A 142520-nucleotide genomic window follows, 5' to 3' on the forward strand; every position below is an offset into this window, starting at 1 on the left:
TGAGGCCATCTTTGGTATCAAAAAGCAGCAAGAAAGGGCACAAGCCCAATTTAAATAAAGCTTTTGTGGATCACCTTTAAGAATGTAATCTGCTCCAATTTATGCAAGTTAGGTACAAGCAAGGGCAAGTTGCCAACATGGCCATTGTTTGGGTGCCCTGATGTAGAGGAGAACATAATGCTAAAGCTCTCCGTTACAGGGAAGAATAAGATCAGTTAGCATTCAGGACTCCCAGCGTTTGCCATATATAGTCTGTGATGGGGTTTATGCCTTGATACAGGGCAACACCACAACAGTTGCAGCATAGTCAAAAATCAGATAAAGGCTAGGGAAACAACACTATATACGTAGCTATCTGTTGATCAAGAAGCATTGTCAGGGGACACATCTCCAGTCCTTTCTCCTGCACTCTACATGAATCAGGATGAAAGAGATGTGTATACCGCAATGCTTAGAGGGGAGAGAGGGGAGTAATTTTGTCAGGGGACAGAGGTGTCTGAAGTCACATTAGCATGATTTCTCCTTTCTGTGTATATATGATCACTTCATCCACTGCTGAAATCCCGTCACCCCTAGGGTGAGACATAACAGCTATGTAGTAATATAAAGCAACACTTATGACAGGAAGTGAGGTAGGCGACTGTATTCAGTAAAACCAATGGGAGAAAACCAAACCATGATTTCGGAAAGATTATAAATGGTCATGCGACAGGGCACAATCAGTTCTAATTAATGGTGGGTAGGAAGAAATTTCCCCCCAAGCAGGCTTTTCTTGCATCTTCCTTTAAAGCAGAACAGTACTGGCCACCAGCAAAGACAGGCTACTGGACTAGTTGGACCACAAGTGTGATTGCATATGGCAATTCCTATGTGACTACCTCATGATTTCACTGGGATTTTTGCCACCTTGATTCCCTGTGAAACCGGAATTGGGTTAATTTAATAAAGGAACCACCTGCCAGTAATGATCAAAAATAGGGCCACAACGTTAAAGATAAGAGTCATAGGCCACATCTTGGTTCTTAAGTTAGATGACTCAGCCCTCTGCCCTTCTTGTGCCTGTTGCTTCCTAACAGGCTTTTCTTCAAGCAGCTACTCTCTGAGACTGAGGCATGGTCTATACTACAGAGTTAGGTCGATGTAAGGTGGCTTACAGCAATCTAATTATGTCAGTGAACACACTGCAGCCTTGCTGCTGCCGATATAAGTGCCATACTATGGTGACATAATGACTCCACCTCCATGAGAGCCATAGGGCTTATATCAGTGTAGCTAGGGTGATGCAGTGTCTGTGTAGATATTGCCTTACTTAACATGCCCTGTTGGCTAACATTCTTGTCAATTTCATCGCTCCATGCTGGAGCGATGAAATTGACAAGAAAACCGCTGTCACCCTGCACCGGGTGGGGGCTCGCCAGGCTCCCCACTCCCAGCCGGGCTGCTGCTCAGACTCCCTGTTCAGAGCCAGGTTGTCCCGGGGTCCCAACTCCCCATTCCCAGCTGGGGTGCTGCCTGGCTCCACATGCACGGCTCCTCACTCCCCGCCAGGAGTCCAGGCTCTAGGTGTGGAGCTCCCCATTGAGAGCAGTGGTGGGGCAAATGTCCCACTCCCAGCAGGGAGCCGAGAGCCAGGGAGACTGCCCTACTCTCAGTGGGTAGCAGGGAGCTGAAAGCAGGGTGGAAACAGCCATGTTCCTGGCAGGGAGCAGGAGCCGAGAGTGGGAGGAGCAGCTGGGCTCCTGACAAGGAACTCCAATAAGAGCTGAGAGCCTGAGCCCTCAGTCCCCCACATTGCCTCTCCTAAGTCAGTGGAAGTCTCCTGATGAGGACACAAACCACTGACAGAAGGAAGGTTGTGACTCATCACAGTGAGCAGTGGCTGTAAGTCGACAGCAATGTCAGAGCATCATCTCTCACACACAACTATTTCAAATTTGATGACAATATATACCTCCAGATCAGTGGCACCGCTGTGGGCACCCGCATGGCCCCACAATATGCCAACATTTTTATGGCTGACCTGGAACAATGCTTCCTCAGCTCTGATCCACTCACTCCCCTTCTCTACCTATGCTACATTGATGACATCTTCATCATCTGGACCCATTGGAAGGAGACTCTGGAAAAATTCCACCACGATTTCAACAGCTTCCACCCCACCATCAACCTCAGCGGACAATCTAAAATGGAAGTTCCACTTCCCTAAGACACCACAGTGCAAATAAGTGATGGTCACATTAACACCACCCTATACCGAAAACCTACCAACCACTATGCCTACCGTCATGCTCCAGCTCCATCCCGGGCACATCACACGATCCATTGTCTACAGCCAAGCACTGAGGTACAACCGCATCTGCTCTAACTCCTCAGACAGAGACCAACACCTACAAAATCTGCACCAAGCATTCTCAAGACTACAATACCCGCACAAGAAATAAGAAACGATCAACAGAGCCAGACGTGTACCCAGAAGTCTCCTACGCAAGACAAAGCCAAGAAAGAAAACAACAGGACTCCACTGGCCATCACATACAGTCCCCAGCTAAAACCCTTCCAACGCATCATCAGGGATCTACAACCATCCCGGACAATGATCCCACACTTTCACAGGCCTGGGTGGCAGGCCAGTCTCGCCCACAGACAACCTGCCAACCTGAAGCATATTCTCACCAGTAACTGCACATTGCACCATAGCAACTATAACTTAGGAACCAATCCATGCAACAAACCTCGATGGCAACTCTGCCACATATCTACACCAGCGACACCATCACAGGACTAACCAGATTCAGCCACACCATCACCGGTCCATTCACCTGCACGTCCACCATGTAATATATGCCAGCAATGCCCCTCTGCTATGTACATCAGCCAAACTGGACAGTCTCTGCGGAAAAGAATAAATGGACACAAATCAGATATTACATTGGCGGACGTGCAGGCGAATGAACCGGTGATGGTGTGGCTGATCTGGTTAGGTCCTGTGATGGTGTAGATGTGTGGGCAGGGTTGGCATCGAGGTTTGTTGCATGGATTGGTTCCTGAGTTAGAGTTACTATGGTGCAGTATGCAGTTATAACTCAAACTCAGGAACCAATCCATGCGAGTTATAACTGCACACTACAAAACCAGTTTCTCCTCCCTTGGTTTTCACACCTCAGCTGCTAGAAGGGGGCCTCATCCTTCCTGATTGAACTAACCTCGTTATCTCTAGCCTGCTTCCTGCTTGCATATATATACTTGCCCCTGGAAATTTCCACTACATGCATCCGACAAAGTGGGTATTCACCGACGAAAGCTCATGCTCCAAAAAGTCTGTTAGTCTATAAGGTGCCACAGGACTCTTTGCTGCTTTTACAAATCCAGACTAACACGGCTATCCAAAGCATCATCTGTAGGTCAACTTAATTTTGTAGTGTAGATACGCCCTGAGAATTGACACTTGTTTCCAATGCCTCTTATCTTATGGGATGAGATTTCTTTCCTTTTCTTGTGTATTTTTCCTATGATCTCCTCTCTGTCTTTGTCCTCTCCCTTCCTTGGCTCCCTTCCCCGGTTCTTCTCCCACTCTGTCTCTTCCATGTTGAGATGGTGGTAGTAGTAGTTGTAGGGTCTGATTTAAATGTTTACTCTGGCTGCTGTGTGCCACTTCAGTGATTCAAAACAGCTGTAAAACCTGATTAACTGCAGAGTGTCACAAAGCAGAAGGAGTGTACCAGTTTTACTGGGCCCATATGTCTCATGAATGATGCACTGCCACCACTCAGATATCAGATGCAAATAGAGTTGCTAGCAATCCTACTGAGACAGCATATGCCTTGCTGTCCGAGGTCCTGGGGGACAGTTCTGCAGGGTGAAATGATCCTTTCAAGAGCATGGTCTGAGAAAATTAATAGATTCAGAGATTCCAAGAGCAGAAGGGACTATTGTGATCATCTAGTCTGACCTCCTGTATAACACAGGCCATAGAACTTCCCTGAAATAATTCCTAGAGCATATCATTTGGAAAAATATCCAATCTTGTTTTAAAAATTGTTGGTGATGGAGAATCGACCACAATCCTTGTTAAATTGACTAATTAGTCTCATTTAAAAATTCGCATCTTATTTCCAGTCTGAATTTGTCTAGCTTCAACTTCCAGCCATTGGATTGTGTTATTTCACTGCAGGATTGAAATGTTCTTTATTAAATATTGTTCCCCGTGTAGATTCTTACAGACTGTAATTGAACCACCCCTTAACCTTCTCTTTGTTAAGATAAATAGATTGAGCTTTTCGAGTCTATCACTATCTGGCATGTTTTCTAGTCCTCTAATCATTCTCAAGTCTCTTTTCTGAACCCTTTCCAGTTTAATTAACATCCTCCTTGAATTGGAGACATCAGAACTGGGTTTAGTATTCCAGCAGCAGTTGCACCAGTGCCAAATATAGAGGTAAAATAACCTCTACTCCTGCTCAATTATGCATTCAAAGATTGCATTAGCTCTTTTTGCCACAAAATCATACTGGGAGCTCACACTGAGCTGATTATCCACCACGGTCCCCAAATCTTTTTCAGAGCCACTGCTTCCCCAGGCAGAGTCCCCCATCCAGTAAGTGTGGGCTACATTCTTTGTTCCTTGATGTATACATTTACATTTAGCTGTATTAAAACACATTGTTTGCGTGTTTCAGCTTACTAAGCAATGCAGAGGACTCTTATATTAGTGACCTGTCCTCTTCAAATTTACCACTCCCCCAATTTTTGTGTCATCTGCAAATTTTATCAGTGATAATTTTATGTTTTCCTCTGGGTTATTAATAAAAATGTTATAGCATAGGATCAAGAACTGATCACGACAGGACCTTGTTAGAAACACATCTGTTTGAGGATGATTCACTGTTTACAATTACATTTTGAGACCTATCAGTTAGCCAGTTTTTAGTCCATTTAATGTGTGCCATGTTAATTTTACATCTTTCTAGTTTCTGTTCAAAATGTCATGTTGTACCAAGTCAAATGCCTTACAGAAGTCTAAATATGTAACATCAACACTATTACCTTTGTCAGCCAAACTTGTAATTTCATCAAAAAATATGTCAAGTTAATTTGACAGAATCTATTTTCCATAAATTCATGTTGGTTGGCATTAATTATATTACGCTCCTTTAATTCTTTATTAACCAAGTCCCATATCAGCTGCACCATTATCTTGCCTGAGATCACGGTCATACTGAAAGGCTTATAATTAACCATGTCATCCCATTTACTCTTTTTAAATATTGGAACAACATTAGCTTTCTTCCAGTCTTCTGGAACTTCCCTGATATTTCAAGACTTATTGAAAATCAACGTTGATGGTCTAGCAAGCTCTGTTAAACTTATGGATAGAGATTATCCAGACCTGCTGACTTACTGAGTAACATCAGTGCTGATGTTCGTTACATCTATGACTGAGTGGAACAGTGAATGCTTGTCAGGGAGGGGAATGGTGTGGTCTCCTTGATGAAAGCTTCAGCTTTTCCATACTGGCTGCAGGTGATGTCTCCATCCCAATCTTTGTCTCCTGTGTGGTCTATGTTGCCCATCGCTGTTGTATCCAAGCACTGTGACGATACAGCTCTGAGCAGGATTTTTTATTGTGAGAACTTGCAGTGGCTACAGCTTGCAACATATGCACAATCTTTTGGACTGGCCCTGCTGCTTTCCAAGCTCCCTAGTAAGAGTGAGAACTGGTCTTTAGCCTTTGCCCGTAGGAACTGAAAAAGCTCGTTTTCCTTCTTAAGGTCGAGAGCTTTGCCACTTCCTCTTGCATCCATGAAGTAGGAAAGAGAAGACTCCTGTCTGAAATCCAGATGATGCTCTTACATTGCATCTGTCTTCCTCGCTCTGCTACCGTTTTTCTGCTTCTCATCTTTCAGTACTCACTGGATTGTTGCAAATCATTACAGTATAACTGACTTTCTTTGATCTCCTTCATATGGTACTGTGGCCTCTGATAGCAGGTATGTGTGTGAAATCTACAGCGCATGCATCATTATTCGGGGGTCTTTTATACATGTACATTTTAGATCCCCGAACTGGGGCATGGGGTAAGAACCTTCCTATAAATCTAATCCACAAAGTGATTACCAATTAGATCAGTTTTCTACAAGTTACTGACCTTGCTTCCTTCTCTTTTTGTATTTACAGTATAATCAAGCCCAGCGTGTGTGATAGGAGGGATGGGACTTACCACATTTCCTACATCCCTGAGGAGCTGGGCACATACACTGTCTGCATCTGTGTCAAAGGGCAGCATGTACAGGTAGCCTTACAACTCACTGTGATTGATGTAGCTCAAGGGTTCGCAAACTTCATTGCACCGCAACCCCCTTCTGACAGCAGAAATTACTACATGACCCCAGGAGGGGAGACCAAAGCCTGAGCCCGCCCGAGCCCCACTGCCCCTGGTGCGGGGGCCAAACCCCAAGCCGAAGGCTTCTGCCCTAGTGGGGAGCCTGTAGCCTGAGCCCTGCTGCCCAGGGCTGAAGCCAAACCCTGAGCCCTGCCACCCAAGGCTGAAGCCCCTGGGCGGCAGGGCTTGGGCTTTGGCTCAGGTCCCGGGCAGTGGGGCTTGGGCTTTGGCCCTGGGCCCCAGCAAGTCACGACCCACTTTAGGGTCCCAACCCACAGTTTGAGAACTTGCATAAGGGGCAAGGCAATAGTGAGTCAAGCCCAGTGAGCTATTCCCATCGGTAACCCCTGCACCTCCTAGCTCCTTCTGCTCTAATCCCAGATGCTTTCTTCCTTCTCTGTTATGTAATAGGTATTATTCCGTCAGTCCCCCATCTGCATGCCCTGTTCTTCCCAGTGGAACTGAGGAACTTGACTCATCCCTTGCACCCACTTTTTTCCCAATGCTCACAGCACCTAGTTAAAATCATTCCCCCACCTGCTGATCTCTCCCAATAAAAGAGCCTCCTGGAAAGCACCCCAATCCTGGCCCTTTCAACTTTGCTGCAGCCTGCTTTGGCCTCTTTCAGAACTCCCATGATACCCAAGCTCACTGCTGATCTATTGCACCTCCCCGCTGCTGATTCCCTGGTCTGCCTCCTGCTGCTTGCTCAGCCCTGGCTGATTCCCTTTCTAATTATCTACCCATTATCACTACCAAGCTTTTAATTGCCTTTTGAGGGATTTTATCAAAGGGAGTTTGAAAGCCCAAACAAACGATCATCAGTTCTCCTTTATCTGCTATTTTGGCTTGCTCAAAAAATTCTAGTAGATTACAGAAGCTGGGTTTTCGTTTGTGGAAGTCATGCTGGTTTTTCCCTTTTGCATTTTGTTCCTCTAGCACAGTGGTTCTCAAAATTCTTTTTTCGCGGATCGCTTGAAAATTGCAGAGGGTCTCAGCAGACCACTTAATGATCTTTCCAAATGTTGTTTGTACCGTTAGCTAACTATTGTAAAGCGCTTTGGATACAAGCGCTATATAAAAAACCTTAATAATAAACTTCTTTTGTTCTACAAGTAAAAGCACACAGCACATATTTTCCTATCAGTAGTCTTACCTTTCTAATGCGATGAATGTGCCCCCTCTTGCTCACCACCGCAGCCCCAGAGCTGGGGAAAATTGCCTCTTTCTCTGACCGCTGCAACCCTGCACGTCCCAAATTCCCCCCATCCTTCTTCTCACTCCACTGCCCCCTCCCACCTACCCCCTATTCCCCCTAAGGCCACCACCTCACCTTACCTGTGCATCTTCTCCAGGATCAAGGTATCTAATTAGTGGAGCAACACCTGCGCATCTCCACTAATTAGGTGGGTGGTCCTTCATTCTCTCGTGCTCACATCTTAGAGGGAACTATCCACGGACCACCTGAATTCAGCTCATGGACCACTGGTGGTCCATGGACCACAGTTTGAGAACCTCTGCTCTAGAAGATTTGTTATTAAAGTCAGGTTCACTGGTTTGTAATTGCTAGCAGCACCCTAGTAATTTTTTTTTAATTTTAATACTTTTGACACCCTCCAGTGCCCTGCTACAGTAGCAGGGTATGCTGGGCACACGATTGCCTCTCTGTTCTCTTCTGCTCTGCAGGGCTCACCATTCACTCTGACTGTGAAGAACAAATTCCGCAAACACCAGGGCGTGTTTCATTGTTGCACGTTCTGTTCCAGCGGAGGCCAGAAAGCCGCTCGCTGCGCTTGCGGTGGGACCATGCCAGGTGAGCACTAAAGCCCAGATCCTCATAGATTCCAAGGCCAGAAAGGACCACTGTGATCATCTAGTCTGACTTCCTGTGAACCACAGGCCATAGAGAAGATCTTTTAGAAATAATACCTAGAGTAAATCTTTTAGAAAAACATCCAATCTTGATTTCAAAATGGCCTATGATGGAGAATCCACCATGACCCTTGGTAAATTGTTGTCAGGGACCACAGGTCTTGAACGTTGGTCCATAGGGCTCTTAGGCACCAGTAAGTTCAGACATGCCACCCACTGACTGCTAACAGTCACCAGAACTAGAAGCTGAACTCTGACAGAGGACTCCCATCCTGGGATCTCACTGGCGGAACTCTAGGGGTCCTGTGTCCTTGCTTGTATTTAAACAGCACAGGAACAGGAAGTTGTCCATGCAACTGGGTTGGCTCTGCTTAAGACTATTTCCCTTGTACTACCTGCTTCTAGTGCCTGACTCTGATCTCCTGGTAACCTGACCCTGCCTGCCTCCTGGCACCTAACTGTCAGTTTGCCCTCTGGCCTATCTCGAACTCTGATCTCCCAGTATCTGACCTTGCCTGGCTCTCAACTCCTGCTCTGACCACTAGGTCAGACCGCCCACCGCCTGGTCATGACAGTTGTTCCAAATGTGTGCTATATTGTCTGTCTGAATTTGTCTAGCTTCAACTTCCAGCCACTGGATCATATTATACTTTTCTCTGTTAGGCTGAAAAGACCATTTTTGAATATTTGTTTCCCATGTAGATACTCACAGGTATTGTGGTGCCTAACTCCCACTGAAATTGAAACAGCTCTCCCAAAACCGTTTGAGCCAAGAGCATTTGTCACATCCCTTCCCCTCTCACGTATCACTGTGTTTATAATCACTGTGGGCCCACTTCAGTCACAGCATACACACCAGAGTGCCACTGGTCAGCAGGAGCGTGAGTGTGTATTGCCTGGTAGAATTGGGCCATGACCAAGGGATGGAGAAAGTGCAAACAGTTCTGTTCTAATAGAATGTTCAAAGTATTCAGCATTGCTTCTCTTGATCTTGTGGGGCTGGAATGCTCTATACATGATCCCTGGGGCCTCTTGAGAACATTCTTTCAAGAGTTCAGCTTGGTCACTCATTTCATCAAAGCTGGTTTCCATGGCCCTGCACAAGACTCATGTTTGCCTGTTGTAAAAGTAGAAATGACTTCTTCCATCCCCCATATCTGGCATGTAGACAGCTCTGGCAGGAGCACACTCCCTGTCCATGAGGTCCGGGGGGTGGTACAGGCTGGCACGGCTGGCACAGTGGGATTCAGCAGAGCTAAGGTTTGTGATACATCACAGGCAGTGCAAAGAGCATGAACAAGAAGGTGTACGTTTCTTCACAGTGGGTGTCATCACGGTTCTACAGGATCTGTGCTACCCCCAGCTTTTATACAGTCTCTTGGAGAAGCCCTGTCAGTGTGCCAGATCCCCAAAGGGCCCCACTCTTCCTGAAGAGTAGGCCCTGCAGCTTCACCACTTCCTAGGCTGAGCCTCTGGGCTCCAGTACAGTCAGCAAGTCCAGCTGAGATAGACTCCTGGAAAAGACTGGTACACCCTTCAGGGACTAATGCACCGCAGCCAGTATTTGCAGTTACACCCCAAACAGTGTTTTCAAAGCAGGATAGGGTTTATTAGTCAGCTGGAACAAAGCACTGGAAGTCCTTAGGTTAGCACAGAGCAATAAAGGTTAACGCATAATCCATTCTGGTCAAGCCAGAGCAATTGACGAACCAAGATGTAGTGAACTCCGTTTCCAGGCTCTCTCTCTCCCACTTCCTCCATCAGTTCCAGTAGAGAGCTCCTAGCCTCTTCCAGAAGCTAGCTTTTTATTTCTGCTGGACACATCTGCCCTTTGTTCTCCAGGCAGGGCCACGCGCAGTTCACAACCATCCTGGCCAGAGCTTCCTGCTATTGAGTGTCAAATCATGAGTTACTGGAACTTGCATTGTCTCTCTAGACGCCTTGTTGATCTGGATCGGTTTCAGCCAGTGTCTAAATGGCTCTTGGTATCCTGCTGTTAATTGATTTATCTCATTAGACTGACTTAACACTTGGTAAAGGTTTCAGAGTAGCAGCCTTTTTAGTCTGTATCCACAAAAAGAACAGGAGTACACAACACAAGTACTTCTGTTCTTTTAACACTTGGTAAAGCAACCCCACAGCCTTTCATGTATTTATACCTGCTCCTGTATTTTCCACTCCATGCATCTGATGAAATGCCCACAAAAGCTTATGCCCAAATAAATGTGTTAGTTTCTAAGGTGCCACAAGGATTCCTCATTTTTTTTGCTGATACAGACTAACATGGCTACCACTGAAGTCTATTCCAGCAGTTCTCAAACTGTGGTTTGGGACCCCAAAGTGGGTCTGGAATCTGTTTTAATGGGGTCACTAGGGCTGGTGTTAGACTTGCTGGGGCCAGGACTGAAGCCTGAGCCACACTGCCCAGGGTCAAAGCCCACGACCCACTGCCTAGGGCGGTGGGGCTCAGGCTATAGGCCCCCCACCCAGTGCTGAAACCCTTGGGCTTCAACTTTGGCCCCCTCACCTGGGGTGATGGGACTCAGGCAGGCTCAGGTTTCAGTCCCTCCCTCCTGGGGTTGTGTAGTCATTTTTGTTGTCAGAAAGGGATTGTGATGCAATGAAGTTTGAGAACCCCTGTTCTGTTCATTTCACCCGGGCAGGGAGGTGACACACACACCTTTGTCTCTTAATCTGCTCTGAAAACAAACTTAATCCTCTCTCCCCCACCCCACCAAGTGGGTAGCAATGCAACATATGGAGGGAAACTGAGGCACACACAGGCCTCATAAAAATATTTTTAAAAATTTCCCTTTAATCACAGGCGTAATAAACCACTGGAAGAGTTTACAAGGGCCATGGTGGATTCTCCATCAATAGCAATTTTTACATCAAGATTGGATGTTTGTTTAAAAAATCCGCCCTAGGAATTATTCTGTGGCAGTTCCTTGGCCTGTGTTCTTCAGGAGCTCAGACTAGATGATCACAATGGTCCCTTCTGGCCTTGGACTCCATGAATCTATTAATAGCTTTTTGTTGGGGATTACTAAGGTAGTCACCCCGTGTTTTGTCCCTGTGTGTTTGAAGGATTCTGATCCTGCCAGCCCAAAGAAGGAGCACCACATTGTGTGTGCCATGCCCTCTCAACAGGGCTCTCTCCTGCTGTCAGCCGGCTGGGGGCACACTCGGAAGTCACTGGCAGCTGGAACTGTCTCTACGCTATTTTCAGCATTGCTTATGGTGTTTCTCCTCTATCCTTGTGACGGGTAGGTGGGTACCAAGGCTGTGGTCATGGTCACAAAGGTCACCCCGGCTGTCCCCACTGGTCCTGCTGTGGCAGAGCAATTGAAAACTCCGAGTGCTCAGCTGTGCCACCTGGTGAGAACTTGCAGAGAAGCCTGCTCAAAACTGTGGTGCTTTAACTGGCGGGGAGAGTCTCCTAGAGCTCAGAGGGTCTCCGCTGGCTGGGACTCAGGCCTAAACCAACAGAAGTGCAGTTACTGTCACGTGGCCGTCATTGCCAGGGAGCACCTTACTAAGGTACAGAGCTTCTGTGTGGGCTGGAAAGGGAGACAAGTTAAAATAAAAATGTGCCTTATATTCCATCCTGGGGCTGTGTATGACAAGTTATTTCGTGTACCGTTGGGGGAGCCCTGGAGGTCACGTCACTGACTTCTGCACCTTGAGGAGAGACTGAGGAATTCCACAGTCAGTCTCTAAACTCCATGCCTGGGAGGACAGGCTCAGAGAGGAGATATCAGCACAAACAGCTACTACCTAGAGCAGGGGTTCCCAACGCGGTGCCTGCGGGCACCAAGGCACCCGTGGGGGCATCTAAATGCGCCTATGTGCTGGCCGGCAGTCAAGCATCCGCTGAATTTCTGCGGCATTTTGGCAGCGACACCTCTCAATGACGCCGCTTGCTGCTGACAAGCGACGTCATTGAGAGGCGTCACCCCCGAAATGCCACAGAAATTCGGCAGCATTTCGGCGGATGCTTGACCGCCACCATGGTCCTTCGTCTGGCACCCACCAGACAAAAAGGTTGGGGACCACTGTCCTAGAGGTTCTGTGGGGTCAGTGTTCCCTTCCCCTGCTCCGTTTTACAGGATGGTTACAGTGAGGCCAAAGATGCTGATTGTGTTACATCCCAAAAGGTGTTCTGCACGTGTTTAGAAAAGGCTTGGCTGGTTCCATATTTCTTATGCCTCTGTCCAGCCCAGGGCTAGAGCCTGATCGCAGATGGGTGCAATACTACACAATCTCACTCAACGGATCTGCTATTTTGTTTGCAAACTTTACTCTCCCTAGCATCTCCAGGTGTACTGGCTTGGGCTGTATCTTTTTAGATTGCACAAATGAAGCAGGATTGGTCTAGAACTGGGGTGGGGAACCTCCAGCTCATGGGCCAGATCCGGCCCCTGCTTAATTTAAGCAGGCCCACGGCAAGTCTCCGCACTGTGGGCAGGGAGCCCTGAGCATCAGCGACCTCCCCACAGGGCTGAAGTTTCGAGCACTGGCTTGCCCTGCTGCGGGGGGAAGTTAGGGTGCTAGGCCAGTCCATCAGCTGCCCCTGTGGCCCCTAAGTACAGGGGTGATCAAGAAAGCTCTGAGTCCACGTGGTCCTACCCCCACACTCAGGCGCCACCCCTGCAGCTCCCATTTGCCAGGAATCACAGGAGCGGCAGCTGCAGGGGCAGACAGTGCTTACTGCACAGAGCTGCCTCGCCACATCATGGCTGCTTCTGAGAGCAGCGCAGGGCCAGGGCAAGGGGGGAAGCCTGCCTTAGCCTCACTGTGCTGCCGACTGAGGTAAGTGGCGCCCAGCCAGAGCCTGCAGCCCAACCCTCTGCCCCAGTATTGAGCGCACTCCCACACCCTGAACCCCTCATTTCTGGCCCCACCCCAGAGCCTAGGGGAAGCCCCAAGCCTCCGCACCCCCACACAGGGCTGTGTGTGGCCCGTGACTGATTTTTTCTGTGGGTCAGTAGCCTCTGATAAAAAAAAAGGTTCCCCATCCCGGTCTAGAAAATACTTGGTTGAGGGGAATCCAAGGAAAATTCAAGTAAGGGGTATTAGTGGTTTGGTTTTGTTTTGTTCAACATCTTCATTAATGATCTGGATGGTGGGATGACTTGCACCCTCAGCAAGTTCACGGATGACACTAAGCTGGGAGGAGAGGTAGATATGCTGGAGGGTAGGGATAGAGTCCAGAGTGATCTAGACAAGTTGAAGGATTGAGCCAAAAGAAATCTGATGAGGTGCACTTAGGACAAAAAAATCCCATGCACTGCTACAGACTGGGGACCGACTGGCTAAGCAGCAGTTCGACAGAAAAGGACCTGGGGATTACAGTGGATGAGAAACTGGATATGAGTCAACAGTGTGCCCTTGTTGCCAAGAAGGCTAACGGCATATTGGGCTGCATTAGTAGGAGCATTGCCAGCAGATCGAGGGAAGTGATAATTCCTCTCCATTCAGCACTGGTGAGGCCACATCTGGAGTATTTCATCCAGTTTGGGCCCCTCACTACAGAAAGGATGTGGACAAACTGAAGAGAGTCCAGCGGAGGGCAACAAAAATGATTAGGGGGCTGGGGCACATGACTTCTGAGGATACACTAAGGCAATGGTCCCCAACCTTTTCATCTGGTGGGCGCCAGATGAAGGACTGTGGCAGCAGTTGAGCATTCGCCGAAATGCCACCAAATTTCTGCAGCATTTCGGTGGCGATGCCTCTCAATGACGTTGCTTGTCAGCGGCAAGAGGCATCATCGAGAGGCGTCGCTGCCAAAATGCCGCAGAAATTCTGCGGCATTTTGGTGGATGCTAGACTGCCAGCCAGGACACGGGCGCATTTAGATGTCCCCGCGGGTGCCATGGTGCCCACAGGCACCGCATTGGGGACCCCTAGGCTAAGGGAACTGGGCCTGTTTAGTCTGCAGAAGAGAAGAGTGAGGGGGGGATTTGATAGCAGCCTTCAACTACCTGAAGTGGGGGTTCCAAAGAGGATGGAGCTCAGCTGTTCTCAGTGGTGGTAGATGGCAGAACAAGGAGCAATGTTCTCAAATTGCAGTGGGGGAGGTCTAGGTTGGATATTAGGAAAAACTTTTTCACTAGAAGGGTGGTGAAGCACTGGAATGGTTGCCTAGGGAGGTGGTGGAATCTCCATCCTTAGAGGTTTTTAAGGCCCGGCTTGACAAAGCCCTGGCTGGGATGATTTAGTTGGGGCTGGACTAGATGTCCTCCTGAGGTGTCTTCCAACCCTAATCTTCTATGATTCTATGTTGTCATGTCCTTTCACCTGCGTCAGTACAGAACCAAATTCCCAGTGTGACAGTAGGGGACACTGTGCTGCTGGCAGTGAGATGAGATGCAGAAGTGCAGCCATCTGTTGTTTGCATTCATGAGGGTGAACTGGGAGCAGCTTGCACATCGTGGGGAAGCTAGACCCAAGCAGCTGGCACCTTCATGCTACTATTCTGCTATTCTTCACTAGCAGAGTCTCATTAGAAATTACATCATTTTTTGTACACAAAGGGGTCTCTCACACTCTGCCCACAGACAGCTGGGGGAATTAGCCTGAGTGATATAGAATAGCAGATGTAACCTTTTTTTGTAGGTTATTGTTCAAGTGCTGCCTGGGTTGGCAGTAACAGAAAGTCATTACCATCTACACCTGTGAGGCTGAGCTGTGAGTGTATTTGACTTGAATCTACTTTACTTAACGGTTCACCATGATAGGTTTAATTGCTTAGGCTTAGCTAGTGCCCATAGGACTCAATAACTACATTTTAACATTCTTGTTATTTAGCAACTTTACCTGAGTTATCAGAGTTTTGTCTAATTATCTTTTTTTTAATCAGCTGAAAGACCAGGGCTAATTGCAACTGTTCTTTAGTAATCCAGCTTTTTGTGACCAACTGCTCACACCCACTGCTAAATCCCATCCTACTCCAGTAAATCCAAAAATGACCATCTGTGCTTCTGCTGGGCCTAGCCATTGAGCTGTTGCACCCTTGGAAGTAGGCATGTTCCACCCCATGACCCGCACAATCTGCCACACTCAGGATTGGATGCATCCTAGGTTCATTGCATGCAGCAGCCTTATGTGGCAGTGCTGGGCTGGAGCCCAGCACAGATCCAGCTGGGCTCATCATACTATTAGGGATTGAGAAGGGGGGTGATGGAGCATGGGTGGAGATCAGCCAGTCAGGTATATTGAAACTGGGACAATTCATTGGTTTCAACAACAATAATAATAATGTTCTTGTTTATTATTAATAGCCAGAATATAAATATTAAATACCTAGGCATTGCTAGACGTTTGTGGTGCCTGTGTAACTCACACACCTGCTGTCCAATTTAGTGGGACCAAGACCACTCAGAGAGAAGAAATGAGTTTGCTCTACAGCCTTAGCTAACTAGCAAGTTGGCTTTTAGCTCATGTGGTACAGTAGGGGTAGACAACCTATGGCGCGCATGCCGAAGGCGGCACATGAGCTGATTTTCAGTGGCACTCACACTGCCTGGGTCCTGACCACCAGTCCAGGGGACCCTGCATTTTAATTTAATTTTAAATGAAGCTTCTTAAACATTTTAAAAACCTTATTTACGTTACATACAACAATAGTTTAGTTATAGACTTTTAGAAAGAGACCTTCTAAAAACATTAAAATGTATTACTGGTATGCAAAACCTTAAATCAGAGTGAATAAATGAAGACTTGGCACAGCACTTCTGAAAGGTTGCTGAACCCTGTGGTAGTGGCTCATGCACTAAGCTCCAGAGGCCCCAGGTTCAATCCTGCCTGCTGACGACCGGGGTCTGTCAGTGTTATAAGTGGGGGCTTGTCCCAGATTTCAGCTGGGAAGTCTCTGAAGCTCAGGATATGCTTCCTCAGCTAGAGGAAGTATGCAACCCACACACCTCCTGGGTGTGGTGTTCTGTCCTAACTAGTGGCACCAAGACCACTTGGAGAGAGAGAGAAAATGAGTCTGCTTAACAGCCAGTTGGCTTTTAGCTCATGCTGTAGATGCTCATGCACTAAGCTCCAGATGTCTGAGGTTTGATCCTACCTGCCACTGATCGTGGGCTGTCAGCATTACCCTGAGCCTTGAAGATTCTCCTTTATTTTTTCCTTCTTTCCTCCTGCAAAGCAAATTTTGGAGCCACCATTGTCCCAACTAAGGATAATGGGATGGGATCCCTCTTCAGAGACTGTTTATAGCTCTCCATTATTCATCCAAAAAGGGGGCTATTAAACAAGGCACTTCCTCTCCCAGGTGAGCCAAAGGGTCAACTCTGGGAACCAGGCTAGTCAGGTTGTCTTAATCTGCAAGTTGCTGCCTCTGACATCTGTGAGCGAAGGTTGGGTGCGACCACCTTCTTTACCCAAACTAAAACTTATCCATTTGTCTCCCTACCAAAGTACAGTGAAACCCCGCTATAACGCGACATTTGGGGCCCAAAAAAATTCCATTGCGCTAAATGTGGGGTCGCAGTATAGCGGGGTTTCAAATCAGTCAGGTTTTCAATGGTCCCCAAAGCGGGGCATTGAGGTGCACCATCTAGTGCCCCTGGTGCCAAGTGCCCAGCAGGGGAGAGGAGCTGCAGCCCCGCGCCTCCCAGGGACAGAGAACTCCGGGGCTGCGGGCACCGGTGCTCTCTGTCCCCGGCAGGCGCAGGGCCGTGGCTTCTCTCGCTTCAAGAGGAGCCGCGGCTCCCCACCTCCCAGGGACAGAGGACTCCGGGGCTGCGGGCACCAGTGCTCTCTGTCCCCGGCAGGGGCAGGTCTGAAGCTTCCCTCTTTCTTCAAGAGGAGCCGCGGCTCCCCACCTGCCGGGGACAGAGAGCACCAGCGCCAGCAGCCTCGGAATTCTCTGTCCCCAGCAGGTGCGGGGCTGCAGCTTCTCTCCCCTACCATGGTATTGGGGACGACTGGTACAGTACCGTACTGTATTATACTGTACCTTAAAGGGAGCCAACCTTTATCGCATTATATGCGATTTCGAGTTATGGCGGGGCACGTTATGCCGGGGTTTGACTGTAAGTACCCTGCCCTACGAAGGATAACCTCTCCCTGTGATGCATGTAGCCAGGAAAGCATGAGGCCTTTTATTTTCTGTGTACATATCTTTACATTTGTGAGCATCCTGTGTGATGTTTTGTCCCCACCTTGTTACAGAGGAGACATCTGCACACTGGGCTCTCATCTGGAGACTTCACTTCTGTCTGATCTTAAATTAATGCAGATAACAAGAGCAAAGTCCTTGTAGACAGACAATGTATTTTCTCTTTTATTTGGTGCTGTGCATACACCAGTCACTGATGTCCTTCAAGGCGCTGTTTGTGGGTGTTGTTCCTGGATCTATAGTGAGTTTGGGTTTAGAGCGAGGTGTGGTACAGGGATTGCAATGCACCTCTAGCATTGGTGGATGATCTGCTATCAGGGTCAAGTACCCATGCCAATTCTTTCAGACTTGTCGGCTGCATTCACTGCCAGTGACTATGAGGAGTTGTTCTGCCTGGATACCCTGGCAGGGTGGATAGTGCTTCTACTCATGAGCAGTCCTATGTGCCATACATTTATTTAATGAACTTAGTCCCTTTTTCTGTTCACAAATGATTTGCCAACAGACTTCACCTGGCGTGCATTGTTTAATGGTTCAACAAATACATGTTTTCTGCAAACATACTTCAGGCAACAGGTTGTTCACAAACTCTTTGCCACTGCTATTGCTTCAAGTGGTCATTGTTCCTAATTAGCCATTTGGGCTGCACAGTTGGCCATGGCTTTGGCTGGATGGCTTTGTTCCCGTTCCTGAGTGAATGACTCCCAAACCCACTAAGAGATTTCAAAATGGCTGTGTGAAACCGCAGAAGCAAATGCTCCAGTGGATACATACAGTCGTGACAGTTTCCCTTTCTGCAAACATTCTTGCTGACAAAATTTCACTAGCGCAGAAGTCTATGAAAAGCGAATAGAAGGTGGCAAATACGAGGATTGGGGCTAAACCTGGGAGGCCTTCGTGAGGTTTTGAGTAAATGTTCCTGAATAATTTCTAGCAGTACACAGCCAGCTTCACTCCTTTCATTGTTGAAATTCCAGGTTTCACTTGGCTTCCCAAGGTCAGGACTCTCACTGCCTTCCTCCCTGCCTTCTGGTGCTGGCTGAGGTCGAGGAGGAGTGGAATCAGCAGGGAGTATCTTCACACACTCCTTCCAGGCCTGGGGAGAGGAGCAGCTGGGATTCTCTTTACACATAGGCCAGGGGTGTCAGCAGGGAGTCTCTCTCCACACACACCCAAGGCCTGTGGAGATAAGGCTGGGAGCCGAGGAGGAGATGCAGAGATCTCCAACAACCTCCAGTATTTCTAACAACCTCTTTCTGGCCAAACTTCAGGGTCAGTTCTCCATCCTCCTCCCCCTCCTTGACCTATCGGATGCCTTGGACACTGCTGATCACTTCTTGAAATCCTGCCATCCCTTGGCTTTTCATGACTACATCGTCTTCTGGTTCTCCTCCTACCTTTCACATTACTCCTTCAGTATCTCAGGAGAAAGTCATTGGCCCTGAGACATGGTAAAGCCTTGCCACAGAGATGAAGAACTCTCCTTTGTTCCGTGTAAAGAGTGAGAACCCCTGATAGCAGAGCGTAGGAGGCATTCCACTGTGTTTGGGAAGTGGACTGTAACCTGCTCATTGAAGAGTCTGGCTTTGTGAAGTGATGTAATGTGTGCTGTAATCTTGACCACCGCCCCCCTCTCCTTCCCCAATTGTTTAATTAGCTCTGAAATGACAAACCTGGTCTGCATGCTTGGTCAAGTGGCAACTTTCATTCAGTTGTCGGTGAGAGCAACAGGATGTTTCTTTAGGTTCATTTCGCACTGGGTCACATCAACCTCAAGTTATTTGCTTCCACTGAAATCCTGATTGTTAGAATCACACCCATTTTTCATCAATGGAACACTACCAAATAAATATAATATCCATTTTAAAACAAAAAAAAATAATGTATGAGACAGTGGCACTGCAGTATAGGAAAGAAACACTTTATAATTTAAATAATCATAGTGATCAGACAGCCATAGTAATTGTATTGGTAACAAAGCATTTATACCCTATGTTTTCATTCAGTTACTATAGGAAGAAGTTTAGAGCAAAGGACTGGCCACCAGGAGAGTCAGGTTCTGCTCACAGCCCTACCACAGATTTTGGACAAGTTTTATAGCATTCAGGTCATGAGAATGTTCAAACCTAGGGGTCTAAAGCTAGGCCCTCAAATCTACGGTAGCACCTAAATGCGTGGCTGGATTTGGAGAGCCGTTGAAGTCAATGGGAACAGCAGATGCTTAGCACCTCTGAAAATGAGACCACTGATTTACATGCCTGAATGGCAGCCATAGTCTTTTCCAAGCCACTCCTTGCTCTCCCATGGCCTTCATCCTCTCTGACCTGTCCTGCTTCCTGCACCACAGCTGGGCACGTTCTCTCAGTGGCTTCCCTAATGGGGAGCTCCTAACAGCTGCATAAATGGAGTGTTTTAGAAGCTGTACCCTGGCCTGAAAAACAAACTACAAACTTCTGCGCACCAGGAAATGCACAGTTAAGGTATTGCTGCACATAGAACACAAGCACATATCCTTAACTCTGACCCCTTTAGCCCCCTACCCCGAGGAATCCCTAACATTCATCTTTGTGCTTTGTCTCCAGTGCCTTTGTGTCCAATGTGATCTCTGCCAAGCAGCAGCAAGTACTCCCTGGATCAGTGCTGCTGCCCTAAGGATCTTGTGTCATGGGGGACCATATGAATAGGAGTCCCGATTTGGAGCTTTGGTTGGCACAAAGAAAATGGCAATTTTTGTTAGGGTGGGCAAGGTATTGGAATGTTCCCAGTTCCCTACCACAGCAGAGGAAAGCCCTGTACAGACATTAACTAATTTATCATCAAATCAGCCCAGAGCAGCATAGGAATAAGTGTTGTTATCCTCATTTTTCAGGCTTCCCCCAAATCCAAACTCACATAGGCTCCCTCACCCCAATCCACACACAAGGGACAGGGTACAGAGTCCCCCCCACAAATTCAGGATCTCCTATCTGACCCAAGCAGCTTGTACTCCTCTGCTCTCCCCACAGATCTTCTCTCTTTTCTCCTCTCTCCCCCTTTGCCTCTTAGAGCTGGCTCTCTGTGTCAGAGCAGGAGGAGAAAGTGCTGCAGGGTCTGTGCTTCCTGCTAGCCTTTGCAGGCTGCAGCACAGCAGACCTGGCACCAGTAGCCAGGATGGGGAGGGGATGGGAAACAGGAAATGGTTTGGTCCAGGGGCATTACATGGAGAAAAGCAGTAATAAGAGTGCATGTTTTAGGGGAAGAAGAAATGGCTGTTGCATTTTAAGTCCCCAGATGTAGGGTGGACAGAGTTGGGAGAATCACCAGGGAGGAAAAAAGTTGGGTGTCAGAGAGGGAACATGTACTACCCTCTACTGTGATAGTGCTTATGGCTCCACAGGATGTAAGAGCAGGGCTGCTGGGTCCTAGAGAGAACCAAATGCAGCACAGTCTGAGGGAGAGGATTGGCTGTTGGGGTCTCTGGGAAGGGGTGGAGGAAGGAACTCACTTGTAGGGTGGCCAGATGTCCCAATTTTATCGGGATGATCCTGATTTTTGGGTCTTTTTCTTATATAGGCTCCTATTCCCCCCCGCCCCCATCCCCGTCCCGATCTTTCACATTTGCTGTCTGGTCACCGTAGGTGGGGGTAATTTGGTACCTATATAAGACAAAGCCCCAAATATCAGGACTGGCCCTATAAAATAAGGACATCTGGATCTGGTCACCCAAGCTGGGGAGCGCGTCTCTCCCCCAGGCTGGCAGTGATCCATCTCATCCAGGGGGAGCTGCACAGGACAGGATGAGCTGCTGTGGCTCCATGGGTGCCCCGTCCCTGAGATCAGATGCTGTGCTAACTTCACCATGGTCCGTTGGGCTGGCTGCAGTGGTGGCCTTTGCAATGTGATCAGACCTGAGGGTGGTGCTGGCTCTGTTGCCAACTTGCACCCCAAAGTAGGTGGAATTGGGCGCTGCAGTTTTTCACTCTATCTCCTCTCTACTGCAGCTGTTGGAAACCAGCAGGCTGGAGATGAGGCCAAGCAGTGGATAAAGCAGTGCTGTGTTTACCATTTAGATTGTCATTTAACAAATTGGTTGGCCAAAAATGCTTGGCTAACAGATTCCGAATTCAATTTCAATATATATATTTTTTAACAGATCAATATCTTGGCCAAAAACAGAAAATTAAGTTTTGTTGATAATGTATTATGTCACAAGTTTTGGCTATGGGGAAGAGAGTGGGAGCCCGTTTACATCAGAAGAAGACAAAAAATGTTGACTAACTTCCTATGCCCTGTTACTGCTAAATAGAGCCTCCAGCAACTGATATGATGGCTTATCTCCTTACTAGTAATATTAGAGCAGGGGTCGGCAAAGGTATCCATCAATCATGCCAAAGGTAACACATAAGCCGATTTTGATGGCAGTCAGTGGCGGGCTGACGCTTCAGCCCACCCGCTGGCTCGGGGTTTCCGGCTGCTGCCGATTGCCTCCTCGGGGTCCTGGCTTGCTGACCCCCAGTCAGCACATCGCTGTGGCCTGGGGACCCCCAAGGAACGCCCAGGCTGGCAGCGACTGAGCAAGCTGGCGGCTAAGACCCCTGGCTGAGCCACTCAATCCGCTGTCGGCCTGGGTTCCATTCACTCACTGGTTAGTGGCATGAGCGGGACAATCACGAAATAGCTAAACAAGAAGCAACTAATGACTAGAGTGCATAGAACCTAGTAGCAGTGGTCCCACCTTTTTTCATCTGTGGGTGCCAGATGAAGCGGACAGTCGGATCGATAGCATTCTCCGAAATCTGCTGAAATGTGGCAGCATTTACTAGGCGACGTCTCTGGGATGACGCTGTTTATCGCAGCATAAGTCATTGTCCATCGCGAGAGGCGGATCGCCGCGCATGAATATGCTGCCAAAATTTCAGTGGCATTTCGCAGATGTTCGTCCACTGGTCCAATATTCAGGGCACGGAGGCCCCTGTGGGGGCCATGGCACCACAGGCACCGCACTGGGACCCTGACCTTAGAGAGCCTTCTGATGCACAGTAATTTATTTTTGATTAAAATGGAACTTGAACTGTATGAAAGATTTGAGAAACCTGTAATTCATGTTGCAGCATACAAAATCGAATGATGACATGTGTAACAGGTTTACGTCATACCTGAATTAGCAAACTTTTTAGACAGATTATCCTAATGTTGTATCATGCCACTCGTATTCTACTGACATAATCCGGTAACAGTACATCAGGAAACAGAGTTTCAAAACTAAAGCTCATTAAAAACTATCTCCGCTCTTCAAAGGTCAGAACTGCTAACTGGTCTGCTATCTTGCAATCGAACAAGACTCAGCTTGGTCTTCTGTATAACAATGCACATTAATTACTGATTTTGCAGCCCAAAAAGCAGGAAGATTGCTTTGAAGAAAAACAAATGCCTTGTTTCAATTACCTTACTTCGAAGAAATTTCCAAGAAATATTGTTGACAAATTAAAAAATTATATTATCGCATCATTCTGTCTAAATCAGAATTCTTGTCTATAAGTGCTAGTTCCATCAGCATGTACAGTGTGCTTCATTTAAGTTAAACGTTTAATTAACATGGCACGTGGCAAGTTTTCCACCAATAGTGTAAGCTGATGTTTGTGTTGCTAAGAGCAAGACAGGCACAGGGGCACCAGTTTAATAATCCCACGTAGGGCACCATAAATCCTAAGGACGGCCTTGTTACTGGACTCTGCTTCAGCAGCCCTCATTGGCCCGGATTAGTGATATCCGGCCAGTGGGAGCCGCGATTGGCCGGACCTGCAGACGGGCAGGTAAACACACCGGCCTGGCCCGCCAGGGGCTTTCCCAACGCAAGCAGCGGCCCCTGTTTGAGAAACCCTGCTCTACTGAGTATAATACAGACCCCAATAGTGATTTTTGCCATTTTATAACTTGGCCATATCTGAATGGATTTGCATGGGACCAGCAAAAGGCCCCTTTCTGACCTAAGGACTATCCCTCTTTCAGTTTTCACATCTCTGCTGCAAATGTTGGAGACTCTGAGAATTCCTCAAAAAAAAAAGTTGGAAATGTTTTTATAATGGGACATATTAGGCAACCTTAACATAGGAGTCAAGGCTATTGTCCTATAATACTGAAAAAACTGTGCCTTGTTGCTGTGATTGTGTCTGATGGGAAGCCTGATCATGTCCTGTTGGCTTCCTCATACCTCAACTTTCCCCACCTGGAGTCACCACTCCTTACCTGAGTTCAGCTATTTAAGCAGAGTAGCTGGAACTTAAGGCGAATGTGTCTCAAAGGGAAAGAGGCTGTCCTGAATACTGCATTGAATTGTTATGCACCCTACGCTTTGCCTGTCTGAATCAATCCCATTACCATGGCTTCCGTGGGTCAGATCATTTTCTGGAGGTACTGTACAGTCTTTATCTGCTTTTCGAGATAAGGGAGGGAGGGAATTAGTCTGTGTTTATTTCATTATAGGTGGTCTGGGCTTTACCACCACATCCAGCTGTTGTGCCGTCCTCCCTTGGAGATTTTTGTTCAGCTTTGGCAAGGGGAATTCTTTGTCATTTGGCTCAATATCAGGCTCTTGGGCTGCCTTTGGTGTTTGTATGTTTTGAGTTGTTGTGTGGAAAGTATGAATGCCAAGCCAGTCATTGATATAAGACATAGACTTAAACTGGTGTAGTCATGCTTCCAGATCCCAGTGTGATATAGTTAGTGATTACACAAAAATGCAGACTTATTTCCAGTGAAACGAGCAAGTCTTGCTTACAACATTTCGGAGCTGCATGCTATTAGAAGGGAAGGATGTAAATGGCATTGGAGAGCTTCTATATTTCCTCTGTCAGCATTGGGAAAGTTGTGCAAATCTCCCCCAAATCAATGTATTAGAGAGAGTAATCCACAATCCATACTGCAGTATATTTTCTGTGTCTCTCAGCACAACTGTTTATTCCTATGTAAGAACTATGCTGATGAGGAGGTGTAAGGAAAAGAAAAAGGATTTCATCTGTTTGTTCAATAACACTTCTACCTTTTGATCTATTTGGCAAAGTCACAAATCAAAATCAAATATTGACAGAGAATAGATATCCTGGGAGATTCATAACGGGATATAAAGTCCCATACCTAGATCACCTTCAGGTCAGTAATGGCTGAAAATGATTTCTATCCGACAGCAATTTGGTGGCCCCCTTGTGAAATGAATTGGAAGACTCAGTCGAGTTTCTAATGGACAGATGCCAGTCTCGTAAAATCACTACCACAAATAGCGCTTTGCTGACTGTCTTCGCAGAGAAGCCAATCGTTTAATAGGGCATGGGCACTGAACTCTTTTTCGTCTCCCTAAACATGGCTCTTCTGGGCTGGATTAAGGCAGGTTAGCACAGTGGCATGTGGGAAGCCTATGCTAATATTTATTCTGTTGATAGGACTTCAGTTCTCAAGGCTATCAGTCCAGCACTAAATTCCCTTAAACAGGCCCCAGTGGCAGAATGCCCAGCGCATGAAACTCTTAGAACAACCTAGTTCCTGTGAACCTTGCCGCATTTTCCTGAATTCCTTGTGTGAGGAATAGCCTCCTCATGCTATGAGATAAATAATCACTGTGTATATAAAGCACAGGTGCTCAGGTCACTGTACATCAATTTCATAATAAACTGTAAAAGCAACAATATAATAAACTGTAGTGATAGCAGGATTATGTAATATCAGAAATGTCAAGTGAACGTCTTATTTTCTGTGCATTGGAAATGCGCATAACAAGGTGCTCTGTTCTTAATGGGCGTGTGGTCCTGACTATCTACCTACAACCAGCCTGACTGGTTTTGTCAGAGGGACAAATGAGCCCCCATCCTTTCATTCTTTCAGAATAAACACTGGCTGTGTTGGCTAATGTCTGCTTCATATGGACAGTAATGTCCAGCTGAAGCAGCGGAAAGAGGCACCGGAAACAGTGCTGATGCTTCCCAGAAGAGAAGGGCTTCTGAAGGTCTCTACCTCTTATCACTAAGCCTGATGTTTCAGATGGTTAGAAATGGCTAGGGAAAGTTAACTCTTTGCATCCAGGTTAGAATTGGAGATGTAGGGGAATTAAAATCCCTGCAGTTTATCACAAGTCAACTGATCCTCTTTAGCTATCAAATGTCCCAAAACTTTTTCAACATAGTTAAAATTGTGCAGCGCTGCCTCGTGCCCTTCCAGAAAGTAGCAATTGGCTAAACTTAAGCTTCTGAAAGCCAGGAAAGCCTTCAGTCACAACACCTTGTGCTCTGGTCCCATTAGAATAGATAACATAGTTTAGTGGGGATTGTGCTCGAATACCACACAGCATGAGGTCAGAAACTGAAAGCATAGTCCACTTTCCCCATCTGGTTATTAAGAAGCGTAAGCACAGAACCAGAGATGTCCTATTCTGGCCTGTTACGAATGCTGCCATGGAAGAGCAGATCCAAGAGTGGAGAAAGCAAACTGCAAAAGAACTGTTGAAACCATGTGAGATTCCTGATTGCCCTTGCTCATGTTTGGTTTAGATCCATCTGAAGTCAATAGAAAAGATTACCTCTTATTGTGGACTACTACACATTTTTAAAAATCGAATTGTTGCAAAGCACATCAAGTAGCAGATTGTGAATCACATTTTGTAACTCACTATGGGACTCCAGCTAAAATTAATAAAGGATCAGAGGTGAAAATTTCAAAAGTAACTAGGGATTTGGGGTGCTTTAATTTTTGGATGTTCTATTTAGGGTACCCAAAGGGACTGGCTTTTTCAGAGAGTGAGTACTCAATACTTTCTGAAAATCAGACCCTTTTAAAGGTGTTTCTAGCTGGCCACCCAACATTTGAGAAACCCCAAGTCACTAGATGCTTTTGAAAATCTCAGCTGCAATTCACAAGAGGTTCTTTTGACAATCCTCTTTGCTATATCAGTTTGTGCCCTGGTGGATTAAGGATTTGGCTAAAATATCATGTCTCATTTACCCTTGGGAGCAGAGGGGTAAAAAGCTTAGTGCCAACATATAACACGCTTCTTGAGCTAAAGTCAATTAATCTTGAGGTAGTTGCAAAAGAGGAAGCTGGAAGTCATATTACAACACTTATGCTAAAAAGATTTACCTCAACTGCAAGTAGTAGAATGATTCCAAACAGGAAGTGGTCCAAATCTTTAGAGGATGATGGCAGGCCTGATTGTTTCTCTGGTGTATCTAGGGGAGGGCAAACTTTTTGGCCTGAGGGCCGCATTGGGTTTTGGAAATTGTATGGGGAGCCGGTTAGGGGAGGGGGTCATGGCCTGGCCCCCACCCCCTATCCACCCCCCAGGACTCCTGCCCCCATCCAACCCCCACCACTTCCCGTGACAGCCCCCCTGAACCATTGCCCCATCCACCCCCGCTCCCTGCTTCCCTGACTGCCGCCCCAAAGCTTTGCCGCCTAGTGCCTCCTGCACCCCATCCAATTCCTTGCCTCTCATTTCTGATGGGACTCCTACCTTGCCATTCCAATCACACTTCTCCCTACAACCTGACTGGCTCCCATCCAGCCCCAACCCACCTCGCGCGCTCTTCATTCCTTGGAACTGCTCTCCATCCCATCCCCCACTCTCATCAATCCATTCTCCTCTCTGTACCTGACTGCCCTGTACTCCTGCCTACCGCTTTGCCCCACCCCATCTCGACCCCCCTCCTTCCTGGAACTCCCGCCGGGACCCTTTGCCCATCCCCCCATCCAACCACCCCTTCTCCCTGCCCCTGACTGCCCCATGCTGCCCCATCCAACCCCTCCTCTCATTCCTGACTGCCCCCCCAGGAACCCCACCCCATTCAACCCCCCCGTTCCTCACCATCTGACCGCCCCAACCTCTATCCACACTCGCGCCCCCTGACCACCACCTCGAACTCCCCTGCCCTCTATCCAACCCCCCCTGCTTCCCTCCCCCTTACTTCGCTTCCTGGAGCACCGGTGGCTGGCAGCGCTATAGCCGTGCCGCCCGGCTGGAGCCAGCTATGCTGTCACCACCATGCAGCACAGAGCACCAGGTCAGGCTGGGCTCTGCAGCTGTGCTGCCCCAGCAACTCGCAGCCCTGCTGCCCAGAGCATTGCGCCAGCGGTGGAGTGAGTTGAGGCTGCGGGGGAGGGGGAACAGCAGAGGAGGGGCTGGGGGCTAGCTTCTTGGGCCAGGAGCTCAGGGGCTGGGCAGGAGGGTCCCCACCTCTGATTTAGGGGAAATATCCCCTCCCTCACATCTATAGGGCCCCTGGCACTCACCTGTTGGAGCCCTAATACCCAGAAACAACCTATATTCCTTTAACTGCTGCTGTCCGCATGTTCTACTATATCAGAGAGACAGTATTGCTGCATACAGGGCTATACAGCTTCAGGGATGGATGAAGACTAAATGTGGCTCCAATCAAAGTCATGGGGCCTAAAATTTGCTCCTGTATTTTGAGGATGGACAGTCACATCACTTGTGAGCCCCTTCAGTTAAAGAATTTGGGAGCTCATTCGGAAGGAAGTTTGATTCTGCTTTAATCTGCTTCAATCTGATTACACCAGACCTCCTCACCAAGGGCTGGCAGGGAGGACTCTGTGGGGCACTGAATACTTGCCACACTAGTAAGCCACCTAGGTCTGGTATCAGATGGGGGTGTGATGCTAACAGGCCAGGTGCCAGTTCATGCCAGAGCCTCAGACCGCATAAGGTTGTTCCGAAGTAAGGGTTCGGATCTCCGAGACCGTTCTGGCAGAAGGCCACTTTCCAGGATAGTAAAGCAGAGAAGAGCACGTACTTGCCAGAAACACAGGGATGAGCTGAAGTTCCAGAGACAGCGACACCAAACTGAGAGGGTGGTGGGGCGGCAGGCCCCTTTATACCAGCACTATGAGTATGCAACTCCAGGGCCGACCCGATGGACACCTCTGAGAGAGAACTTTCTGGCGGCTGTTCTTAGGGTGAGCACACACCTACTTTGGAATGGCCATGAGCAACATATCTCAAAGAACGAGAGTTATGGACGGTCAGTAACCGTTTTTTTTTATGACCTGCCCTGAAGTAGGCACTCACAGTGGTAGCCTCTCCAGACAGCATGACAGGAGGACACCATTTGGAAAAGTGCGCCACTCTGCCCCCACTGGCGTGACCTTGTACACACATGTGCAAGGTCAGGCCAGTGGAGGATGGGACCGGGCACTCTTGAGAATGACGTCCCCGGTGTGGCATTGTGGGCCAGGGATTCGGTTGGTGGTTAGTATATGCTGGTTCAAGCTGGGGACCAAATGACAAAGAAGGGTTTTTAGTATAAATGGCTGAGTTTAAAGTGACACAGGGCCTTCTTTTCTGAGCAAGCAAATAGACAGGACCTTTTGTCCAAAGAAAGGTCAGCATCCCTTGGGCTAGAGCCTATCAGATTCCCCATGTGGAAGATAGGTGACTTCTGCTATGATATTATTTTTGTTTTCTCTGTAATGTATTTGCCCTAAGAATAAATGTTTTTTGCTTTGTGAAATCTGGTCGGTAATTGATATTCACTGTTGTAGCCCCTGAAGAAAGAGTTAATTCCAGATGCTGAACTCTGGTCAGACCTGCTGGGAAAATCACTGTCAGGTACAGACGGACTGCAAGGCTAAAATCCCAGTTTGGAGGGAGAGAGACATGGGTCTTTGCCCACAGGAGGTGACAGCTGGGAGGGTGAAATCAAGGGATCTCAGAGGGGAAATACAGGTGCAATTATTCTGAAATTGTGACAAGTTGATTTCTAAGGGCCAGATTCTGTCACTTACACTGAGTAGCACCTTATCTTAAAGCACTCCCACTGCCCCACTGATTTCAGTGGGACAGTCACAGGGTGGCTGGCCCCTTTAAGGGGAGAGATCCAGCCCCACCTGTGATACATTTTGCTCTCCTTCTCAGGTAGGGAAAATGAAAGCTATGTGACTGGTGGGTCATGTGACTCAATCAGGCCTTTACAATATCTAGCTCAGAGGCTGGGGAGAAAGATGGAAGTCGGGTTGACTTTTTCTAGTCCAGGGGAGCTGTAGTCTGGCTCTAGAAAAGGGGAGGTTGCCAATGGGAGATAGACACTGGGAGTCATTGCTTTGGTAAAGAGTAAGACTTGCTTTAAATAGGGTGTGAGTCCCAGGGGAGATGTGAGACCACTTTGGTTTATGCTGTATTTGGACTGCCAGTAGGGGAGAGCCAGGAGGGACAGCACTCTGGTCAGAGTGAGAAGAACTATGAATTGAGCACAGGAGGGGACAGAATTCTTTTTGTTTATGTTAACTTGGGGCTGTTGTCAAAGGTGGTGTTTATTTTGGACTTTGAGTACCCTGAAAGGGGATTGAAGTCTGAGAGTGACCCAGCTGGAGGGCTGAGCCACATGAATCCCTAGGAGAGATGGAATACTCTGAGGGGCAAATGAGGAGCCATCCTATGCTACAAACGGGTGTGCTGGAGGCAGCAACCTTGCTATAGTGACTGTTCACAGAGGAAGGGAGTATTCAGTGTAAGGTGGCAGAGGCTGAATGAAGGGCAGTGAATGAAGCAAGGGTGTGCTCATTGAATACTGAGAATCAAAAAAGATTACGACTTTTTAAAAAAAAAATGAATCTAGCCCTCATCTTACTTGGCTGAGCAAGTGAGTAAGGGGGAGTATGGTCTACTTCACCCCTTGCTTAGCTAAGTAAGATCTATTCTGGGGTCTGGTGCAGCCCCTGGCCTCTGGATAATCCCCCTCTTTAGGCAAGTGAAAAGGTGCAAGGAAAGGGAGGAGCCTAGCATGAGGGGAGAAGTAAGCTGCACCCTTCCAGGTGTTACAGTGACCTACTCTCCTCTCCTTGGAGCCAGAGGACCACAGAGGAAGACTTGTACCTCAGAGGAGGATGGACCTCTGAGGGACAACAATTCCTGGTGCTACTCCTGTGCAGCTACCACAGCCAGATGCTTGTATGTTTTTTTTAAAAAAAATAGCTCTCAGGGTTGTGGACATGCGAAGGAGTAGCACTTTGTACTGGCAGGCAGTGTGTCTCTCCCACACAGAACCTCTGAGAACCGTGGTGTGAGTATCTGATGGGTATGTGGTAGGAGACCTCCTTGAGGTTCAGGGTCACATTCCAGTCTCCTTGGGAGAGGGAAGGGGTGGTGATTTGAAGGTGAGCATCCTGAATTTGAAGATCTTTATGTATTTGTTTCGTCCCTGAATAGCTAAGATGGGATGAAGGCCACCTACCTTCCTGGCAATCAGCAAAGTACCTTTCCTCAGGCATCTTTGCAGGATCTCCTGTATTGCCTCTTTTGTGAGAAGAGATTCCTGTAGAAACACTTTCTCATGAGAATGATCCTTGAAGCGGGAAAGGGGACATAGGAAGAGACTAATTGTGGAATTGGCTGTTATAACCGTTTTAGACAATGTCTAACATGCCTGGATCGGTGGTAATCACACACAAGGCATCAAAGAAATGGGAGAGGGGACCTCCAAGAGGAAGGGACACAGATAGATAGGTTTCTGGCACATGGGTCTCTACAATCTTGTTGTAGACAGCAGGCTGATGACACAGGGTCACTGCTAGAGTTATGATGGCCTTGCTTGAGTCTGTTTCTTGGCCAGATATTCTGAATGAAACTGGGCCTGGGGCTTCCATTGGAGGGATCTGTCCTCTTTCCATGTACATGGCCTCTGGTGGCAGAAGACTGAGTACATCAGATTTTCCCTTTTGTCTGTGGAAGACTAGGTTAGGCTGAGAGAATGAGCCTTAGGTCTGGTGGGCTTCATCTTGTTGAGGGCATCATTGTCTTGGAGCTGAATAGTAGCTCCTCAATCCTTGATTGGGCCTCAGAAATGAGACCAGACATCTAGAATCATGAATACATTTGGAGAGTCACTCTGGTGGCCACACCCTTAGCACATGTGTCTGATGAATCATAGACCTCTCCTGGGGTATATTTTGCTGCAGTTCAGCCTTTGGTGCCCAGATTTTTTTGCAGGCTGCTCTGATCCTTTGGAAGCAGGGCCAGGTCTAGGTTTTTTGCCACCCCAAGCAAAAAAAAGTTGGCTGCCCCCACCCTAGCCCTGGGCTCCCCCCTGCACAGCCCTGCTGCCCCAGCCCTGGGCTCTCCCCCCCACCCTCTGCCACACCAGCCTTAGGCTCTCCCACACACACACCCCGTGCTGCCCCAGCTCTGGGCTCCCACCATCTCCCCCACCAGTGCCTCCCCACCCACACACCCCCTGCCACCCTAGCCCTGGGCTCTCCCTCCACCCCCCGCACCTGCACCCTCCTTCCGCCCCAGCCCTGGGTCACTGGTAACTTGATCCCAGGGTGGGTCATTCAGCAGGAATTTTGGATGTGCACAGAACACAGACAGGATTGGTTCCCATATGGTTATAGAATTGCAGTAAAGTGGAACAAGTTTCAGCTTGTGTGATTGGAGGATATCTGGATACCTATTATAAGACTGTCCTCCATAAATGAGGAAAAGTTGAGGTGCCTTTATTATTCTTTTGTTCCACTCTTTGTTTCTATGGGGAATTTGCCAATGCAATATCACTGTCTTACTTTTAAACAAATAAAACTAAAAAAAAAAAAGCAATGGCTGTTGAAAATAGCAATTCCAGTCCTAAAAACCACTGGGACGAATTTCAAGCTCAATTTTATCCTACTTTTTCTACAGCAAATTACAGTGGATCAGCATATTTGATTTGGGAGAAATGAAGTAACAGCTGCCCAAATTGAGCTTGAGCACTCATGAATTTTGAGGTGTTCAAATCTGGAAGGCAGGTGCTAGATTCCCTTTCTGAATATTAGCTAAATTTGGAAAGGAAAACTCAGTTTCTGCTTCCATGGCTCAGAAGTGGAAATCCTCCTACATGCCTGGTACTGTATCTAAAGCTGCACAGGTCCAGAGCATCCCCTCCTCTACTTTTCATTTTAAATTCTAGTGGAATCCACATACTTCCCTTGCTAGGCTTCAGATAGAGAGGAGCACTGTCCATTTAGTCCACCCAATTCCTTCTTTGGGGGCCTCAAGGTGAGGTCACACCAGTAACCCTAATCCGTCTGGGGATGTCTTCTGAAGGGGATATCTGGGGCAAAGCCTTTTACTCCTTGGGTACACTTGTTCCTCATTCGCAGTGCCAACCCACTCTAGCAGTGAGCTCATAGACTCATAGACTCTAGGACTGGAAGGGACCTCAAGAGGTCATCGAGTCCAGTCCCCTGCCCTCATGAGCTCTCCATTCACAACAGGCTGCAGCATGAGGTTTCAGCTACCATACTCCCTCCCGCTCCCTTTCCTGTTGATAGTGGCCAAGGGAATGCTGGGAAATGTAGTTCTTTCCCTGCTCCAAACCTTGCTCTATAGGCAGGGAGCTAACCAAGGAACTACAGCTCCTAGGGCCCCCTGTTGGTTCTCAGCTCCCAGGCTGGATCCCTGCCAGCTGCCTCCCCTGCAAATGGACTGCCCCAAGCAGCTGCTTGCTTTGCTGGGGTCTAGAGCCACCCCTGTTTGGAAGAGGGTCAAAAATCAAAGTGTGATATACCACAAGGTATAATGGAATCTTTCCATTATCACCTGGTAATTCACAGCTGACATGCCTGAGGAGCTCAAAGGTTAGACCTTCCTGACCAAAGCAGGTAATATTCAGTCTTCCCTATCAGTAGGAGAAGGATGCAAACATGTTGATCCCAGGGGTGCTGAGATGAATAGGGTCTTGGTGACCAGGTTCTGAGATAAGTAATCAAAATCCTAGAAAAGAACTAGGTATTTACTGCAGGGTGGATTGATTTAAATCAGAGACTTAAATCAGTGATTTTAACATGATTTAAATCGCCTAGTGGAAAGTCTCAATTTACATAATTGATTTAATCAACTTTTCTATTTGTACTTCAGTTATTTTCTAAAGAAAGGTACATTCTCACTGGTTGATAGTATTATTAAAACATGTTGATTTACAATTAAATAGAGACTTTACACTGGATTTGGTACATCTTTTTGCTACCTAGGCAGGTACAATATAACTCTATACATTTATTTAAGCATTATACAGCTTAATATTTTCAGATTCTTATTAATTGTACACTTTTAGTATGTTAAAATGGTGAATGATATGTTGCTCATTTACTGGATCATTAGCTTTTTGCTCATGATTTGTGTCAGCTGAATTAGGATTGTCACTGGAATTTAATTAAACATACAAAATGGCATATCCAATTTATTTTTAATAAACAAAACAACCTTAAATGTTTTGGAAACATAAACTTAGCTTATCAAAGCATGTTTCACATTTACAACTATATGATTTACTAAAGGAACATGAGAGAGATTAACTGCAGTCAGTGAATTTAACTGATTATTTCAGGTCAACCTGGGAAAATTTTCAAATGCGCCAAAATAAAAGTGACTGGAGCTTAAGTTCCTACTCACCTAAGTCTCTTGAATATGAAACAATAGTCTCTTAAGTTACTTAGGCGATCCTTTACTCTTTTAAAACTAGTGGATCTCCCCTTGCCCCTCATTTTTATTCAGACTAGAAGAGAAAGACAAATGTTCCTGCTTTATCAACTGCAATCAATATCTCAACTTTGAATGAACAAAGTCCAAAGAAGAAAATATTGTTTTCTGGGCCTTTGGAAGATGCTACTTCTGTCAAAAGCTGAGTTAGCATTTCAACAAGCTCTGGTTCCAGGTGCTTAGCTAGTGACTTCCACCAGTTCAGTCACAGCGTTGTGACTTTTTGCAATATCATCAGCAAGCATGTACTGCTTGAATGGTTCACCTCCAGCCCTGAAACTTATGGCTGGCATGATTGATGGGTGATTATTAGATGTCCATGTCACAGCAGCATCTTCTTCTTCAGCAGTTAGGCATGTACTCTGGTACTTTGGGTTAAGAATATAGGAAAGAAAATGAGGTGGAGTAAGTGCTTGATCCATCCACTTCTTTACTGCCTGCAATTTAACTTTGTTGTTGGATATTTCTTTCTTCGGTGACTCTAGAAGTTCTCTTCAAAGTTCCCCAGCATCAGCACTACAGCAGCAATCTTCCTGCAGTTTGTCCAAGGTTATGGAAATAGTCTCAATATACTGAAACCGATCTCCTACATTTCTCTCTATCCAATGTTGACTACTTTAGCTATGATAGTTCCATCTATTTTGTTACAATTTTCTTCACAAATTGTCGTCAGAATAGGCCAGTTCTTAATAAATAGCTCAAAACAGTGAGCTACTGAATTTCATCGTACATCTTTCAGGAGAATTAGTTGGGATCTTTCTGCTCTCTTCGGTGAAGCTGAAGCAACGTGATTGTTGTAGAAGTATTTTTCAATTTCAGCATTTTCCTTTTTTTCTGGAGTTGTACTGAAGCCTTTGGCTAAATAATGCATCAAATGAGCACTGCACTCGTATGTTATACATCTCAGATTCTCTTCATTATCTTTGTCAGATTTCTAACCTTTGCTCACTTGCAGCATTATCTGTGATAAAGCTACGCACTTGACACTTGAATTTTTGTTCAGTTTGTTACAGCTTTTACTGCTACTTCTCTATTCTGCTATATGGGCATTTCCTAATACATCAGTTGTCGCACAAGCACATATTACTAATGCATTGTGTACATTGCTCCACCCATCAAGACTCAGATTAATGAATTTCCCTGTTTTTTGCACACTGTTCAATTTCCTTCTCATACAGTGTATTCAGTAACCTTCCAGCAATATCTGCACTGTGGGGTGGGGGATAGCCTGGTCATAATGACTGAACCAAGTCAATTAAATGTTTGTTCTGAACAAGACAAAAGAGAGATGCGTTGCATAAATGAACCAATCAATCTTTGCATCTATGGCGTTTTTCTGGTCCTGATTGCAAACTCATCCGTGGTTTTATTGGATAATGAAGAAAGTAAATAACCTGTATAAAAAAGACTATCTGATATATGTTTAGTTGCAGCACTGGTGGTGGTACCAGCAGATGACTCTGAAACTGTGGACATGTAGATGATGTCAAAGCTGGACCCTGAAATAAAATGGTAAAAACAAAAAAGTCACACTCATTTAAAAAAAACATTTCAGAAGTCCAGCAGTGACAGTAAAACTGTAGCTGATAAATACTCCCACAACAAACATCCTAATTATATTTTGAACACAAACATTTTGAAATTCATAAGTAATCAATCCACTCAAAGTGCAAATTTTTGAGAACAGTGTAAGTCATCACTTACGGTCATGTAAGACATGGCTAGCAGGCCACAAGAATGATGCAAAAATAAGTTTACTAACCTATTGGTCCAGATATTTCAGACATGTCCACATCATCATCATCATCATCGTCGTCACACTCATTGCCTTCTGAAGACCATTTTTCATAATGTTGTTTCATTCTAATAACCCAAGCTTGCATCTCTCTGTTGCACTGTTTACATTTGCCACATATTCCTTTTATTACCCAGAGCTACAGGCGTTTTCTGAAAATATTCCCAAATAACATCTTTCTTTTTTACGACCTGCAGCCAGGGCAGGTTTTTCTTCCTACAGTCCCCATGTGTTGAAATCAACACTAGGGGCTGCACTCTGAAGAATGTTGTCTCTTCTCAGTGTCCTGCTTTGACATCAGTGTTGCTTCTTTCTTGCTGCACGCTCTGCTCTTTCTCACTTATTACCTAACTTCCCTGCCCCACCCTCACCCCCAGAAAAACAAAACAACTAACAATAATCCAAGATTTCTACTCCTGTAAACCACATGCTTTTTGCACTGCAGTATTTGAATTGTTTAGCAACAGAGAGGGAGCAGTTGAGAAATTACTGGGTTTCTGTGTACACACACAAGGAGACAAAGCAAAGCCATTTACATGAAATAACCAGAACTATCCAGAGGCAAGGGCTGATAGTTACTGGGCAAATCAGTGTTTTTCCATGAGCTGGAGAGTAAATTTCCATGGTGGGTGGAGTCATAAATATTCATAATTTGAGAACTGTGCCAATCAGAACTCAAGTAGAGAGAGGCTCTCACATACGAATGTGAGACCACTCAGGTCAGCTCAGTGGCTGGGCCTGATGATACATGATGGTGTCTCCTGGAGTCAGAGGCCAGGGTCCCAATGTCTGTAATGACTTTGACAGTCTCTTGAACTCAGTAGCACAGCCCCTGGTTTCCCCACAGAAGCAAGCTGTTAATACAGCACACAACCTATTGTGCCATATTTATAAAGCTGGACCTCAAAAGTTGGATGTTTTTCCCCTGGTTCTTTCTCTATATAGAAAAGCAGCCTTTAACTCCAAGTGTTTAATAGAGGCTCATGGATTCAGCACTTTTTTTTTATCTAAATGCTTTACAAGATTATAATAAACATGGGCCTTAACATATTTTTTATAAAATTCAGATTTCACTTAAAGCAGATTTATTTTTAATAAGAAAAACATATTATAATTTAAATAACAACAAATCTGTTTTATTTTATTTTTTTAAAAGTAATTGAATTTTTACCCCACCCTGATCTCCTATCTCCTATTTTGGGCACAGCTGGAGAGGTAGCAGGCATTAGCCGGGAGTCATTTACTGGGGCCTGACTGATGGGGAGGATAATTGAAGAGAGACCCAGTGGCCTTGCCAGCCAAGGTGGCGGTTTCCAGGTGTAGCCTGTGTGCCACCCTGGCCAGGAGCTCCTGGATTTGTTTGTATTCATCACGTGGTAACACCACAGAGGAGTCTGTCACAGAGTGTCTGGCCCCTTAAGGGAAGATGAGGGGGAGGGTAGTGCAGCTGTGACAATCTTAACTGACCTCCCCAGGAAGGAAAATGAATGTGGTTATGTGACTAACTCAGGCTAAGCCTAGAAATATAAGGGAGAGGATTGAGGGAGAGTAGAGAGTTCTTCAAAGAGGAACTGCTGAAGCCAGCTGCTGGAGGAACTGATGGGGGATGGGGGAGGGAAGAGGTTGGCTGGTTAGTAGCCCCTGGAAGGAGGGCTGTGTAACCCATAAACTTAAGTGGGAAGTTACAGGCCATGGAGGCCAGGACTTAAAGCTATGGTCCCAGGAAAGAGAACCATGAGACCCTAGACTATTGGCTGGGAAGGATAGAACTTAAAGCCAAAGTCCTGAGAAAGAGAGAATTATGAGACCCAAACCCTGAGGAGTGACCAGAAAGGAACTTTGATGGGAGCTGAAGGAAGCTGAATAAATTAGACCCCAGGAGATGGGGAATGTTCTTTCCAGAATTTGGCTGTGACTGGATTATGGCTATGAGGGGGCACCTAGGGATGGCACCTAGTTACAGAGCCAATGTTTTTGCCTGGAGAGTTACATCTCTCTCAGGGACCTGTCCTCATGCTCAATCTGATGATCTCAAAGTTATCTCACTGTGGGGTAGGAGGAGATGATGGAGCCTGCTCCTCAGGTACTGGTAGTTGAGGCTGGACTACCTGGAGAGATGGAGGAGATGAGGGGACAACTTCCAAAGCCATAGGGCGAGGTGTTTGTGTTACAGGTGGAAAGATAGTCCCTCTGTTCATGGCCTTTATACAGGGCTACAAAAGTAGTTAGAGGAGCTCTTGCACAAAACCTTCTCATTTGTGGAGACAGAGGTGCAACTACCCCAAGGAACAGTAGCAGGCAGCATTTTCCCTGTGCCAAGGACCCTCAAAGCCCACTTCACATGTAAGTGAGGGTGACTCCTGCCAGCCCCAGAACAAAGATACCCATTCCAGAGGTCATGGTGATGGTTCTGGGCTAGAGGAGGCTTCCATCTCAAAGGGCAGATTGGCACAGAGTGTCAATGTGGAGGGAATCAGTGGGATGCAAAATGGGGGAAGTGTGTGCTGCAGGTTGTACTGGGGACCCCTGCAGGCTGGAGAGGTCAGTTCTGGTGCATCACCCCTAGAACAGTGCCGGCACTGCTTTTTCTTTTGAGTGGCAGGAGCAGCTGGGTGAGGATAGTGATAGTGCCAAGTTACCAGTGTTGGGCTTCGCTATTGGAGGAGACATTGATCCTTCCTGGGGGAGCAGGAAGCTTGACACCACAGGAGTAGTCTGGAAGCTGTTTGGGGCTGATGGGATGAGGTCCCGAACATGAGTGCCAAATCTGAGTACTGGAAGAGTCTTGGCAGGGATCACTGGTGAATGTGGTCCCTGGGGCTTCCTGATCTTCTATGCCCCCACTGGGGACTTCATGGACCTAGATGACCCCATGCTCAGACTCCATGTAGAGTCTGATTCAGATGTTGGAGCAGGAGCCAATAATTTGCCCCACTGGGTGGCTGTTGGCTTTGGTACCCTGGATGCCCCTTAAGGGCCTTGTGTGGAACCCTGGCCCCTGAAGTTTCAGCCTCTGTCTTCAAGACATCTCCAGTGAGGTGGGCCCAGAGCCAGAGCACTATGTCCTGATGGGCTCAGCTGTGCAGTGGGCTGGAGAGTGGGACACCCCTGGAGAGAAGAGGCCTATCACTTTATGAGGTATTAGGCTCTGGAAAGATCAAGGAACATGATTCATATTGTGAGTATCCTTTCTGGCACTCTGGACTGGGCATGACCTCAGCACCAAGCCAAACCCTGGTGGGGAGAGGAAAAGTTCTCTAAATTCTATCTAAACTCACAATCTAACTTGATTTTCTTGACTTAGATTGAAGTATCACTTAGCTTGAACGATCTTTGGGGAAGGGACTGTTTTATTCTGTGTTTGCAAAGCACTTAGCACAGTGGGGTTTTGGTCCATGAGTAGGGCTCCTAGGCCTTACTAGAATAGTAATAACAATTTTTAAAAACTAACTGTAGAAAGGGGCACTGAGTGACAGTCTGTGGACATTGGCAGCGGTTGAGCTTATGATCTCTAACAGCATATTAACTATAAACATTTCAATTGTCCAACTTTCCGTGTCTAAAAAACAAATTTGAGGGGAATTTTTGCTAAAAGAAATTAAAAAAACAGTGATTTCCCAAACAAGACCTCAATGTATTACTTAGACTATTAAGAGCCACTGTTAATTCTTATGTTTTGAGAAAAAAACATTTAGATTTACATGCATAGGCACCGACTTCATGGGTGCTCCAGGTCTGAAGCACCCATGGGGAAAAATTAGTGGGTGCTCTGCACCCATCAGCACCCAAGCTCCCCCCTCCTTGCCTCCTTCTCCTTCCACAGCATGCTGCTCCTCCCCCTCCCTCCCTCAACAAATAACAGCTGTTTGGCGGTGCTTATGACTTTCCAGGGGGGAGGGGGAGGAGGCGGAGAAGACTCAGGGCTGGGACTTGGGGGAAGAAGGGGGGCTGGGGTGGGAAAAGGCGGGGTGAGGCGGGGACTTTGGGGAAGGAGTGAAATAGGTGTGGGGCGAGGGCAGGGCAGGGGCAGGGCCAGGGGTGAGCACTCACTGGGCAGAGGGGAAGTCAGCGCCTATGTTTATGTGTTAGAACATTTGAACTTGTGCTCAATAAGTAAAATATGGTTCTTATGTTACCACATTAGCAAATGTTAAAAGTTCAGTTATTTGCGGAAAAAATAAAAAACCTACAATTTCTGCAGTCCTCATTGACTAGGGTAACATGATAACTGACATTAAGTACAAAACTCAGCATATTGTGTTCAGTGATATTTGTAATCCATGTTGGATAAACATTTAACATCCTCAGTTACAAAACATAATTTTCAATTATCTCATTAGTAGAGCTGAGCAAATAATGGATTTTTCAGTTTGCTGGCAAGTCTTAAAAATTTATATGTATTGTTTTGTGTTGAATTGAAAATGAATTTTTCAGTAAATTGAAATGTTCAAAATTGGTTTCAGGTCAAATGAAATGTTTCATTCTGATTTTGAGTATTTTAAAATCCTTTTTTATTTTTAAAAATTAAATTAAAGAAATTTCCAAATGAAAAGTCATTTTGAATTGAAAAATGGAAACGTTTCATTTAGAAAATATGGTAATGAAATGCTTCAAATGTTTTGGAATTTGTTTATTTTTTTCAGACCAAAACAATTCAGAGAAATATACATGAATTCTTGAAATGTTTTGGTGTTGCCAAATCTTCATCTTTCATTAAAAAAAAAAAGGTTGAAAAAACAACCCCAGCTCTATTATTAGCTGAAAGTTTCTACTGCTAGGATATTCATCTTGAAAATCTATCATATTAAAGACAATGTCAGCAGTGAACTTGGAAAAATATATTCTTACTTATATGTAGATGTGACTAAGTTTCAAAGTAAAAAAACCCAGTATCTGGATTCTACCATTCCAGCATAGACAGGCACTATAAACATTTTGCAGCTCCAGAGGACAATCTATCCACTCAAACCACTTCATAGCATGACTGAGGGAGGAATCAGCATTATCAATGCAATCAATTTGCAAACACCTAGAAGATAATGAGGTATAAGTAACAGTCAGCATGAATTTGTCAAGAATAAATCATGTCAAACCAACCTAATAGCTTTCTTTGATAGGGTAACAAGCTTTGTGGATAGTGGGGAAGCGGTAGATGCCCTATTATTGACTTTAGTAAGGCTTTTGATACTGTCTCGCATGACCTTCTCACAAACAAACAAGGCAGATACAACCTAGATGGAGCTACTGTAAGGTGGTTGCTTAACTGGTTGGAAAACCATTCCCAGAGAGTAGTTATCAGTGGTTCACATTAATGCTGGAAGGGCATATTGAGAGGGGTCCTGCAGGGATCAGTTCTGGATCTGGTTCTCGTCAATATCTTCATCAATAATTTAGATAACAGCATAGCGAGAACACTTACCAAGTTTACAGACAATACTAAGCTGGAACGGGTTGCAAGTGCTTTGGAGGATGGGCTTAAAATTCAAAATGATCTGGACAAACTGAAGAAATGGTCTGAAGTAAATAGGATGAAATTCAATAAGGACGAATGCAAAATACTCACTTAGGAAGGAACAATTAGCTGCACACATGCAAAATGGGAAATGACTGCGTAGGAAGGAGTACTGCGTAAGAAGGGTCATAGTGGATCATACACTAAATATGAGTCAACAGTGTAACACTTGCTAAAAAAGTGAACTTCATTCTGGGATATATTAGCACAAGTGTTGTAAGCAAGACACGAGAAGTCATTCTTCTGCTCTACTCTGCACTGATTAGGCCTCAACTGGTGTATTGTGTCCAGTTCTGGGCACCACATTTCAGGAAAGATGTGGACAAATAGGAGAAAATCCAGAGAAGAGCAACAAAAATGATTAAAGGTCTAGAAAACATGACCTATGAGGGAAGACTGAAAAAATTGGGTTTGTTTAGTCTGGAGAAGAGAAGACTGAGAGGAGTCATGATAACAGTTTTCAAATTTGTAAAAGGTTGTTACAAGGAGGAGGGATGTAAATTGTTCTTGTTAGCCTCTGAGGATAGGACAAGAAGCAATGGGCTTAAATTGCAGCAAGGGAGGTTTAGGTTGGACATTAGGAAAAACTTCTTAACTGTTAGGGTCATTAAGCACTGGAATAAATTGCCTAGGGAGGTTGTGGAATCTTTGTCATTGGAGATTTTTAAGAGCAGATTGTACAAACACCTGTCAGGGATGGTCTAGAATACTTAGTCCTGCCATGAGTGCAGGAGACTGGACAAGATGACTTCTTGAGGTCTCTTCCAGTACTATGATTATATATGGAATGACACCATCTTATTAATTTAAGATTTTTGCTTACATACAATGCTTAAAGCCCTGCTGACAACAATGGCAAAGGAAAAATCGGTGGCTGGCACTTTTATGGTCACTGTGCCAGTAGTATGGAATTTCATAATTTAAGGTGTCCACAACCATAATCTGTGAATTTCTAAAAGCGCTTATTAAACTATTTGACCCCCAAATAAAACATTTGATAATATAGAGTCTTCGTTTTGCCATCCTCAATCACTTGTGTAAATATTTATGGGATTAGGCCCAGAATATTGAAAGACTTCTAAAAATAAGATTGGAGGCTGCCATTACTACAGAGGTAGAGTTAGGTTTCGATCTGTTGCACCTGTAGCCATTGCTGAAAATTTCTGTGTTGTTAATAAATGGTGACTATTTCCCAAGTGACGACTTCCATAGTTTTTCTTACATTTTTAAGGCCAGAAGGAACATGATCATCTATTCAGACCTCCAGCACAACACAGACTATAGAATCTCACCCAGTGATTTCTGCATAGAGCTCAGTAACTCGTGGTTGAACTAGAATATCTTGGTTAGAAAGATATCCAGTGTTACTTTAAGATTTCCTATTTTGTAATGTGTGAGTCTTTTTAACGATAGTACTTCTTGTTTGGAATTGCCATCTGCAACCTTACAAATATACCTCAACAGAACTTTTCATTTATGGTATTTACTCCACTGTTCCGGTCAGGCCACTGCTTCTAGTCTGATATCCTGACTAGCAGATCAGACTACTGAATCCTCCTGCTGTCATACTGGATGAAACCATTAGACTAGCATCTCAAGTCCTGCCACTGGTCTGGGTCAGAGCATTGGTCCATCTAAACTGATTGTCTACAGCTACCAGTCCAGATCAAACCTCTGGTCCATCTAGTCCTTCCTTTTTGTTTCTAGCCACGGCCAGGGTCTGGCCTTCAGAGGAAGGTGGAAATCTGTATAATACTCCTGGCTCATTATTCTGTGCAAAGCATATAGGGATAGGATGAGAGTTAAGGAAATTCTTCCTGACCTCTACAACAATCATCTTAAAACATGATACAGGAAATTTGATTGCATAAAATCTGTTCCTGTTTTGAATGCTGCCTGTACATCTTTGGGGGGGAGGGATAGCTTAGTGATTTGTGCATTGGCCTGCTAAACCCAGGGTTGCGAGCTCAATCCTTGAGGGGGCCACTTAGGGATCTGGGGCAAAAATCAGTACTTGGTCCTGCTAGTGAAGGCAGGGGGCTGGACTCAATGACCTTTCAAGGTCCCTTCCAGTTCTAGGAGATAGGTATATCCCCAATTATTATTATTTTTTTACTCTGTTTCAACTCTTTCTATATTTTCTGTATTCCAGTGGAGTATCTCAATAGGTTTTATTCATCTGCCAGGAAAACAATTACAGGTGAAACCAACTCCCAGTCTACTGACAGGCCAATCCCTGCTACCAGCCTACAAATAGCACTGAGATAAATAACTGAAGTCTGTCAGAGCTCTTTGGCCCACAGGAAGCAGTCAGAAGCCTTTGATTTCACTAGCAGGAGGCTCTATGTGGCTTGGTGCCACGAGGAGCTGAGCAGGAGGGTGATTTTAACCGACACTCAAGCAACTGCACTTTGGAGAGGGATTCAACATGCACCAGTCTGGGGTGAGAGGAGGAATGTCACAGCCCAGTCTCCTGCACCAAAGGTAGACCTACTGAGCAGGAGCATTATTTGCCAGGCCCTGAAGGCCCCAGCAAGAGTGAAGTGTCCCTGGAAGTGGGAGTACAGAGATTGTGAAGGCAGTGAAGTAAGTGTCCAGTCTCCCCTGAAGTGAAGAATGAATGAATGCAGAGGACAGCAGAGCAAAGGAGCCCTGCCACCAAGCAGTTGGGATCCAGGCCCTGTGGGAGGGGAGTGGGGAGTAGGAGGGTTAAACTGAATGTCATCTGGAGGGAGAGGAGGGCAAGCAAAAAGTATGGACAATGCAAATGTGTTCTGAATAAGCATCTAAATATTTGAGTACTTCTCTGACAGTAACCCCAGCTCTGAACCTTTTTGAGGCTCCCTCCTCATCAGCCAGTCTGCTCTCTGTGACAGACTTCTGAAAGGCACAGGTGCGGGCCTGACACTGATGGAGTTTTTGTGGCACTGAGTGATAGACTGGCAATTCCTGTCCTGACCGTTATCTCCATCGCCTTGTCTACACTAGAACTGAGGCACAGTACACCAGTTAACTGGTTTGTCCCATTTGTTACACAAACAGGTCTGTGGAGCCACACTAGCCACCACTGAACCAGTTAAGGATTTGCCTGGCGTTTGAACTAGCCTAAGTTCCCTCTAAGCTGTGTGGCCGCACAGACACACAACTGCCTATTAAGCCCCACTCCGGAGCTCAGAGGCACCCGTCCTGCCAGCCCCAGTGCAGACCTCCCCTGGCAGGAGCCCCTCCCTCAGTCTGGCCCAGGCCCACCGGAACAGCTCAGCTGCCACAGCCAGGGAGAGGTGCCTCTCCCCCTGCCCCAAGCTGCTGCAGCAAGAGAGGGCTGGGGGGAGTCTTGTATCCCCACCACAGCCCCGGGGAAGCCTGTACCTCCAAACCCTCATCCCCAGCCCCACCCCAGAGCCTGCACCCCCACACCCCAACCCTCTGCCCCAGCCCTGAGCCTCCTGTCATAACCCAAACTCCTCATCCCCGGCCCCACCCCACCCCGAGCCCTCATCCATCCCACCCCACCCCAATCCTCTGCCCCAGCCCTGAGCCCTCTCCCACACTCTGAACCCCTTAGCCCCACACCTCACCTCCATATTGGTGCACATAACAAAATTCATTCCGCACATGGACTTAAAAAAATTAGAGGGGACACTGGCACTAGCCCATCTCTCGACCTATTCAGCTGCAACAGAGTCTTCTCCCTGCAGGAGTGTGGGAGAACATGTCAGGAGAGGCACTGCTAGCTCAGCTCCTCTGGCAGCTGCGTCGGCCAGTGACCGCAGCTTTAACTAGCTGGCCAAGATCTGGCCCCACACCACGTTGTATCCCAATCCCCAGACACGCCTCAGCAGCTTGCAACAAATGAACCAACTGTGGTTGGTTGGCTGAGGCACTGCATGGCTGGAGCCAAGGGTATTAGTGGAGACAGAGCGGGGATGCACTTTTAGGGGTGGTTAATGTGAGGGGCATTTCACAGGGAGGTATATTGGGGGGGGTATGGCTGAAGGGAACATGGGGTGGGGGGGCGGATAAGAGGGGATTCTCAGCCACCATTCACAGTTGAGTGTCTGGCTGAGACAACAACCAGAGTAGTGTGTCTGGGAGCTCCACTCTTTAAACTCCCCTATGGTGCGAGGCTATGTGTTAGTGACCTTCAGCTACAATGGCACATAAATAATTGGATGTCAGTTAATGTCAATCCTCCTGAAAGGTCTGGGCTGTGTAGCATGACTTGTAGCATGACTGAGTAATGACTAAGAAGCTTTTAAGTGTAGGTGCATAGGTATTATAGTTGTCCAGGAGGAACAAAAGATGTTAATTTGACGTTGCATTCTATATGATTTTAAGAAAATATGCTAATGAGTGTGAATATAATGTAACTGGAATACGCTGCATGGAAAAGGTCTCTTGTAAGGTATCATTACAAAGCGTATAATCTACTGAGTGTAGTCATCCTATTTGTATGTATGTGTCATTCTTGTATCTAAAACTAAAAATATGAAATATAACTTTGAGGGCCTATTGTAATTATGCAAAGTGTGGGCCATTAATGGTGGTTTGGAATCTTGATGGCTCCCATCAACCAGGACAATTGACTGGATGGCTGTGTTTGCAGGCAGGCCTTCCTGTGAGTCAGGCTGGGAGGAATGAAGGCTTGGGGTCTTACAGTGACATGTGATCATGTCATCTGGTACTGAAATCCATATTAAACCTGGTACTTTTCCATTTAGGAGGGGTGGGGACCCAGAGAGACAAAAGATTCCCTCCTTTTGCCAAAGCTATAAAACCAGGTGGAACAGAACAAAGGGGGCTGCAATCAGAAGAAACCCCCTAGCTACCACCTAAGCTGGAACAAGGGCTGTACCAGGGGAAAGGATTTGGCCCAGACTAGGAAGGCATCCAGTCTGTGAAAGAAGCTTATTGGAACATCTGAAGGTTAGGTTTTATCTGTATTCAGTTTTCTTACTGTACTAGGTTTAGACTTGCGTGTTTTATTTTATTTTGCTTGGTAATTCTCTTTGTTCTGTCTGTTACTACTTGGAACCACTAAAATCCTACTTTTTGTATTTAATAAAATCACTTTTTACTTATTAATTAACCCAGAGTATGTATTAATACCGGGGGGGGGCGCAAACAGCTGTGCATATCTCTCTATCAGTGTTATAGAGGGCAAACAATTTATGAGTTTACCCTGTATAAGCTTTATACAGGGTAAAATGGATTTATTTGGGGTTTGGACCCCGTTGGGAACTGGGCATCTAAGTGCTGGAGACAGGAACAGTTCTTAAGCTGTTTTCAGTTAAGCCTGCAGCTTGTGGGACGTAGTTCAGACCTAGGTCTCTGTTTGCAGCAGGCAAGCGTGTCTAGATCAAACCAGGCAGGGCACTGAAGTCCTAAGCTGGCACAGGAAAAATAGACTCAGAGGTAGTCAAAGCACATTGGGTGGCAGTCCCAAGGGGATTTCTGTGATCCAACCCATCACAGATAATCATGGCAATTTTTTCTGATGTAGACTAGGCCACTGTGACAGATTGCACCCCTGTATTCACCCCTTGCACACTACTGTAATAATCTTTGTGCAAAGTATCCCTTGTGAGGCATCATTTAAAAATTTATAATTTGCTGGACATTATTGTCCTGGTAAAATGTGTGTGGCAAAGTTGTATGAAAAGTTATAAGATTCCACTGTGGAGTAGCCAATCAGTTCCTCAGAGACAAGGGGCAAGCTAATGTCTCAGTCAGGTGTAAACACAGTCAATGGGCCATTATCTCCTATATGGCTATTCATTGAGAGGAAAAGGGGCATGGGCAGAAAAATCTACATTTTAGCAAAGAAACAGCATGAGGTTCCTGTCCACCCAATCTGCCTGTCAACATGATCCCAGCTAGCGATGCTTCTTAATTTTGACCAGATATCCTGTTTTTAAAGGGACAGTCCCATATTTAAGCTCTCCTGCAGGTGTCCTGACTTTTTCTTAAAGACAGGAAAATTGTCCCATATTTTCTGTCTTTCCTGCCTCCTCCCCCCTTCCCTCACCATCAGTACTGGCGGGTCCCTGCTCATCAGTTTCCCACCCATCAGTGGTGAGTGGGGGATCCACTGGCCGACAATGGAGGTGGGTGGGTGTGACATTATTGACATAAACTGTGACTGTATAGATCATTATTGCAACCATAGTCCTATGATTGCACCAGTTCTTGTACAGAGGAAGCCAAGTGGAGCGTCTGTGGAAAGGTTGTAGTTAGCTGGTTATGATTATGCTGTCTATAGGTGTATATCATTTTTGTATCTGAAGCTACGAATATTGGTTATGTACTTGTTTTCTCCTAAGTAGCCTCAGTGAAGCATTTGGTCAACTTCTAGAGAAAGGACTATTCTCAGTAAGTGCCCAATCAGGAAACATTTACCTGACAATGGACTTTGGGAGACGCCAATCCATATCTGAGCTTTCCTGGGAATGTTCAAACTAACATGTAAAGACTGGCGTCGGCCTACAAAAAGCTGAATCATTCGTAGACATGTGACTTGCCCAAGTGGCTACAGACTCCATCTTATTGCTGTGATTTTGCACAGGAGAACAAAGAGGTTTCCACTCACAAGAGAGAATATAAAAGGCCATGGAAACCCCTCCATTCTGTCTTCAGCTAGCTCAAAAGATAGCCTTTCCACCCCAAAGAGATGCCTGAAAGAAACTGGAACAAAGGACAGTAACTGTGGGAGTGTGAGTGATTGCTGGACCCAGATTAGAAGGAGACTAGTCTGTGAAAGAAGCTTATTGGAACATCTCTGAGGGTGAGATTTACCTCCATTTAGCTTCCTACTGTATAAGGCTTAGACTTGCATGTTTTTGTTTTATTTTGTGTGGTAATTTACTTTGTTCTGTCTATTATTACTTGGAACCACTTAAATCCTACTTTTTATACTTAATAAAATCACTTTTTGCTTGTTAATTGACCCAGAGTAAGTAAGTCATTCCTGGGGGAACAAACAGCTGTGCATATCTCTCTATCAGTGTTACAGAGGGCAGGCAATTTATGAGTTTACTCTGTATAAGCTTTATACAGAGTAAAACGGATTTATTTGGGGTTTGGATCCCATAGGGAACTGTGTATCTGGGTGCTAGAGACAGGAGCACTTTCTAAGCCATCTTCAGTTAAGTCTGCAGTTTTGGGGGGATGTGGTTCAGACCCTGGGTCTGTGTTGGAGCAGACTGGCATATCTGGCTCAACAAGGCAGGGTTCTGAAGTCCCAGGCTACCAGGGAAAACGGGCTCAGAGGTAGCCTCACCACATCAAGTGGCAGTCCCAAGGGGGTCTATGTGACCCAACCCATCACAGTGTGTAAGGCTGGTGGTGGAGGGAAGATGCAGTGCATGAGACCAGCCACTCCCCCTGCTGGTCTGTCAGCTCAACCCCCGCTGCATGCCAGTTCTCGGCCAGCAAGATCATGCCCTCTGTCCCATTTCCATCCAGCATGGCTGCGTGCTGCGAGTTGGTGAGTGCAGGCAGTTCGCCAGGTGGCAGCCAGTTATATGTCACCTCTGCTGCCCACCAGTCAGCATATTGGGCTGTATGAGTAGGAGCATTGCCAGTCAATCAAGGGAAGTGATTATTCCCATCCATTCGGCACTAATGAAGCCACATCTGGAGTATTTCATCCAGTTTTGGGCCCTCCACTACAGAAGGAATGTGGACAAATTGGAGAGAGTCCAGTGGAGGGCAACAAAATTGATTAGGGGGCTGGAGCACATGACATATGAGGAGAGGCTGAGAGAACTGGTTTTATTTAGTCTGCAGAAGAGAAGAGTGAGGGGCGGATTTGAGAGCAGCCTTCAATTACCTGAAGCGGGGTTCCAAAGAGGATGGAGCTCGGCTGTTCTCAGTGGTGGCAGATAACAGAACAAGGAACAATGGTCTCAAGTTCAGAGGGGGAGGTCTAGATTGGATATCAGGAAAAACTATTTCACTAGTAGGCTGGTGAAGCCCTGGAATGTGTTACCTAGGGAGATGGTGGACTCTCCATCCTTAGAGGTTTTTAAGGCCTGGCTTGACAAAGCCCTGCCTGGGATTATTTAGTTGGGGTTGGTCCTGCTTTTAGAAGGAGATTGGACTAGATGACCTCCTGAGGTCTCTTCCAACCCTAATCTTGTATGATTCTAAAAAATCTACTTTGAATTTAACATCATTTAAGATAGCCCCCTGGTTGCATATTTTTATTTTTCTTGTAACCATTTCTGACTTTTATGCTTCATTACTTGTGTTCACTTAAAATCTCTCTCTTTGTAGTTAATAAACTTGTTTTATTGTTTTGTCTAATCCAATGTGTTTACATTGAAGTGTTTGGGGAAGCTCCATTTGATGTGACTAAATCTGTGCACATTATTTCCATTGATGAACTAACAGACCTATATAAATCTGTATTGTCCCCCAGAGAGCTGGGCAGTACAGAACATACACCTCTGAGGGGAAATCTGGGACTGAAAGTTGGGGGTCACCCTGCAGTATAACCAGGCTAGTAAAAGCCACTGTGTGGCTGGTTGCAGCACACAGAGACCAAGCTGGGAATGACTTGCTTGCTGGAGGCTGTTTGTGAGCAGTCTGAGACAAACAACTGGGATAAACAACTTACATACACTACGTGTTTTATGACATTTGTTTTTTACCTCCCCTTGTACCTTGTTCCTGATATCCCAGACAAAACATCCCTATTCATTATTTTGCTACACTCCAGTCTAGTACAAGATAAGGTGGTTTATCAGTACAGATGGCCCCCCGACTTACGCAATCGTTCCGTTCCGGAAAGCTTTGCGTAACTCAAATTTTGCGTAAGTTGGAAACGTATACCCGTACGTTATGCAAAAATTTCCACAACTCGAAAATCCTATTTCTGGCTTATGGAATGTTTTCTGTAAGTGTGAATTTGCGTAAGTCGGGTCTTGCTTAACCCGGGGAGCGTCTGCACTAGCCTTCTGGAATGTATTTAGGTAAATGTTTAGTGCCTGCTAACGCCTGTGTTTTAGCAATGCTAGCAGGAACTTTGCCACGTTCACATACTGGACGGTGAACTTGTAAGCATCTGCTTTAATGCATGGCCTGACTCTGGTTCACAAACTCTGGTTCATACCTAAGGTCTTGCACCAGACCCAGTGTTCCAGACCCTTTCTCTACTACAAATGCAAGGCGCTGAGCTCTCTGTTTTGACACACCAAAACATGTGTGTGAGTAGTCCCATTAGTTTCAGCAGGGCTCCTGGCATGCTTACAATTAAATGTGCATCCGTGATTTACTGCCCCAAAGACAGAGTGCTGAGTATTTTGCAGGATCAAGTCCCCAAAACTCAGGCTAAGGTGTCAGAGGGCCCCTCAGAGCTGGAAGGGCTCTATTTACAGGTCAGAGAGGGCAGATACCACTCACTGGATATCTCACTGGTCTGAGATAGTTGAATGATCTTCCCCAAGAAGCAGGGACCATCACAAACCTCATCCACCTCCCACTCCAAGGACAATGTGCAGTTCGTTGTCTTTGCCGTCTCTGACATAAACATAGAACAATATGAGTATTAAAAACCAACCAAAAAAACAACCAGGAAACCCCTGCTAATACAAGACACTCCCTTCACTGAACATGCTTTTCCCCCAGGGAGGGGATGAGAGAACAAACAACATGTGACAGATATTAGTCATGTTGCTTAATGCACTATGGGAAAATGCTCAGATACTGCAGTGATCAGACCAGTATAAGAACCTATATAGAATAGATATGTCAACAAAGGGAAGAAATACTAATGAATGAGATGAGCCAGCCTTTCTCGCTGTAAAAGTCCTGACCTGACCACCCACCCCCAGCTCTGCTGGTGCACCGCATTCCTGGCCTGCACAGCTCACTGCTACTCCAGTCCTGCAAATGTCACCACGATGCTAATCCACCTCACTTTTAGACCTGCAGCTCCCCATTATCCCAGCTCTGATTTTCTTCCTTGATCAGAGACTGAGAACTATACCCAAGTGTGTGATAATGTTATGATTTAGAGGAGAGAGTCTGTTAAATAATTTTGTATTTTTTTTTTAATAGCATGATCACCATCATCATAATCCTGGTAGCAGTGATTGTGCTGATCATCGGCTTTGGTGTTTCAGGTATGTGATTACTTGGATTACGTCCTGGCAGCATTTTTTTCTCAATCTGAGCATAGTTCTGTTACATCTTAGTTGGTGTTTTGGAAGCACATGCTACTGGGCAATTATCTTGCTGAAGGATGGTCTCCCCTGCCCCCCCGCCCCGTGAGTTTGCTTCAACTAAAATTTTAGGCTTCTTGTGAATCTCAGAATATTTTAGTACTGGGGTAAGTCTATGATAACTTTTTTAATTGAGTCTGGGGTCCTGCATTCTAATCCTAGCTCAGACCCTAGAACGCTTTTTAGTATCTGTCATAGAATCATAGAATATCCAGGTTGGAAGGGACCTCAGGAGGTCATCTAGTCCAACCCCCTGCTCAACACAGGACCAATTCCCAACTAAATCATCCCAGCCAGGGCTTTGTCAAGCCTGACCTTAAAAACCTCTAAGGATGGAGATTCCATCACAGCCCTAGGTAACCCATTCCAGTGCTTCACCACCCTCCTAGTGAAATAGTTTTTCCTAATATCCAACCTAGAGATCCCCCATTGCAGCTTGAGACCATTGTGGCTTGTTCTGTTATCTACCGTCCCTGAGAACAGTTTAGCTCCATCCTCTTTGGAACCCCACCTCAGGTAATTGAAGGCTGCTCTCAAATCCCCCCTCACTCTTCTCTTCTGCAGACTAAATAAAACCAGTTCCCTCACCCTTTCCTCATAAGTCATGTGCTCCAGTCCTCTAATCATTTTTGTTGCCCTCCACTGGACTCTCTCCAATTTGTCCACATCCCTTCTGTAGTGGAGGGACCAAAACTGGAAGCAGTGCTGAATTGAGGGAATAATCACTTCCCTCGATCTGGTGGCAATGCTCCTACTAATACAGCCCAAAATGCCGTTGGCCTTCTTGGCAACAAGGGTGCACTGCTGACTCATATCCAGCTTCTCGTCCTCTGTTATCCACAGGTCCTTTTCTGCAGAAGTCCTTTTCTGTCAAGTCACTTTGTTGTGTCAGTTTTCCCCCTCTGTGGAAAAAAACAGTATGTGATCATGTAATTAAAGACTGTCATAATGCGTATACACAAGAGGAAAGAATTAAGTTCCACAGGCCACTTGATTACTGTCATTTCCTGCCTTCTGAGGGTTTCACTTTGGAATCTTAATAGAATTCTTTTAACGTAGTTTGTTTTGTATATAAGTTCCTATGATTTTAAAAAGGAAAAAACAAATTCTGTTTATAAGCAATTATCATGACCACCTTTTACACATTATTATGAGGATTTGCACTCACAACTTCAACGCTGGAGCACATTTGCAACTTGTGCTAACTGGACAGCTCTTCTAGCTGGCAGCAGGCACAGGCTGCTATACTCTATGGACCAGCTGCTACAGGATGCATATAACAGTGGGTTACATATGCAAAGAAAATCCATTATACAGTCAGCATTGCCAAGTACATAGAAGCTGTGTGGCTAAATAGAGCTACCAAATTAGAGTGCTAGGTTCTGTTCCTAGTTCTGCTCTAATATCTCAGTGGGGTGTGAAGCCTTGTCTCATAATGTGCATTGTGAAAGACATGGTGAGTGGATGAAGTGAAACTTAATCTTATGACGTTTTGGCTCCTGGTCCAGTGCACCTTCCCCATGACCAGTGAAATCTGGTGGTGTGGGATGGAGGAGGGATAGAAGGATCCATTTTGTCTATGATTCTATTCGGCCTTTTGTACAGCCCTCGGTACTGTAGTACTATCTAAAAGTGCATACGGTGAGATGACTAGTGATCTGTCATGTGTGATTGTTCTTTCTCTCTTCCTCTTTCCACAGAGACTCTGTGTGCTTTATGCTTTATTTTGTTTCAAATAATGTGTACACTTTGCTATGTGTACTCAAGACAGCAGGCTGAAGCAATGCCCCTGGCAATGAAAGGGGATGAGTTTTGTGATGCTTCTTTGTTCTTGGGTAGTTTGTTCTAGTTTTGGATCAGCCTCTGAGAAAGCTTTACAAAGATGAGCCCTAGCACTGTGTGGACAATTCCACTGTGCCTGAGGAATGGAGCTGTCAACCAGCATCCTCATTGCAGAGCTCTAGGCAATCTTTTAGGTATTGTTTTACCAAACTGTTGAGAACCGAGACCTTGAAGTTGACTTGCTATTCTGTAGGAAGCCACCATAAAGAGCAAGAGCAGGTTTGAGATCCTTACAGTAGTCAGTGTTGCTGAGTAAACATGCTGCTGCATTCTAATCTCATTGAACTTTCCTGACAGCTGAGGGCTTCCTGCCAAGCTATATGGCATTGCCATAGTCCAGATGGGAGAAGACAAAGGCATTTATTACTGAGGCCAGGTCATCATCTGCCAGGATGGGACATGGTTTCCTGACTAGCTGTAGAGGATAGAACATGCTACTTGCAGTTGTTGATAGAACAGGTTGCTTGTCTGTATCCCATTCAGAGGTCTAGTTCTGTACACTCATAGGAAAGAACTAAGGGGAATCAGGAGGAAGAATTGTGTTTACAGTTAATACAATTAAAATTGGGAGGCCAGATAGCCAGCCGGGATGGCCCTAAGCAAATGTCTGTCTCCACTCCAACAGCACATTTGATCTCATCCCTTTTTCAAAAGTGTTATGAATGTTATTGATTGTGTCATTTGGTATGCGTATAGTATCCATTATATAAACCCTTTTTAAATTAGCTTTGTTCACTTGCATTTATACTTTCCCCATTTAATGCCCTTTAGTTGATTTTTTTCTCTTTTATTTCTGCTCCATATGTCATCTTTTCTTCCATCTTTTTCAGTCTATTTTCCTCTCCATATCACTGTTCTCTATTTCCTTCTCTTCCCCTTCTTTTCCCTTCCTATTCTATGTTCTCTTCTGCCTTCTTCCAAATTTCCCACTTCTCTGTCCTCTCCCACTATAAATTCTTTCTTTAACTTCTTTCTATGTGTATGAACAGCACGTAGCACAATGTGATCTCATTTGGGGCCCCTAGAAGCTAATGTGGTACAAATAAAAATAATCATAAAGGAGATAGAGGGGCCTAACTGCCTGACACAGTGCTTGTGGTCTGTTGCCTTACGTACTTGCCTCATTAGTCATTGGCTAACATATTCCTCCTTTTAAAATTCAGCCTCCTTCTTCTCTTCTTATTTCTTTCATCTGGATACAGGATGACTCTGCCTGCCAGGTTGCCTTGGGTGTGAACCAAAGACAATAGGAGAGTTCTGTCTTAGAAGGGAAAAACCCTGAGTTAGGGATTCACTGGGCTGCCAGGCCATCAATATGCAAGGGAGATTCAGCCCTGCTTCTGAGCATAATGGGAAATAATCTCATTAAAAACCTCCTGCTGTCTTCCTAGGGTACTTTGGGTGAGAGAGCCTGTAGAGCAGTAGAATCAAGCTAGTAGAGAACATGCTTTTATAACCTTTATAGAAACGATTTTCTCTTGTTCTTTTGGGAGGAACTGCTTTTCAGAGTGGGAAGGTACATTGTATAAACACCCCAAAGTGCTTTGTAAAAAGTCTTTTTATGAAACACCAGAACTAGACTCCAGTAGCATTAACCACACCAGGATCTGCAGTAGCCAGCTGCTAGTGCCCTTCTGAGGCGGTTAAAGGCATTCTGCCTCCGCCTTTGTCATTCACATTGCAGCAAGAGCCAGTTAATGCCCAGGGTGTTCTGGCTTGCTGCTGTCCTTTACACATCACATTGTCATGGCACTGGCACTGAACGTGCGCTTTTTCGTTGCAGGGAGACGCTCCATCAGCGTCACCACACTAACCTCCGCTGGGAACATTGGGGAAGATGGCATCTTGGGCTGCACTTTCGAACCTGATGTCAAGCTCAGCAACATAGAGATCCGGTGGGCTAAAGCTGGGGTCTTTGGGATGGTGCATGAGTTTAAAGGTGGCAAGGACCATCTAAAGGACCAGGATGAAGTGTTCAAGGGCCGGACAGCAATATTCGCAGAGCAGGTGATTGGTGGGAATGCCTCCTTGATGCTGAGAGATGTGCAGCTCTCCGACGCTGGTGCTTACAGGTGTTCTGTCACCACATCCAAAGGGAATGGAGAAGCAGGGCTGGAATACAAGACCGGAGGTGAGGAAAATCTAGTGAGAGAGCCAAAAAAGCCAAACCAAACCCAGAAGGAGTTGTTTCCAGAATTCTGTTACTGGTGACAGGCCCAGCTAATGCAGATAGGCACCATGCAAACTGAGCTGCATGGCTCTGCTCATACACCAGAATCTTCACATTTAGCATCCTCTTCTATTCCACTCCAGGGTCCCGCCAGAGCTCCGCCAACTCATTTCTGTCCAAACATGCAGCACCCGCTTCTCTAACAGTCCTTGGACATTGTATACCTCTGTCAAGTCCCTCACTCCTGACCTACAGCCCTACTGCTAAATCCAGTGCTGGGGCCACTCCACCACTATAGGTCTGCCAGTGCTCCTCAGTCCTAATCTGCAACAGCTGCTGCTATTCCAGTCCTAAGCCTCCTGCCACAAATCACTCTGTGATGTGGGCAAACACGCTCAAGCAATCAAGAACAGTGTGTTAAATCCCGTGAACTTGGATTTGTATCTGTAGGGCAGTAAAATGAATCCATGATTCTGGAGATAGATGTCAAGTCACGCTACAGCCAACTCTGGAATTCAGCTTCCAGAGCTATATGAGCTTCCATTTAAACACACATGGGACCTCCCTGCGTAAGAGTTTTTGATGAGCCCTTTGGAACTACAAGGGTAAATCCAAGCATAGCTCCCAAATGTACCAGTCTTTTTCTGTGCTTCCTTCTGTCTCAACTGTTCCTGAGACTTGCTGTATCTTCCCTGTGGTTCTCTAGCAAAACATTTGAGTAAGGAGAAATGTGGGACGAGCTAAGTAATTCACTGTGGGGAATCTGAGGTTTGTGTCCTGCTTCAGAAACTGGCGGGTGTTTGAGACCTGGGAGTTGACAGGTTACTCTGCTCCTAGTGGAAGCAGTGCTTCCTGTCATGTGAGACTAGTGAAAGAGTTGCTTTCTTCTAACACTGCACAAGGAGCGTTATTATGCCTTGTCTACCCTGGGATTTTTGCATGACATCTGCTGCAGATTCTGCCATGTCAAGGGTATTCTCAAAAAGGGAGCTACAGCCAGTTTCCTCTCCCTTTGTGCTACTCAGGGACAGGGCCAGCTCCAAGCACCAGTGGAGGAAGCATGTTCCTGGGGAGGTACATGCTAAGGGGCGGTATTCCGTACATTCTTGGGGCAGCTCAGTCCGGGTGGCTTTTTTCTTTCTTTCTTTCTTCCTTTCTTTCTTTCTTTTTTTGCTTGCAGCAGCAAAAATGGTAGAGCCGGCCCTGCTCAGGGCAGATCAGGACAGAGAATCTGGCCTTAATTAGTCCTTCTCTGTGCTAACTGTTCAAATTCACAGGGCTTTGCTTTACTTTGTAGATCTGTAAGATCATGCTAAGTTACAGTACCTGGAGCAAACTTCTTATAGAGAAAATATTTCTTTCATCAGTGACATTCTTGCATTTTGTCAGGTATTCCTGACATATCAGGATGAATTTGTGCAGCAGTTTGCTATCCCCTTCATGCTCCCACTCGACTATATTGTAAATCTCTAATGGATGATTTAACCCACTGTGATCTGTCCAAGGGAAAGATTCTTGCTTCCAGGAAAATTTGAAAGCACTGCAGCAACCTCCTTCCATTCTCTGCCAGAATGAGGCATCTAGAATTATCTGTGGCCAGAAGTGTATTGCTGTAGGTCAAAGGATAAGAGGGTAGAGAAAGTAAACAAGAGAAATGAATGTAGAAGAGTTTCCTTAGAGCTTCCAAAGAAATTCAGGGACTTCCCTTCCCTTTCCATGTCTTTGCTCTGGGAAATAAAATTATTTTTAAATGCCCCATTTATAAACATAATTTAACTTTTCCGCCATTGACTGTTTTTGCCTTTCTTGGTTGCGCAGCTGACTACATAAAGGGCCTGATTCTAACGTCAGACGTGCACATTATTTATAGGATCGACCCAACTACCTAGTAGTGATTTCATAGGAATCCAGGTGGGTCTTGTGTAATAATAATTAGATTTTATTAATTATTGAGTGACGGCATTTTCTTTCCATAGCTCAGATCATAACTAGAGTTGAGTGAACTACTTCTAGCACAGAATTGATTGTCACATCTGTAGCCCTTTTCTGTTTGCCAGTTTCCCACAAACTTTGATATTTGCTAATTTGTTCATTATTCAAAGACAATAAGAAAAATATTTATTCTAACATTAGTGCCAATGGGTTGGTCATATCATGGCTATTATTTCAGATGTTAACTAGTGGATCCTTATGATTGTTCACCTCGTGATGCTATAGTTTCTGCTCCATGATTGGAGGCCTGAAACTTTTTGAAAACAGGCTTTAAATTACTAAAACATTGTCATGTTGAAGTTGGTCAAGCAGAGTCTTCCAGAGCAAGCCTCTGCACTATCAAATATTCCCATGAGTGTTTGTGATACTTTTTACTTTGTATGAAAATTTTAGTTACTTTCATCCAAAGCTTTGACACAGACTGGTTGTGTTTAATCCAGTCATGTTTGCAGAAAGTGAATGAGCATGGTTGTGAATAGCATTGCAGCTAATCTGCAGGTTTAATCATACAGAAGTTCACAGTATTCACCTAGCAGTAGTTATAACTAGCTTTTCATTACTAGCTTGATATGTTTGTTTGTTTTTAACCTCCCTCAGAAAACACACTTCTAGAATTTCTTATGGGTGCTCTCCTGCTAGAGGAGACTTTTTCAAGCTAACTAGACACAATATTTTTGAAGACATGGGACTAGCATAATTGTATTTTCAAAATCAAAAATCAGGGACACTGTGATGACATTTTTAAGATCACAAAATAGTTATAGAAAAGGCAAAAATGCATTTTACAAATGCGTGTTGGTGTTGCTATTGCCAGCTTGTGACTAAACAGTAGCACAAACCTAATTCTTGGAGTGGAGAATATTTGTTCAGTACTTGAGTATTCTGAATTAGTTTATGGTGAAACACAGCATTCACTTTGAGCAAAATAACAGCTTTGAGAGAGTCTACACTCATTTGACTTTTCTTTGCACTCCAGATACTGTTCATCATGTTGCACATGTATTCCACTTGACTTTGTTCCTGGTAACACACAGCAATGAAAAAAACCAGGACAAACTGATTGGCATGGTAAATCTGGTATATGTGTCTATTTTTATAAGACTACGCATTCAAAAGAGCTCAACCCTCACAATTAGGGCTACATTTTCAATCGTGGGTGCTGAGCGCTTCTGAAAATTTGGCCATAATAATCAAATCTATTGCTACTATAAATGAGCACAATGCCACTGAAGTCAATAGGATTTCACCTGCTTATGTCATCTTTGAATTTGTTTTATGCCTGTAAGAACTTATTTCACTAAAGAGTTATATGGATTGTATGTCACTGGATGTAGCTACCATAAGTCAGTACATGCACATGGCATCCATACATGTTTAATATGCTTGCTGTTACACCCACACCAGTGCTGCCCTCAGCCATATGAGTGACAAGATCTTCTGGGCATGCATCCCAGAGTTCCCAGAGCCCAGCCACATTGCAGGGCTTTGAGGATGATTGTGAATGACCTTTGGGGACACCCTCATGAGCAGCTAGGGGAATTGTGAGAGGAGAGGTCAAACTCTTGCAGCTTTCACAATTTGAGGACCCTTCCCTGACAACCACCCATCACTGTTGGGGGGGGGGGGGAAATCCCTCAATTCCTTGTGGGCTGGTTCTCCATGATAATCATGGGTCCAGAAGTCACCAACTTTTAAAAAAGTTCCAGCCCAACCACATGGGCCCCAGTTGCAGGCCAACTTGTTTAGAGACTAATCTGCATATGCTCTTTCCAGAGCATGGAGGCTGCACAAGCCCCAAAACTGTCATCTCTGGTATAGCAGGGGTGGCAGCATTAGCAACCGACAGCCTGACAATGGGGGACTGAGCAAGAAGAATGGGCCTGTCATAATTAGTTGAGTGAATGGCTGGATGGGCTTCTGGTGGGTGAAGTGCACACCGGCAAGTGATATTATTAGACCAGGTCCAAGGGTACAGAATAGTGGGACCTCATTGTTCTTCAGACCTAGGCAGCAGCGGTTCTGAACTCTCACATAAGGAAGGCTGCTTTTCTGGAACTGAAGCACCAGAGTAGCAGGATGAGAGGCCTTGTTGTCTGTGCAGAAGCTTGTGGCAAATGGCCTGGAGGAACTGGCTACCTCTGATTGGTGCAGGTCACTTGGTAACCAGTTTGGAGTCAGTAAATCCTCTGTGGATTCTGCAGTGGTGGAAATTTGTGATGCTATAAATCAGTGGTCCCCAAACTTTTTACCTCGCAACCCTTCCTTACCCTTGTCTGCACCCCCGGGAGCAGGCCTATGGCTCTGGGAAGGGGGGATGCAGACGGGGTACGGGGGTCAAGGCTGGGGCCACGGCTGGGAGCAGAGGCGGGAGTGGATCCTCGGCCAGGCCCCTCAGTATGATACTGGCAGCTGCAGCCAGGAGTGGATCCCCAGGCATGGGGCTGGCAGCTGGGGCCAGGAGCGGAGCTGGGTGGAACTCTGTCCCTGCCCCCTATGGGGCTGGTCCTTGCCCCAGTCGTGCTGCCACTGAACATTACTCGGTACCCCCAGATTAAAGACCTCTGCTATAACTGGTAGTAGTTCTACAAGCACATTTGCCTATTTTTCTTGAATATATTTTCTCTTCCTTGTTGTTATGTGAAAGATTCTCAGAAGAGGGGAAAGTGGCCAGTTGACTAAACGGGAAACAGTGACCCTGATTCTACACTTCAATCAAGTGTCAACTGGAAAACTAAGAACACTGTTTTCCCCTCTAATCTTTTGGGTACAATAATCATAGGAATTCCTTGTCACAACAGTAAATAAAGTGTTCTGTGAGAAGTGTTTGGATAGCATTTTAAAAAGTGCCTGAATTAAGAACACAGGGGGATTGGTGCTCCTAACTCATGAAAGCACCTCTGAAACTCCCACTTTTTTTTTAAGTTGACTGTCTCTTTAATTGTTGTACAGAGTGTTGTAGCCCTGTTGGTCCCAGGATATGAGAGAGACAAGGTGGGTGAGGTAATAATTTTTATTGGACCCACTTCTGTTGGGGAGAGAGACAAGTTTTTTAAATTATACAGAGCTCTTCTTCAGGTCTGGGAAAGGTCCTCCCAGCGTCACATACAAAATGTTACCCTCACAACTCCCTCAGGCTGCAGCAATTTGTACACTTAGTGCTTCCACAGTGGAGGTTACAAGCCTTGTGACCCCCCCCCCCCCAGAGGGCCCATTGCTGTCAGGGGCTAAGCACTTAGCTCCCACTGATTTCAGGGGGTACTCAGTATCCCAGAGGGGATGCCTGGTTTCTCACAGGATCAGACCCAGATGCACTAAAGTTCAGGGTTACTAGCACTGTAGGCACCTCAGTGGAACTTCTTAACTGTCTAGGGCTGAATGTAGAATTCCTTATACCTGAGCAACTTTCATTTACCAAGCTAACTGCCTCGAACTCTGCCTGCCATGGAAGGATGAAGACTGATACTTGAATCTCTGGTTTCAGGGAAGTAGGTACAGTGCTTAGATGTTACAGCAATAGTCAGTCTAGAAATAAGATACAGAAGACAGGCACAGCAGGTATTTTATACCTGATGTCTAGCGGTTCCAGTTTTGTTCACCTCTCTTCTCTTTTTAACTGATTCTACAGCTTTCAGCTCTCCAGAGATGCACGTGGATTACAACAGCAGCATGGACACCCTGCGGTGTGAGGCTCCCCGGTGGTTCCCTCAACCTGTTGTGATTTGGACCTCACACAATAACACAAGAGACAATTTATCTGAGGTCTCCAACACCAGCTTCAAGCTGAACTCTGAGAATGTGACTATGAATGTGGTATCTGTTCTGCACAACATTACAGCTAATACTACCTATACTTGTGTAATCAAGAATGACATTGCCAAAGCTACAGGGAACATCAAAGTGACAGGTACCTTCCAGCACCACTTAACGGCATTAGACATGGGATGAAGATGTGTTAACTACTGCATGTGGGTTCACGCATTCTGGAATTTGGTGTTGGCTACAGAGCCTTTCCAATTGCTGGTTCTAATCCAGACTCCAGCTGGGGTTGGCTGGGTGGCTCAGGGAAACTATGGGACCTTTCACCTTCCTGTTGCTTTTTCTAAATCTGCTCCTAGTTTAGGGCTTGTCTACACGTACAACGCTGCAACTGCACCGTTGCACTGCTGAAGCACTTTAGGGAAGTTGCTACTATGCAGATGGGAGAGTTTCTCCCATCAGGCATAATTAATCCACTTCTGTGATTACAGCGGTAGCTACGTTGATGGGAGAAGCTCTCTCGTCAGCATAGTGCTGTCTACAGCAGAGTTAGGTCGGTGTAACTGCATCACCTGCGGGGACAGGGGTTTCACACCTCTGACTGATGTAAGTTTGTGGTGCAGACCTGGGCTTCGTCAAAGGGAAATTTATTGAGCATATCTGAAAATATTCTTACTGAGTAATAAAGTCCACAGATCCACTGTGATGAGTCTTCAGCCTGCATGTAATTTGGGGGCAGAACTGGACCTGTCAAGCACTGACACTAAGGGAATGTATTGACAATTGAGAACTTCCGTAGCTGAGGATCATTCCATTTGACGGTCTCTCATTTGAGATGGTGTTCACTACAGCTTGACAAGTCAAACTCTCTCCCCTGCTGCAGAGCACGGGAATAGAGCTGATAGTGAAAACATTTTGAAACTTGAAACTGTTTGATGAGCTCTCCATGGGGATACTTTCCTCTAACATAAAAGCACCTTTGTCTGGATGACTACAGATGTTCTGTTTGTTTCAAAAGTGGATTGCATCTTTTGGACCTTGTTGTTCTGAAGAAAGGAAATTTTCAGATAAACTCAGACAAATTTTCCTACACTTCACCATGCTGAGGTCCACAGAACTGTCACAATGGGACTTTCACAGCAGCGTGCCTCCAGGGTGGGAAGCAGGATCATTCTTTACCCATGGACATGAAAGAAAGGAAACTCTGGATGCTCATCTTCCCTGTGGTGGGAACAAATACATGAATAAGATAATTGTGCCCTTCATTCTGGCAGTCTTTTTTCTTCCTTTACAGATTCCAGCATCAAGAAGACAGTTCATTTGCAGCTATTGACCACAAACATGGCATCAGGCTCCTTATCCCCTCTTGCCCTTTCCTGGATACTTCTCTCTCTCCTGTACCTGATGGCTTTGTAGTGCTTGATCTCCATAAAGAAATGTGAAAAGGAGTTGGAACTGGAGGTAAGACTGGAAGAAGTGCAGAGGACAGATCAGTGTATGGAGACTGTCATTACTGAGCCTTATTAAAGCAACAGGTTGGATCCCAGACCTCTGTGGCTTTGGTAAAAGCTCTTTTTGCTCGCTGAATCTCCCCCCCTCCCGCTTTTGAAGCTAGCATTACAGATGTGTCCTTTCCTGGCTTCCTTCATTCTCCCACATCCCTCCCCACTTTCTCTGATTCTTTCCCTATATTCCCTTCCTCCTTCCCAAATGCTTATTCTTCCGCTCAGCCCCTTCTGCCTCATATCCTTCCCTGCAGGGTCAGAGGTTCAACAGTGCACAGTGCAGCAGGAGACAGCAACAGGTAACCAACTAAAACAAAAAGCCCTTGGTCTCTCCCTACAGGACAGACACCACAGCTGTGCTGAGTCTGGGAAGAAAACTTCAGTTTTGTCTTCCCCGTTGGACTCAGAACTGTCACTATGGCCACCTCCAGGCCTGGGGTTATAGAGGGGAACTGACTAGCAGCAGCATCAGATTAGTGCGGGCTTTGCTGCTGTTACTGGGTTGGTTGGTTGGTTGATGGACCTGGGTTTAAAAAAAGAAGTCAGATGGGATGGGACGTTAATTTATTTTTCTTGTATCTGAAAGATGAAGAATTCCACAAGGATAGCAGGCAAGATTAAGTGGGAAGAAAGACATCCTAACCAGAGGAATGGGATACATTTTCTTTCTTAATGTAGTGATCAAAACTTTGTTTTTATCTATCTATAAAGGCTCTATCCATGATCACGCAGCTGGAAAAAGGATTTGCCACATTGGATCAGATCATTGATGCCTTGAGTTCAGCATATTATAATATGCAAATTGTGTATTTTTTCTTAAAATGACCTATAACATTTGATTATCCAGGCCTCACTAATCTATCAGAATTCTCTGAATGTGTCAATAAAACAGTGGATGAAAAAACTGATTGACAATTTATTTGAACTTTGTCAAAGGCTTTTTAAAAGTCCTATACGAAAGAAGCTATATAGTCATGATGTGAGAAGCTGGCTAAGAGAGAAAACAAAGGCTGGGAATAAATGAATTTTCCTCATGGCAAAGCGTGAATGGTGGGGTGCTATATTAGGATTTTGGTTGTTTAATATATATTAATTTGGAAAATAAGTGATTTGTGAAGTAGCAATACTTGCAGACGACCCAAACTCTATTTAGGTTACCAATAAGAACCAAGGGACCTAACCAAGTTGAGTGAGTAGGCAACATGCTGGCAGATAAAATTCAGGGTTGACAAATGAAAGTAATGCATATTGGAGGTAATAATTGCCAATTCAGGGAAAAGAGCTGAGCATCAGTGCAGACATCTCAATGAAAATCTCTGCTGAATGTGCAGAAAAGAACAAAATGTTAGCATGCAGAAAGGATGAGAAGGCAAATAATATGAAGAACATTGTAATGCTATTATAAAAGTAACCTAGGATATTGTGTTGAGTTCTGGTCAGCTGATTTAAAAAAAGATGTAGGAGAAGTAAAGGGGGTTCACAGAGGAAAACTGGTCAGGAACATTCTGACAACACTTTTCAATTGGAAAATGCTGATTTATTTAAACAAACTTTTTGCAGAAACATGTTTTGATGAAACTTTGGTTGGAAGATTTCTGATTCTGGGTGTGATTTCTGATCAAAAGCAGAGTGGCCACACCAGAATAGCCTGGTGGTTAGGGGACACATCTTGATTGTAGGAATCAAGCACAGCCAGGACTTGAACTTAGGGCTCCTACATCACAGCTGAATGCTCTAACCACCTGGCTTTTCTAGGGGGGAATCTCTCATTCAAAAGCTTTTGAAAAGTCTTGGATTCTTTCTGCATCAGAACACAAATGTTGAAACTGATAAATTTTTCACAAACAGAAATCTTGTTTTCCAGCCATCCCTATTCACAGATGGATGACAAAAATGATCTGTAGTTTGAAAAACTCTCATATGAAGAGAAACTGAAAGAACTAGGATAGTTTACCTTAGAAAGGAGTGAATAGGAGGGGACAAAAATATATAAAATAAGCAATGGTCTAAAGACAACAGATTTCTAACTCCTATTTATCTTGTCTCATAACACAAGAACTAGGGAACAGTCACAATGAAATTGAAAGGTGACAAATTTAAAACTGGTGAAAAGGAGAGTTCGTAATTGGATTGTTGAACTTAACTGTTACAGAATACTGAGGACAAGATCTTAGTAGGATTAAAAAAGATACTGTAGATATTTAAAGTAAAGCTGTTTTATCCAGCACTTCACCAGCCAGAAAGCTCAATAAACCAGCATTTCTGATCTTCAGTGAAATTCGTTTACAGACCAGTTGGCACAGGGCCAGCAGGGGGTTGGGGTGTGGGAGGGTGTGTGGGTTCTGGGAGGGAGTTTGGGTGCAAGAGGGAACTTGAGGCAGCAGGTTGGCGTGCAGGGTGCCAGATCTGGGAGGCACTCACCCCTGGCAGCTCACCACAAGCGGCAATCTGTACCAGATGCTCCTAGGTTCCCAGCCAATGGGAGCTGCAGAGCTGGCACGCGGGGCGGGGGCAGCACACAGAGCCACCTGCCATGCCTCTGCCTAGGAGCAGCCGGGACAGATCACCTCTTGCGGGTACCCACCCAAGGTGAGCAACCCCTGGATCCGGCACTCTGCAACCGCTCCCGCGCCCCAACCCACTGCCCTGAGCCCCTTCCCACATCCAAACTCTCTCCCTCTTAGTTAACCGGCATTTTTCACTTACCATCACCTCCCATTCCCTCAACATGTCAGATAAAACAGCTTTTACTGTATATGGATAGCAAGAATATTAAGTAATTCTTCATATACTAATTAACTAGTTTAGAGCCAACAAATGCTGAAGAAATTATTTATCAAATAAACCATTCAACCAGTAATGGCAGTAACATTCTACCAGCTCTCATCAGCATGCAGATCCACAAATGCTTTTGCTGATCATACAATTATTCAGGCCTCATAAAATCTCTCTAGTTTTAGGCTTTCTGACTGCTTGGAGAGTGAATTGCAGATGTTGGCTATATGCTACACCCAGTAGCATTTTGAATTTTCTCCCTAAATTTACTAGTCAGTTTTATTGTGTGGTTTTTTTCATGTGTGGTTTCTATGTTTCTATATAACCCTTGAAAAGAGTTGTTCTTCTAAGATGATCCCTAAGTGGGTCTTTTTGCATTTTGTGGGCAGTGCCTAATGTTAGCTTGAGGAGGGGTAAGAGACTGACACAGAGCAGCCATTTTGGAGCATCTGACTGAGTCTAGTGAGAAGAGCCAGAAGGCCAAAGCTTTCGTTATATGAACTTAAACTTGTATGACTGTCTGCTTCAATTCATGTTCATGTGCCTTTTTAAAACCTGTTTCAGTCTGACCAACTGATATCATAGCTCACCTCTTTGTTCATTGATATCAATGAACTTATTATTCTTACCAGCTATGTGTCTCAGCAATATCTCCTCCACACACGCAAGTGACAGGACCATAACTCTAGGTCGAGGAATGCAAGGCACCCAGCCAGTCCATCCCCTTCCTCTGCACTTCACTCCTGGCACCATACGCAGCTCCTGGCTCTGCTTGCCGAATAGCCTGTCCTTAGGTGCTTCACTGCTCCATATAATACAAGGGGCTCAGAATTAACCTGGGTAGCAGGGTGCCTAGGACTGGCACTGCACTGCCTAAGTCCCCTTTGAATCTAGACCCACCCAGATGCTTTTCAAACCACTTTCTATGGGGGCTGCTGGTTTCAGCTTTGATTCTGTGCCCCTCCCCATTTCTGCTGTTTGGTTTCTCAGGCAGGCAAGCCAATCTAGGCAGCTCAGTGCCCAGCTCTCAAACCTGGTACAAATGCTCTTTCGCCCAAGTTCTCTACAAACACCCATGGCAGTCTTTCCATTTTATTAAAAATACTTTTATTTACATTAGATATTATACTGTAAAATACACACAAATTGTATTGTGTCCAGCCCAGGGCTGAGTGCTAAGAGGGGACGAGCACTTGTCACTCCCAGATTTTTAGCCCTCAATTGGCCATGTCAAGAGTCCCAGAATGACATCCCTCAGGAAATCAATTCCATCCCTCAGTCACTGACCCCAAAGCCCTAACAACAAACATCCCAGTCGCAGCCCACAGCCTGTAGTCTCAGCCCGAACACACGTGTAGCCAAGCTGTATCAGAGGCTCTCTCATTCCTTCCCTATGGACAGAAGTGAGAGACCAGGCCTCAAGCTGAGTGATCGATGGATGTTTTGATCCTCTTGCTGCTCAGACTGCACAAGACTTTGGGATCTGCCTCCTGGATGTTCAGGCACATCAAGCTCAGTCGAGCTCCCACTCGGGACACAAACTCCATCTCACCACACAGAAACCTTCTCGGCTGCAGTGAATCTACGGAGAAAGAAAATACAAATAGCCCACTGATAAGCTCACATTCCATCCACTCACCCAGCACTGTGTGGCAACATAAGACTCAGAGGTGGGCTGCAGCAGCTGTTTAACAGATGCTCAGCAGTGCAGGACAAGAAGTGAACACTGTAACCAACGAACTGTGGAGAGACTGAGGAAGGCAGAATGCTGGGCTATGGAAACCAATGCTCTCATTCTGAGGGAAAGAGCATTTTTACTTTTTATGACTAAAGTCAGCATGTAAGAATTAAGAGCTATGCACTGCTCACCCGGCAGGTGTATGGGGATAGGCACCTACTCCCACTAATGCCAGCACCAGCTTTACAAACAAGGAATTTACACCTCGCGTGAAAGAGGTCATCTCCAGAGGACAGCACCTTCACTGAGTCACCCATCCCACACTGCAGCACAGTACTACTTTGGGAGTATGCTAAAGTCCTGGGATCAGTGCCAACTGATAGAGGAAAGTCTCTCAGCAGCACAGCACCCCTTGCACCAGTGCGGCATTGGGATCAATACTGATTGGTCGAAGATCTCCACAAGGTGCCAGCACTATGCATTCTGGGACCTTGCCAGCAAACTCCAGTCCAAGTCTTGACTTGACCTGCTCTTGTCTGATGTCAGGATCTTACAGCTTCCTAAAGATGACACATCTGTGTGTTAGGAACATTGGAGAAGTGGAAACTCATTCCAGGAGTGAGAATACGCAGAAGTCACCACAAGAAGCAGTTCCAGTTCTCCAGAGAGCTCTCCAATAAGGATAGTGAAGACAAGACTTGATGTTTCTCATGTAAATAAACAATTCTCAACAATAACCTTTCCAGTCTCCCTCTACACCAGAAAGAGCCAACAAAGGCAGATACACTCCCCTCTTCTCCCTCCCCAGATTTTTAACTGAAGTCTAAGAGTGACAACTATCCTGCTAAAAATTTTAGCAAAAAAATCCCACTTTTTCTGGGATCATGGACAGAACTGGAACATGGCAGCACCACATTCCTTCCCCCAGCAGTCTGACCTTTGGGAGACAGCGTGGTCACTTTTCTAACCATAAATCCACCAAGACATGCCAAAGCACATGAATCAACATCCCACACAGCCTGGCTGAAGTCAGAGGACCTTGCTTTGTGGATACTGGCAGGACTGACAGCCTGGGTGATTTCCCCTGGGCTAGCTCAAGAGAGGTGGCCTGCGCATCCTCCTCCTCCTCCTGGCTGCTGGGAGGACTTCCCCAGCCCTCTTCCTGCCACCTAGTAAGGTGACTCTTTTCTTGCCCTGTCAAGCAGCAATTGAGGGTGATGGTGAGAGCTGACGGCACTTACGCACCTGGCTGGGGAATCTTTGAGGACTTCCTGTCGAGGCTGAAAGCCAGCAGGATGGGCCGGCAGATGGCACGGCTCCTACACAGGCTCTTCAGGTAGCAGGTGACAAGGTCTTGAGGCTCCTCCACACACTGAAGAAGGAACCAGAGTACTGTTAGTGAACCTGTGGAGTGAGCCAGATGGCTACATAGGAGTCTGTGGACTCCCTCTCAACTTAGGCTCAGGCCCAGCACCGCAGCCACTGCCAGAATAAGCCACTTACCCCAGGCCTGGGACTGGCTCCTCCATGCTGAATGAAAATGCTGCCCCTTCTCTGCACATTGTTCTGCACAGCTTTCCACTCCACAGGGCTCAGGCCTAACACTGCAGCCACCTGCTGATTCTTGCACAGCACCAGAGCCTCACCTGTTCCATCCTCCACCAGGATCCTGCAGGCCAAGCGCAGATGGACACAGACAATGGCAAGATCAGTTTGAAGAGCAGGCACATGTGAGCTCTGTGAGGGAAGGAGCGTTGTGCTCACGCCAAAGGGAAGTGACACAGAGTTCTAACTGGTTGTTCCATCCACATCAGCTGTTCTCAACCAGCCTTCACTGGGTCAACTCTCACTCCCCTAGCGTGGTGGTCTCTGCTTCCTTCCACCCACCTCTTCCCACTCCCTGCCCCCCTCAGCACTTACTTGGCACTGGCTTGACTCACTCCTGTGTGCGATGGGCAGGGTGGGCTGTGTCGGCTGCACCTCCCCTGAAGCAAGAGCAGAAGTCAGAGCTGAGAGTGGGGGGAGGAGCCAACGCTCCCTGTGCCACCCCAAGTTAAAGAGCTTGTTAACTGCAGTCCCAAGGACAGTGTCTCAAGTGGAAGGAGCCCCCCACGGCTGAGGGTCCCTGGGCTAAGGGTTTGGGTGGGACTGAAACCCTCCTGCAGGAATGGAGTATGCACTGGGAAGGCAGAGCACTGACACCCTGCAGGATTCTCTCCTGCACAGCCCACCCACTCAGCCCAGAGCCAGCCCAGCCTGTGGCCAAGCCAAACATCAGAGTCACATGCATCTCTGCAACTGGTGGTTTGGGCCCTTTTCTGTCGTGGCGCTATTGTGAGAGAGTCATTAATGCTAGACACTGGGAAGGAGGGTCTGGCATTGGGAAAGGTCAGGAAGCATCAATTTCTCCTAAACTGTATTTGACAAGAGCTACGTTCACAGAGAGCAGGCTCAGTAAGACAGCTAACGGCATCTGAGCGGAAAGCAAACGGCTCCCAGGAGGGCTCCTCCCCAGTGATCCCTGTGGGCACCTCTCTGAAGATGCTGCTGCAGATGGAGCAGGTCCATTGCAGGGACAAAGCCAGGACACAGGACAAGTGGCAGAAGATCTGGCTCTGGGACAGGCTGTGAGGCTGAAGCAGCAGGTTGGACAGAAACACCAGCGAAGGGGATGTGGCTGCAGGCGACTTGGAGGCTATACCTGCAGGACTGGAAAAGAAGAATGAATAACTCGCCATGGAGAAAAACTCCCCTGGAGAAGAGAGAGGCAGAGCCCACACTCACTTGGAGGAAAGGAGCAAGCAGGTGCGCGGCAGAGCCAGGATGCTGATGCAGCTGGAAGCAATGTATGTGCAATAAACATTGTGGAATCTGCAACATAAAAAAGCAAACATTAGAGGCAGCTCTAGGAGGCTCCTTTGTCCAGATGGGCTGGGGTCTTCCTTTCGCCTTTGGCATGGCTCATGGGAATGGGGGTGGTAGCTGAACAGGAAGAAGGGAGAAAGGACAGTAGATCAGGAAGGAAGGAAGTGGGGCAAGAGATCAGGACAGGGAGCAGGATGCGGCCAATTGAGTCCAGGTCAGATCACAGGTCACAAGACCACAGGCCAAGGTGGATGGTGGCAGGGAGACATGTACCTGTGTGGTTGGGGAAAGGGAGCGTCTGGGGCTCGATCTGGGCTGATAGCTGTTCAGGGACTAGACGTACCTGGAGATTTTGCGCTGCAGGTTCTGGAAGAGAATCTTGGCCCCGGGCAGCAAACCCCAGAGACGCTGAAGGTAGGCAACTGCTATGTAAACATCCAGCACAACAGGGGAGCCAGGAGCAGCTGAGACGCTCAGCTTCACACTGTGATCCCAGGGCAGGAGGGTCCCTAGGCATACAGAAAGCCAAGGACACAATGAGCTCACCAGCAGCTGCTCTATCCCACCTCCCAGCTTGCCCTGCTACAGGCCAGTTTCAGTAACTCTACCCCACACACCAGCCAGCACCCGGTCCCCACAATCATACATTAGTGTCCTCTGCTTCCTCCTGTACACATAGGCCCATGCACCTTCCCTCCCCCACACTCACCTCAAGACCAAGCACTTCTTCACTTGCTCCCAACACACTCAGGAGACAGAGTCCTGGTCCCTCCATCCATAGGCACTCTGGGGCTGGTGCACTCATGGGGAAAAATTGGTGGGTACTTTGCACCCACCGGCAGCTCCTTGACACACACACACCCCCGCCCCAGCTCACCTCCGCTCCACCTCTGCCCCGAGCGCACCATCGTGTTCTCCTTCTCTCCCCTCCCTCCCAGTGCTTACGGTGAGAAATAGGGAGGGATGGGGGAGGAGGAGGAGGAATGTGGCACACACGTGGAAGAGGCGAGGCTGGGGCGGGTATTTGGGGAGGGGTACAATAGGGGCAGGAAGGGGGTGGAGTTGGGGCAGGGCGGGCACAAGCACCCACCAGCGCCAAGGAATGTTGGTGCCTGTGCCTCCATCACACAAAATGAGACACGGTGCCCTAGCCCCACATGTCCCAGGGCAGAGCACCCCCTTACATGGCACACACGGGCACCAAAACAGAATGACCTAACCCATCCCTGACACACATACTCACAATGGGACACAGCAGCACTCCCCCCCACTCCCCCGGCCCCAGGGCATGGTGTCCAACCCTGGCACGCACAAAGGCACAGGGTGAAATTCTCTGTCCCTCTGACACACGGACAGGGCTGCAACACCGCGGCACGCTCCTCCTCACCCCTAGCATATGCACACAGAATGGGGCTTAGTGTCTTATCTCCTTCAGTGCAGAGAGGACCAGGCATTGCCAGAGGCAGGCATGTGCTGACCTTTCTGCCGCTGCATGCTGCAGGGTGCAGAGAGCTTTTCATTCCCAGGGGAAGCACACAAGGTCCGCTCCACTATCTCACCAGAGAAAGAGACAAGGGAGCCTGTGAAACTGAGAGCAGAGCAAAGAATCAGGGGCTCTGTCCTGCCACAGAGACCAGAGGCAGAGCCTGATGGCTGAAGAGATGCCCCATTCTGAGGTTCCAGCAACAGAGGAAATTTAAGGCACAGCCACTTCAGCACCTTCACCTGAGCTCATCTGTCCCAGGACCCCCTGGACATCGTAAGGGCCACGATTACACCAGGGCATTACGTACACAGCCTGAATTCTGCCCCGTGATTCTTTGGGCCTCTTGCTGGTGTTCGTGTTGGTCCATGTTATGCAGAATGTTGTCTAGCCTAGGAAGTGATGTGGTAGAGCAATAGACCAGGGTGTGTGGCAGGATAAAAGCTGGGATAAGAGAGGTGAGGGCAGGGGGGATTTATGACAGCCCTTTGCAGGGGAGCATCACTGTTGTTCAACAACTGTACTTCATTTGCCTTCCGTCAGGGGCCTATACAACTCAGCCGTACTTTGCTACTGCACCAGCCAGACAGTGGGCTAGGAACTCAAGCTTTCAGCATGTAAGATTCTTATCCATCTCTTCCCATGAGCTCTCCCATTCACAGGGAATCCCTGAGATGACAATGGGTGCGTATAGCACGTTTGAAGGTCAAGACAGAGTGGGAAGCATGTTCTGAAGCCCAGCCCAGAGCAGATCATGCGCCAGCCCCTTCGCAATAAACCTAGGAGAGGGCCATAAGCTCAAGGGACTCAAGACTGCAGCTGTCATGGAAGGAGTGGAAGGTCTTTAGTGGCCGATAAACCCCACCAGAATCCACAACTCTCAGCCATGTTATAGACAGTGTGTAGTGGGGCTAGTATACAGCAGGGCACAGTACCCTTGGCTCCCACTGAGGGACTGACTCCTGGGGCTGCAGCACATGGGTTGCAGACAGAACTTGGAAAACAGGCTTCTGTGGAGCTAGTTCAGATCATTCCTACACCCACAAAAGCAGAGTACATGGTTCCCTGCACACACTTCCTGTTGCTGGATCTGGAGAAGCAGGAGCAAAAGCAACAGGAAAGTAGTGGAAGGGAGCCATCAGAGCCTGAGGTGGTGTGAATGAGGTAGGAGACATTCTGAAGACAAGTCCTAGAAACTTACCTAAATAAGGTTTTGGAAAAGCAGAGGATTTATATACCCAAGTTAGAAGCTGGTCAGGTGAGGAGATGGAATGGGAATCAGCCTTACTGTAGGAGCCTGGTGAGGGCTTCATTGCACAAAGTCACTCTATTCATATTTAAAACACACTTTGAAAAGACCAGCATTCCAGCCCCATTCAATAGCCTTTGCACAGGCAGCGGAAGGTAGCCCTCAGACTTTCTGAACAGGATACTCCACACCCCCAGTCTCTGAGAGGGATTCAGTTGAGACCTCTTGCACCCAATTCCACAGCTGAAACTGTTTTGGGGTCCCATTCGGAAGATATCTCACTTGTGATCTTGTCACACTTTATACGCTAGATAGGGTCAGGCCAGGCCAGCACTTGCATGAGGGAGATTTCCAAAGAAACCCCACTGCACTGCAGGGGTTGGCACAGGTGGCTGAGTAAAGTGCATTCCTCACTAGGAGCCAACACTGACCCCACTTCCCAAGTGGTGGTCATGTCTCAGTGACCCCAACACCACAGCAGAGGAAGGACCAACATACCTGTTGCTTAGTAGCTCTGGAATGGAGAAGACTTTCTGCCCCATTTCTGCCCGCTCTGACCCTGGGATCACCTAGAAAAGGAGGAGATACAGACTTAACAGGATTATGATATGCACCCACCACCAATATGGAACAGCTCCCACCCAAGGCCCATAACCACATCCATTCCTTGGGCCATGAAGCACAGAACAGTGCAATGCTGAGAGGTTACCATTCCCCAGCATTGGTTTCAGGGCAGAATGGCTTGGGGAGTGTTTTCTTCGCTTCTGTGAGAAGTGCCAAAGCCCCTCATGGTGTCGATGGGTGTTTTGTATGGTCTCCTGAACCAGATCCCCAGGGAAGAACTCCTAGTCACTCATGGAAACCCAGAGCTATACGATGCTGCATACCTGGGGCTGAGCCAGGCAGGAGATCCAGGTCTCATGCTGTAGGTGCCAGGTAGCTGAAACTATCAGGCACGAGGGGCAGCCCAGCTGGTTCAAAAGCCTCCCTTGCAATGGCGAGAGACAGGGCCGCTCAAACACCCCAAAGTCCTGTGAGAACAACAGCGCAGGAGGCACATCAAGGGAGGCATGAGGAGAGATCAGCAGGGGAGAGGGCCTCAAGCATACATGGAAAAGGAGGGGCCCGGGGACCAGCAGCAGAAAAGCCCTTGCAGAGATGCCTGAGGATTTTGGTGTAACACAGAGGTTAAACACATTGACTCATGGGCAGGGTAGAGGCAGCAATATGAGCCCCAAAGCCAGAAGGTGCTTAGTCTCCTTTGCTGTGACTCCTTGTCTTCCAAGGAGCCACTGCTGAGCCTGTAGGTGGCGCAAGGGACAGCACCATCCTGGCCATTCCATTTGTCATTCAGGGACGGGATGTGTTGCTAACAGCACAACACTGAGTCCAGCAAGATGTTGGCTTAATGTGCTTCCCTTAACCCTCTCATGGCCACAGGGAGAGCCAGATTTCAATTGCAGGAAATGCCTTTGGTAAGCCAAAGAGTGACAAGCTATTCTGAGAATGATGAAAAAACGAGGTGGGGGTGAAGCGCAAGCCCCAGCTCTGGAGTCCCACATGGTGGATGGGGCCCTGCAGGGGGCAGCACCAAGGCCCCTCCTTACCAAACACTGGGGCACAATTAGCCGGTACAGCCCACCCGGGTGCAGGAATGGGAACCATCGAAGTGATCTTCCCATAAACAGCAGCAGCACCTGGAATGGGACAAGAGAAGCTGAAGAGGGAGGGACATTGGTGAGGGAGGTAGGAGGCAGAACTCATCATGGTGGGAATGGGCAAAGGGCCTCAGGGTGTCCTGCAGGAGAGGCTGGATTACAAAGTGACAGTGGGGTGTGCTCTGTGGGGGAGGGGACAGGGAACACTTGCAGGGCAGAGAGAGAGGGTAAGTGGAGCTCTTCCTGGTGGGCTGGGAGTAGGGTGACCAGATGTCCTAATTTTATAGGGACAGTCCCGATTTTTGGGTCTTTTTCTTATATAGGATCCTATTACCCCCCACCCACTGTCCCTATTTTTCACACTTGCTGTCGGGTCACTCTAGCTGGGAGGGAGCCCCTGGCATTCACAAACATCAGTGATCAAGGGACAACTGTCCTCCCACTCTCTGTGAACCTGGCTCCCCTGACCCTCAGGCAGGCTCCCCATACCAAAATCCAGCTCACACCCTAACCAGAAGGGTACTCCCATGGCTTCCTCCAGCCCTCCCTTACCCTCTGCTGGGCCTCGCTGTCCTCCCTCTGATGGTTGGTCTGCTCCACCTCTGGCAGGTTCCCAATTTTCCTGGGATGCCCCCAGAGCTGAGGTTTGCCCATCCAGAGTATGGTGGCCTGGAAGCTGAGCTGCAGCTCCTGCCCCTCTCCATCTCCTTCTGCAGCCAGCAGGTAGTTGCGTGACATAAGCCCCTCTTTCTGGGTGACCAGGAATAGACGAGACATGCAGCTGGTTCCTCTGGCACTGCTCTGGCCTCTATCACAGCCCTCTTCAGAGTCAGCTCCTGGGCTAGTCCCCTCCAACTTTGGCAGCTTTGCCTCTGGAGATCCCAGCTCAACCTTTGAGCTGCAAACATCCTTCTTCCCCAATGAGGGACTGTCACTGCTTGTGGGACCCTCTTGGACTTGCACCTCAGGTGTATAAAGAATCTGCACATCTTCAAAGCAGAATTGCACATACAGCCTGGAGTGAGAAAAGGAGCAAAGAGGAGGTATCAGTGCAGCTCCAACTTAGTAGGCAGGGAGGTTCCAAACTAGGCAGCCAGCAGAGAAAGGGATCCTTGGCCAAAGACTCAGACAGCAGGAACGGATGGAGTGAAGGCCTGCTGAACCTAGCGTATCCAGGATAGACTGAGATAGGGGGTTTGTCCCAGAAAGAGGAACCCTCCTCGTGCAGGCAGCATAGGAGATGCACTTAGGCACTGAGATATCACGTTAATGGGCAACTTTATAAATACCTATACAGACGAGGAACTGCAGGGGTATTTCACCACCCAGGGGCTTTGTGATGCAGGAAGCACAGGCTCAGTGTCACTCTGGCTCTTCATTTGACATGGACAGAGAGGGACTAGATGAGAATAGGAATGGCCCCCTCAAAACAGCTGCCACCGGCAACTTGAATTCCACAGAGAGAAACTGTGTGCGTGTGCACCACAAGTTGGGGGGGGAGAGGGGTGTGATTTAACAGGAGCACATGTTGGGGAACTCCAGAAGCTGGTGCCAGAGGAGGAAAAAAGAACAGCCAGGAGGTTCAACAGCATCAGGGAAACCTTCAAACACATCACCAGGGATCTGTCTCAACCATTGCATCTCAGGTAAAGGACAGTAGCAGACACGCATTTCCATTACTCTGGGGCCGAGCGAGTGAGGAAGAAACAGCAAGTGAGAGCACTGGGCAGCTCCCCCCTTTACCTCTACCCATCCAAGGCTTCAGGATGACTCTCCCTCCCAGCCAAGGGTCTGGAACTGCTCTCCAGGCTCTTGGGAGTATTCCCCTTTGCCCCATGCACCCAGCTGTAGGCACATGCCCAGTGGGATCATTTCCCACTTACATTTAACTTCTTTACTCCTCCCTTTGGGAGGCCAAGGCCTTTACTCCTGAGCACAGGCTAAGGGGCACTTGCCTTGTTTCTCTGCCCCTCACATGTTCCAGGGTCCACAGCTGCTCCCAGGAGGGAAAGTCACTTTGAAGAAATTGCTCCACCACAAGCTGGTAGGTTTCCACCTGCAAAAGAGACCCTGCAAACATACCAGAGAGAAGAGCTCAGCCAACAGACAGGTAAAGCAGAGACAGCAAGCTCAGTGTCCTTGCTCCCAAAGCCAGCAGGCAAGGCAGTGGGAGAGCTCAGCGCCCCCTCACTTCCCTCCCGCTCACCCCCTAGGGCCAGCAAGCAAAGCAGCCAGGATCCCCCACTGGAGCGGAGTGGGCCGCACCTATGAGAGCTGTGTCAGCGAAGGGGTTCCCATCCCTGCGGGAGATCACACAGGGAATCGAAGCACTCTTGTCCCGCAGCTGAAGGGAGCCGCTGCTGCAGGAAGCTCTCAACACCCCCAGCAACACCTGCAAAGGAAAGGAAGCTGTGAAGAGAATCAACCAGTGTCTCTTTCATTACATCACTGGCAGGGAAAGCAAGGTTCACCCCGACTGGAGGTACCCACATGTCAATCAAGAGGAGAGAAGCCCCAGGCCCAACCTCCATGTATCAAAGTGGGAGGAAGGAGGGGAGCTCCTGTAGGTCAGATGGCAAGGGGAGTTTAGCACGTACCATTCGGGGTTGGAAGCTCTCTGCTGAGAATGTATCATAGGACCAAGCCAGTCTGCGATTCAGCTCTTGGGTGCTCATGTGCTGGGCCTCCAAGGGGGACAGCAGCTGCGATGGATTAAAGGCTTCCTTGCTTCTTTGCTCAGCCACAGAGCGCAGCAGAGAAAGAGGTGGGGCCTGGCATGGGGGCTCCAGGGGCTGATACTAAACGATACAAAAAGCAAGGAACAAAATGAGTCTCCTTCCCTCAGACAAACAGGGAGCTCAGGGACCAGGGCCCCACCTGCTGCAGGGGACAATGGTGCATTTCTGCTAGGATCTCATGATGAACATCTCTCACTCGCGCCTTAGAAGGCACCACAGTGTTCAGAATGGGGACAAGAAACTTCTCCGCTACTCCAGGGCCTTGAGGCACAGAGCGGATGAACAGCCGCCGGCGCCCAACGAAACAGCAAAACCTGAGGAGGAGGAGGAATGATACAGGCGTTAGTAGCTTACCCATAGTGAAGAAAAAGAATTGCATATACAGCAAGGATGTTACTGAGACACTTTCTTAGGGTGCCCAGGACCCCCCTGCCTCCAGCAAGAGGAAAATTTGCTCATGCTTAAGAGGATGCCTGCTCCCTGACATTACCAGTTTGTTAGTCACCTAAACAATCTCCTCAGGGCTCTGCCAGACTTCACTTTGTCTTGAAGGTTAATCAACCAGTGCAACTCAATCCTCTTTGAAGCGGTACCCTGTGATATCCAGCTCCTGTCACTGGACACTCTCAGAAATCACTGGTTTGCTGTCCCCAAGGGAACAGTATACAACACACAAAGCTTGAGTAGTAAAACTTGGGATCATCACAGGACTGAGATACAGTGAAAACAATCCTAAATTTATTATCAAAAGACTAAGATTTAAGAGATAATAAGGATAATGGAAACAGAAATGGTTACATATAAAACAAAAACATAAAAACCTGGGTCCACACTTATCAATGGTTACTTTTCCTATTTAATAAAGGAGATTTCCCCCTAGAGATCCAGTCTTTTGCAGAACTAGCTGGTTTTCAGACATCCAAGCATCCAACCCACTCTTCAAGGGGTTTCCTCAGTGAATGAACAAAACATCTCCTTGCATTCTATTTATTTAGGTTCTTCAAAGTTCATTCCTGCCATGACACGACAACCCCCTGTGGTTTAGTCTTCAGGGTCTTCCCATCCCCCTGTTTACTCTGTATGCAGATCTGGGTTCCATTGTATTGGTTTTCAGTGCTTGATTTACATAGCCACATGCAAGACAGGTGAATTAATGTCCTTTGCCTGACTCAAAACCTGTTTGCCAATTTTGCCTTGACTTAGACTTTAAAACATATGTTTAGTACATGTACATAATTTCTTAAATATAATCCATGTATATATCACAGAATGTTTATGAGGATCAGTGTGATCCTGGCTTTCATATAAGATCTCATATGACATTCTTCATAGACAAATACTGTGAGAACAATGTGCTAATTATAGTGTTTGTCAGACCTGATAGGACTTGCTGTTACAGGACAATGAAACCTTTGCAAGCTGGTGCCAAGGAGCCTTTGTGTCACAGTTCTGCTTGAATGTAAGGTGCAGGCATGAGACTAAGCAAAATATAAGAAGGAAATATGGTGGTAGAGAGGGAGGATGTGAGGAGCAGGCGTACTTAGGGGACACAAGGGGGCGCAGAGAGAAAGTGAAGATGGAGAGAATGGCAGCTCCCTAAAATCCAGGGGTTATGAGATGGCAGAGTGGAATCCTCCTCCAATCAGGGGATCTATATTTTGTAAGGCCTTTAAGATTCATTTTTAACATGAAATGACCCATGTATAAGTTGGGTATGTGTGGCTCCCCTCTAAAGACTCAAAAATCAGAAGGCAAATTAAAAAATTTCATCTTTTTGTTATTGTTTTTAAATACATGTTGTGATTTCATTAGGAGGTCTAACGTGAGTTTTGACTGCCTGGAGTTTGCAATACTGGCCATAACAAGATTCACTGGCTGGAAGTTGAAATTAGATAAATTCAAAGGCGCAAGTTTTTAAACAATGAAGGCAACTACCCAGTGGGACAGCTTACCAAGGATGCCTAATCACTTGAAATCTTTAGATCAAACTGGATCTTTCTAAAGGATATGCTCTAGTGTTCAACCACAAAGTACTGGTTTCAATGCAGGAATTTATAAATCAAGCAACCATTCCTCTCAAGTTAATTTGCGCGCTGTAATTGCATTGGTTGGAATGAGTGAGCAGAAGAGACTATACACGTGCAGTGACACTCTGTACCTTGGGGGAACAACCTTTACTCCCATGTTCATCCTTTTAATATGATAGTGTGGTATTCAATGCAAAGTTTGTCATGTCGGATGTCTTTGGAAGGCTCATGATGTACTGAGCATTGTAGTTATAGTAATGTTATAGGTTGTAATTTCATGTATATAGTTATGAGGCTGAAAATGCGTCCTCATGGCTTAAAAAAAGCCCAGGTAAAAACTCTCCAAGAGCAGAGGGGCAGTTCACTTCTCATTAGGGCATGCATGGGACAAACCCACTCCAGCCTCACAGGAACAAAAGACACGGGCCTAGGCAGCAATAAAGGATCTGTTGGACTCTCAAGTGAGTCACCCCCTTCCCTTGGTCAGTTTGGGACTGCGATAAGGTAACACTCCCTTGACTCTGAAGGGCAGGGGGGCAAAGCCAAGAAGGAATAAAGGACATGATAAAAGGAGAGATGTTTGCCATGTTCTCTCTTCTACCTCCATCTACAGACACCACCACCAAGCGACTGAAGCGCTGATCAAAGGGGAGAACCTGGCTGGCAACCAGCCAGCCTGTGGTGAGAAGCATCTAAGTTTGGAAGGGCACTGAAAGTGTTAAGATCAGCTTAGAATGCGCTTTGCTTTATTTCATTTAACCAAATCTGACTTCTTGTACTTTGACTTATAATCACTTAAAATCTGTCTTTTGTAGTTAATAAACGTGTTTGTTTATTCTACCTGAAGCAGTGCATTTGAAGCGTGTCAGAAACTCCCCTTGGGAAAACAAGCTTGGTACATATCAATTTCTTTGTTAAACTGACAAACTCATGAGCTTGCAGAGTCCAGCGGGCATAACTGGACATTGCAACATGGAGGTTCCCAGGGTTGTGTCTGGGACTGGAGATACTGGTTAGCGTCATTCAGTTGCACAATCCAAGCAGTGGCTGGCCAAAAGTGCTCACTCACATAGCTGGGAGCAGCTTACATGCCAGAGGTTGTGCGTGAACAGCAGAGCAGGCTAAGGCTGGCTCCCAGAGTTGAGGATTGGAGTGACCTAGCAGATCACCAGTCCAGATAACACCAGGGGAACATCATATGCACATCAAGAGTTCATACTGGTAGATCACTCGATTATCCTCACGCAGAGAGAACACTATGACTGGACTGGCTCCATGTTTGTGTCTGAGGCAACAGGACTCCCTCTCCCGCCAGCCACCACTACCAACCCAAACATTAAAAAATTAGGAAATCCACATAAGTTATGTCAAACACACTACACAGCAACAAGTCCATTTGCACTTCATCCTCCATCATCTTCATAAACAAAAGACTCCACTAAGATAACCATAACTATGGTCTGGTAGTGATGCAAGCATAAGATCTGAAATGTGAAACAGCCTTCTTCACCCATTAGAAACAATTTCAAGCCATCAGTGACCAAAATCCACTAGAATATTTTACTTTTGGTTGCAGTTCAGAAAATTCTGGTCATCTCTAAATCCAGACAAAAAGTTATACTTAAATTCATAAATAGACAAATAACATGCCAAAAGCCAACAGGAGAGGAAGGATGGGTCAATGGTTAGAACCCTAGCCTAGGGCTTGGAAGAACTGAGTTCACCAGAGACTTCTTGTGTGACTTTGAGCAAGTCACTTATCCACCAGTTCTGTAAAATGAGGGTAACGGTACTTCTCTACCACTCACATACTACGGTAAAGGGAGCCATGCAGGTACAGGAGAACCTCAGAGTTACAAAGACCTCAGGAATGGAGATTGTTCGTAATCCTGAACAAAACATTATAGCTGTTCTTTCAAAAGTTTACAACTGAACATTGACTTAATACAGCTTTGAAACTTTACTATGCAGAAAAATAATACTGCTTCCCCTTTATATTTTTAGTAGTTTACATTTAACATGATACTGTACTGTATTTGCTTTTTTGTCTTTGCTGCTGCCTGATTGTGTACTTCTGGTTCTAAACTAGGTGTGTGATTAATTGGTCAGGTCATGACTCTGGTGTTTGTAACTCTGAGGTTCTACTGTACCTAAAATAGATAAGTCTGTACACCACTGTTTGTTAATAAACCATGTACAACTAATTAAACACTTCATATACCAACAGTATGCATTTGCTAACATACATACAAACCTCAAAACACAGACTATAGAAATTACATGGAAAAAACAAAGGTTACTGCAAGAATGTCTCTTACTACATTTTAATATTACAGCTTCCATAAAGTACAATATAATTAGAGGTCCTGAGAATACAGATGATGAAGGGAAGGTTGGGAATATCACATTGGTATGTTTATTATACATACATAATTTTTTAAATTAAAGATACCCTCAGCTATAATCTATGAATTTCTTATACCCCCCAAAATATCACTAAATTCAAAACCAACAAATCTTTAAAAGTAAGGGCAGGACCATGAACATCCTTAATTGTGTGAATGTTTTTTAAAACAGGACTCTAGGTAAGAAATGAACAAAGAACTGAAGACTGCAGCTAGCATCAATTATAAGGCTGTTTTAGCAGAGGATGTGATAGATATGTATTGAATGGGGACAGATAAAGACTGCACTTTCTGTAAACTGACGTGGATTGGCTGCTGTGTAGGGTGTCTGACATAACTGCATGTCTTATTTTTTAATATTTAGGTTGGCAGTTGTACTTGAGCAACCTTAACTTTTCCAGAACAAAAACCATGTTATGTAACAGAACCCAGTAGTGAATCACAGAAACCAAACTACAACTTCCCTAGGAGAGAAGAGTGAAGCAACCAGTGCATAGGCAGAACCATCAAGGACACAAAGTGTGTGCAATGGAAGGGAAGGGGGGCAGGGGGAGGGATTTGTCTGGCAGAGCTCTGAATGGCCTACACAACTCCTTCCCAATGGGATTGGGGAAGGTACATCCTCACCTTTGCTCCAGCATCTCCAACAGGCTCACCAGCCACAGATAGAGTGGCAGGCCTAGGTTATACCGGAAGAGCAGTTGCATGTAGAGATTTCCAGAGGAGGTTACAGGCTGGTGGAAGGTGCTGAGCCTTGAGAAACCCTTGAGAAGGACAATGCTGTGCAGACAGGCACCAAGGACAACAACAAACGGGAAAGAAGCCAGGGGCTTCTGCAGGAGGTGGACGTCCCGGAGCTGAGAGACACAAACACATGACTTAATAGAGAGAAAGTGGCCACTCTGCTGCCCCTCCCTAAAGACCCTCTCATCCTGCACAAAGCCCTTTGTTATTCCACTACATTTCTCATCAACCCTAAGGGGCCTTCATTGATCTGCTGCCACCTATGCGGGAATCAGGGGAGCAAATAGCTACTATCAGCCACCTCTAGCCAGGCCCAGGCCCAGTCATATCCCTGATTTAGCTGGATTCTGGACTACCCTCCTTGTTGACTGAAAGATTTAGAGTACTCCTATCCCCACCCTGAACACCAAGCTTGCTCCACACACCACTACCCACAGGGCTGTGCCTCAGCTATCCCTACCTTCTGATGTGCTTCAACTCCCAGCTGCATCTCCTCACCTCCACGCATGCTCCTGGTCGGAGTCCACGGGCAGAGTTCAACAGCTGCTGGTAAGCAAGGCACAGACAGATCTTGTTATCAAGCTCATAGAGGCCAGCCTGGGTGTTTAGTACTCGGGTGATGATCCCCTGGAGCAAGAGCACAGAGAAAAGTAGTGAGTTTACAAAGAGTGAAGAGGGCACTGGGCCTGGGGGAAAATGTGATCCCATAGCGCAGACGGTGCCCATGGGCCCTGCAGGACAGGAGCTGAAATTCAGGGGGACGTGGTTCTAAAAGCAGGAATAGGGTGCAGGTGAGGGATAGCTCCTTACCATGTATGACAGGATCTTGGACTCTTTGGCTGGCACTGGCAACTTCTCATCTGTCAGCTCCAGGGGGAGCTGCACAGTGGCCTCAGGGGAAACTGGCTGAATTGGTCCTCCCCGCCAGGCAATTTCCAGAGGCTGCTCCTTCACCTGCTCTGCACAGTAGGGGAGAAGGCAGGAGGAGAAGCTGGTGACGAATACCTTGTGCCCTGATGCCTTCAGGCCGGACACACTCAATGCTGTCAGCACATAGCCATGGCCCAACTGGAGCATGTGGTGCCAAGCTAGCTGGGGAGGTTTCTAGAGCAGAGAAAGCAAAGTCAACATCAGCATCCAGTGCACTGGAGAAGAACCTTTCCTGCAGCCAGTGTGTTCCTAGAAATGCAGACCAATATCTTCCCTGATTCCAGGGCTGCACCACACTCCAGCCCAAGCCCCTGGAGCAGTGGAGCTGTGTATCACCTCAATGGCGGCTGCATTTCTGCAGGTTGCAATGATCCTTCTATGCAATTTATCTAGTGCTATGGGACCCTTTGGGATGGAAGGTACCAGAGATATACAAGATCATTGTGAATAATAAAGGGATAAATAAGAATCAAGATGGGAAAAGGCTGACCTCATGGCAGGGCTTGAAAAGCATCAGCACAGGAGTACACAAAGCCCCAAGGACTCACCTGCACCAGCACTGGGACACAAGCAGCAGAGGTGAAGCACTTCAGAAAGAGGAAAAAGAACGTCTTGTGGTGGATGCACAGGAGGGTGCTGAGTCTGGCCAGCTCACCTGCCACATTCAGCTTTGCTCTTTTCTGACACGGAACCCTACTGGAAGTTGGGGGCAGGGGAGTGAAGGGGAGAGGAGAGATGGAAGCAGAACTCAGAACTAGGCCAACAACTAAGCCAAGGCGCACGTGTGGTGCAGGATGTACTACTCACGGAAAGAAAAGATCCCAAAGGGGTAAAGTGGACTCTCCCTCTTCCTAGGGATGGGGATGAGGTTTAAAAAAATGACAAGACACACAATTCTGTAATGGGTCTCAGGATACTCAAGACTGAGAGTCACCTTGTTACCCCCTGGATCTAAGGGGAGGCAGCCTTGCTTATGGTGGCAGAGCATTAGCTCCCTACCACCACCAGCCTGTTATCCACTTAAGCACTCTCCTCCAGGCTCTGCCAGCCCCGTCTTCACCTTGCAGGTTAACAACAGGTGCAGCCTGGTCCCCAAGTCCCCTTAAAACGTTCCCCTGGGATATCCAGCCTTGACACTGGCAACTCACAGAAACCCAATCCTCTGCCCCTAAAAAAGCAGCATGTCCCAGTTTAGCTTAAATCATCGTTCCAATATACCATAGAGCACTTGTAATAACACAAGGTTTATTTGACAAATAATAGAAACAAGAGCAAATAAGGGATGCAAAACAAAATTATGATAAGGTGTTTAAATTACATGATCATCTACAATTTCTCACAGGACCGCTGCCTCATTCAGTGCACAGGATGGGTGCTCAAAGGGGCTGAATAGGCATAACTGCATAGGCATAAAGCTGGGATTTCCTGACTTTCAGGTGTTTGACTTTGCAACTGAAATAATGTTCTTTTAACATAGTTTTTTTTACATGTAATACAGTGAGAATATTAAAATTTATAATCTGATAGCACAAAAGGAGAATTCCAGAGCCAGCAACAGGATTATAGCAGAATTCTGGGTAAGAGATGTTATTCAAAGATGGAGATACATAAAAATAAGAAAAGACTAAGAATACAGACAGGAGGACTCATAGAAACTTTTAAAAAGTTGTGTATGTTACATCTTTATTGTTGCAAGATCAAAAGAGTCCAGATTATCATAAAACAAATCTCTGCTACTTCAAAAGTTGACTTGACCCCAGAAGCGTGGCATGCACTCTCACAGGAATTCTAAAACAGGAAACAGTTATAAAAAACAGGAAGAATCGGGCAAGATGATCAGGTACCCGTGACCAGCAGATTAATTTAAAGCAGCTATAGATAACAGATAAACATTTAAACATGCAGATATTAGGTTTCTGATTGGACATTTTGAAAGTGACATAAATAACATTAGCAGCAAAGAGTCCAGTGGCACCTTAGACTAACAGACGTATTGGAGCACAAATGTTAGTCTATAAGATGCCACAGGACTCTTTGCTGCTTTTACAGATCCAGACTGACACGGCTACCCCTCTGATACATAAATAACATTATTTATCAAGAGATCAGGTGTCTGAATGAGACAATGTGGCGATGTCAACTTGAAACTGGATAAGAGAAAGGATGATCTTGCATTTATATCACTGGACAGAGGCTCAGGACATGAGTTCAGTTCCCTACACTGCCACAGGCTTCCCATGGGACCTTGACCAAATCACCTGATCTCCCTGTTCTTCAATTCCCCATCTGTAAAATGGCAAGCCACATTACTACTTCCTTTCTCAGACTCTTTGCTTAACTTGTCTAGATAGCTCTTCACAGCAGGGACTGTCTCCTACTAAATGTACATAGAGTGCTTAACACAATGGGACCTCAAATCTTGGTTGGTGACTCTAGGTGCTACTGTGCTACCGTGCTACCAAAAACAAAACAAACAAAATAAAAAACGAACAAACAAAAAAATGCCACAACATTGCAGATTTGGAGGAAGGAGAAACAAAGAAATCTGCAAAGACCATCTCTTGGACAAAAGAGTTGGGGACTCAAATGGGTGGTCACCATCTCGTCACACTCCCCATCAGTACCTGGCCTAAGACGGGGAAGCTAATGATCCAACCAGTGGATCAAATTCGGTAATGAATCTTGGTCATGTGCCACCTGAGGCATGTTGCACCTAAGCTAAGAAGAATCACAGAAATCTGAAAGATCCAGATTCAGGTAAACCCTAAAAAACTTGCCAAAGTTATGCACTGCCACTATCTTTTCTGAATCCAAGAAAAGAAAAAAGAAAGAACGCATGAGCAAGATCCAGAGAAGAAAGGATTGATAGCTGCCTACCATCCACAGTACCACCATGAACCAAAGGCTGTGGTGAACATGCACTCATCTTGAGAAGAACCATAACAAGTTGCTGGAAAATTTCATGTATCTTGATGTTATGTATCAAAGACTCCTTTTAAGCATATGACAAATGCTCATGTTAAGCCAAGTTCTCAAGAGTACATACTTTGGCTTATAAAATTTGTATATGACTTAAATGGACAATTTGTCTTAGTCACTACTAATACATTTCAACTTCATTGTTTGGAAATATTTTTAAATAATTATATGACTAAAGTAGCTAAGACACACTGGTGTGCTCATTACAACCTCAGTATAAAGATCTCCTTATAGCCTGCTCTGTTAAAGCAGTAAGATCTATTAATGACTTAGGCAAGCTTAAAGTAAACAGACATCAGAAGAAAAACTAAGATTCACCCAGCCTACAGCTTTCTCTAAAATATAGATAAGAAAATAGTCCTGTTGAATGACTAATCTTTTAGTTAAAAAGATTACCATTGCTTATAAAAAAAATGTTTAAACTAGCCTGATATAGAATATTTTAACTGTGATTCACTTACTGGTGAAAGTCAAAAGAAACTATAAGCTTTTGAATTATTCTGCATATTTGGTGTAATTAACCTATTTGTCTTTGTGAAAGAGATAAAAGATTTCACAAACATACCACTTATCTACAATGTAATCTGAAATTATAAACCTGAATTTGTGTTTACTAAATGTATTGCTTAGTTTCCAAGTTTATAAACTTTAAAGATTATGACAGACATTCTGATTAGCTTAAATGGGCCTTTATCTTAATTAGCAACCTAATAAGGTTCTGAATTGTGATCTATATTGTGATATTATTAGTTCAGTATTTACATTTAGAATTACCTACCCACAACTTGTGACTTTGATTACTGTGGTTCACTATTCCATAAGAGTTACCTGTTTATGCTAAATTAACTATTTTAAATGAGCTGTCACTTAAAATTAAATGCATATTTTGTTATCTTCATATCTTTTCTATTATTTCCTAAGTTTTACTTTGGTCATTTAAATCTATGGAATCATGAAAGTTTCAATCTGTACCTTATCCAAGTTATGCAAACCCAACAAATTTTTGGAGTATAGGTCATTCATTGATTAAAATGATTTAATATACACATTTAGTATTATATCCACTCACTTGTTCTCTCATATATTCAACATGGATCTGACCCAATTAACATCTCCCTGAACAGGCCAGATTCTTGCTGTGATGTAGAGTGAACCTGTGACAAATGGCAGTAGCAACTGCTGCACACATTGAATTAAGAGCATTGAGCGTCTACCTGGTGCTGAGCAATTGTGCAGCCGTTGCTGGGTAGAAGACAGGGATGGCGTCAACCACTCTCTCTGGTCGAGGATCCACTGGCACTGGGTCTGCCAGGATTTCCACATATCCAGCTGAGCTCTGACTCGTCTGTGGTATGTATGCCCAGCTGGGGAAGAGAAACAGTAGCTCCAGCCACTCAGATTCAAAATGCAGGAGCTAAACCAAAAAAGAAAAGGTGCTGCAATTTGAAATATATTCACAATACAACTCCAGAACTAAAACAGTTACAGCATTAGCCCAGCCTTCCCGTCGCACAGCACAAGCTCTCACAGCTCATTTTAGAGAAGAGATCAGTTCCTAGCAAGATGCTCATTTTGTTGCTCCTCAAGCGGTGGCAGTGACTGATCTGTAGAGAAATAAACCCCTTTTTGCTCCAAGAGAGATCCCCTAACTATAGATAGCCTTGTAAACGCCTATGCAATTTTACTTCTGAGGGGACTCTGTGCCAAAAAAGTAAAAATTCTGTGTCAAAAAATTCTGCAAATTTTATTTGTCAAAATAACACAATATAATTACACCATTTTCAATTATGTGCCAAGAAGTATTTTGAAATAAATTACCAAAATAATTTAAAATGGTGTGATTATATTGTGTTATTTTGACAAATAAAATATGAAGAACTTTGAAGAATTTAAATTTTTTTAATTTTCTGGTGTGGAATTTCCTCAAGAGTACCAGGGTTCTGTGTGGCGCAACATGGCTGCGGGCAGCTTTGTGAGGGGTCCAGGTGAAGGGGGGAATCTGGATGTACAGGGACTTTGTGAGGGGTACAGGGAGACTCTGCAGGGGAGTCCAGGTGAAGGTGGTTAGGGCTTGGGGGAGGGAAGGGTCTAGAGTGAAGGTGTCAGAGTGCAACTGGTTGGGGCTCAGTGGGGTGGGAGTCTGGGTGTGGGGGGCTCCTGATGAAGGGGGTGAGGCTCGGGGGTGTGTGTGTGTGTGGGGGGGGGGATCGTGGGATGGGGGGGCTCAGTTGGGTATGTGAGTTCAGTGAGGGAGGTTGGGTGCGGGGATCCAGATGCACAGGGGTTGGCAGACAGAGGGAGCAGCTCCCTGTACAGTGACACCCTCGCCCCTCATGGCTGAGGAGTGATGGTGCCAGAAAGTGGGGGAAGAGGTCATTGTATAGGGAGCCACTCTGCCTGTCTGCTCAACCCCTGTGCATCTGGGACCCCCAACCCCACTGAGCCTCACATCCTGCACCCAGACCCCCCGCCCAGCTCCCCTTCCCCCACAGTGCAGAGCTTCCTCTAGCCAGAGGAGGTTTCTGTGGGTTGATCTGACCAACCCTGGCAGCTTCGTTGGGAACTCCATCTCTGCCCTCCTTCAGGAGTAGCAATTTGCTGGGCACTAGGAATAGCATTCCCTGGGCCCGGTTTCTCCCCTTCCAGGGTCCGGTGAGGATGCATTTACAGCCTCCTAAGTTTTGGTAGCACTTAGTATTTCCAGACCATATTTCTAATCTTTCTCTGTCTTCACCAGTGTTTGAAGCTCATTCCAATGCAGTATCCTCTGCAAATATAATTAACATTCTCTTCCCCCATTCTTAGATTGTTGATAAGTGGCAAAACAGAGAGCCCTGGGCCTCCATCACTAGTGTCAACCTCCTGTCCCTAATTCCAGATGCTGCCATTTACCTTTTATTCAAGATCCTCCAGGAAGGCCTCAGAACGGTACCACCCCATCCAAGCCAAGATTTGATATACTGTATCACATGCTTCATCGAAAGCCCAGCATAATTCCCCTGTTGCACTTATTTCAGCTCCATAGCCTGTAATTCAAGCTTACTGCTGTCGGTCCCATCAGTTTCTCAGAGTCTCTCTCTCTTTCAAAGTGTTTGCTCCATTACTTAATTAGTAACTGAAACGACACTTCAATGTAATTGACAGGTACAACCTTCTTCCCCTGCCTCTTTTCTCCGGTCATTCCCTAGTCCAGTAAGTTTGGTAGTTAGCTCTTTAGCAATGAAAGAGCTGACATATTTCACCCTTCCTCCCTTGCACTTGAACTCACTGCCTTCCCCTCGCAAGACATATGTTTGATCTCCCAAGTTACACAATCTTTTGCAGATTGTTTCAATCCTCCTGCGGTCTGCAAGGTCCCTCAGAAATGTTACCAAGAGCAGGATCTCTCAAGCTGCCTGTTGCCATACCTCACAGGGAACTGAACCAGTGCTGTCTTGCACATACAGGTTGCCATCCATTAGCTTCTCTTTTCCCTCCTGCCTTCTTCCATCCGTCAGGTAGCCAATCAGGATCAGGTGAGTCCGTGGCAGAACACTCTGTTTGGGCAAGATGACCTCACCTTGGTGAGCCCATTTCTTGAAGTCACTGGTGCTCCAGGTCATGTGACTACAGCAGGGTGTGCGTTGTTGGCACTGGAGGTCAGAGATGGAGATGAAGCTAGAGAAAAGGGAAAGAATGATAATATGAAGGGATGAGGCTGAAGCTGGGGAGGAAGAGGGACATTTAGACATTTTGCTGCAGCAGGTCAGGTTCAGCACAGGTGCAGTTATGCAGCCTTAAATGTTGTCCCGACAGATTGTGCCACCATATGGGAAATCTTGGGGATGAATGTACTCATTTCAATGGCTTGACACAGGGTTCAACACTGAAATGGCCAGTGTATCAGAAACACAATCTATTTCCACATTTACCCTGACAGCACATTTACCCGTGAGTACCTCATAGGAAGCACAACTCATTTTGGACTGTGGTCACACGGCTGGGCATACACAGGATTTGTGGAGAAATATTTGGGAACAGAGACTGAAAAATATACTCATCTGAACAACCTTTTTATGAGATGTGGGAGGGCTTTATCCCACAGTTTAGGCAGAATAGTAATGGGAGATTTCATGAGAAGACCAAGGAAACTGCGTGGAGTGAGTGATATGGATGACTCTGTAAGGGGCACTCTGCTTTCTAAATCAATACTGATCTCATTTCCCCAGCAAAGTGCTTGGAGGTGCTGACCTGTAGCTAGAAGAGTGGCTGACTGTAGTCTCTGTGCTGCTTATAGGGAGACAGATCAAAACAATGCTGCCAACCTTAGAGTTAAATCTTCATCTTAACAGGCCTTGCTTAAAGGATGTGAGGCTGAGAGATGCCAAATCAAAGAGGTCTCAGGCTCTTCTCTTCAACTGTAAGAATGTAGCCAAGCTTAAACTAAGAGACTGGATAAAGAGAAATTTTGCACACCATCAGGTACTATTAATCAAGGCCGGCTTTAGGAAGTGCGGGGCCCAATTTGAACATTTTCGGTGGGGTCCTGGCAGGGATGACTAAAAAAAAATGGTGTAAAAAAAAGCCTTTCATTTCTTCCATGTATTATTTACTTTCCATAACTATATAAATAATACAATTATATATTATGTACATTGCATCATATATGCTGTTGATTGGTTATTAATGACCGCCATTTCACGTGTGGGTCCCTGCCACTCCCTGCGGGTGTGCACATGTGTGGGTCCCAGCTGCTCCCTGCCCCCCTCATTGAAGCAGATGTGCAGGGTTACTCCCCTGGGAACTGCAGGCAGCAGTGGACATGGGGCTGGTTGGAGGCAGGGCAGGGGCTGACTAGAGGTAGGGTCTAGCTGCAGGCAGGGCAAGGGGTGCAGGGCTGGCTGGAGACAGGGCAGGGGGTTTGAGGCTGGGTGTGCAGGGCTGGTGCGGGCAGGGCTGTGTGGGGGGCTGGCTGGCTTTGGGCAGGGCCACAGGGGTGTGTGGTAGTGGGTGACTGGAGACAGGGCAAGAGGTTTGACAGGGGCTGGCTGTGGGCACGGGGTGCAGAGCTGGCTGTGGGCAGGGCAGGGGGGGCAGCAGAGGCAGCTGGAGACCTGGCCCTTTAAATAGCCCCCAAGCCTCCCACCATCCCAGGGCTCTGGGGGTTATTTAAAGGGTCCGTGGCTCCCCTGCTTCTATCCCGCCCCAAACCTTTTAAATAGCCGTGGGAGCCCTGGAGAATACATGGGCGCGGCGGGGCTCCTGCGGCTATTTAAAGGACGGGGTGGCAGAAGTAGCCGGAGCCCCGGCCCTTTAAATAGCCCCCGGAGCCCTCCGCTATCCTAGGGCTTTTGGGGCTATTTAAAGGGCCCGGAGCTCCAGCCGGGGGAGGGCGGGGCTGCGGGGCAGCTTGCCACGCTCCCGGTGGCGCTTTGGTCAGGGGAGCAGGGCCATGGAAGACCCCGGAGCAGACCTCAGCGGACGTAAGTAAAAAAAATTTAAAAGGCACCTAAGGTGTGGGGCCCTCTTAGGAGCCAGGCCCGACTCCCGGGAATCAGCTGAATCGGCCTAAAGCCAGCCCTGCTGTTAATGAACAAAGATGTGTCTAAGATTCTACAATGCTGAGACTGATCAAGGGATTAAGTATGAGAGTCATGGGCAGCACTGCCAGTTCATTCCCAACCCAGCTAGTTTTAATATATGTGCCTAAAAATAACAATACCCACATCACAGGCATAGGCCCTGTCTACATTAGGAAATTTCAGAAAAAAGTTCCCACCAGTGTCAACACCAGCATCAGCAACATTGTAAGCTCAAGTGTAGACGATGCCGCAGCTGTTGTTTTCAGCACTTGCACCTAGCAGTTAGTTGACAGGGTTTTGGAAAGGGCTGTGATGCTGGAATGTTGTTTACACTAGGGCTCCCACTAAGTGCAGATGAAGTGCAGTTAGCAGCACTGTAGAATCACAGGGACTTGGGACATGTCTACACAAGTGCTGCTATGGCACAAATTCAGGTATACTATGTAATACTGTAGCACAGCCACTCACTACAGCCACAAAAGGGTTTTTTCCATTAGGTAGTAAATCCACCTCCCTCTTCCATCCACTTAGTTGTGTGGGTCGAGGTCAAACTTACTGCGCCGTGCAGGGTAGCAATGCACGTAGGCTGTCCTAACTTTCAGGTGTAGGTCAGCAGGTCATAGCGGTGGGAGTCAACTAAGTCAAGAAGGGCTGTAGGGTTGTCCAAAAGACACCCACACCTCTGAGGTCCGACAAGCCAAGCAGCTTCAGAGAAGCAAACCGTCCTGAAGGGCCAAGTGCTGTTACTGGCCAGTCATTCAAATCCAGATCTTGTGAAACAGTCATTCCAGTGAAACTCTGTTAGGTCTTGGCAGCGGGAGCCGGGCTGGCGGGCCCTGGACCTGCAGTTCCCCACGTGTAGCAGGGGGTTGGGGATGCTCCGCACCGAGGTGGGGGCGGAGCAGGGATCTGACTTCCCCCCGGGGGGGGGGAGGGGGCAGCAGTCCAGGTGGCGCAGACAGGAGCCCCACCAGGGCACTTTACATAGCGGGGTTGCTGAGAGAGAACCGAACTGTAAAGCCCGGAGATGATGCAAACCGCTCCAAGCCCGGGGGTTCGGCAGCACCCCCAGTCCCAGCCCCTGTGCCGGGGCAGGCGGCGCGGGCCCCAGCGAGCGCGGCTGAGGCGGGCAGGGACCCGCTGCCCCTCCCGTTACCTGTAGCCCAGCGGGAGCTCCCCGCTCCGCCCGCCCCATGTGCTCCGCAGGCACCGCAGCACCGAGTCCGCCAGCTGCTCAGGGCCACCGCCGCCCGGCCCCGCGGGGCAGAGGGTCTCGCAGAGGAAGGCCCGGGCCGCCCGCAACCAGCGCTGCTCCTGGGGGAGAGGGGGAGAGCGTCAGGAGGGGGCGGGGGCGCGCGAGGAGGCAGGGGGAGAGAGCGCGCGCGGGGGAGCAAGGGGGGAGAGAGAGCGGGCGCGCGCAGGGGTCACCTACAGCCCCACCAGGCTCCTCCATGGGCCCAGTGCGGCTCCCTCCCGCCCGGCCAGACGTCTCCATAGGAACGCGGGGGCGGAAGCTGCGTGGGCATCACGGGTGTGACGTTACAGTCGGTGCCGGCTCCCGGCCAATCAGACCGGCTCTCCCCCCCGCCCGGGAGTTGCTGCGTGAGCTCCAGACCGGATGTGGGGGGAGGGCCGGGCCTGCCCGGGCGCGCTGCTGGCGCCGCCGCTCAGGAGTGTCCTTCCGCCCCCGGGCAGCGACTGAGGCGTCCAGAGCCGCTTGGGGCTGCGAGCGGAGCTCCCCCTCCCCCGCGGCCCAGTTAACCAGCGGAGCACGCGCGGGCAGGGGAGCGACGGGCGAGCTACTCCGCGACCCCTGTGTCGCTCGCCCTGAGTCCAAGCCGGACCAGGGTGCGCGAAGCAGGCCCGAGGAGGGAGATGGCGAGGGACTGGGAGGGTCTTGCAGCAGGTGAAAGAAGTTAAGGGGTAGAGCCTCTGTGTGGAGGATGGCTGGGGTAGATGGGATGCTTCGCCTTACAGTCCTAGCAAAGCTAGTACCTGTCTTCCAGTAACATGGCAGCTGCACTGGTACCAAGCTGCTAGTAGGGGCAGGCATTTTTATCTCACTTCAAACCTGCTTGTTCGTGCCCATCGCTGCTACTTGTACCCTTGCTGTCATTGGCACAGCGCCCTGTGTTTGCTAGCTGCTGAAATACGTGTGCTAGTTTTGTTTCTTTAGCAAAGGCCGGGAATTAAGATGGACTCAGCCACATGTGAAGATCAAAATAAGAACTGCTGGGATCTCTGCCATGAAGGGGAGTGGCTTTCCCGGACCTGAAGACCACTTCTGTTGGAGAAAAAGACAAGCCTTGAAGCTTATACAAAGCTTTCCTTTGGGTCTGTGAAAAGTAGAATTCTGTGTGGCTCGAAAGCTTGTGTTTCTTACCAACAGAAGTGAGTCCAATAAAAGATATTACCTGACCTACCTCCTCTCTAATATGTTCAGACAGGCACAGCTGCAGTTGCACTGCATACATGAAAGGGGGGAAGGTCAGGCTGGGACTTAGACCTCTGTGGAAGGTAAAATGAGAAATACACCGCAACCCTGCTATAACGTGACGCAATATAACACGGGTTCGCATGTAGCGCAGTTGCAGCAGGGCTTGGGTGGTGCTTTAAAGAGTCTGGGGATCCGGCTGCTGCAGGAAGCCCTAGGCCCTTTAAATCCTGCTGGAGCCCTGCCACCGCTACCCTGGCGCTGCAGCATGTGGGGGTCACTGGTGATTTAAAGGGCCCAGGGCTCTGGCTGCTGTGGGGAGCCCAGGGCCTTTAAATCACTGCTGGAGCCCCACCGCCGCTATCCCGGGGCTGCAGCAGTGGGGCTTGCCGGTGATTTAAAAGGCCTGCGGCTCCCTTCAGCGGCTGGAGCCTGGAGCTCTTTAAATCACTGCTGGAGCACTGCCACTCCTACCCCGATATAATGAGGTTTCAGCTATAACTCAGTAGGGATTTTTGGCTCCCCACGACTGCATTGTAGTGAGGTAGAGGTGTAGTATCCCTCAGCAGACTGGTGAATTGGAGTAGGGCTAGATCTGTGGCCCATTTAGGAAGAGTGTGAGATTCTGGGACCTTCTGCCCATTGGTGCTCTATACAGAGAGCTGGAATTGGGGAGAGAGAGCGCCAGGGGAGAGGCTTTTGGGAAAGGTGTCTGATCTGGTGATTCTCCTGACAGTGCTTTAAAGTGGTGACTTTATTTTTAAATGCAAATACTTAGCAGGAGGGAGCAGATATTTCTTCCCCAGGGTTCAAGTGTTGGTCTCATTCCCCTCTGTGACACTGTCCTCTGTCCATTCCACGGAGGGCTGGCACCTGATCTAGGGAAGAGGCTGAGGGAGAAGGTGTGTTTCCTTACCCAGTGGTAAATCTGGGAAGTTAGTGCATCTTGAGGCTGCATTAACAACTATATGGAGCCCCTCATGCCCTATTGTATAAGCTTTTTTCTTCCTGCTGAGCACATCATATGGGCCAAAAGAAACCTGATGAGATTCAACAAGGACAAGTGCAGAGTCCTGCACTTAGGACAGAAGAATCCCATGCACAGCTACAGACTAGGGACTGAATGGCTAGGCAAGAGTTCTGCAGAAAAAGACCTAGGCGTTATAGTGGACAAGAAGCTGGATATGAGTTGACAGTGTGCCCTTGTTACCAAGAAGGCCTATGGCATATTGGGCTGTATTAGTAGGAGCATTGCCAGCACATCGAGGGACGTGATCATTCCCCTCTATTCGACATTGGTGAGCCTCATCTGGAGTACTGTGTCCAATTTTGGGCCCCATGCTACAAGAAAGATGTGGAAAAATTGGAAAGAGTCCAGCAGAGGGCAACAAAAATGATTAGGGGGCTGGAGCACATGACTTTTGAAGAGAGGCTGAGGGAACTGGGATTGTTTAGTCTGCAGAAGAGAGGAATGAGGGGGGATTTGATAGCTGCTTTCAACTACCTGAAAGGGGGTTCCAAAGAGGATGGTGCTCAGCTGTTCTCAGTGGTGGCGGATGACAGAACAAGAAGTAATAGTCTCAAGTTGCAGTGGGGGAGGTTTAGGTTGGATATTAGGAAAAACTTTCTCACTAGGAGGGTGGTGAAGCACTGGAATGGGTTGCCTAGGGAGGTGGTGGAATCTCCTTCCTTAGAGGTTTTTAAGGTCAGGCTTGACAAAGCCCTGGCTGGGATGATTTAGTTGGGGGATTGGTCCTGCTTTGAGCAGGGAGTTTGATTAGTGACCTCCTGAGGTCCCTTCCAACCCTGATATTCTATGAGAAACCTTGGGCCAAAGACAGTATGATCCCAGTTTGGAGTAAAGAAAGGCACTTTTTACAAGTCTCAGAGAACTTACAAACTGAAGGGGCAACATCTAAATGAGGGAGTTCTTTATCATTTAGCCACTTAAACCATGCCGTTTTCATATTCTTTTTTTACCACATTTTTTTATTACTCTCTTTTAGTTCAGAGAGACAAGGTGGATGAGGTAATATCTTTTATCAGACCAACTTCTGTTGGTGAGCGAGACAAACTTTCAACCTTACACAGAGCTCTTCTTCAGGTCATTTAGTTCATTCTCTTAAGGCACATTAAATAAAACAGGAGTCATCTGGAGATATAGTAAGGACAGAAACCTTGTTTCACGTTTAGCCATTTTTGCGCTTCCTTGCCAAATTGTTTAGGCAGATAGTGAAGAGAGTTATCAATTTTCTCTAGTTTCTATTTTTAAATATAGCCATACATAATTTCATACCAAAAATATATTAAAATAACATTGCCTAATGAAGCCCCCAGAAGTCAGAATATGTCCCAGTTAAGATTTAATGGGCAACCTTAAGTCTACATTCTGGTGTTTCTGTTTTACAATAGTCTTTGATTACTGGATCTCATACTAGTTTTTTGTGCAGGTCCTGTCTCATTTCTTAATGCAAAAAAATTAAAATAACTCGTTTGGATAAACAGCACAAAAACAACCAAAGTGAACCAGGGTTTGTGTACATCTTAGTATAGCCCAGTAACTGAACACTCTGGAGTTCTTTGATCACAGCTGGAAAATTGTGACCTCTCTCATTAGTGCACTCCCCTTTCCACTACCAGAGGAGGTTTTCTTATTGGGTTTGTTTCTTGATTATTAATACAACCAAACCGTGGTTTAATGATAGTTAACCCAAAATTTTAAAAGGGTGGAAATAAAAGTAAAAGGCCAGCATTTATTGCCATGTTCAATAATGATAATACAGTGCATGTGGCATTCACTTCCATTGGCAACATACTTCATATACATCCAACATATGTGAAAGCAGTGTGCACCTCAAATTAATCAAACTTGCTTCCTGTCGCAAAACCTTAACTCTGACTTCCTATTTAATTGTCTCAAGAAACCGGCACATCTTTAAAATTTTTATTAAAGCTAATGTTAAAAAAATTATATAATACATAGGTTGGGGAAAGAGTGTTGGTACATCTCGGTATAGTGCTTAGATTATCCACAAATACGAAGTTAGCTTTTAAAAGTCATATGTACTGGCATAGAGTACATAATCAGCAATAACCCAAATTTAGGTGAATAGATTTAACAGTACAGTTTAGTTATTAGAATCCAAATACTTGATACATCACTCATGGAAAGTTATACAGAGATTTGGTTGTGGAAAGCAAAATATATCAATAAGTGAAGATTATCCCTCAGTAATTGAGAATTAGGTTGGTTGTCTATTGAGAAAATACAATCCTCCTCCACACAGTCCAAACATGGGTAATGTTATATTTTGCCGTTGTTGAGTTTGCTCATAAGGATTTTGCATTAGGATGCATTACGCTTGCTTTATATTTTTGAAGGTTTTCTTTGTAACCATAAGAACTAGAAATTGGGATTACGGAGAACAAGATAGCACCCTAAAACCCCCCACGAAAGTGCTGGCTCACCGATATGACTGTGCTATTCAAACCCATGTCCCCTTGCCAGATTCCAAAGTCCTGCTGAAAATAATGGAGGTGTTAGAGCTGTTCAAAAAAAGTTGCAAGACTCTTTTATGGAAAATGCAAAATAACCTAAATAACCTCTCCATTATAATAAAATCTGTATATAAATATATATGTAGATAATATAAAGAGCACCAATTACTGGCATGCATATATATATATATATATATGTAGCATTGTTCATAGTAGGTTTAATAAGAGTTTTACATTGCAAATGGCTTCTTGAATGCTGCTCTTTACAAAGGGGTTAGCTGAGTCTCATGTCTAGAGAGTCAAGGTGGGAGAGGTAATATCTTTTACTGGACCAACTTCTGTTGTTCAGAGAGACAAGCTCTCAGTTTTGTGGAGGGTTTACTAGGAGGTTGGGGATTTATCTCTGGGTTTCTGTCTGACCCATGAGGTGGAAGGTGGAAGGGGTGGGTCTGTCTTTTTCCACAAGAATGAGGAAGATTAGTAGGGAATATGAATTTCTGTTACCCTGAGGGAAGGGTTAGCATTAATGAGAACAACTGAGCTTTTGTCCCATGGGGGGAGTGAATGGGGTAAGGGCTGAATCTCTTGGACTCTGTGCTGTGGGTAGGGGAGGGTTAACTTTACAGTTCCATGTTGCCTCCCTTCCCCACCCCCCACTTTCCTGTTGCTTTCTCACCCTTTGCTGGCAGGAAGTTGCAGAACTTACTAGTTTCAGTTTGTGTACGGTCTCTTGGTGCTAGATTTGCGTTAGCCTTGGGGGGCTTCTCTGTAGACGGGGGTTTTACCATGGGGACGTAGGAGACCGCAGAACCATGGCCCATCCGGAGCCTTCCCCTGTCTTGGTGGCTACGGTGAGTAACACCTGGGATGAGCGCCTAACTCCCAACAATCAGTCACCAGGCTGGAGAGTCGGGTTAATGGGAGCACAGGGCTGGGAGTGGTGTGGGTCTGGTTGGTAACTGCAGGAACACTCGGAGTCAAATCTCTGGGTTGTATCCCCAGGTCTGGGAGGACTGTGGGGTCTGGTGGGTTAAAATGGGAAGAGAGTGAGAGTTAGGCCATCTGAGTTTTATTTTCTGATGTGCCTTTTGTGAGTCCCTTCCATTCTGGGGTCTCCTTTTCCCCCTCTGTAGAAATGGGCTGGTACTGATAGCCTGCCTCCCCTCACGAGCTGCTCTCTCCTCCACTGGTATGCCCCCCTAGAACTGTGGTCCCCACATTTTTTACTTTGCGCCCCTCCCCCCCCAGCTGGGGCTGGGCCATGGCTTCCGGAGGGAGGAGTGTGGACAGGAGTAAAGGGGGCAAGGCTGGGGCCACAGCTGGGGAGCATAGCCTTGGGAGGGGGCCGAGGTTGGTAGCCAAGGTCCCTGTCGCGGGCCCACAGTTGGAACCCAGGGCGCAGGGCTGTGGGCGGGCCAGGGGTGGAGCTGGGTGGCACTCCCCGTGTAGGGGCTGGCCTGGGCACCAGGTGGTCCCCTCCGTGTTCCTCGGCAGCCCCCTAGGGGTACACCTCACAGTTTGGGGACTTCTGCCCTAGAAAGACTGTGCTCTTATCCTTGATAAGTTCTAGAGAGAGAAGGTTGTAGAGGTAATGTATTTTTCTCTGTGGGTGAGAGAGAAACTTTCCAGCCACACACAGCTCTTCTGCCTTTCCCAGACCTGAAGAATAGCTTTGTCTTGAAAGGTTGTCTCTTTCACTAACAGACGTTGGTCCTTTAAAAGCTATTACCTCACCCATCTTATCTCTAATATCCTGGGACCAACAGGGCTACAACAACACTGCATACACCTGATGAGTCATGGGAGTCCCTGAGCTTGCACTCCTCTGATGGGGTTCCCTTACATAAGCGAGGCTGAAAGTTAGCCATATCCCACTTGGATTGGTGAGTGACCTGAGGCTGCTTTTCCTCACTGTCGCACCAGAGGAAATAACACTTAACTATCAAGGAGATGCTTCTCCTGAGGTTCCCCAGCCAAGTCCGCAATCCTACAACATCCCTGCTTCCTCCTGCAAATGCAGGGCTGTAACAGTCCCTCCAGTCCTCCCATCATCTACATTTCCAATACCTCCCAGTTCCACAAATTTGGATAATGAATGTTGTCTTGTGTTTCCTGTCCCTATGTATCTAATTCTCTTCAGTAATTCCTGTTGCCCAGTCTCCTGTGTCTTAGTCTCCTCCACTCTGTCCCATTCCCAGGGGTGCCACTGGGGGGGGCGGGCACATGCCCCCCCAGTTTCATACCACATTATAATTTTACCAGTTGTGGGGGAGGGCTTTTTGGGGGGTATTTTCCTTAGCTCTTTGTAACCACACCTCCCAGAACTAGGTGCCTGGCCAGCAGCCGCTGCTCTCCAGTCACCCAGCTCCTGCCACCATGGTCCTGGCAGCCTCCCCTTCTTTGGGAAACTGATCCATGGCTGGCAAGGTGCTGGGGGACCTTGACCAATGCCAGAGGTGGCTGTGCCTGAGTGGGTCTCTGCTGAGCTGGTATGGGGGGAAAGGAAACTTGTCTGTGCTGGTGCCTCTGGCTCAGGAGTGGTAGCGTTCAGTCTCCTGAGTGTATGGCTTAGAGACAGCTAAGGTACCGCACGCAGTCGCCCCGCTACAATCCTCCCCAACGCACAGTCTCTTACACACTCCCCCAACACACCCACTCTTTCACAGTCTCCCCCAATGCGCGTGCACACTCTCTCACACACTTGTATTATTATCGTTGTTACTACTTGATACTTCTGTCGAAATGCACAATACACATATATTCTCTGTAATTTTATTCTGTTATTTTAGTTTTTTTGACTGGTCTGTGCATTTCATAACTTTATTTCTCTCTTACGCTAAAATTTACTTCTCTGAGTAGTGAGTTCTAAAATGCCTAACCTGTCCTGTCTGGAGTAATTATCATTATTACTTTTATTACCATATTGTGCTTTGTCCATTATTTAAAGTGATACAATCAAATATCATCCTTCCAGAATGTAAATTTAGCTTGTACTCACCTTAGCTGTGCCAGTTGTTTTTAAAATAAGCCAAACATACAATTTGAGACACTGTGCAGATGAAGGTCACTTATTTTCAAATTGTATTCTTAATTATATTTGTAAAATAACTTGAAGTTTATATGAGAATAAATGTAGTTCCAAGTCTGATAGTAACGATGGAGTCAAATGTTACTAAGTCACGTACATGATTGTGACTGGTAAACATAAATGCCAAAATAATTAGAAAAATACATTTGTATTCTTAATAAAAGAGAAAAAAAACTTAAATCACATGTTACTAATTACGTAAATACCTTTGTAGTGGAGTGAAAAACAATTGACTAAAATAGAGTAGATAATAGCAGTAACACAGAGCGTGTCTGTTAGAAAAATAAGCAGATCTTATTTATTTTTATTTATCTCTATTAAAGATAGTGTACAAAGTATCAAACTTGTGTTTCTGATATCTGTGTTAAGATTCCAAAACTGATACCTCAAGGTTTGGGATTGGGAATATCTAGCTGTACTATTCCCTGATTGTTCTAAATTTACATGTAAACTTAATATATGGCTTCAATTGGTGTTTGTATATATTTTTCTTTCTTTATAAAGAAAGTAGATACAGTGGTCCTATCAGCTAATTTCTAAGTTATCTACAAAAAAACCGTAAAGTTGCCCCTCCCACCCCCAACCTGAAATAGTGCCCTCTGATATACCACCTTGTGTAGTCAAAGCCCTTCAGCACCTCCATTTCTCCCTGTCTGGCTTTATTCACCCTGACTCTTGGAGGGATAGTTCAATTTGAGAAATCTCCAGGGAATCTGAATTGGGTTCTCCATGGGGGCCTGTGAAGCTGTGTTTTGGGGTTTCCACAGGGCTTTATATTCCAGGGGAGTATTCTTAGAATAGGACTCTTTAGTATTCAGTGACTCTAGGGGTTACTGTGTCACTCTGGTGTTCTCCCCCAGGCAGCTGCCTCTCTTCCCTGTTCCTGACTTCCTGCCATAGCAGAAACAATTCATTTTTAATGAGCTGCCTCCCTAATCTGTCTCTGACTCAGCAAGAGGTTGGATTTACAGGAATTGCAGTTGCTCTGCAGACTTGCCAGCCAGCCTGGAGACTTTAACTCCTCAGTTGCTGGGATTAGTCAGAAAGAAAGGAATCTCTCCTCTCCTAAGCAGCACTGGAGAACCACTGCCTTGCTGAGGGAAGGATTAAGTGGCATTTACCCCCTAAAACCTATATATGAGAGTTAGTACTGACTCAAAGGAGAGAGTGTTCCCTTCTGACTCACCCATGGTTTTCTGTGCAGTACAGCACCCACTAACACTATGTTTGGGCAGCGGAGTGGGTACTCAGGGATATGTTCTTATGAAAGCATGACTCCTGCCCCCCAAAATCATAATATTTTTTAAAAAATACAAGTTGAATTTCTTTATTTGATTTTTGGGTTTTGAGTCTTTAGGGAGCACTTGAGTCACATTTTCAAGCTTTTTCTCTGCAATTCTGAGGGCCAGTAACTTCCCTCTTTTAAAAAAAGAAAGTTGAGATTCTCATGTAGTTGCGTGACTCATGGAGGTGGAAAAATACTGAACATCAAGAGATTTGTGAAATAGTCATGAGAGTTAGCGACACTGAAGCTTGCTTCACCAATTATATATTTGTATTCTTCCTTTACAAACATTTAGCACAAACTAGCCTGCAGCCAGTGGAGTAAATGTAATCTAAAAGTGTAGGGGCACAAGGAGCTGGGTCCACAGATAAGCTTGAATTTCCCCTCCTCCCAAAAGTCCCCAGTAGCATCAAGTGCTGTATTTATACCATAAAAGCCAGTGTACTTGTACACATAAGGATTTGTTTACACTTGAATTTTTAGTTATTTTAACATATTATTTAACACTGTAATGTGACCGTAAATTCTAGTGTAGATGCTACACAAATGTTTGTTCTAGCACACCAACATTAAAACACTGGAATTAATATATCTAGGGAAAAACTATTGTATAACACAAACAAATGACTTATTAAAACACACAGAATAGAGGCAGTGAGCTTACCTATTCTTTACATTTTAATAAAGCATCTACGTTGTAAAATTTCATTTTCCTTTGAAAATCATTCAAATGTTTCTTCCTGAGATGAGAACTCAGCAAACTGATGATGAGCCTATGATTATTTCAATACTTTAGCCACTGTCTTCTAATTCCAATACTGTAGCCAACTTGTAATCACCAACAGCCCCTGTATTCCCCTCTGCAACTATTTATTTTCTTCCCCATTTGCTCCCTCTTTTTCTTCTCCCTTGTTGTCTTCCTCACCTTGTTCCTTTTACTTGCTCACATCCCCCTCACTTGCGGACATCTACAGTACTTTCAGGCTAGGCAGGAGTGCCTGTGAGGGTGTGAATTGCAGAGGTGGTGGCTTTGGGTTTTGCCAGGCTGAAGATGGGCAGGGGCAGGGGAGAACGTGACTCTCAATGCCTCCGTGCACCAGCCAATAGCCGTGGTGGGTGAGACCTGTGCATTGTATCACCACCAGCACATGCAGAGGATGGGTATATATAGGCGCTCTCCCTCCCATCCCAACTGACAGGCACTGCAACAGGTGTAGACAGCTACCTGAGGAGGCAGAAATGTGGAACAGAGAGCTAGAACTGGCTCCTTGATGAAACAGCAAAATGCAGTACAGTTGTGGGGGTCTGGCCTAGATAACTAAAACAATATGCAATGTGTAATTTTGGGTTTAATTACCAGTATTTTACACAGCTTGAACCGCTTTCTGATTCTTGTTCCCTGCGGTATGCCTCAGTGACTAAAAACATGATTCACCAGCACACATGCTGTGGTTTGAACTATTGTTTAAAGTGGGGAATAAATTCTATCCATTTTGTAAACAAGCAGGTGTTAGTTAGCATATATTTATCCCATCTTGATCTGTGGAATAGGTCCACTAAAGTCAAGTTGTAAATCTGACCTGAGAAAGCAATTTCTCTGGATTGCAAAGGATGTCTGAACCTTGTCCTGGTGAGTTGCTATTTATGGAGCATAACAACCTCATTCAAAGTAGCTCATGCATGTCTTGCCAGTACGCTGCTTACCTCAGAGCTTGGTAGCAGTCATGGATTCCTAAATGACTACTTCTGCAGACAAGCAGACTCACCCCTGCAGCACCTCCTGCTGGTGACTTCCAGGAATTAGCTCAATTTCCAGCCTGGAGCACCCTCTGTAGGCCAGTGATCCATCCACCTGTCCTCTGGCCCCAAGTTCTTCCCTGGACCCCAGTACCTCTTAACTGGGGTGCTGCCCCCTGGCAGTATCCCACCAATCCTCCCAGGGGAATCCCCACACCAGTAACCCCACTTTGCCTCAGTACTGGCTACTGCCCAGTCTCCATCTAGCCCCCACACCCTGGGGCAGACTGCAGTATCAGCCACTCATCATAGGCAAAGGGGGTTTGGACCTGCTGCCTTTGCCTACACATGGGCTGACCCCTGCAACTCCCAGGACCTCTTGGCCTAATGCTAGGCCACAGCCTGGGGCTCTCCAGGCAGGAGCTCCCCAACCCTGCTTCACCCAGGTACCCTGTGTCCAGCTCCCTGCAGCAGCCAGGCCCTTCTCCCTCTATAGCCAAAGGGAGACTCACTGCCTCTTACAGGGGCCAGGTGGGCCTGACTGGAGCATGGCCACAGCTGAGCTTACTTTCCCCAATCAGCCCAGGCTTCTTGCCACAGCCACAACCTTCTTCTGGGCTGTTTTTCACCCCTTCAGGGCAGGAGCAGGGGTCCACCCTGCTACAATATGCATTAACAAAAGTCCTTGCTAGTTCTTGGGAATTAGTTATTATGGTATTTTGTGTGTGTAAAAGTCTTTTTAAAAGGCTGAGTCATTTGTTTCATCTTTGGTTTATAGTTCTTTATTATTCCTCAGATCTTGATCAGTAATAAAACTTATTAACCTTTTATGTATTTGTAAAACCTAGAAATGACTGTCTTGTAACTGTTTTCACAAAATCTGATTCATCCTTGTCTCTTTGTCTGTTATGCCTGAAGATGTGGTATCAGAGTAATCAACTTACATGACTTTGTGTTCTGTATGCTTGGCCTGAGCTTTTCTGGTATTTCCTATATTTATACTATGTACTTTATTTACATTTGGTTCATGTTTATAAATTCCCATGGTATCTTGTTGAAAGTTGCTTCTTTGGCTAGAACATCAGCTTCATAATTATCAGACCACCTGCATGAATGCTTTTCCACTTTCTTTCCAGCAAATAATCAATTGCTATAATCAGTTCTTTGTGTCTAACTGGCTTACCTTTGCAACTGTGGAATCCGTTTTGCTTCCATGTGAGTTGGTTAATGGTAACTGTCCATCCTGAAAGTTGATGATATAAGTGCTAAAGCAGTTCAGTTACTATGTGTCGTGCTGCAGCATTGTGAGTGGCTAAAAAGACCAATTCTTGAGTGACTATTCTTGTCACAGATAATGTGGGCATAAGGCACAGGGCAAGAAGATAAAGTTGGTGCACTACTAGCTCTAGAGGCCTTCTGTACCTTCCTCTCTCAACCACCTCTCTTCAGCCTCTTTGAGTCCCTGGTGCACTGTATCACTCCAGTATGGCATGTTGCTAGTTGCATCTTCCCAGCTTGCAGTGTTGATGTGGACTGTTTTCAAGTCCCTCTTGCAAACATCTCTGGACTTGAGCCTTAGAGCATCCCCAAGTTGGTTCAATATATCACATAAATGTGCATTTAAATACATTCTTAATCTTTCTTTGTTCTGTGGCAACTGAAAGAGCTGATGGTCTCTTACCTGTTATTTATAATTCATAGCTCTCTGACATTTTTGGTGAGAGGAGGTCCCCCTGTTTGCCAGAATTTCATTTTCCTAACATTTCTGTAGCTTTGAATGGTTTTCACATGTGTAACTTTCTCTTAAAAACTTTTAACTTTTGAGAGGGGAATAGGATGTCATACAGCTGTAATAGGCACCTTTGTATGCTTATGTTTTCCAAAACCCACAACCACAACACTTTATTATCTTTATTGGTTTAGCTTTCACTTTGCTAGAGTTCTCACATCAGAAAAAAAGTCTGTTTCTTTGCAGCTGGTACTAATCCCTTTCACAAGAGCAAGTTAGGAAAACATTGCACTCAAATAAAATTACAAAGAACTTATAAAAACGAAGATCAAAACAATTTCACAGAAGCAAAGCAAAACAAGTACATTCTCACAGCACACTTCTCATTGAGAAGTCAGCCCACTCCAGGTACAAAGGAAAAATGTTATTTAACTCATTATGCTTATATAGGCCACCAAAATATCAAGTGTTAGCTCTTAGATGTGTAGTGCATTAAAAACTTTTCACATAGGGTGTTCTTTCTTTTCTCACAGCCCAGTGCTTAACTTCTCAATAATCTGTGTGAGGTAACATACAAAGTAAAAAAGTTTTTAAATGAGAAAGGAAAATATTTTTCTTTAAGGATGGAAATAGTAATAAGACTGCAGTCAAAAATATTCTCAGCTCATAGCTTTATAAATTATTATATTAAAGCAATTTCCCCAACCAAACACTGACAAAGCAAAAACATTAAAATAAAGGTGGGGGGAGATACTCTTCTAATTATAGATGAGTGAGTTGCTGTAATGTTGTTACATTGCTCTGTCTTTGTAGTCCTGGAGCATATTAGTTTTTAAACAGTGAAATGTTACAAAAAAAGATTTAATGGGGAATCAGGTTGTCTTTCGCATGACTCAAGTGAAGGGATTTCAGTCCTTCCTTAAAATTTCATGTGGTTCATAGACCTTATATCCATTACAGTCTCTCTTCAGGCAGTAGGTCAGTTCAGTTGGTCTCATTGGCCTGACAGGCTGGTGCTAGGCTCAGCTGTGAATTCTACCCAAGGAAATGTTTTCTCACAGTGGTTTTTTCCCTTTCCAGCTCATTCTAACTCTGGCCTGGGTGTGGGCTGAGGAATGCTTGGGAGTAGCCCCAAACTCAGATACCCAACAAATCCATGGGATAGCCCTGGGGAGAAAGAAGAGGGAGCCAAAGTGTCAGGTGGGAGAGTACCTACACTCCAACAGGACCCACTGCTGCATGAGGTGCCACGCAGGTACAGTAGAGTGTAACAGTGAGTCTTTACTGCTAAGGCCTGAGAGGCATTCCTGTTTCCTGAACTCTCAGTCCAAATATCTCTTGTTCCCAAGCTATCCCTGGTGAGAATGCCACATCCTGGGGTAAAGGAGACATGTACTTTTAGTCATGGGATGTCCTCTCCCCTTGTCCCCTCACCCTGGTAAGTGCATCCCCTGCTGGGGCTAAGGAAACATATAATTTACCTGCACTCGCAGCCAGATGCTGCTCAAGACAATCTGCTGCCTAAGCAAAACTTCAGTGTGCACTTCTCACCCCTGCCCTCTCCCACTACAAAGTCACCCCACCCTTTAGCATGCCAGGTCACAATGCCATGGGAGGGCCACCCCCCAGAAAGCTGCCATCCTAGGCAACTGTCTACTTTGTCTATAGTTAGAGCAGCCTCTCAGCTCTGGGTTCCCCTGTCCCCTGCAGTGTCCCTGGCTCTCATTTGCCCTAGGAGAATGTCTCTCTATGCCTGTCAGATCCTTGTTAGGTGATTCTGTTTCAGGGACTTACTTGGCAGAAGACTGTCAGTCAGACATTCTTGCGACCCGCTGCATGCGATGTCCTAAGGGCACATTCACGGCTACGGATAACATTTTGAGGAAATGTATTAGTTGCCAACGGTGCCGTGCAGGTGAGTCTCACCCGTGGGATGACAGGGATGAGGGAAGCGGGTGGTGGTGGTGGGACAGGGACTGCAGGAGTGGACATGGGGATATGGTGGTGAGGAATGAGGATAGAGCGGAGGTGGGTGGATGGGGACAAGAACAGTGGAGGAAAGGGATAGGGACAGTGTTGGTAATTGCAGTGGAGTGGTGGTGTTTTGATGAAGACGTGAGCTTGTAGGGAGTGATTGTCAGGCTCTTTGCTACCAACTCTTAGTTGGGGAAAACAGAGGATGATGATGTCTGTTTCCGGCCTGTACTGTCACCATGAAGAGGACCCAATGGTGGAAAGAGGGTGGAATCATCTCTCTCTCTCTCGCCCCTCAGAATTACAGCAGATAACACTGTCTGAATGCACTGAAAAGAAGGATACAGTCTGTGGCTGTCGGACCAACCAATTTCAGAGTGAACTCAATACTTTATTCAAATGTAAGAACTGCAGCCCATGCCACAACGGGACCATCCGGCAAAACTGTGAGTGTGACACAGACAGCTGCTACTGCTGCCAGGGCAGGACATAGCAACCCCTTCCTCCCACCCACTTGCCTTGGGGGAGCCATATCCCTTGCCTTGGTGTGATTTCTCTGCTGGAGCAATTTCTTGTTCCTTCCCTCCTACTGTATTTCCCTGAGTCCAGGAATGATTTCACCTTCTACAGTCTTCGCTACTCCTCCTTGCCCCCATGCAACCTTTGCTCCCCCATCACAGATTATATCTCTGTCCTGTACCACAGAGTGAATTTTCTTCCCCCTCCATATACCCAGGAGAAATTTCCTGCTTCATATTAATTCCTCCCACCCTGCCTGTGCTGGAGCCAGTCCTCTCTGTCCTGAGTAAATTTTTCCTTCTGCTCTGGTGTGGATACCTATCCCCCGCTGCTCTGGAGCAATGTCTTCCCACTCCCTTCAACAAGCCCTGGAAGGATCCTACTCTCTCACACACTCTGGAGCAGTTTTACACCTCCTATGTCCTGGAGTGATGCACTCCCACACTGTCAGAGAATCATTTTCTCCTCTGCTCCCCCTGCCCTTGATTGATTTCCCTCTCCCTTGCATGGGGAAGTTTTCTCCTCTAGCCTCTCCCTGACTTGGGAGTCATTTTTTCCATACCCTCTCCTTATGGAGAGACCGAGGATCTGTCTACACTTAAAATGCTACAGTTGCACCACTGTAGTGAGTCAATGTAGACACTAACTATGCTAATGGGAGAATGCCTCCCATTGTCATAGATAATCCACCTCCCTGAGGGATGATAGCTAGATTGATTGAAAAATTCTTCCATCGACCTAGAACTGTCTACACAGAGACTTAAGTCAGCTTAACTATGCCACTCAGGTGTGTGGATTTTTTACATCCCTGACCAACATAGTTAAACCGATCTAATTTTCTAGTGTAGACCAGGCCTTCATTCTGCACTACCTCCCTCCTGACCTAGGGCTTGGCTACACTGGAGAGTTGCAGCACTGGTGATGGGGTTACAGCGCTGCAACTCACTCTGTGTCCACACTTGCAAAGCACAGCCAGCGCTGCAACTCCCTGGCTGCAGCGCTGGTTGTACACCTGGTCTGCTTGGGGTGTAGCGATTTCAGCGCTGGTGATGCACCACTGCTCATCAAGTGTGGCCACCAAAAGCGCTTTTATTGGCCTCCAGTGTATTAAGAGGTATCCCAGAATTCCTGTCCACAACAAACCGGAAGAATGGCTGAACTACGAGCTCCCCGAAGCTAACAGCTGCTCTTTGAGCGAGCGAGAGGGAGGCAGGGGAATTGCTTTGGAATGTTCACAGCTGTTTGCTTGAGGAGAGAGGGGAGGGGGCAGTCCGTGTTGAGCAGCTGCTTATGTGGTCTGAAGGCTATTTAGGAGCGCATAATTTACATTTAGTGAATAAGAGAGGGGTGGGGAAGGGTCAAAACTTTTAAAATGATTGAAGGTAGATGCTGTGTATCTTCCAGTCCTTAGAACTTGCAAGGCAGGGAGCTGAGAACAGTGTCAGCTCCAAAAATCCACTCTCTCTTGTCTCCCCCACACTCCCTGTCACACTCCACCCCACCCCCGTTTTGAAAAGCACATTGCAGCCACTTGAATGCTGGGATAGCTGCCCACAATGCACCACTCCCAACAGTGCTGCAAATGTGGCCACACTGCAGCGCTGGTAGCTGTCAGTGTGGCCATACTACAGCGCTTTCCCTACACGGCTGTATGAAGACAGCTGTAACTCCCAGCGCTGTACAGCTGTAAGTGTAGCCGTACCCCTAGACTCACTTCCTCCTCCATCCAATTTCTCCTGTAGTCTGTTTTCTTTCTTTTCCCATAGTACAGCTCCCTCCCCAATTGTTCTGAAGCAAGTCACCCTCTCCTTGGCAATTTTCCCCTTTCACATCTCACACCTTCCCTGGTATGAATTTCCCTACCCCTTAGGCAAGTCCCCTCCTCTGCCCTGCCGCTTCCCATTCCAGCTTCTCTCTCTCTCACACTTGCGCACGTGCGCACACACACACATGCTTGCCCTAGAGTGACTTCCCTCCTCCCCCTGCCTTAAGCAATTCCCTTCCCGCTCCTCTGACTTAGAGCTCTTTCCCTCCTTCCTCCCCCTAGTGCTCTCCCCATCCGCCCATGAGTTCTAGAGACATTTTCACTCCCTTCCTCACGTGAGTTTTGCCTCTCTCTGCCATGTCCTGCAGCTGGTAACTTCCCCTTAAGCAGTTTCCCTCACAGCTGCACTAGAGCATTTTTCCTTATAGATATTGCCCACACATGACATACCACACCTCAGAGTGATTTCCCCCTCCTCCCCTGCCCTGATTGGCTTCCTCAACCATGTCTGCTGCTCTGGAGCCACTTCTCCTTCTCCTTCCCCTCCTGCTTGCTCTGTAATGAATATTTCCCCTTGTGCACCTCTTTATTTCCATCCTTCAACCCAGTTTCTGCTACACTGGAGCAATTTCCCCTCTGTCCTGTGCCTGAGAGTGATCTCCCTGCTCTGGAACAGTTTTCCCCAACCACCATCTACCAGCGAGTGTCACACCTGCCCCCATCTCCTCCCAAACACCTGTGCCATCAAGTGATTCACCTTCCTGACAACAATTTCCCCACCCACAAAGAAAGATCATCCTCTCTCCATTCTAGAGGGATTTTCCTTCTCTGTCATCTCCCCTGGGGCTGACATTTCCCTCTTTTCTCTACAGGTACAAAGAACAGTGACACGATCTGTGTATGTCACCCTGGATACTTCCTGCACAAAAATAACTGCAACCCTTGCAGCAGGTTGGTTTCCTGTTCCTATGCTCCCCCTACTTGTGCAACAGTGAGCATGGACTCCATTAGACACTGACCTTCAGCAGGCAGATCGAATAACCTCATCTTCCAGGCTCAGGCTGCCCCCTAGTGTTGACACCAGGCAGATTTGCAAGGAGCTGTGAAATGGACAGTCCCTGGGAATGCTTGACACATGGTGCCCTCGCTCCCCACATCACTCAGATTTCTGCTTCCCTCTTTCAGCTGTAATGAAGAAGAGTGTAAGAAGGACTGTGCCACAGTGCCGAGGCCATCAACTTTCCCCTCAGTGCAGGATGACTACTGGGGTTCGTAGGGTATTGGCATTCCTCCAACATGTGCTTCTGCTTTCACTATCAACCCCATCACCATCCTCCCTGCCCTATTACTGCCCTATCCATCCTCCTCTCTCCCCACTTTTCCTCTGCTTTCACTTCCATCTCCATCTTTACATGTTCCTTTTGTCTTGCTCCTGTCTTTACTCCCACTCTCTCCCCTTCCTTCTGTTACTCACTCAATCTCTCTCCCTCATCTAGGTCATACCACCTTGCTCATTGGCCTCGTTGCTGTGCTTGCAGCTAGCCTTGGGCTACTCTTTGCAGTTAAAGTGATCAAGCAATACCGTCACAGAGTGACAACCGCTATTTTTTACTCATGTGGTGAGTACAACAGTCTCAGTGGTGATACTGGCTGGGCGGATTTCAGGAGGCTGGGGAGGGAGATATGGGACTCAGCATCCCATTGGTCTGACCTAGTGCAAGGACGGAGGTGCATGCCAGAGTAGATGAGCTCATTGTCCTGATCTTGGCAGTTCTTACAGTCTTGCATCTATTCTTACATCAGTGATGAGAATCCCTCCCGTGAGCTCATTGCTGGGATTTGTGCATTTCACCACAATCCCTCAAGTGAAATCAGAGCTGTGGAGGCACCTGTTGGCTTGAGCCGCTTTTTCTGTTTATCTTGGAGGGAAGGAACTGAAAACAATTTCTGCTTTTTTTTCAGTCTCTACACAGCAGCCAAAGAAGGAGACAGTATCTGAAGTAAGCATGGTACTCAGTGCAGAAACCTACCTTCAGATTATCATTCCCCTCAGTCCCATTCCACCTGCCTGGGGCCCAGGGCAATGTTCTTCCCCCACCTGTTCTCAGGGTTCGTACTTCTGAACAGCCCGAGCATTAGGGCTCTGGGCTGTATACCTAAAGAGACAACTTCTCAGTTTCACAGACCCCCTAACTAGTGAGGAATAGTTCCTGAGTTCCTATCCCCAGGCTTCATCTTGCCCCATTCTCTCTCTCAGGATTCATGCTTCTCAGACACTTGCAGATGGGTCTCATGTCCCCTCCGTTCCCGCCCCAGACAATCCTTTATGTCTGGCCTGGCCAAGCCCGGCAGATTTAGCTCATTTAATTTCTCCTCAGAACTTGATCCCTCCAGCCCCCTGAGCATTTCTGTGGCTCTTCTCTGAGCTCCTTCAGTTTGTCGCTACCTCTTTGGGATTAAGGGGCTCCAGAAGACTGTATAAAGAGGGATTGTCCCCTCCCTCCTCTGGAACTCATTTGAGATCTCTTAGAGCATGAGGCCCTGAGCTGGGCTCCTGGGATGACTCAGTTCTGTAGATGTTTTCTCCTAGACCCCCATTTTCTGATGCCAAGAGAAAGTTTAACCCTCTTGCTGTGCGGGTAAGAAATGTTTGACTCCAGCCTCACAAATACGGTGTCTGGGGGAGGGTCTCCTCCCTCATGGGGAAGTTTTAACTCCTGGGTCCCTGATCCACATCTCTCTTTACCTTGTTAAGTGTGCAGTGGCAGCTGTTCCCCTCAGATATAGTGGGTGTTGGGCTGCCCCAGTGATGATTCCGGAGTAAATATTTGTCTCTCACAGGTTGTGATGAACGAGAGGAAATCTGCCACCTTTGCTCCAGTAACACCCCAGATCGAAAAAATGTGGACAGCCAATGCTGTGCCAAGGTCCATGGTTGAACAGGAGCTACCTGATTGTGTCAGACCTGCTGGAAAGACTCAACTCCCAGACAGTGAGTGCAGTTCCCTCTGAGAAACAGGATTTCTGCATGCACATGGGGGTGGGATGTGCATGTGCCTGTGCAGCATGTGCACCTTTATGCATATGTGCATGACAACTCTGTGCATCAGTTGCAGTTCTGTGCCCAAACAGATCTAGTACATATGAGTTCACATGTGTTGGTGTTTGCCTGAGGCCAGCGAAGAGTGGCCTGTTGCATGTGTCCAGTTTTGGACAGTGTTGTTTTGGTGAGCTTATTGCCCTGCTGTACTTTACTGTGTGAATTCATGGCAGTGACACAATGCAAGCATCTTTACAAGAATGGCCTGGCATGTGTGTGCATGTGTACGCAAGACCATCCCCGTGAACAAGCTTGTGAGGCCCCCCATATTCATTTGTAGATAGGCTCAGACCCAGATGTGTCATGTGTCTGTGCGATCGCTCAGAGGGGTGCAAGACCTGATCTGGGGGAGGTGCTTCCTAACACAGCACCATCATGTTTCTCACCCCAGACTACACTGGTGCCATTTGCATCCCCGCTCCACTTCCCCAGACCCTGCTGCTGATGTCCCCTTGCATGTTTCACCAGACCCTGTTGTTCTCTATACTGTGGCGGACCATGTCTTGCTGTCTCGGTGGAAGGAGTTTGTGCGACGCCTGGGGCTGAGTGACTATGAGATTGAGCGAATTGAGCTGGAGCAGCGGCGCGTGCGGGATGCCCAATACGAGATGCTGAGACAGTGGAGACTGCAGATGGGCCAGGGTGCCACAGTGGAGCGCATCAGCTACGTCCTCAACCAGATGGAGCTGAGTGGTTGCAGCGAGGCTATCCAGGAGGCGCTGGCCGGGCAGCCCTAACCCCCATTCTTACCTCCTGCACAGGCAACTCTAACCTCTTCTGCTTTAGTGCTCCCTTCTCTAGCTCTGTCCTGCCTCTTCAGAGAGGATTCTAACCCATTCTGTCTTTCTTGTGCGTCTCCACCTCTTTTCCCCACCCACTCTGGTATGTTTGTTGGGGTTGGCAGCAAGTGATGGTAGTGGAAGGTTAATGATCACTTTTCAGTAAACCACAAAGTCACTTATGCCTTCAAACCAAGACAAAGTCCTACAGCAGCTGCCATGGGGGAGCACCTCCGAAAGGACAAAACAGACTGATTCTGTGACCAAAACTTGGAGGCCAATATATAACACAGAATCCAACCTCCCAGCCCTGGAAAGGGAACGTCGACTGGGATCCAGTCATGGGTGTTCAGGGGTTGGATGGTGCCACCGCAAGAAAGAGGGAGAAGTTAGCTTCCTGTTCCTCTATTGCTCGAGGAGAGTAATGGAGTTTCTCAGGTGCTGATAAGTCAGGTGAGATTGCTGCTATTTCTATAGCTCTTTTCTGTACCTAAAACACATGTAAAAGAGCATTAACAAAGTACATGTATATGTGTCACTGTGCATGCGTGCATGGACAAGAGCAAGTGTGCATGGATGGGAGTGAGTGTGGCTTTGAATGTATTTGCCTGTGTACATACATGAATGACTGGTTGAGAATGGAAAAGTGCATGCACATATGGTGGCATGAGTGCATCTGCACATCTCTGCTTACACTCAGGCAAGCCAGGCATGCGTGACTGTGGCCTCATATGTGTATCTGCCTTTGGATGATTTGCTTAATCTGATTTAGCTGCAAGTATGATGCCATATATTTTGTTAGGGACTTCTGAATAATTTCACACTACTTCCCAGTCTCCATCCCATGAGCGCTCACTGTTACGTTCTTCCAAATGTTAGCCCTTGTGAGGTGTGGAGTAGCTAAGGGCTCAAATTATCCTCACACCTTTTGAGCGTGCATTCTCTGTCTCTTGCAGAGGGCCAGGAGGACTGTTTTTTAAACTCTTGTAAATACACTAAATGCTCTGAAATAAAAGCCCAGTTTGTAACCCTGCTTCCAGTCTGCATTTGTCCATTTAGTCTTCTCCTGCATGCCACTGGAAGAGAGAGACAGAAGCATGGGCCGTAGCCAGAGATGGAACATTGGATTTGTGGAATCAAGAATCTCCTCTTTTGTTCATAGAATTCTATTGTCCCGGAGACTTGGGGAAGTTAGAGAAGAGCTGGCTGGTTGCGAGTGGGGAAAAGAGTGAATGTGAGCATGAATGGAGGCCTCAAGACATTTGGAAGATTAGTTTGTTAATGAGGTCCCAGCAAACTTTAAGTGAACTTGCAAACAACAGACAGTTAATATTAAAAAATAGTAAAATCTCTTTGATTAAGCACAGGGAATAATTATAGTGAAGAGGCAGCTCCTCTATAGGTAATGTTAAGATCCCCTTTCTATTTAAAGCTCTGTAATAAGTGTCTCATATAGCACATTTTTATAGATCTCCAAGTTCTTTACAAAGAAGGTCAGTATTATTATTTACAGGTGGGGAAACCCAGGACATAGAAGTGAAATAACTTGCTTGTCATTGCACAGGTCAGAGGCAGTGCGTCAATAAAACCCAGATCTCCTAAATTCCAATCCAATGTTCTATTCGCTAGCCCTGCTCGCTCTTCTCAATTGGGGCCAGTTCTTTTAATCAAATGACTTAACTTAGGTGAAGTCTACACTACTAAATTAAGTTTACCTAAGTTACTTCGATGTACAGCCATTGCTGCAATTGAATCGGTTTTACATGTCCACACTACGCTTCTTGTGTCCTCACTAGGAGGGTTTGCACCAATTTAACTGTCAGTGTGCGGCATTGTAGGATAGTTTCTGAAAAGTAGCAACAGTCAGTGTAAGCAACACAGTGTCTTCACCAGTGATACTCAGACCTCAGGAACCAAATTAGCGATAAATCAACATTACCCAGAAGAAGTAGTGTGAATTCATTGTTTCATTTACTATAGTACTATATATTCATATTTAAACAGTATATATATAGTTCTCACAGTAAAATGACTGACCAAGCATCATTATTTTATCAACTACAATTGGTCAATAACAGTAAAAGGTTTCTGATTGGTTAATAATTAAATCACATAGTATTTTAATATCATGTGCTGCAGAGAGCCACAGGATACACATTAAAGAGTCACTTGTGGCTTGCGAGCCTCTGTCTGTATATCACTGATATACATAGGGCTGGTGCAACCACTTAGGCAAACTAGGCGGCTGCCAAGGGTGCCTGAAAGCCTGCTCAGGTGAGGACGTGGAGTGGAGGTGGGTTGGGAGGGCCACCCGCAGTAACTGGGGGGGGCGGGGGCGCACAGAGGAACCACTTCCTGCCCCAGATCACCTCCACTCTGTCTCCTCCGCAGAGCACACCGCCCTTGCTCTAAGTCTCCTCCACTCAGCACCGCAAGCCTGGGAGGGGAGGAGAATTGGAGCGATGCCGGCATGCTCAGCGGAGGAGACGGAGCCGAACTGAGTTGGGACAGGCTCCCCAGGCAGGGTTAGCTGCCGTGGGGGGGCGGGGTTAGCTGGGTTGGGGGGTGGCGCAAGGTGGAAGTTTTGCCTAGGGCGCAAAACTTTCTTGCACCGGCCCTGGATATACACTGACATTGCGTCAATCTAACTAAATCGACCTAAGTGCTATGCCTCTCATGGAAGTGGAGTTATTAAGTCAACGTAGTGGGTGAGTTACATGAGTCGGAGCTGCATTTTATTGTAGACACTTGAGTTAGGTCGATCTAAGTGCCTTAGTAGGCTCAGCACAAAGCATTTTTATCCTTTTCACAACCTAACATTTACTTGTAAACATACAACTATATAACAACAATTAGCTGCTATAGGGTCACTAGATATTCAAAGACAGGGAAACAAAATTTATAAGGGAAAGAAAATTTTCAGGATTGTTTAAAGCAACTACTGTTATGATCTTTGAATTTTATAAGACTCTTTTACACCAAGCATGCACTTAATTCGTTAAAATCAAATGATGTTAAGGTAAGTACACAAAGTAAACCAAAAGCCCTAAAAGCAGTAAAAAAAACACATATTATTGTCATCAAGACAATTTCTTACTATACTAAAGTAACAGAAAACACACACACAGTCTGAACACTTAAAAAAGTACCCTAGAGCATTCTTAAGACTATTTCACACAGTGAAAGTCATTATCACATTTAGTACATGTGATACATATAAGCACAGGTATACCTTACATCAGGGCTTCTTTGGGTTGGGACCCTTCAGGGGGTCACAAGGTTATTACATGGGGGGTCGCGAGCTGTCAGCCTCCACCCCAAACCCTGCTTTGCATCCGGCATTTATAATGGTGTTAAATATACAAAAAAGTGTTTTTAATTTATAAGGGGGGTCGCACTCAGAGGCTTTGCTATGTGAAAGGGGTCACCAGTACAATAGTTTGAGAACCACTGGCTTACACCAATGATTGATGCATTCTTGATGCCTTGAACCATTCCAGAAAAGGGGGGGGAACCAAATCACAGACCCCAACATTTTTATAAATGCATAATTGTCAATGCGTTGCAATTCCATGAACAATTAAATCTAAAGTGATAATCACATTAAACATTTAGATTTTAAAATACATTGGTCACTGCTTAATGTAATCAGTAAGGTACAAGTAATTAATGGTACAAATTATAACTGTACTGCCATGTATCTCCAGAATTCTTTTGAATACAGTTAACTGTACTGCTGTGTATTTCCAGAGTCCTGAACATGTACAGTTGCATCATTTCATACCTGCTCAAGCCAATATAAAAGGTTTTTTTTCCACATCATCCCTGCTCTGTTTTTGATTCATATTTGGCATTTTACATGGTTCAGTTGACTATCAGAGTAGTGACTGAAAGATGACAACTTTAGAAGCAATTTCTCTTTAATTACTCTTTTTGATTACAATATCTGCTACCATTGATGATAACAGAAGAAAAAGAGATATGGTAGCTCTCTATGGAGGATTCCCAGGCCATTCCTGTGCACATAAAACAGCCTTTGTCATGGAGCACTCTCTGCCTACCTGGTGCAGCTACTCGGAAGCAAATAGATACTGTACCTCATAATTTTTTTTTAATTAAACAGAGTATAACAATGTGAACTCCAAATATTAATTGGGCTTGCATACTCACCAGAGGTGCCTTCTCCAGCATCACGCTTGGCCATGATGCTGTTCTGTGACTGGCTGCACTGCTCTGGGGGTTACAAACAGCTCCTGGTTCTCTGGGAGAATGGATCCCTTGCTGGACTGTCTCCTATTCTCCTTAGTAACTGCAAGAGGGGGAAAAGATGCTTATCTCTCTCTGGCTGGTCATGTGCATGTTGAGCATTGTATGCTTCACAATGGGCATCCACTCATGCGTGTCAGCCAAATGCTAATGAAGGATTGTGAAATTAACAGGAAAAGCAGCAGGAGTTATCGTGTTTAGGGGTAAGACAATTAACTTTTGAGACTATATCTGGCATGCAGATGAACCCCTAGTGATCTCTTCAATTTGTGAGGACAAGCTGCCAGCAAACTTCATCTTATGAGAAGAGGTCTTTTCAGCCAGGCTTGGTTGGAAACACTGAAGATAACTTTTGGTGGGATAAGCTTCTTAAGATAGGAAGATAACTTGTTAGTTAAATTTAAGATTTAGAAGGCATGTTATGATGTTGTTTTATATATAACCATATGTTCCGATATCTTACACTGCTTTTTAATTTAATCTCTATTCTTTCTGTTTTCTTTTTTTTTATAACTGAACTCAAGTGCCATGCATAACACAGGAGCAAGGGTGTAAGGTGAAACCGGGGTACATTGTTCCTTTGGAAACAGAGGATCTGAGATTTCTGTGGATATTCCATGATCAGGGGATGAATAATATAGGGGAACACTCTCAATGTGTCATGGTCTGGTGGGCATCTGTTGTCAACCTACAAGGCAAAGACAGAGGTGGTGTAGCTCAGAGGATAGTGCTTGAGTTGCTGACAGGCTGATTGTGTTAGGGAACCAATACCTGGCCAGCACAAGCAAGGCCCCTTCCATGCTGGAGGGAGGTGGTGACAAGGTAACTCACAGTTCTGGGTGCCTTAAGAAGCATTACAGCAGTCACAAAACCTTTTTAGAGCAGTTACAGTAGAGAGTATGTGACTGTAAATTGATACCAACCCCGCTTTAGGCTGAGGCAGAAAAAGCACCATCTTCTTCTAATCATTGCCAGTTTTTTTTGTATCTCAAGAAGTCCAAGTAGTAGCTAGGCTCTGAGAAAGAGGGTGTGACAAAACACACCCCTGTATTCACACGCTACACACTATTTGTAATAATCTTTGTACAAGGTATGCCTTGTAAGTTATCATTTGAAGAATCATAATTTGCTGGTCAGTATCATTCTGATAAAATGTGTGTGACAACATTGTATGTGAAGTTATAAGATTTTTCTGTATGACATTAATATCTGTTCCAAACACCACAGCCCTGCCCAAGCAGAAGTCAGCAAACAGGTCTATCCTAAACAAATGAACGTGTGCCTGCCTTAATTTGTATTTAAGCAGTAAACAGAATCATCAAGCAGGAGGGAAAACACAGGAAGTTCAAACAGGTGAAAAAAAACATTAGGGAATATCCTTCCACATAGACTCTTTGTCTCCTGGGTCTCAGCTGGAAATGTTTTTCAAGAGGGGGACTGAAACTACAAAAAGAAGGGAGAAACACCCTAAGGCACCCCTCTTCCTCCTCCTGTCCACCTCATCCTCTGCACCTGAGCAGATAAAACAGCTATTGGACTCTGGGGGCAGGGTCCTGACCTGAAAATTTGGTCAATAATCTGCTGGAACACGTGGTAGAAAGTTTGCTTTGCAACTAAGTTGGTTTCTCAAGTAGATATTAATAGGCATTTTATCTTTATTTTTCTTGTAACCATTTCTGACTTTTATGGCTCATTATTTGTGCTCACTTAAAAGCTCTCTTTGTAGTTAATAAATTTGTTTTACTGTTTTATCTAATCTAATCTACTTAAAGTGAAGTGTCTAAATAATTATTTAAGGTAATAAGATCGTATGTTATTTCCTTAAAGCAGGGGTGAGGAAACTGTGGCTCAGGGGCCACACCTGGCCCTTCAGACGTTTTAATGTGGCCCTCGAGCTGCTGCCAGGGAGTGGGGTCGGGTGCTTGCCCCACTCTGCATGTGCCGTGGCTCCCAGAAGCAGGGGCATGTCCCCCCTCTGGCTCCTAAGCGTAGAGGCAGCCAGGGGGCTCAGTACACTGCCCCCACCCCTAGTGCCACCCCTGCAGCGCTCACTAGTCAGAAACCACTGCCAATGGGAACTGCAGGGTGGCACCTGCGGACATGTCAGTGTGTAGAGCTGCCTGGCCATGCCTCTGCTTAGGAGCCAGAGGGAGGACATGCTGCTGCTTCCGGGAGCTGCTTGAGGTAAGCACCGCCCAGAGCCTGCACCCCTGGCCCCCTCTTGTGCCTCAGCCCTGACCCCCTCCTGCCCTTCAAACCCTTGGTCGCAGACCAGAGCACTCTCCTGCACCCCCATCCCAGAGCCCACAACCCCAGCCGGAGCCTCCTCCTGCACCCTAAACTCCTCATTTCTGGCCCCACCCCAGAGCCCACACCCCACAGCCGGATCCCTCACCCCCTCCCATACACCCCAAACCCCAATTTCATGAGCAATCATGGCCTGCCATACAATTTCCATACCCAGATGTGGCTCTCAGGCCAAAAAGCTTCCCCACCCCACCTTAAAGGAATAATGGACTTAATCAAAATATACATATGCTGGGGATAAAGCAACAGTTACACTGGTATTTCCTAATTTTGAGTGCTTCCCTTATTCCACTGTATCAGACTCAAACTTTTTGTCTGTACTCTCAAAGCCCTTCACAATCTAACTCTGCCCTACCTACCTGACCTTATATCTTACAGTAAGGTTCATGTCTGTCTTACCTCTACCGGTGATGCCAGCCCGCAAAACTCAGTTCTCTACTCTGATAAGCACTTCCGTGGGAAATGTGCTCAGTCAGACTCCATCAGAATTCATCTCTTCAGAACTCACCTCTTCTGTAATGTTTGCAGGGAAGTACAATCAGATAATGGCTGGACAAGTGGCAAATTGTGATCACTGCTTTTCATTGGCTAAGAATTGTGCATATCCTTTTGTTTGTTTTATTTCATTCTACCCTTGCCCACTTGTGTCATCCACCTGTTGTGTCTTGTCTCTTTAGATTTATAAACTTTTTGGGACAGACACTATCACTTGCCATCTCTGCTTTCAGCACTTTAGCACAGTCGGGCCCTGGCCTGGTTGGCCTCTAGGTGTTACTGGAATACAAATAAAAAATAAGGCCATTGTGCTTGACTAAAGAGAAGGAAGAGTATGCAGTACTATGTGTTTCTTCTGTCTCAATTATTTTTAATTGTTTTGTATTTAACCCCATGTTTAAATTCACTCTATTCATAAATTTAACTATTTGGTCCATTATCTTTCTGGCAGTTATCTCTCAGGGGTTACTCAGCACATAGTTGATACTATCTAATTCCCTCACCCCAGGATCAGGAACAAGGTTTAGTGGTGGTAGTGTCTAGCACTACAAAAAGTGGTCCTTGCCCCAAAAAGCTTACAATCTAAGGTGGAGAGATGCTCACCTCACCAACGGGTTCTCTCAGAGTTTATAGCAGTGACCATCACTGTATCTCAGTGCCTTCCATGAAAGGTCAACAGCCATGTCCCTAGAGCAGTGGTTCTCAACCAGGGTCCACGAGCCCTGCAGCACTGATTACACTGAGGCTTTACAGCGCTGTATCTTGCAGCGCTCAGGGGGGTGTTTTTTCACACTCCTGAGCGTGAAAGTTGCCGCGCTGTAAAGTGCCAGTGTAGCCAAGCCCTCAGTCAGGAAGTGGAGGTGGTGCTCCACCTCTCGACCCTGTGAGGTCCCTGTAAATAGAAGTAAAACTATGTCTGTGCCCAAGGGTCTCCCCCTACCCAGACCCCCAAGTTCCCCCATCCCCTGCTGGGCCCTGGAGTTTTTATAGCACATTGAGGAAGCCCTCAGCAAGAAAAAGGTTGAGAACCGCTGCCCTAGAGGACTTTGCAATACAAGGGAAATATGAGATAGACATAACTGGTGATAAAATTCTAAGTCACCAGGTCTCAGCATGTGATGGTGGTGGTAACAGCCATGATGGCTCTTATGATGATGCCAAAGCAGTACAAATATTTAATTAATTATCGCACATGTGGCTGATTCCATCTTCTCTCAGGTTAAGCGCAATATGCTCAGCTAGCTGCTAAAACAATCTGGAATCTCACCAGGGATCGCAGAGAAACCCCCAATCTACCATTCTTTCAGACACACGTGGTTTGCAAGTGTGAAAGGAAACAACAGAGCAAGAATCCTACAAATCATCTTTACAGGTTAAAATTCTCATCCTGCCGCCCTCCTTCCCCTAGCACGGACAGTTTCACAGCCGAGCAGAGCGCTTTCTCAGGGGGAGAGCAGGGTGCAGGAGCCCCAGATCTCATAGGTGGTGGCTTATATGGGATCGAGGTGCCCGGGCTCCAGGAATATTCAGGGCCGGGTGCCCTGCTCCAACAATATTTGGAGCTGGGTCTCTCCCCCGGCTCTGCCTGGATTGGGCCCTGGCCCCAGCGGGTCTCCCCCCACCGCCCCGCCCTGCCGCGTCCCTGCCTGGAGCGGGTCCCGGCCTCCGCCTTCCACCCGTCCCCCTGCATCCCCCCTCTGCCTCGTCCTACGGTCCTTGCCTGCTTGCAGATCAGCTCCTGGCAGAACTGCTGTCTGCTGCCCCAGGGTCCTAGCGCCTGCCATCTGCTAATGGCAAGGAAGGCTGCCCTTACCCTACTCTTCTGCCCTAGCCCTGAACCTCTCCAATGCCCCAAACCCTCATCCTCAGCCCCAGACAGAGCCCTCATCCCCCTGCACCCTAATCCTCATTCCCAGCCAGAGCCCTCTCCCCTGCACCCTAATCCTCATCCCCAGCCAGAGCCCTCATCCCCCTGCACCCTAATCCTCATCCCCAGCCAGAGCCCTCATCCCCCTGCACCCTAATCCTCATCCCCAGCCAGAGCCCTCATCCCTCTGCACCCTAATCCTCATCCCCAGCCAGAGCCCTCATCCCCCTGCACCCTGATCCTCCGTCCCCCTGCACCCAACTCCTCAGCCCCAGCCAGAGCCCTCATCCCCCTGCACCCAACTCAACCCCAGCCAGAGCCCTCATCCCCCTGCACTCTAATGCTCTGCCCCAGCCAGAGCCCTCATCCCCCCACACCTTGAGCCTCCGCCTCAGCTCTGAGCCCCCCCGCATCATGAACCCCTCATCCTCAGGCCTCATTCTCCTGCAGCCTGATCCTCTGCTCCAGCATGCACCAGCTCCCCCTTCTTACACCCCCACCCGAGCCTGCACCCAAACTCTCTCCCAGAGCCTGCACCCCTCACCCCTTCCTACACCCCCACCAGCCCAGAACCTGCACCCCTCACCCCTTCCTACGCCCCCACCACCAGCCCAGAGCCTGCACCCCTCACCCCTTCCTACACTCCCACCACCAGCCCAGAGCCTGCACCCAAACTCCGTCCCAAAGCCTGCAGCCCTCACCGCCTCCTGCACACCCATCCAATGCCCCAGCCCGGAGCCTGCACCCAGCACCCAAACTCCTTCCCAAAGCCTGCACCCCTCCTGCACCCTAATCCCCAGCCCAGGATCTGCACCCCAGACCTCCCCCCCTGAAACCGCGCCCAGAGCCTTAGGCAGGTGGAGGCGGAGTTGGGGGGGGCGGGTTCTGGGCACCACCAAAATTTCTACAAACTTGCCTCCCATGGCAGCTGTAACCACTGTGGTCGGCCTTGGGACGAGCCTGACGGTCAGACTCCAAAGCTGGCGGGGGGGGAACATGCGGGCGCCCGGGAGGGGCCGGGCAGAAAGGAGGGCGAGGGAGCGGGGCAGGAGGCGACAATTCAGCTAAACTGACACCTCCAGCAAGGAGAACAGCGGGCGAGTCCGCCCCCGGCGGCTGCCGGAAATTGGGGCTCCAGGAGGGGGCAGTTTTACTCCCTCCCCAAGCCCCCGCAGCTGCTACGTGAGCCCCTCTCCCGCGGGGAGGCTCCTCCCTTCCCCGCGCGTGTCCCGCCTTCCACGGGGCGCGGGGAGGCGATGACCGCCCCTCCCCCAGCTAGAGTCGCGCGCCCCGCCCATCTGCCCGGAATCTCCCGCGCGCTCCCCGCAGGAGCCGGCCCCAGGCGACAAGTCTGCGACGGGGGGGGAGGGATTCGGAGACGCGCCTTATGGCTCCCAGCCAATGGGCTGCGCTGGCTGCCCGCAGTGCAGGGTGGGGGGAGGCGCATGTGCAGTTAGAGAGGCCCGTGCGGGGGGGGAGGGGGGAGGAAGGAGGCTCGCTCCCCTCGCAGCGCGCGCGCGCGTGGCCGGTTCCGAGAGCGGCGGTAGAGCCGCGGCCCGGTTTGCGCGCGTGATGCGACGCCTCGCCCCGCCCCTTCTCCAGCCATGGCGCTGAACAAGTCCATGCACGCGAGAAACCGCTATCGGGACAAACCGCCGGACTTCGCCTACCTGGCGTCCCGGTACCCGGCCTTCCGCCAGCACGTGCAGACCAGTCTCTCCGGCCGGGCCAGGTGGGTCCCCGGCACCGGGGGGCTCTGACGGGTCGCGGCCGGCTGCGGACTGGGATTTTCTGCCGCCGTTGTACAGAGTCCCGCGGCGGCGCGGGCACAGGGGGGAGGCCTGGGTCTGTGCCGCGGCGGACGAGCCCGAATTCCCCCTGCCGCCATCGCCGTGCGCCAGCGGCCCGAGGGCGGGCATCACCGTGCCAGGCGCGCCCGCCTCCGGGCTTCGCCTCTAGCGTTGCTGTCCCCGCAACAACCCTTCCCCCATCCAGCCAGCGTCGCTGGGAAACGCCCCCGACCCCTCTCCGCGCCGCAGAAGGGAGCGTGCCGCGGTGCAGCTCTGACCGGTGGGGTTGTTGTAGCGATACGGGCAGGTGCTACAGCTGTTGTCTCTGAAGTGTGTGGGGGGGCGGGGGTAGCTCAGTGGTTTGAGCATTGGCCTGCTAAACCCAGGGGTGTGAGTTGAATCTGTGAGGGGGCCACCTAGGGATCGGGGGCAAAATCAGTGCTTGGCCCTGCCAGTGAAGACAGGGGGCTGGATTTGATGACCTTTCAAAGTCCCTTCCGGTTCTGTGTGATAGGTGTATCGCCATTAACAAACAAAAGAAAACAAAACTCTCTCTTGCTACACAACCACCAGTCACCCCCAGAACACAGTCCATACTTTGCACTGAATGAGCCAGGATCATGTGGGGAAAACAATATGTGATTAGACTTAATCAAAATACCCATGTGCTAGGGATGGATGTCCGGTTGATCTGGCATGTTTTGATCTTGGCAGTTTTGAGTGCTTGCCTTTGCACCTACAACATTTTCCTTATCTAGATGTTTACCTTTTTAAAATACAAACCGAGGGAATAACTTCCATCATAATCTAATAGTTGTGGTAGAGCCAATAGATGGTACAGAGAAGGACCTGTGTTTGGGGGTTGGTTTTATCCCAGAACCACATTTACGGCTTTTTCCTTCTGAGACACTAAGGAATACTGGCTAAACAGTCTATGTAGTCAGCTTGAGTTTTGTTGCTGAAACTGAATGATTTTTGATGGATTTTGTTTTTATATATAGAAACAAGTTTTCATCAGAATCGTCCAATTTTAAGGAGATATTTCTTGGTTTGAATGCATGGCTTATAATTTTATCCTCACAATAGTTTAAATTAATGCTGACAAGACAAATAATGGTGCTTGGTGCCAATTATAATGCAAGGATTCTTTCTGTTAATTGCATTTTATGCCTTACAGCCTAAATTTCAAGGATCCAGAAGCTGTGAGAGCTCTGACATGCACTCTCTTGAAAGAAGATTTTGGACTTACAATTGATATACCATTAGAGAGGCTTATTCCTACTGTTCCCTTGAGGCTTAACTATATTCATTGGGTGGAAGATCTAACTGGTCATCAAGATGGTGATAAACAAGCTCTTAGAAGAGGAATTGACATAGGTATGTGTCATATGCTTGGGATTAGACAACTTTCTGTTTGTTTGGTTCTTCAGTTTAAGAGTTTGGAAATGACATTAGCTAATAGATTTTGCTTTATATCTATTGATGGAGGGGTGGGCGGCATTAAATGTTCCAAACAACAAAAGTATCTGTGCTTGTGAGAGACTGGTTGTCCTATCTCTAGCCCAGGGTTCTCCAGACTTTGAGACGAGGGCCATATTAGAGTTTTGAAGGGGCTCCGTGGGCCAAAGCAACTCTGAAAGAAATTAAATATATGTAAAATCATTAAAAAACAACACTACTGTGTCAGTGTTGCATTAAATTCCAGAACAGGTATAAAAGTTAATCAATGAAGGTACTATGAAATCACACTATTTGTCAATACACTTAAAAATCATTTCACTTTTTTAATTTTATTTCTGAAAACTCACATTTGTTTCATGCAAATACTATTTGGTTCTGTTAGTGCTGTAGTTAAAATTTTAAGAAGCTTCATTTAAAATTGCAGAGCCCCCTGGACTGGTGGCCAGGACCTGGGCAGTGTGAATGCCACTGAAAATCAGCTCGTGTGCCGCCTTTGGCATGCGTGCCATAGGTTGCCTACCCCTGCTATACATTTTTTAAGTGATTTATTTTGAAAACTTTTCAGATTAGTTTTACAGCTATATCAGAAAATGAATGATTGGTTATTTAATTTACCAAAGGTAATTGATAGTTCACCTCCCAATGAATTCATAAATATCTTCAATTCAACAGGTAAATCATTAATATTTGGATTTTCTTGCCATGCTGTATTAGGAGGAGAACATCACCTGACAGACATTTAAATTGTTTTATTTAACTAAAACAACAACAACATGTATTCTGGATTTTTTAATTCAACAGCAAACATATAATAGTTTAACAAAACAAGCATATGAATTTTTGAGTTTTGTTAAACATTCAAGTTTTTCAAAATCAGGTTTGTTTTTGTTGTTTTTAATTAAAATAGTTAAATGAAATATTTAAAAAAGCAAAAATCAAATTGACTATGTCAGCCAGGTCAATATGAGAAACTTAAAATATTGGCTTCTGCAGCTAACTCAGTCATTTCACCTTCATTTTCCTGTTTGTTCATAATCTGGAAAAGAAAAACAAGCTTTCCTGCTTTTTCAGGTCCCAAACAATTTTCTCAATTTGGAATGAATTAGTCCAAAGGAAGAAAATATTCTTTCTACACCAGCAGAAGAAGCAATTGCTGTTAAAAATGAGATTATCACTTCAACAGTCTCTGAATTAGGGTGACCTGACAGCAAGTGTGAGAAATTGTGATGGGGGTGGGGGATAATAGGCGCCCATATAAGACAAAGCCCAAAATATCGGGACTGTCCCTATAAAATCGGGACATCTGGTCACCCTACTCTGAATCCATGTGCTTAAGTGACTTCCACCAGTTCACTGGTGTGATTTTCTTTAAAATATCATCAGCAAACCTATTTATTGAATGGTTCACCCTTAGCTCTGAAGTTTATTGAATTTATTTATTGAATGGTTCTCCCTTAGCTCTGAAGTTTATTATAGTTGGCATTATGGAGGGATCATTGCTGGATGTCCATGTCATAGCCAGCTCTTCTTCTTCAGCAGTTAAGGTTTGACCCTGGTACCAAGGATTGAGAATATTTGCAAAAAAATCAGCTGGAGATTGTGTAACAAAGCAGTCTCTGGTGGGACACGTCTGAGAGTATCAGTTCAGGACAAATTGCTTATAGCAAGGAAATCACAGCCCAGGGCTGGGGGTTCTTCACTACTAAGGCTCACCTAACCATCCAGACAGAGAGGACTTTGGTTTTACCCCACTGGCTAACCAGAAGTCATACAAGCAATTCCTTAGATACTCCAGTTTCCCAGTATCACCACCAGTGCCACTCATTATGGGGATGAATGGTTAAGAAAACCAATACCCCAGTAAAAGAAAAAAGGTTCTCCCGATCCCAAAGGACCAAGCCCCAGATCCAGGTCAATATACAAGTCAGATCTTACCCACAGATCATGCTGTTGCTAATCCTGTGGAATCTAAAGGTTTATTCATAGAAAGAAAGAAATATAGATGAGAGTTAAAATTGGTTAAATGGAATCAAATACATACAACTATTGCAAAGTTCTTGGTTCAGGCTTATAGCAGTGGTGGAATAAACTGCAGGCTCAAATCAAGTCTCTGGAGTACATCTACAGATTTGGATGGGTCATTCAGTCCTTTGTTCAGAGCTTCAGTTTTTAGCAAAGTTTCTCCAGAGGTCAGAAACAGGATTGAAGACAAAATGGAGGGGATTCCAGGGCCTTTTGTATCCTCTGCCATGTAGAAGAACATTCCTTTGTTGTTTCTTTGAAAATCACAGCAGCAAGATGGAGTTTGGAGTCACATGGGCAAGTCACATGTCCACGTATGACTCAGTTCTTTACAGGTAGAGCAGCCATTGTTCACGTGCTACTTTGAACGTTCCCAGGAAGGCTCCTTGTACTGGGATTGGAGTCTCCCAAGGTCTATTGTCAGTTAAGTGCTTTTCTTGATTGGACACTTACTCAGAATAGTCCTTTCTCAAGAAGCTGACCAAATGCTTCACTGATGCTACTTAGAACCAAAAACATTGAGATGCAAGTACATAGCCAATATTCATAACTTCAAATACAAAAATGATATACACAGCATAATCATACCCAGCAAATTACAACCTTTTCATAGACCTTACTTGACCTCCTTTGTACAAGATTTGGTGCAACGACAGGACTTTGGTTGCAGCAATGATCTATATGGTCACAGTTCACATCCGTGATGTCATAGATAGTTCTTGTCCCATTTGTGGTTTTTAATGCTTATAATTTGACTCTGTCATTACCTATTTCTCTCTTTAAGATGTCACTCGGTTCCTTCCAAATTTCAACAGCATCAGCAATAAAACAGCTATTTCCCTGCATTTTGTTCAAAGCTACAGAAATAGGCTTCAGAGTCCTCAACATGTGTTCAACATTTCTCTTAAGCCCGGTGTTGAGAACTTTGGCTGTGACAGTGGCATCTATTTTTTCACGACTTTGTTAACAAACTGTCATCAGATTTGGCCAGTTCTTGATATAGTGCTCAAAACAGTCCACTACTGAGTTCCATCACACGTCTTGTGGGAGAGTTAGCTTGGTTCCTCCCACTTTTTTCAGAGCAGCTGCTGCAAAGTGGTTGCTACAGAAGCATTTTGCAATTTCAACAACATTAGCCTTTATTTCTGGAACCCTGAAATCTTTGGCTTGGAGGTGCATCAAATGAGCACTTCAACTATGCTATTACCTTGGGACTTGCTTCACTCTCTTCTAAATTTCTTCTAATCTTGGATACATTTGCAGTATTGTCTGTGACCAAGCTGCATACTGGACATTAACCCACCTCCTGGAAGAAGGCCATGACCGTCCTGATCCACAAAAAGGGCGAGCGAGACGACCCCAGCAACTGGAGACCCATCTCCCTCTGCTCCACGATGTACAAACTATACGCGATGCTGCAGCCAGATCACGGGAGTGAGCAACGACTGGAGGGAGCCATCAGCCCGGACCCAAAGGCTTCCATGACTGTCGAGGGTGCTACGAAGCCACAACTTCCTGCTCCGACCATAGCCTCCAGATGACCAATACGAGGGCGTCTGAAAGAAGCAAGTGCGCATTAGCATGGCTGACCCTGTCCAATACGCGCCACTTCGGAGCGCTCCAATCCCCCCCACCACATCGCTTCAACACTCGTACGGCGTTGCGGGATGCCAAGAGACCTTCCTTTGCCGTGATCCGGCGAGCTCATACGACCTGCATGCCAAACCATCCGTCTTCGGTCGAAGCGGCGAAACCGGCTAGAGGATCCCGTATCCCAGCGTGCCGGTGCGGGCTGCCCTCAGTGCTGCCCTCGAGCCCCTCATGCTTCAACCTCGCCATGATGCCGCTACCTGATGGCGAACATCCAACGCGCTGATGGCTTTCTCCCTGCACGGCGAGGAGGTGAGCGCCTTGCCTCATGCGGAATGACCTGGTGTCCTGATCTGCGACGACCCCGAGAGCTCCAGGTTGCTCAACACCATCGGGAGAGCCACTGACTGGACGGAGTCTCCGCTCAATGACCAAAATCGGCGCGTCCTCCACGTCGACGGGAGCAAAAGGACTCGGTGCTGCGACGGTTCCAGATCCAGGGCGAGCCCGTTGTTCCCCTGGCCCGAAGCGCAGGCGTACCAACACCTTGGGCACGCCGACGGGCGTCCGCGTCCGGCAGACCCCCGAGGACCACCATCCGGGAGATCCTGCAGACCTACCAAGATCGACGCCTCCCTGCTGGCGCCATGGCAGAAGATCAACGCCTCAAAACCTTCCTGATCCCCCGCATTGCCTTCGTTCCTGAGAGGTTCCACCTGTGCAGAGGTGCCCCTCAACAAGGCGGACAACAACCATCCGGCAGCTGGTCAAAAAGTGGCTGTCCTTGCCCCAGAGAGCCAGCAACGAGCTCATATATATATTGCCCACAGCACGGGTGCGCCAATGTCCCCCGCATGGGAGACCCTGTGACATTGCAGTCATCCCGCATGCCTTCCGCCTCCTGACGTGCCCCGGACACCACAGTTAAGAGCGTCGTGAGCGACCGCCCTGCGCACCGTCGTCGAGGAAACGAATCGGCAGGCCACCCTCGGCCAGGATGTAGCCATTTCCTGAGCGGCTCCCGGAAGGTGAATTCGCCCGCGACGGGGTGACATCGCCTCGTTGTGGTCCCGCACCCCGCAACGCCACGCGCCGTTAGGGAAGCGACTGGGCTGCCGCTGGTATGGAGCAGGAGCGGCAGGAGCTGGGAGTTCTGGTGCCGCAGATCGAGACGGAGGGCAGCTTCACCGTCAGCCCCGAGCCCGAGGCGTGCTGGAGAAGTCCCTGAAGGCCGCATCCACGCGCTCTACGTGGACACCTGAGGAAAAAACCCGACCAGGGCAAGGCCTTTTGAGGATGACCAGCAAGTGGGACTCCAGCAACCACTTCTCCCCGCGGGCAGCTTCACCCGCTTCGCCGACTAGCGGTTCATACACCGCGCCCGGTTTGAACTGCGTCCCACTCAATGGAGCCATCCGTCACGGGCCGGGACAAGCGCTGCAGGAAGTGCGGGTACACCCATGGAGACCTTGCCCCACGCCTGTGCAGCTGCAAGCCCATGTCAGAGCTGGCAGCTGCGCCACAACGCCGTCCAGACCGCCTAGTGAAGGCCATCGCCCCACACCTTGGTGAGATTGCAGTCAACCGCCACCATCCCGGCACCGACAGCCCGCTGCGCCCAGAAATCGCGTCACGGACGAGGAGCGGAAAAGATCATCCTCATCGACGTGACGATCCCGTTCGAAACAGGACCCAGCGTTACGCGAAGCCCGAGCCGTAAACGTCCGAAAAATCCGCCCCTTGACTGACACCTTGCGGGCAAGGGCTACGAGGTTTACACCGACGCGCCTGATCGTCGGGGCGCTAGGCGCCTGGGACCCCTGTATACGACGTGTACTTAGGGCCTGTGGGGTGGGCCGTCACTATGCGCGACTTCATGAGACGTTTGATGGTCTCGGACACTATCCGGTGGTCTAGGGACATTTACATTGAACACTCACCGGCCACCGCCAATACAGGAGTGAGCCGTCGTGGCTTCAAGCACCCACGGGGGGAGGGGGAAACCCTTAAACCCCCCTACTAAACTATATTCCCTAAGTCCTGGCTCACCGACCTGGATGTCACCATGTGAGGGTCATCCTGTCCCCATACCACGGCCCGCCTACTCTAATCATGGCTATGTGTAACCCATTATATGAGCGATGTACCCTCACTGCTCCCCTACTGTATCTTGACCCCACCCACCGTACACCCCGCATTGGGGACATTACAGACTGTATACATTATATGCTAACCAATAACCAAATAACCAGCGTCCCCTATACTCTGTATGTTACCCCCGATGACTAATAACTGACGCATCAAACTCTGTGTATCATCTTTATTTAAATATTCTCTAATAAACATTTAATATTGAAATTTATTGCTGTGAGTAACAATAGAAAAATGCACATCATACACTGTGTGATTATTTATTAAATTAAATCTGATGCTTTACTTGTTTCACTAATCTAGTCTTTTGTTTATTTGCTGCAGGTACCGGGGCATCTTGCATCTACCCATTACTTGGAGCGACTTTGAATGGGTGGTATTTCCTAGCCACAGAAGTGGATGATATGTGTTTCAATTATGCAAAGAAAAATGTGGAACAGAATAATTTATCTGATCTTATAAAAGGTATCATATATAATCATTCATTAACTTTCATTCCCCTTTGATGTTTTCACTTCTCCTGTTTTAAACAGATGTAATGAAGTATATTTGCCTTGTTCAGTGGCTAATGAGAATTTACAGTCCAGCCAAATATAAGTTACCCTGATTTTGGTGTAGCAGAGAGTAACCACGTGTTGCTATACCATCCCCATTGAAATCAGACAGCCACAATTGGTCCAAAAACTTAACAAACAACCCAATTCACTCTTATAAACCAGCCTGGACAGTTCTAGACTTTTGATGCATATGCAGAAATGTGATTATTCATATTTAAGATAATCCCATCCAAAAATCTTTAAAATGAAGTTAAGGTTGCACAAAACACTGATGGTAACCTTTGATATGAACATGACAGAATTCATATTATTCCATGCTGCCCCTTACGTGTGGAATGCTGTTCCCAAATCAATTTGTACAGTCACTGCCCTGCGCTCCTTCAAATTGTTGCTCCTTTTTGTATGTGGATTTCCCTTGGTTATGGGTCTAAGATCTGGAGAGGGGGTCTGATGCAGCAGACTTCAGGAGGAGAGAGGTGTGGTAATCAGTCCCACTTGCTGTCCTGTGGAAGGGAGTCCCTATTCTTCAAATGCCACTAAAAGGGAATCTCTCTCCTGCAAATCTTTGTAAGTCCTCGGGATCAGGGCTTCTTGCACCACCTAGGCTCCACAGGTAGGAGTGTGGTGCTCTCCTCAGATTGACCGTCTAATGTCTTCTGGACTTGGTCTTTTTTCCTGAGATCTGCTGGAAGTGGGAAAATGAGGAGGAAATGCAGCTATAGGATTCCAATGGAAAATTCCTCTTTCTTGGTCCCTCTGGAGAGGGATGCAGGAAGTGGAGCTTCTACCCCTTTTCCTTCCTCCACAGCTTCTCAAATGTTAGATTCAGCCTCCAGTATGTAAGCCTTATGAGGCTGAGTCATGAGAGGAAGAGAAGTCATGAGACTTCAAACAATCAGCCTTAAGATACTCATCAAAGCCTACAAACCTGCTAATGGGTTTAAGAGGCTCCTCAGGGGCTCACCCCCCTGTTCCCACATTCCCAGCCTTCCTTAGTCTTGTCAGACTGCAAGCAAAAATATGGACAGTGGGGCTAACAAAGCTACAGTAGCTCCTCACTTTAATTTTGTAGTTATGTTGCTGAAAAATGCGACTTTAAGCAAAACGATGTTAAGCGGATTCAATTTCTCCATAAGAATTACTGTAAATGAGGGGGTTAGGTTCCAGGGAAGTATTTTTCACCAAACAAAAGATCATCCATCCACACAGTATAAGTTTTAAACAAACAATACTGGTACATGATGATGATGATGATGATGATTGTGAAGCTTGGTTGAGGTGGAGGAGTCAGACAGTGGGATATTTCCCTTACTGCTAAATGATGAACTACCAATTGTGATGATGATGATGATGATTGTGAAGCTTGGTTGAGGTGGAGGAGTCAGACAGTGGGATATTTCCCTTACTGCTAAATGATGAACTACCAATTGGCCAAGCCCTCAAGGATTAACTCTCTCTCTCTACATAAGGCAGCAGGGGGAAGGGATGGCTCAGTGGTTTGAGCCTTGGCCTGCTAAACCCAGGGTTGTGAGTTCAATCCTTGAGGTGGCCACTTAGAGATCAGGGCAAAAAATTGGTCCTGCTAGTGAAGGCAGGGGACTGGACTCAATGACCTTTCAAGGTTCCTTCCAGTTCTAGGAAATTGGTATATTTCCAATTATTACACAAGGCAGCAGGAATGGAGAGAGAGAAGCATATTTCCCTTAAATTCACTGCCTTGTTAATTAGATCAGCTTGCTTAGACACAGCTGCTGCAAGCTTCCCGAGTCCTGGTCTGTCCCCCCTGCTCTAAGGAAGGCGGGGTGCAGGAGCAGGGGGGAGGGAGACACCTTGACATTAGCCTCCCTCTTCGTTGCCTCCCCACCCTTGCACAGCAAGCGGGAGTCTTGAGCAGCTCCAAGGCAGAGGGCAGGAGCAGCACATGGCAGTGGGGGAAGGAACAGAGCTGAACTGCCGGCAGCTGCTGCACAGGGAACTTAGGGGAGCGGGGAGCTGATGTGGGCTGCCGGTCCACCCTGGTTCCAAGCTGCAACGGGCTGCTCTTCCTGCAGGCAGTAGACAAAGCAGGCGGCTGCCAAACTATGTTAGAAGGCCGCATTACACAAACGAGCATGTTCCCTAATTGAACAGCAGTGAAACAACATTAACCAGGATGACTTTAAGTGAGGAGTTACTGTATTAAGATCTGATTGAAACTGTGTGTGGCCTCCTGTAAATCTCTTGCACCTTGTGGGGTAGTGGGACCCTAGTGCCACATAATGCTTATGTTGAGAGGGTGACCACTGATCTCTGGCCCCCTCCCCCTGACCCCACACATGCCCTCCAGTAGCAGTGTTTCAGATTCAAAAGTTAATAGTGTTAGACTTCAGCTCAAGTTTGGTCCTGTGCACTATACCTCACCTAGAGGAATATGGTAAACTAGGTTCTGTCTCTATCCTTCCTTCCCGTTTTTAAAAATAAAGTGGTAGATTAAAACATGAACTGTGAAGATCTATTTTTAGTGTGTAATAATTCTGGAATGCCACATACAGTTCACTTAAAATTTAATAGTCTAGGTCTGAAGCAGAGAGAATTTTTCTATCAGTTTTGAGACATGGCTATTTGAGGGGCCAAAATCAGATTTAGAACAAAAACTCAATTTCAACCGTAACTATGGAGCACCTGCTATCGCTCTGAAAATAACTCTCATCCTATGATATACTGGTTATAAGAAAAGCTATTTAAGAACATAAGAATGGCCATACTGGGTCAGACCAAAGGTCCATCTAGCCCAGTATCCTGTCGCTGACAGTGGCCAATGCCAGGTGCCGCAGAGGGAGTGAACCTAATGGGTAATGATCAAGTGATCTCTCTCCTGCCATCCATCTCCACCCTCTGGCAATCAGAGGCTAGGGACATCAATCCTTACCCATCCTGGCTAAGAGCCATTAATGGACTTAACCTCCCTGAATTTATCTAGTTCTCTTATATGCATTTTCTTTTGTTAGATGAAGCTAAAGTTTGTTTGCAGTGTAGTATGTTGATGTTAAATTGGTGGTATAATATGTTAATTATATCCTAAAGGAAGTGTTAAAAATACTTATGTAATACTAGAGTTAATTTTAATTCCTTACCAATAAACATCCTCTTTTTCTGCTAGTGGTTAAAGTACCACAGAAGACTCTTCTAATGGATGCCCTAAAAGAGGAATCTGAAATCATTTATGATTTTTGCATGTGCAACCCTCCCTTTTTTGCCAACCAGTTGGAAGCCAAGGTACAGTATGTTGATTAGATAGATTGACTGTTGTACTTGCTTTTGCTCTTTTTAACACGTAGGAGGGTAATGATACCTCAAAAGATTAAAGTGTTTGAAGGCTCACTGTGAAAAACCTTGTGTCTCTGGGTTTTATAAACTGTCATTTCATAAACTTATATATTTTTGATGATTTTTTAAAAAAACATTGCAAAACCCACCCAGGTCGCAATTTGTAAAAGATTAACTTAAATGAGGGTTTTTTTAATTTTTTTAAAAATTCTGAAGTAGGAATTGACCTGTGGCATTCTTCCATTAGTTGTATTCAGATGGTCTCTCTCCACTAGAATTAGCACAGAGTAGGCAGTCACCATGGACCTAGTGCTTGTGTGCCTCCCATAGTGATAGAACAGGGGTGCTAGTGGGTCTCAGTGATGCTAGTATGTCAATGTCATAGCGTTTGTCTTCGCTATTGCGGTACCAGTCTGAGGCCTGGTCTGCACTGTCACTTAAGTTGATATGAGTTATGCTGCTCAGGGGGGTGAAGAAATTACCCCGAGCGACGTAGCTTACGTTGACCTAATGCTGTGTCTACACCATGTTATACTGGTGGGAGAGCGTGTGTCGTTCTTCCCCCAGCTCCCCACTTACCTTCTGCCTCTCAGGGAAGTGGAGTACTAAAGTTAATGGGAGTGCTCCTGTCAGGTCACTGCGTCTTCCCCAGGCCCACTAAATTGACACCGATCCATCAATTGCAGCGGTGCCTATTTAGTATTCCAGTAGAGACATGCCCTGACTCTAGACCCAGTGAGAAACTTAGAATCTTGATCTCCATAATGACAACTTCAGCTTTTAGAAATACAGGGGAAGTGGTGGTGGTAGCTAAATAATTTTACATTTAAACATTGGGTTGTAACTTTCTGACATGACCATGTCCTACAGTGCTTTGGAACCAGATGTTTAATGTCACTCTCATATAGCATCAATATATTGCTAACTCTTTTCTGTAGTCGAGACTATAGATTTGGCTCAATTATCTGTATTATCGTACCACCTAGGAGCTCAGGTTGTGGACTGGGACTCCATTGTGCTGAGTTTCCTACAAACACAGAACAAAAAGATGATTTCTGCCCCAAAGAGCTTATAATCTAAGTATAAAACCAGATACAATAGATGGATAGAGACGGGGAGTAATAACCATTACATTGTTAAGTTTAAAAATATGTTGTTAGCATTTCCCCGTATAGGGATGGGGTGCAATGTTGATAGTGTTACTACGTGGCAGAGTGTGAGGGAGACAGCAGTATTTAAGGAAGGAAACTGTTCATTAATGATTTAAACCTCAAACACTTTCTTTCCTGTCCAGGGAGTAAATTCTCGAAATCCTCGACGGCCCCCACCCAGCTCTGTGAACACTGGAGGGATCACAGAGATCATGGCTGAAGGAGGAGAACTAGAATTTGTCAAAAGAATTATCCACGATAGTCTGCAGCTTAAAAAAAGATTGCGGTAAGGACTGGCGTTATAAAGGAAACTTCCTTCCTCCCCCCCTCCCTGCTGTGGGAATCACATGGAAGGGACTTAACTGAGGACATTCTTGTTTTGGATGAAAATCCAATTTATGTGACAAAATCATCTTTCTTCTTTAAACAACCATAAGTCAAGAAGTCCACTAGCTCTTTTGTAACCTTTTGGATGTCCAAGTAACACAGTTTTTACATAAAATTGGAGGAGAGGACAGCTGTTCTCCCCTTCAGATTCATAGGGTTTTTGTTTTTTTTAAAGGCAGAAGGAACTATTATGACGATCTGGTCTGACTTCCTGCATAACACAGGCCAAGGAAGTTCACTCAATGATTCTTGCATCTAGTCCTGCAACTTGGAGTTGAAGTAGAACAGGGGTAGGCAACCTATGGCACGAGTGCCGAAGGTGGCACTCGAGCTGATTTTCAGTGGCACTCACACTGCCCGGGTCCTGGCCACCAGTCTGGGGGATTCTGCATTTTAATTTAATTTTAAATAAAGCTTCTTAAACATTTTAAAAACCTTACTTACTTTACATACAATAGTTTAGTTGTATATTATAGACTTATAGAAAGAGACCTAAAAATGTTAAAATGTATTACCGGCACGCGAAACCTTAAATTAGAGTGAATAAATGAAGACTTGGCACACCACTTCTGGAAGGTTGCCAACCCCTGAAGTAGAATATCTTTTAAAAAGAGACCCGGTCTTGATTTCAGGACACCGTGGGAAGGAGGATTTCACATCCTGTGGTAGTCTGTCCAATGATTTATCACCCTCACAATATAAAAACTTGCATCTATTTTTTTTTCCAGTTTGAATAATGCTGATTTTAAACTTCCAGCCATTGGATCATGTCACACCTGTGTCTTCTTGGTTAGAGTCCTTTAAGATCACATCTCCTCTTTGTGTAGGCACATGATAGTCACTGCTAGACCTTCTCTTTAACAAGCTAAATAGATGGAGGTCCTTTAGTTTCTCAGAGTAAGGCATTTTTCCAGACCATAAATATTCTTGTAGTTCTCTGAACTCTCCATTTTTTTTTTAACTTCCTTTTCAAATGTAGACAGCAGAACTGGGCATAGTATTCTAGTGACTTCATCAGTGCTATATACAGAGGTAATAAATGCCTTCCTTCTCCAATCTGATATTCCCATTTAAATACCTGGGGATCGAATTAGCTCTTATAGCCAGAATAATGCACTGGGAGCTCATGGTCAGGCAGCTAACTACCTTTTTCTAGAATACCTGCTTTCCAGGATACAGTCCTGAAAGTATACTCCACAGTCTTTATTGCTTGTTTGGCTATATTAAAATATATTCATTTTGTAGTACTTTGGGCAACTCTCCATTCTTTTTCAGTTTGCATTTTTGCAGACCTCTTCATAAGATGCTCTGTTTTTACTGTCCAAGAAGTGGGAGTAGATCTTGTAGAATGTACTCTTACTGGAAGGCTGATAACACTTTCACTCTTAAGATTCAAACGTAACTTAGACCAATAGGAGCTAGATCTAAAGACTTCCAAAGAAACATTTGTTTTTGTCATCAGAAGAAATTAAGAAAACATCCGAATTCCTGAGAGACTTTGACTTATCCAGGAGCAATTTTAATGGCGCTATGGCCAGCTAGGCAGTGCCAACTTTTTAGAATGAGAGTGCTTGTGACAGGTGATATGAAGGTGTCATGGTTTAGCTGAGAAGGTTGTTGTAGTACCATATTGTCAGGAAACAGATGATTGCTGGATTTTCAAGGCATTATGCTCACTGATCCCTCTTGTAGAGATGAATGCCACAAGAAAGATCACTTTAGTAAGAGAAAACAAAGATTTAACAGCTATTGTTTGGGTGGCCTCTGGTACCAAAGAGCTGGAGTTGGAGGACCAGTGTACATCTATTGGCCTAATTAGATGAAGGCATCTATCTTTTATGCCTTGTGTTTCCAAAATCTGGAAGAATCATCCAACTTCTTGCTGCTATTTAATATAAGAAGTTGCTCTGGGGAGTTTGTCACTGCAGAAAAACTGACTTAATGCTATGTTCCAGTCTTACTTCACTAGAAACAACTCAAGCAAATGGCCAGAATATTGAGCTACCCTTTACATAGGAACTGAGACTTGCTGGCCCAGAGGTCGGCAGCCTTTCAGAAGTGCTGTGCCGAGTCTTCATTTATTCACTCCGATTTAAGGTTTCACATGCCAGTAATACATTTTAATGTTTTTAGAAGGTCTCTTTCTAGAAGTCTATAATATATAATTAAACTATTGTTAGTTTACTGTGATCCTTGCCCTTGCTGAGTTTTCCACTGTCTGGCATGTATTTGGAATCTTTAAGCTCACTCAGAAGTCTGCGTGCATCAGTTGTTAACCTGCTCCGAGAGGGGCGGAGGACAGATTTCATGTGTGAAAATACCTGTTCACACAGGTATGTGGATCCAAATGCTGAAAGCATTGCAAACACAATTTTCTTCAAACAGTTAAATGTCATTGGCAGGAACGTCCAGCCGGTCAGAATAGAGGCCCCATGATCTCTCTCAGTAGCTTCAAGTGCACTTCACAGATCTCCAAACTTTGATACCCACAATTCTGAACTTTTTAACTGAATGAGCTTTTAACTGAAATCTTCAACACCCATCCACTGAAATATGGACAAATCCAAGTTGCTTTTGGTGAACTTTTCAGGTTTAATTAGATAAGAAAGCATTGGGCCAAATTGCTGGAAATCTTGAAATCTGTCAGAAAATTCTGATTCCTGTTCTTGCATGTACATTCTAATCTCAACGTCAAACACAGTGCGCTGTTCAACATGGCATGATAGTGATGTAAGCAGCAAATGAGGACTTAAAAATACCCCAGCACAGTGAAGCTGGAACAATTTTTAAGGTGGGGGTGCTGAGCGGTACCCCCTCTTGCCCCTGTCTGTCCCTCTCACTGTCTGGAGCCAGTGGGCCACAGCTGGGGGCGGCTGCAGAGCCCCAGGCTGGTGTCCGGGACCCTGGGCCAGCAGCAAAGCCCCCCCCCCCCCCGGCCCAGTGACCAGGACCTGGGGCCGGCAGATGGAAGCCCGACTGGCAGGGGGGCCGGCAGCCAGTATCCCAGGCCAGCAGCGGAGCCCCCGGGACCAGTGGCCAGGATCCAGGCAGTGTGAGTGCCACTGAAAATCAGCTTGCATGCTGCCTTTGGCACGTGTGCCATAGGTTGCCTACCCCTGTGCTGGGCAAAGGAAGATCTTGATATTTTCTTTTTTACAAATAGAATATTCCACCTCTTGGAGATAAAGGCATAACATGATTCAGTGACTGGAAGTTAAATCTTTAAAATGTGCATGTTTTTTCCACTTCATGTTTCTCAACAGGGTAATGAACCAGTGGAATAACCTACCAAGGATTGTGGTAGATACTTCTGCATTTTGAAGTCTTGAGAAAACTATCCAGCCTTGATTTGCAGATGTGCTGTAGTTCAATCAGAAGTTACTGGGCTTAATGCAAGAATTAATTGACGAAATTCTCTGGCCTATTATGCAGGAGGTCAGACTAGTGGTGTCTTTTGGCCTTATTAAAAAAAAAAAAATCTTATTTTTAATTGAATTCTGGTTTTATTAGATTCTTCATAATGCCACATGAAAATTGGTTTTATTTATCTCTCATACTTGTACCCATGATCAGTTTAAAGCATTTTTATCTCTCAAAGAAGCTGCTTAAAATATGTAGAGAATACTGCATTTCAGTAACTGAAAACTCTCTGGGTACAAAGTTTTAACAGTATACTTAAAAACTATTCCACTGAGCCCCAACACTCATCTAAAAATTTTTGTGGAAGTGCCCGTAAAGGAATTTTGGGAAATTCTGCTGAAGAATACAGACTTTTGCCTTTGGAAGAATCTGAAAGACCTGGACCCAAAGGAGATGGTGAGCTTCCAGAAGCAGGGTAATCTCTGCTCTCATCCTTCTGTTTGCCCACTGGTGAGTTATGGATTTAGAGAGCTGGAAACTGGGAGAATTAATGTATCTACATTTCTCATAAGCAGAGATACCAGGGAGTGGGTCTGTTTTTTTCAGGCACAAGCTCTTATTTTGCTAGTGTCATCTTCTCTCTTCATTCCTTGGAAAGTTAAAATTGAAAGTTTGAAACAAATTATTGTAAAAGGTACTATTTTCCAAAGCACTTTATTTTTGAAAATGGGACCGTTAGAGTTGCTTAGAAACTTTCTAGAATTTTACCCAAGATCTAATATTGAAAAAATCCACTTGGATTTCTTTCCCAAAGATTTCTTTCCTTGGTCTCTTAGTTTATCCCCTTTCTCAAATCATACTGCTGATATGGGTTTGTCACTATGTTTAACTGGAGAGCATTTCCCCTCCTGTGATGCTTGCAGACCTCTGATGTGAACCCTTTGCAGTTAGTTGCCATTTTCAGTTGAACTGTTTCTAAAACATTAAATGTAAAATGTTGTCCACAGGTGGTATAGCTGCATGCTGGGAAAGAAATGCAGTTTAGCTCCACTAAAAGAAGAACTTCGAATCCAGGGGGTAAGTTTGTCTCCAAATACACTAGGGTTGCATATACTGCTTCCTGATACTGTGCATTTCTTGCCTGTTTTTGTCCCTTAAAAAGAAAGCTGCTTCTTCGAGTGCTTGCTCATATCAATTCCAATTAGGTGTGTGCGCGCTGCGTGCACGTTCATCGGAAGACTTTTTACCCTAGCAACACTCGGTGGGTCGGCTGGGCGCCCCCTGGAGTGGCGCCGTTATGGCACCGGATATATACCCCTGCCGACCCAGCCACCCCTCAGTTCCTTCTTACCGCCCGTGTCGGTCGTTGGAACAGTGGAGCGCGGCTTAGCTGACCTCCACTTCCCTAGCTCGTAGTTCTCTCGTTTGTTATTGTGTAGATAGTTGTAAACTTTTTATATAGCTATACTTAGTTGATCTGTTTATAGCATAGTTATGATACAGTTCAGAGAGGTTCGGGGATTAGCCCCTTCCCTGCACCCTGTGCCGGGGCCCATGCCCGGTTCACCGGGTTTCAAACCGTGCTCGGCCTGTCGCAAACTGATGCTGACAGGAGATCCACACGACTCCTGTCTGAAGTGTCTCGGGGAATCGCACCTGACAGCTAAGTGTCATATTTGCAAGGCTTTCAAGCCACGAACATAAAAGGAGCGGGACTTTAGACTTAAACAGCTCCTCATGGAGGCGGCTATTGCCTGTCTGCGTTTGGCACCGAGCGCTGGTCAATTGGCGGGCAGAAGCGCCTCCTTGGCACCGGACCGCGCCGGTACTGCCAAGGCCTCTCGGCACTGGCCGTCGCCGGCACTGAAGTCGGCTCCACACCGTTCCCTCTCTCTGAGGTCGAGAAAGACTAAGACTCCTGCTGCTTCTGTGCTGCCTGCACCGCAGCCAGAGAGCTTGTCTAAGTTGGATCGCCCGGTGCCGACAGCCGCTGCGGTGCCGACTTTGTCGGAGCCGTCGATTCCGGTCCCACAGGGGCCATCGAGTCCGGCACCTGTTAGCTCTCCGGCACGAGCCGCAGTAGAGCTTACTTATCCCGTCCACGCCAGAGACATTCTCAAAGGCGAGGGATCTGATTGC

The 142520-nt window shown here is 46.6% G+C and overlaps 5 protein-coding genes and 1 long non-coding RNA gene across 14 annotated transcripts in view; 4 read left to right on the top strand and 2 right to left on the bottom strand.

Moving 5' to 3' along the window:
• The window catches only part of TRIM45 (tripartite motif containing 45), a 20931-nt gene extending 9008 nt beyond the window's left edge, over positions 1-11923 (top strand). For 2 of the 4 annotated variants that reach the window (XM_075071778.1, XM_075071780.1), the window contains exons 5-6: positions 6175-6289; positions 11522-11923. In XM_075071778.1, coding sequence (XP_074927879.1) covers positions 6175-6289; positions 11522-11923 — 517 coding nt within the window. Of the gene's footprint in view, positions 1-6174; positions 6290-8065; positions 8193-11521 lie in introns of all 4 variants that reach the window. The other 2 variants (XM_032773602.2, XM_075071784.1) reach the window with 2 other exon arrangements.
• An 11749-nt stretch (positions 11924-23672) lies between these two features.
• Positions 23673-63509, top strand: VTCN1 (V-set domain containing T cell activation inhibitor 1). 2 transcript variants are annotated; one of them, XM_032773600.1, is made up of 6 exons: positions 23673-23774; positions 51243-51307; positions 55032-55379; positions 61036-61314; positions 62461-62627; positions 63258-63509. In XM_032773600.1, exons 1-5 carry the CDS (start codon positions 23743-23745, stop codon positions 62580-62582), a joined length of 846 nt encoding a protein of 281 aa, XP_032629491.1. In that variant the 5' UTR covers positions 23673-23742; the 3' UTR covers positions 62583-62627; positions 63258-63509. The 2 variants fall into 2 exon arrangements, with proteins under 2 accessions (XP_032629491.1, XP_032629490.1); XM_032773599.1 differs by having other exon boundaries at positions 63383-63509.
• A 3027-nt stretch (positions 63510-66536) lies between these two features.
• Positions 66537-93261, bottom strand: CTC1 (CST telomere replication complex component 1). 4 transcript variants are annotated; one of them, XM_032773594.2, is made up of 24 exons: positions 93196-93261; positions 92920-93077; positions 89610-89859; positions 87417-87616; positions 83772-83916; positions 83104-83397; positions 82792-82920; positions 82177-82406; positions 77257-77431; positions 76977-77177; positions 76645-76771; positions 76335-76449; positions 74932-75394; positions 74329-74418; positions 73609-73752; positions 73220-73290; positions 71468-71577; positions 70333-70498; positions 69909-69995; positions 69656-69833; positions 69045-69109; positions 68628-68793; positions 68370-68496; positions 66537-67028 (listed from the first exon to the last, which is right to left on the bottom strand). In XM_032773594.2, exons 1-24 carry the CDS (start codon positions 93256-93258, stop codon positions 66865-66867), a joined length of 3918 nt encoding a protein of 1305 aa, XP_032629485.1. In that variant the 5' UTR covers positions 93259-93261; the 3' UTR covers positions 66537-66864. The 4 variants fall into 4 exon arrangements, with proteins under 4 accessions (XP_032629485.1, XP_032629484.1, XP_032629486.1 ...); XM_032773593.2 differs by having other exon boundaries at positions 83772-83919; XM_032773595.2 differs by lacking the exon at positions 73609-73752 and having other exon boundaries at positions 83772-83919.
• A 5098-nt stretch (positions 93262-98359) lies between these two features.
• TNFRSF1A (TNF receptor superfamily member 1A) lies at positions 98360-114699 on the top strand. The gene is made up of 10 exons (XM_032773597.2): positions 98360-98546; positions 106615-106789; positions 107321-107449; positions 107808-107954; positions 110665-110743; positions 110978-111060; positions 111289-111411; positions 111755-111792; positions 112634-112784; positions 113361-114699. Exons 1-10 carry the CDS (start codon positions 98508-98510, stop codon positions 113627-113629), a joined length of 1233 nt encoding a protein of 410 aa, XP_032629488.1. The 5' UTR covers positions 98360-98507; the 3' UTR covers positions 113630-114699.
• LOC116820866 (uncharacterized) lies at positions 110750-120958 on the bottom strand. Of its 2 annotated transcripts, none has more exons than XR_004372761.2 (3): positions 120644-120957; positions 117842-117980; positions 110750-110977 (listed from the first exon to the last, which is right to left on the bottom strand). It is a non-coding gene; the product is annotated as an uncharacterized LOC116820866 (long non-coding RNA). The 2 variants fall into 2 exon arrangements; XR_004372762.2 differs by lacking the exon at positions 110750-110977 and adding an exon at positions 115084-115576 and having other exon boundaries at positions 120644-120958.
• Positions 120959-124064: 3106 nt separating this feature from the next.
• The window catches only part of METTL16 (methyltransferase 16, RNA N6-adenosine), a 34929-nt gene continuing 16473 nt past the window's right edge, over positions 124065-142520 (top strand). The window contains exons 1-6 of the mRNA XM_032773592.2: positions 124065-124338; positions 125574-125773; positions 131945-132085; positions 135317-135432; positions 136778-136920; positions 141389-141458. Coding sequence (XP_032629483.1) covers positions 124211-124338; positions 125574-125773; positions 131945-132085; positions 135317-135432; positions 136778-136920; positions 141389-141458 — 798 coding nt within the window. The 5' untranslated portion in view covers positions 124065-124210. The remainder of the gene's footprint in view (positions 124339-125573; positions 125774-131944; positions 132086-135316; positions 135433-136777; positions 136921-141388; positions 141459-142520) is intronic.

Source organism: Chelonoidis abingdonii, chromosome 1, assembly GCF_003597395.2.
Source record: "Chelonoidis abingdonii isolate Lonesome George chromosome 1, CheloAbing_2.0, whole genome shotgun sequence".
NCBI lineage: Eukaryota > Metazoa > Chordata > Testudines > Testudinidae > Chelonoidis > Chelonoidis abingdonii.

Coding starts and splice junctions, on each gene's coding strand:
- CTC1 (XM_032773593.2), bottom strand. CDS start 93,258: ATGGAGACGTCTGGCCGGGCGGGAGGGAGCCGCACTGGGCCCATGGAG. Junction 89,860..92,919: donor GAGCTCCCGCTGGGCTACAG/GTAACGGGAGGG, acceptor CCTTTTCTCTAG/CTTCATCTCCATCTCTGACC. Junction 76,450..76,644: donor CGCTGACACAGCTCTCATAG/GTGCGGCCCACT, acceptor GTATGTTTGCAG/GGTCTCTTTTGCAGGTGGAA.
- VTCN1 (XM_032773600.1), top strand. CDS start 23,743: ATGGCTTCCGTGGGTCAGATCATTTTCTGGAG. Junction 51,308..55,031: donor CATCGGCTTTGGTGTTTCAG/GTATGTGATTAC, acceptor TTTTCGTTGCAG/GGAGACGCTCCATCAGCGTC. Junction 61,315..62,460: donor AGGGAACATCAAAGTGACAG/GTACCTTCCAGC, acceptor CTTCCTTTACAG/ATTCCAGCATCAAGAAGACA.
- TNFRSF1A (XM_032773597.2), top strand. CDS start 98,508: ATGGCCCATCCGGAGCCTTCCCCTGTCTTGGTGGCTACG. Junction 106,790..107,320: donor CTGCATGAGGTGCCACGCAG/GTACAGTAGAGT, acceptor ATTCTGTTTCAG/GGACTTACTTGGCAGAAGAC. Junction 111,412..111,754: donor CGCTATTTTTTACTCATGTG/GTGAGTACAACA, acceptor CTTTTTTTTCAG/TCTCTACACAGCAGCCAAAG.